Here is a 144,179-nt window from a genome sequence, read left to right on the forward strand (position 1 = left end):
CTTTAGTCAGGTTGGTTCTTATTTTATTCAGAAGGCAGGGTAGATATGGACCTTACAGACTAACTAAATAAGATATATATAGAGCACAAGCTTTCATGAAATGGAGTTCACGTCATCAGATGCTGTGAAAGGGCAGAATAGAGCAATGTATGAAGTGGAGTGAGTGACTAGAATACAAGAAGTGGGTAAAAAGGTGGGAGAAGAAGGGGGAGAGGGTCAGTGCTGGGAGAAGTTGACAAGCAAAGAACTCCTGGGAACAAAGGAGTCACAAAAGCTAATCCAAGTAATGGGATAAGACTCTGCAGTCCCTGTTTAATTCATACTTAACACAAACCTGCCTTCTGCCTGACTTCAGACTAACACAGCTAACTACCTCTCTCTTGTCTTATGGATACTTTTTAACCTCTCTAATTTCAAACACTGTTCATGTCCTTTTGAACTAGCTACTCTTCAACTTTCTTCATATAATGAATAGTGTATCCCTTCCAAAGCAGTGCAGTTAAATCATAAAACCAGGGATCTTTGCTGAACTTGGGCATTTAGCTAAAATTAAAACCATAATTCTGAGAAAGACTAAGAAATCACATGAATCACCAGACTGGGGTAAGTTCAAAAACAGTAATAAAAGTGCTGAGTTTAACTAGTATGCATCATTTTTCTCTAGCTGCTCCTGTTCCAAAAAGGCTTTGGTTTTTTGTTCTGCAGATTTGAGAGATATATACTAGTATTTGTTTTCACAACCAAATGGAAATTTTGGGGCATGCTGTTGCAAATTTCCATATTTTGGGGCTACACTGGTGTCAGGTAGACACAATATCTGCCAGTTTCTAACTCGTTCATAAAATCTTTAACATGATCCAAATGAGAACACCTTTAATTTCTGTGCAGCATTCTTTTTACATAATCCATGGTGAAATGTAAGCAGAATAACCAATGTGTACAATGTTTATTAATATTTAATCAATTTTAAGCACATTTCCCAAACAATGATATTGGTACAATAACCTATAAGTTTGTCCTCTCCTTACTACTCCCTTTTCCAGGAAAGGGAAGTAAAAATCCTATATAGCATGAATATCTGTTTTGTTAGAGGATATAAGGATACTGCAGTCCAAATGCTTAACTGTTACAACCAGAACTATTGCACTGACTCCTTACATTTTTAATCTGTTTGACCTATGGCCATTTTTCAAATAAATGAAGCATGCCTGTATTTTTCTCCATCTAGAAGACAGATGATGGAAAGTCTGTCTCAGACTATAGGCAAGTCACTATTCAGCCAGTCATTTCTAAAGATATGGAACAAGTACTGTAGTCTTTAAGTTTAATACCACCCTTTCACATTTTAAATCAATTTACAATCTTTCTTTGTAATCAGTTTGGTTCGTTCCCAAGTCCAGTACAGGGGCTGCTTTATTGCCAATTCTTCATCTCTGGTATGATGTTCTTGATAAGGGTTATATCAAAGACAACAGTTTTTGATCTGTCTAGAGCTTTTGATACAGCATCTTAAAACAGCCTCTTTGTTTAAATAAAGTTGTAGATGATAAATATACATTATCAAGGCAGCTTTCTAATTGTCTGCCTTGAAGGTCACAAAGTATTGTTAATGCAGTTTCAAATAACAAGAACCTTTTGCCTTCTAGAATTCCCTTTGAGTATATTCTTGGCTGAAATCTATTTTTATGTATATTAATAATAACACGGCTTAGCAACTCTTATTAAAAAATAGGCTTACATGCATTAGTGAAGACACAACACTTCACAAGCCAATATATAATTCATCTGACCTTTCTGATTTTGAGTCTGATGTAGAGGGAACATTAGGTTATAGTTGGTTCCAATATGATTAACAGATATCAATTAGAGACAGAAAGACTTTGACTTTTAAGAGACCTTTATTCCCGGGAGGGTGATAACTCGGAGCCAGTAAAGAGCATGTACAAGTACACCCAAAGCTCTGGGCCTCATGGACAAGGCCTGGGCTCATGGCCTGCAAGGCCTGCCCGTACACTCTAGAGAAAAAAAAAAACAACACAACGAACATAAGGACTATTTACAGCATTTACAGTTCTGCCAGCAGGGACACCCATGGAGGCCTCCGGGGTCAACCCGCATGAGCAAAAGTCCAGGGCCTCGGCCCGCTTGACGCGTCTCTGCGTCTTGAGCAGCTGGTGGCATCACAGTACGAGGATCAGGCGTCCCGCCTTGACCCGGCACAGCGCCCCCTCGAGGGCCCAGCGCTCCTCAAAGGCTGGCACCGTCCGCCGGAGGACAGCGTGCTCAAACTCGAGCGAGAGGCGGGCCTGCACCAGCAGGCGGAAGAGCTGCAGGGCGTCGACCATCCCGGTGCCGCTGAGCTGGTTTCGCCGGCTCTTCAGGGTGGCCATCTTGGCCTGGCCCAGCAGGAAGTTGGCCAGGCTGACCGTGGCCTGCTCGGCCACCCGGTACGGAAAGGAGTGGACGTAGGCGTCTTCGGAGAAGTCCCGGCCCAGCACCCGAAGCAGTGCGCCCAGGGCGGCAAAGAGAGGCTGCAGCTGGGGGTAGTCGAGGAACGTGTGGAAAATGTCCTCGTCCAGCACCTCCGGGCAGAAGGGGCAGGCCGCCGAGGCCGCTGGGTCCAGGTGACGCACAAAGGTGCCGGTGGCCAGGATGCCGTGCACGAGCCACCACTGCAGGTCGCCGGTCTTCTTGGCGATGGGCACCTTATACAGCGTGCGCCACGCCGGGGTCCCAGGCCGCGCCAGGCGCCGCCGCCACGCGGTGTCAGGGCAGCTGGCCAGCACCTGGGCGTGCCAGGTGCACACCACCCACATGTAGAGGCCCTTGCGGGGCAGGGTGCCAAAAGGGCAGCCCGTATTGCTGCTGGGGGGCACCGGGAGCCTGAGCAGCGTGTTGGGCCACTCGGCCAGCTCGCCGGGTACCGCTGGGATGACGGGTAGTGGTGGGAAGGCGTCTTCTGCGGTATCCGCGGCGGGGAGGGGCCGGCGAGTCTGGAGATGGACTTCCAGGGCGGTCACTGCCTCTGTCGGGAGGGAGGCCCTAACGGCCCGCAGAAGCCGCCCCGCGGTGCGGACGGAGCGCATCGCCAGCCGGGCAGCCAGGGCCTCGGGTGACAGCCAGTCCGACCGAGCGGGGTCCAGGAGGTGCTCCAGGCGGGTGGAGCGCGCCTCGACGAGAGCTGTCGTGAGGCTGGCGGAGGCCAGGCTCGGCACGACCCGGTGCAGGGCCGGGTTGTGGACCAGGGGCTCTCGAAGGAGCTGCGGGAACCGCAGGTGCCTGGCCTGGGGACAGAGATGGAAGGCCGCCCGCCAGGCCCGCACCATGCTGCGGTAGAACGGGGGAAGGACCGCCCCGTTCAGGAAGGTGAGGTCCAGTTGAAACAGCTCCCGGTCAAAGCCGAGGCCCCCCACTCGCCGCAGGAATCGGCACGCCAGTTGTCGCCACGGGAGGTGGCCGTCGGTGTACAGGAGCCGCTGGAGGGCCTGCAGCCGATAGGCGGCCACCCTGCTGGCCAGATCGATCAGGCCCTGGCCCCCCTCGCTGGTGGGCAGGTAGAGGGCAGCTCGTGGGAGCCAGTGGCGTCCGTCCCACAGGAAATCTACCAGGAGCCGCTGCAGTCTCTCCAGTAGCTCCGGCGGAGGGTCCAGCACCGCGCAGCGGTGCCACAGGGTCGCCGCCGCCAGGTTATTGATGAAAAGGACGCGCCCCCGGTAGGAAAGGCTGGGCAGGCGCCAGCGCCACCGCTGCAGGCGGGCCTCCGCTCCCTCCTCGAGGCTGTCCCAGTTGCGCGCCATGAAGGTCGTCGGCCCCAGGAACACGCCCAAGACCTTGAGGCCCTCGCGGCGCCAGGCGAGGCCCCCTGGCAAGTCCGGCGGAGGCCTGCCAGTCCATGCGCCAAGCAGCAGAGTGTCACTCTTGCCCCAGTTGATGCGGGCGGAGGAGGCGCGCTCGTAGGCCCGCTGGCAATCCGCCAGAGCCCGCACGTCTTCCCGGGTGGCGAGGAAGACGGTGACGTCGTCCGCATAGGCCGACAGCCGGAGACGAGGGCCAGTGGACGGGCCCGTGGCCGATGGCAGGGCCACCCCACTCAGGCGGCGGCGCAGCGCGTGTAACAGCGGCTCGATGGCCAAGGCGTAGAGCATGCCCGACAGCGGACAGCCCTGGCGAATGCCCCTGCGCGCGGGGAACGGAGCGCAAAGCACCCCGTTCACCTTGAGCAGGCTGGAAATGTCCCGGTACAAGACCCAGAGGGCCCCGGTGAAGAGGGGCCCAAAGCCAAAGGCCTCCAGCATGCGGAAGAGGTAGGCGTGGCCCACGCGGTCAAAGGCCTTCTCCTGGTCGAGAGAGAGGAGGCCGACGTCGAGGCCGAAGAGCTCGCTAGCCGTGAGCAGGTCCCGCAGCAGGAACAGGTTGTCTTGTATGGTCCTGCCCGGCACGCAGTAGCTCTGCTCGGGCCCGGTGAGAGAGGCCATGACCGCGCGGAGGCGGCTGGCCAGCGCTTTGGCCAGAATCTTGTAGTCCGCGCGCAGCAGGGAGACCGGCCGCCAGTTCTTCATGTAGCCCAGGTCTCCCTTCTTGGGCAGCAGGGTCAGCACCGCTCAGCGGCAGCTGATCGGCAAGACCTTGTCGGCGAGGCTCTCCTGGAAGACGCGCAGGAGGCTGGGGCCGAGGAGAGGCCAGAAGGTCTTGTAGAACTCGGCAGGCAGCCCGTCGAGGCCCGGGGCTTTGCCGGAGGCGAGGCCGGCCGTGGCGGCCGCCAGCTCTTCCAGGGACAAGTCCCGCTCTAGCTCGCCGGCCTCCAGGGCATCGAGACGCGGTAGGCCCTCGTGGAGTGCCCGCGTGGCCTCGGGGCATGACGGCTCGGCCGCGAACAGGTCGCGATAGAAGGCGACGGCACGTTCGCGGACTTCGCCCGGCTCTGTAATGACCCGGCCCTCAGGAGTCTTGAGATGGTCCAAGACTTTGCTCGCTGCCCGCCGCCGCTCCAGGTCGAAAAAGAAGCGGGTCGGGGCGTCGGTTTCCACCAGCTCCTGGCAGCGGGCGCGGATCCTCGCGCCGCGGGCCGCGCTCTCCGCCAACTCGCGCAGGCATTTCCTGCGGAGCTGGAGGCTCTCGCTCAGTGCCGCGTCGCTGCCAGCGGCCAGCAGAGCAGCCTCGAGCTCCGCCACGTCCTCCTCCAACTCCCGGATACGGCGGCGCGTCTCGCTTGCGGCCAGCTGGGTGTACTGCTGGCAGAAGGCTCGGGTCTGGACCTTGCCCACGTCCCACCACAGCTTCCAGGAGGAGTGGCTCGGTCTCGCAGCCTCCCACCTCCGCCAAAAGTGGGCAAAGCAGTCCCGGAAATAAGAGTCCTGGAGCAGACTAACGTTCAAACACCAATACGGTGCCCGTGCACAGGCTCTCCCCGGCAGGCTCAGTTCGCTGAAGGCCAGGCCATGATCTGATAGACCCGAGGGAGCGATGCGGCTGCTGCGCAGGAGTGGCAGGTGGTGTCTGGTGATATAAAGGCGGTCGAGGCGAGCCATGGTGAGACCGCCGGCACTCATCTTGGCCCAGGTGTACTGGCGCGCATCGGGATGCAGGGCTCGCCAGACGTCCACGAGGTCTGCCCCCTCCAGGGCAGCTTGCAGCTTGCGAGCGGAGGGCAGGTGGGGCTCAGGCCCTGTGCGGTCGAGGCGCGGGGCAGTGGTGCAGTTGAAATCGCCCCCGAGGAGGAGCAGGTCATCATCCTCGCTAGCGTCGCGCAGGAGGGCAGCCAAGCTCTCAAAAAAAGCGACCCTCCCCTGGCCATCGGAGGGCACATAGATGTTGATAAGCAGCAGACGGTGTTGCGCGAGGGTGACGCGGACGGTCAGCAGGCGGCCGGGGACGACCTCCCGCGGCACCGCCGCGTCAAGCTGCAGCTGCGGCGATAAGTGTCGCGACCCCCGCGCGGAGGTTGGTGCCGTGGCTCAGGAACACCTGTCCTTGCCAGGCAGCCCGCCAGGCCGCCTGGTTGAACCTGTCAGAGTGGGTCTCTTGTAGGAAGGCGATGGCCAGCCTCTTCTGTCGCAGGAGCTCCAGGACGGCCTCGCGCTTCACCGCGTCTCGACAGCCGTTGACGTTGAAGGTGCCAATGGTTGTGGCTGCCATGGGTGTGGGTGTGGGAGAGGAGGAGCAAAGCAGAGTGCGGGTGGAAGAGCGAGCACCCAAGAGCAGAGCAAGGCAATACAGACAGGTCAGGGAAGGCCTACCGTGCCCTACTCTAGTCGAGGGACCCGCCCAGGCCCCACTCCACTCTCACCCTCTGGGCAAGCTTGTCCAGACGGTAGACCATCTGACGAGTGCCCCGATCTTGCTGCATGAGCTTGACTGCCGCCCTGGCAGCCTTGACAAACACTTTGGGGTCCGCACACCACTGGGTGATGTGCCCCGCTACATTTTTCTGCCCCTTGGTTAGCTTCAGCAAGGACAGGAGTCCCCCATAGTCAGGAGGGACCCAGGGGGGCTCCGCCAGCTTTGGGTGGATGTTGCCTACGGAAGAGCGGCGAGGCCGCACCCCTGGCGGGAGCTCGCCCGCAACTGCAGCGTCGACCCCCTCGATGTCCAGGCACATCAGCCGCCTCTCGTCGTCCGAGTCAAGGACCGGCTCCGCGAGGACATTCCCTGTCTTCTTGGGGGGGGGAGGGGCCATCCCGCTCACGACGTCTCTTGCGAGACTCCGAGAGCTGGATCTCCATCTCGCTAACTTCCCCATCTGCTCCGGTAGGCTGGGGCGTGACCAAAGGGGCAGCGGGCTCTCCCGCCACCCCCGGGGCCAGGCCACCGGAAGAGAGACATTCGCCACTATCCCTGCTGCCGCCCGACTCCGGAGGCTGGGGGACAGGCGAGGGGAGGAGGACCCCTGAAGGCCCCTCCCCCCCACCCGCTCAGTCTGCCTCGTCGATGGCTACATCCGACGGGGCGGGTGGTGTGGCAGCCGGAGTGGGGTCCGGCTCTGTAGTGGGGGGGCCCTCAGCACTGGCCGAGGAGGGGTCTGTCAGGGATGGGGTGTCCTGAGAGGACCCCCTCATCTTCCTCTCTTTGTCGGGTGGTTGGGAGGATGCCCGAGCCCCATCATCCGATGAGGCTCCAGCATCGCAGTCCCCGGCCACCCCAGCCACTTCGGCCGGGGCAGGCAGGGGGCAAGGGGAAGCGTCCGCCCCTCCACCCGGTGGGGCTGCTGCACCGAGGGCAGGGGGCGCCACAGACGGGGGAGGGGGCGGTGGGGCCATGGTAGTAGCACCAGCCCCTCGGCTGGACGGTGGCTTCCCACTGGAGACCCCGGTCCCCTGAGATGGAATGGGGGGGGAAGGAGGTCGGGAGGAAGAGCTCCCAGCCTCCCTGGGCCTGCCGTGTGCCCCAGAGGTCGACGCGCCGTCTCTCGGCGCTGCCGCAGGCGGCGATGGTCCGGCCGCCTTGCCCCGAGGGCACTGCGCGGCCAGGTGGGAGGAGCCCCTGCACTTGAAGCACGTGGTCTCTCCCACAGATAGATAATAAACCGCCGCCCCTCGAGTGTGAGGCTCAGGGAGCGAGGCAGCGACTGGGGGCCCTCCTTGAGGAGCATGAAGACCTGCCTCCGAAAGGATAGGACGTGCTTGCCCTGAGGGTTCTTGTTTCCCATCGGCAGGCAGCGAAAAGGACTCGCAGGAACCCCATAGGCCTCGAGTCCCCTGGCCAGCTCCCGTTCGGAAACGTGCGGTGGGACGTTGGAAATCACCACCCTCACTGCCTGAGTCTCTAGGGGCGTGACAGGGTAGTGGATGCCCGCAATGTCCAGGCCCTCCGCACACACCCTGTCAACCAAGGCAGGCTTGCTCAAATAGATCATCGGGACCGTGTTCACGCGCCCCGCGTAGCGGATGGTACGCCATCCCAGGAGGGCGGCCAGAGCCTCCACGCAAGCCTCGAGCCCCACATGGAGAGGGGCATGAACCCTCAGGCCATGAGACAGTGGGAGGTCCCGAGAGACGTCCTCATGCCAGCTGCCAGGCGTAGGAGCCGCCATTCCTCGCCAGGACAGGGTTAAACTGCGAAGCGCAGCAAAAAAAAAAAAAAGCCTCAGGCTGACCCAGGGACTGGGACTGGGAGGGGGCTGAAAACGCCCCAAAATCGGCCTGAGGGGGGGCAGAGCAACCCCGCAGGGGCTCAGGGCAAGCCCCAAGGCAGGGGCAGATGGCAGGGACCAAGGGCAGGGGCCCTGGGGGAGGGAGGCAGCAGAAATCAAAGGGACAACTCAGGCGGGGGTGGGGGAGGGGCAGAGGCAAACGAGGCTGCCAGAGCCCAGGGGAAAAAGGCTCAGAAAGTGGGGGGAAGGGGCAGGGAGGGGGTCCCCAGGGACAGGGTGGGGAGAGGCAAGGGGTTTTTTTTTGGGTGGGGGGACAGGAAAAGGGGGCAGGGTGTGCGAGGCAACGAGCTGAAAGCACCTGAGCTGGAGGAGCTTAGAAGGGCTTCAGCTGCCGGCGGCCATCTTGAAAGAAAGAAAGAAAGAAAGAAATGCTTCACAAATTTGCATGTCATCTTTGCGCAGGGGCCATGCTAATCTTCTCTGTATCGTTCCAATTTTAGTATATGTGCTGCCGAAGCGAGCGCAAAGAAAGAAAGAAAGAAAGAATAGTGCCAAATTCCTAATTATCGGTAAGATTTAATTTGCATATGAATGATCCACAACATTGAGAATGCTATTCATTTTTATATTTTAAATATATATTATATACATATACATATAATTGTTAGACCTCAGATCATCAATAAAATGCAAGTTATACCGTATTTACTTGAATCTAAGATTTTTTCCCTCTCAATTAGCATGGGAAAAAAAGCTTTGTCTTGGATTTGTGTTCCTGCCTAGTGCAGGTAGTGGCTCATACCTGGCTTTGGCCCTCGGCTCCAGGCTGAAGCCAGAGCTGGGCCACTGCCTGTCCCAGACTGAAATAGCTCATTTGGTGGAGGAGGGGGCACACAGCTGGGGGAAATGCAGGGAAGACTGGAGGGGGCAAAACTGCAGCCTGTCCCCTTGCCCTCTGTGCCTGTACCTGAACCCCCACCCCCTCCTTCCCTCATCTCTTGTGCCCCTCTGCCCACTTGCTGTCTCTCACCCTTACCTTCTGCTCTGGCTCTGCTCCCTTCCGCCCTGATCTGACCTACCTGGGAGCTGCTGCAGCTTCTGCCTGGGTAGGCTGGGCTGGGCTCGGGCCAGGGCCACACTGCTGCTGATTTTTCCAGAGAAGCAGAGCAGAAGATAATGTGGAGGGGGAGGAGAGTCAAGGGGCAGGGAATCAGGCTGAAGGAGGGACAGGCATAGACGTGGGGAGAAGGGGTGGGGGCGAGGGGCAGGTATGGAGGGGCAAGTGGCAGGAGGTACATTGCAGGGGCAGGCATGGAGGGACAAGGGCCAGGGGAGCAAGGGATGGGTGTTTGGCCCATTGTCCCTGGCCCTCTGCTGCTTTCCCCACCACCACAGTGGGGGATGACAAATTTTAGATGACCTTCCACTAATTAGATTCTATATATGGGAAATTATAACAGATTTATAATTTTTTTCCTCTTTCCTGCCACATCTTGTTATAGTTAGTCAACTTGGAAAAGGGAAACTCACATCAGAGACTCAGGATGGCCTCTGACCCACTGCCAGTTGGTGCACTAGTGCACCCAGCACCTTAATGAGAAGTTTTGTGGCCTCTGACCTCCCCTATAGCCATGCCCATGCCTCACTTCATTTCACTGGACATTTACCTCAGTCCAATATTATGCCTCTTCAGGCCTTTAGGTCTTTAATGAGGGTCCTGCCTTTTTGGGACCCTGTGTTGTACCTGGAATTTGTATTCCAGTCCACATCACTCCTGTCTCAGCCTCAGGCCCTGGTCCTGACCTGCCAGGTCTTGGATCTTGCTCCTTGAAGACACCAGACCCCAGGACTCAGAATTTGTCCCTCAGGGACTTAGATCTCACCCCCTCACAGGCTCAGGTTTCCTCTTCCTGGCAGCCTCTGGGCCAGGCCTGGAACCTAACTGCGTGCTGAGTTTATAGGCAACCATGTGCCCTTTAGACACAGCTGGGACCTCCAGTCTCCCCTACTAGTTCCTTGCCGATCTTCTGGTAAAATCTACAACAAAAAGTAAGCCCTCAGACTATAATAGAGACTATGAGCATTTACACACATGCAGGGAGGCTGCTCCGATGCACTGTAATTCCAGCATGATGGAGCAGACTCATTGACTCTGCTGGAACATGGAAATTACTGTGATCCAGCAGACTCCAGAATCACATGTATCAGCATCCCCATCCTGAAAAATGATGACAGGGCACTTTAAACTAAAGCTTGTTCAATGAGTTTTAGTTCAAAGCACCCATCACCATTTTTCAGCATAGAGATGCTGATACACATGACACCCTAGGCACTTTAATTAGTGTAGCTTTTGGAGCTGCTCTAATATAACCCCCCCCCGCCTCCGGAGCATATCTATAAATTCAGTATAGGCCCCCTGGCTGCATACCAAAACTGCACTCTTTACCAGCCATCAGTTTATTCCTTCCAGTCCTCAGAGCAGGCAGATCCCAGTCAGTCCCTCCACAATAGCTCTCTCAGTATAGAGCTCCTTCTCTGGCAGCACACAAGGCCAGACTGACTCCCAGGCTCTCCTTGAACTTATGTACTCCCTAAACTTTGCCCCTTTGAATCACATGTCTTCCCAGACCAGCTGTAGGTGTTTTCCATTAGGTTTACTGGCTGACCTAACTGCTATGGCTGTCCCTTTCTTACCTAAACAGGGCTCTGGCCTATGGAACAGTGCCGTGCCACTAGCACTGCAGTATGCACTCTGTTGCCTAGGAAGGCCCTGTCCTATTGACCTATTGCAGGGCCACTTGCTCTGAGGTAGTTGTTCACAGCCTATTAGTCCTCTAGGGCCACATCCAGATGAGCACAGCTGTACAGTATGTGGCATCACAGACACATCTGTAGCACTGCATACTGCACGTTCCATTGTTCTCTGCGCTGGGGTTTTTTTGCCCCCTGGATATCTAAGAAGCAAAAAAACCTGCGGAGAAAAAAAGCAGAGCTGCACATGCAGTGGCAGTGTGTACTGCCGAAAGCCAGAGCCTGGCTGGCTGGAGCCACACTCCACTGCCAGACAGGCTCCACGTGGCAGGATTACTGCTGCTGCAGCCCTAGGAGGCCCCCAGGACCCCAGGTAAGGCTGCTGGGGCCAGCCCAGTGCTGGCCCCAACCTCCTCTCCCCTACCCGGGGTAAGTTACCACGCACCAATGTGCGCATAACACAGGTATTTCCTGGGTACAAGTAACAGTGGCACAAGGTGCACCACTGCTAGTTGTTCCCAGGGAACCAAACCTCCACACATGCCTGGATGCAGCCTATGACTTGTCTTTCAGAGCTCCTATTGGGCAGTTCCCTTCACCTGGGACTCTCTGCAGCTGTTCCACCCTTAAAGTAACAAGGAGCCTCTGGCTCCGTTACAAGCTGGCACAATAAAAACCCATGAAACAGAACAAATGAACACTCCCTTCAGGTTTTAGGGGCTGGTGATGCTGTAATCTATTTTTAAAAGGAAATGCTGAATCCTGGTCTCATAATTCACCATGGAAATGAACAAGGAAATGAATTCAAATACATGATTTTATATATATCTATGTGACTCTTAAAGGAATCCATGTTAAATTTGCTTCAAATGCTGCTCAAAAGCCAATTCATTCTCCCTCCCTTTATACAGCCAGGGATCTTCTACTTACAAATCTTTATGCGTCTACATAAGGACTGAGCTTTATCTGCCTTTGGTTCACCCTTTGTCACATGCCTATAGGCCCCAATGAGATGTCTTCCTCCATATCTTTGTGTTATGATGGGAAATGGGATGGAGAGATGGGATGGAGGGAGGATAGGCCAGTAAGAAAACTGTCTGTGAATGTGTATGTATGTGTATATGTCAATACTCTCTTCTGGTCTTGTGGAAATAATAACAATAAAAAGAGGTTGCATCATCTTTTCATTGGGACCTCCCACCCCCAGACTTAGGAAATAGCAGCAGCCTGGTGAAGAAGCTGGTATTGGAGTTATGCTGACAGAACTGGGACAGGTGTTGTTAAGTCTGGTGCAGAGGCACAAACTGTTCCACAGAAATTACTTTGGCTTGCCTTATGTAGGAACTGATTGTCTGTGGCAGTATAGCACAGAGTATTTTCTCCAAATGAACAAATTATGAGTCCAGTGATTTCGTATGGGAGTGGATTACTTTAAAGGGAACACTACAGAGATTTCCTTCCTCTGAGATTCCTTCTGAAGGTTTTTTTTTTTGAGAGAAGATGTTGTGAGCTTCAGAACAACTCAGGTGATTTGCATTTATGTGATCAAGAGCATAATTTACCTTTATATATCCTGCAGTGCATTGTGATAGAATTTGAACTACTCTTAAATATTTTCTTAATAGTGTACACTTTCACCAATTTTCCCTCTAGTCCAACATTTCCACATGGCTTATGCTAACAAACATTGTATGATTGATTTATATTTAATTTTCTTCATTTCACCGAAGCTTTGAAAACTAGACTGAACCAATTTTTAGTATGGTATTGGAAGATGTCAATTAGTTGGGATTTACACCATTCTGAAAATTACAATGTTTGGTAGGGAAGATTTCACATTTTCTTCCTTCGCTATTTTGGAATATCACTTGCCACCATCCTGCTTTCTTTTTACCTTGTTTTATGGTCTTCACTGACAAGGTTGCTTTTGTTTTTACAGCTTAGTTAAGAAACTTAACACAAAGATATTTATAGCAAAATTACATCTGATAAATGTGGTTATATCTGTGCAGGCCGGGCCCCGATCCCACCTTCGTCGCCATGTGCGGCGGTGATTCCGATCCTATTCTCACCGCCATGTGCGAGCCGGGGGCGACCCGGGGCAAACCGGACCCGTCTTCGTTGCACACGGGCTGTGGCCAACAGCCCAGGCACGCGGGGCTGGAGAGAACCGCTGGGCGGTTTAGCGCACGCGAGTTAGAATTAGTTACGGAGGCGTAATGGTTGATTGAAAAGATTGTTTACTTACACCCAAAGATGGTATTGGTGTAGGCTGGACAGGTTTCCAGGCACAGCTCCCGCTTGGATCCTCACTAGAGGAACACGACAAATCGATTGCTCCCACGGAGTTTGCTAGGCTCCGCGGGTCCGGTTCGGTTGGGTTCGAAAAGTTTCCCCGGAGTTACTTAGGCTCCGCGGGTCCAAAGTTACAGGCAAGGGATATGTCTAGGATTGCGCTCGGCGACGGGGAGAGGCTAGAAGCGAAAGCTCCATAGGCTCGGTTCCATTGCCTCTATTGCCTGCTTAGGGGAGGCGCATTGGGTCCGCGAGGGTCCGCAGCGCTTGGAGATCTTCACACAGAATCTCTCTCGTCCTCCCTCCTCCGACTTGGGCGGAAACTACCCAAGCCTTTTGTATGGCTAGCAAGCCAATCGCTAGCCGCCACGTGTGCCTACATTAGGAATGGGCCAATAATGTGGCGTGAATCCTAATACAAATGGCGGGAACTTCTTTACAGCGTGTATCACTACGATGCAAAAGAGATGCACACTGCAAAGAAGCTGTAATCTGGCAGGAAATCCCCCATTGCACCAGAGTTCTCTCTTGCAGCAGAGAACTCTACCATGCAAAGAAAGCGACAAATTGGCGGGAAATAATTTAGTGGTGCCGAAGCGCACATACAAACAAAAAATCACACCTTTGGGTTGTGACAATATCAATCACTATTACTAACAAGCTTAAATTAAAACTATAATATGCTATGTTTGGATTTTCAGATTTCAGCCCTTCTTATATAATGTCTGCTCTCCAGCTTTTTGCTTTCTTTAATGTGATGTCACTACTGGTTCAGCTGGACATGTTAATTGCTTTCTTTACTTTACTGATCAAGCTACTTATTATGTCCCCAAAAGTTCCTTCTTTTGTCTCTAAGAAACAGGTTTTGGGTCATTTTGCTTTAGCCAGACTTCTGCAGCTTAGTCTCAGACCCTTGAAAACAGCTAAGATTGGCAACAAAGCACCCTTAGGAAAATGTTCTTCCTTTTTTAACCAAATATTTGTATCTTGAGTATGAATGAAATTTTCCTTCAACTAAAGAAACTGAGTTTTGCTAACGTTACTTGTGTTGCACACCTTTGTCCATAAGTTAGTCCTATTGGAATTCTATTATGGAGGCAGAATGTGGCTACTGTAGTTAGTGTTACTTTTTAAATGCAGTGTATTAAGTCTTTTCTGAAGTTAATGGCTTTCAAGTACTAATTTTAGGGTATTTCTACACAATGTTTAGGGTAGACTTTCAGGTCAACTTCAATCAATCAAAGCCAAATATATATCAGACCTTTGAGCATGCACCAAAACCATCTACACTAGGCATTTTACTTTTAGTGGAAGCCACTAACATGCATTTCAGCATAGGAATTCCACCAGGACTTTAATAATTCCCAGCCCTCCATCAAACTGACTCTAGACTACTTTTCCCAGGAAATTCATTTCTTGGACACAACTGAAATTTTGCAATGTCCATATTGTCACCACATTGTATTAGAAACCAACTGACTGCTACAGCTCCCTACATATCAGCAGCTCTCATCCTAAGCATACCACCAGATCCATTATCTACTGTCAGAACCAAGTAGTTGTATGCCTATGGCACAGTGGAACATTCCTTTGGTTTGATCCATAGTGGAACATTCTGCTGTCAATCATTCTGCATGCCTGTGCCATGGTGGAAAATTCCATTGATCTGGTTTGATACATGTGGCACAGGGAGAAACTAGGTCACAGCAAAAAAGTAGGTCACAGTGGGAAAATTCCGCTATGTAACTATATGCCACAGTAATGGAAAGTTACAGCTTAGAAAAAGTTCCCGCCAACTTCATGCAAATACGCACACCACAATTGGCCAGTTCCAAATTATTCATATTTGGTGACTAGCGATTGGCTTGTTAGTCATATAAAAGGTAAATCAGTTTCCGCCCACGTTGGAGAACTCCGCATATCTCTCCAGCTTAGCACGTTGGAGCACTCCGCATACACCTCGGAGAAGGAGAACTCAGAGAGCAAACTCGGAGAGCTCGAACTCTGTACATATCTCAGAGTAAACTGGCAGACTGATCACCCACCAGTGACTCCCCGTCACACGACCCTCCTGACGTACCCCGACCCCGGTACTGCAGTAAGCCGATTACAGGAACTTCGTCGGTCCTCTCGCGTGTTTAAGAGAGTCTTTATAACTCGTCTGTAACTGCAGTTAAGCTAGTCAACTCTGCCTGCGCCCATACATCAGTGGCGTAAGTAAACAATCTATTTGTTACCAATACGCTTCCATGCCTAATTCCGCTCCATCAGTCAAAAAGTACCCACCTGCCATTTCGGGCTACTGACCATAGCCCCGGCCTACCAGTCGACTGCCACATCTACAACCAAGCTTTACATTGCAACTGTATCTATTCTGATCCCACTGACTGGGATGCACAGTCTTAAGGATCTGGAGCAAGGATTCCTACAGTAATAGTAGAATTCCCAAACTGTAGCCACTCTAATCAACAGAGCCCAACTCACAGCATCTGCCCTGACCTACTACAGTACCAACCCTGAGACAAAGAACAGAATCCCTTCGGTTATCACCTTCAGCCTCCAGCTTGAACACTTCAGACACCTCATGAATGATCTCCAAAACCTCCTGGAAAAGGATAACTGTCTCAAGGTAGTCATGGAAACAGACCTGTCCTGACTTACAGGCAGCGCCTCAGCTTCAAGCACCACCTCTCCAGACCATCTAACTCCTATTCTCATAAGGCACCAGACCTTGCCCTGGACCCAGATGCTGGCTGTGCCCCCTCATCAACACAAACCACATCATCACTGGACCAAATAACACATTATAACATTCAAAGTTCATTCACCTGCACATCTACCAACATCAAATACACCAGGGGTGGGCAATTATTTGGACCTGAGGGCCACATAGGGAGTTTTGATTAAATGTCATGGGTTGGATCAGCCCTCGCCCCCGTCTGCAACAACTCACCAAAACTCCCTATGGGGTTTTGAGAGGGTGGGGAGCAGTGTTTAGGAGTGGGACAGGCATGATCCACTCCCTGCATGCCCTGCCCTGTGTGAGAGGAACAGGGGGTGTATGGGGGTGTGTGTGTGGAGGGTGCATGTGTGTATGTGGCAGGGAGGGCTGCTTAGGAGCCAGTCCAGGGTTAAGGAAGGGAGGGGGAGGGGGGGGCGCATGCAGCAGAGCTCACCCAGTCAGTGTGGGGCCAACCCCTGCCTGGGGCAGCCAGCACCTGCTCCCACCCACACCCACCAGCCCTGGCCAGTGTACAGCTTCTGGTGGGGCTGCTCCTAGTGTGGCTGTAGCCAGCTGGGCTTGCATTGTCACCAGGAGGCAAGGGGAGCAAAGCAGCACCTGGCCGGCTGCAGCTGCACTGGGAACAGCCTCACTGGAAGCTGCACGCTGGCCAGGGCCCAGGCCAGTAGGGCTGTTCTGCATCCCTTGCCTCCAGTTGCAGCTGCTGCTACTCCTGCCCCTGTGGCACCACTCTGGGTGGGTGGGCAGGAAGCCTCAGCTAGGTGGCTCCTGCTCAGTGCATGGAGCTCTGGCTCTAGCTTCTAGCTGCCTTCCACCTACTCTGCCCACCCAGTGCTATAAGCAGCCACCAGCTGGTCGGCAGAGCGGGCAGAAGGCAGCCAGGTGCTGGAGCTCTAGACGCTGGGCAGGAGCTGCCCGGCCAGAGTAGCATGGCAGGAGCAGGAGCCACAGCTGGAGACGTGGTGAGCAGAACAGCCCTGCCAGCCCCAGCCTGCACACAGCTTCCAGTGGGGCTGTTCCTAGTTCAACTGCAGTTGGCTGGGTGCTGCTGTGCTCTCCTTGCCTCCAGCGGCCACTCCTCCTCCCACTCCTGCCCCTGCTGCACTGCTCTGGGTAGATGAGCAGAGAAGCTTCAGCCCACCTGCACGTGCTGGAGGTGAGGGGGGGCAGAGGAGCATCTAGCTGGCTGTAACCACACTGGGAACAGCTCTGCCAGAAGTTGTGCACTGACCAGGGCCAGGGCTGGTGAGAGCATGGCGCAGGCTGCCTTGGTGGGAGCAAGTAGGATTCAGTCCCATGTGGAGCGCCACAGGAGCAGCTGCAGGCCAGATCCAGCCAGTTGGCAGGTTGGATCCGACCTGCAGACTGTATTTTGCTCACCCCTGATATACACCATCACTTACTTGTAATGCCCTTCTGCTGTCTACACTGCAGAGACAGAGTGATACCTGCATGTAAGAATGAATGACCACCAATCTAATAGCAGTATCAGAAAGACAGACAAGCCTCTGGCAGAATAGTTTAACCTCCCTGGACATCCAGTCATGGACCTCAGAGTGGCTGTTCTTAGAGAAAAAAACTTTAAAAATGAACTTGAATGCAACATTTTAGAACAAAAATCTTCCACAGACTATATTGTGTTCAGTAGGTCTAAACCAAGTTTATGAATTCTTATCCCATTACCAGTATTATCTTTTATAAGTTTTATGTCCCCCAGTGGGTTAACTGGTTTGTTTTTTCTCTCCTATCCACCTTGCCTTTCTCAGCAGTGCCACCTCCCTTTTCCTTCCCCCTTCCTTACTCTTTGTAGTCTAATCACAGCTTTAGTTAGTCTATAAGGCTAGGTAGATGCATTCAAAAAGCCCAAGGTGGAATTGATCTAAGTTATGCAGTTTCTGTAAGCTGTGTATTTTAGATCAGTAGTGGACAGAATACACATTCCCTCTTTGGTGTGTGGGGGTGGGATTGCAAATCTGCGGGTTCCACCATTTTTAAACCAGTCTAAGTGCACCAAACTTCTGTTCTGTTATGGGTATAGACTGGTTTCTGATCACCAGGGATCATAGTTTTCTCTAATAAAAAAAGTCTCCAATTTTCAGATTAAAAGAAGTAATGCAAAATCCACGTTTCCATGATTAAAATAAAATGCCACTAATATATATATGTATGTGTGTGTGTGTGTTTATGTATGTATGTACGTATGTATGTGTGTGTGTATACACCACTATACACACACACACACACACACATATATATATGTGTGTTTCATTTTCATCATGGAAACATGTGGATTGGGGGAGGCGGTAATCTGAAAATTGGGGAGTTTTTTTTAATCAGAGAAAACCAGAATTCCTGCTGATTACTTATACTAGTAACAGTGTAATGTCTGTACCTGGCCTATAGGTGCAGATCTACCCTGCCTTCTGCCTAATTCCAAACTAACACGGCTAACTCCTTCAGTAAAACCATGTCAATAAAAAAGTTTAGTTGTCAGTTAAAAGTTTGCAGATTGTCAGTAAAAAAATATTTCTGGGCTTGGCAACCCTGTTCTAGTGTAAATGGTTGGAAGGTATGGGCTTTAGAGATTTCCTCTACCAGGTTACAGAAACTGAAATCTTTCTGTCCAGTCTTTGGGCATTTTTACACATGCTCCTAGGGTTGGGTGGGTGGAGAGGAGGGTGCTTTAATTAAAGCATCTTCAGCATCTCATGTGCTTCAAAATGGAGGTGGGGGCATGTTCAACAAACTTTAGTTAAAGCATCCCCACCACCTTTTGAAGTACAGGGATGCTAATACATGAGACATGGAGGCTGCTGGAGCACCCTGATTAGCACACTCCAGCAGACTTGATTAATCGAGTCTGCTCCTGTGTGCTGTAATTACAGCGCATTGGAGTCATCTCCAGGCATGTCTACAGGCACCCTTTGTCATCTGCTCTCAAATGACCCTTGCTGTAGAGAAAAATCATTAGAGAAATAATTGCAAGTTAGATACATCATCTTATTCTAAATGATCAAAGGGAAAAAAGTGAATGGACTTGGGGAAAAAGTTAAAAGTGACCCCAGGAATTTAGGAATCAGGCTGAGCTTCCATTCTGGTATTTTTCCCTGCAGAGATATTGTGGAGCTAGGCAGAACAACAGAAACCCCTTTAACATGAGTTCAAGACCAAGCTCACCTTGGTCTTTATTTTATGTTGGTTTTTTTTTCCTTTTGTACACAGAATCAAAACATATTGAGATCATTACATTTTATACACACAGATTTGGCGTATTCTGGCGGTTGTAAAGAACTTTTGATTAAGGGGTTGTCTCTAAGAATAAATGCATTGTTATTTAAGAAAGGCTATTTTCATTTAAAACCCAGTATGATCCATGTCTTGATTTGGATTTATTCTGCTTTACAGGTTTCATGTTTACTTTGGTGATTTTCCTTGTCTGTTTAGTCAGGGTTGTGAGCGTGAAGGAATAGTGTTACTTGTCTCTTAATACAAAGGAAAAAATGTAATACAATAAATATGTTGAAAATAAAAACTAAATAAGACATTTTCAAAAGGCTTCAATATCACAGACCCATGCTCATGTGATTTGTAATAAATAGGCATTTGGATAAACCATAATTCCCTTTTAACGCTAATAAATGAACCATGTTTTGGTGCATTATTAGGCATCTTACTTTATTAAATCAAATATCACTGCAATCCTAGGCCAGATCCAGCAATGATTTATGCACATGTTTATCTCTAATCATGTGAGTAGGACTTAAGAATGTGTGTATTAGCAGGAACATTATGTAGCCAAGCCTGTAAACTAAACCATTTCTTTCTCTTGCAGGTCAACCTTGGCTTTAAAAAAACATCACACTTATCTGAACAATTTACCTATGATTGCTGCAAAGCAGCACTTGAAAATTACTTGACTTCAAGCCCATTTAATTTGGGGAGGGAGAGGGAAATTCTACAGTTGAAGATGAAAAAAGGCAACATTTCTCTGGCAACAGAAAGTAACATTCCTTTGGCAAAAGGGGATGTTTGCATCCATTCAGAGCTTTGGCCTGTTAGAGTAGTCATGGCAGAAATGGATTAATGGGCAGAGTGCAGGTGAGGTATGAATGCATATCATATGGCTCTGAAATCTGTTACATGGCTCTTCAGTTTCTCACACTGGCTGCAATCACATATTATGTCTGTTTCACTTTCTGACCATGATAAGTCTTAGGGAAACAAATGAGAATACCCATATGTGTTATGCTCAGGCTGTAAGTACTTGCAGTGATATCACCACCACAATTTAAATCAGTCTAGGTTTTGGAACTTCAGAATGATTTTGTTTTCCCCTTACGGTATCATTGGGTGTCTTTACACATGCTCCAGGGCTGGGGGTGGGGGGTGCTTTAATTAGAGCAGCTCCTAGAACCGCTCTAATTAAAGCACCCACAGTGTCTCCTATATCAGTGTCACCGCACTTCAAAATGGCAGCGGAGGTGCTTTAACTAAAGCTCTTTTGACAACCTTTATTTAAAGCACCCCTGCCACCATTATGAAGTGCAGGGACACTGATGCATAAGACACGGAAGCTACTGGAGCATGCTAATTAGCACAATCTAGCAGACTCAATTAATTGAATCTGCTCCGATGCACTGTAATTACAGCAAATCAGAGCAACGTCCCCTCATGTCTACAGGCACCCACTGAGGCCATTTTTGGGGGAGAAGAGCAGGGGGAATATTTGTTAATTTAAAAGCAATTAAAATGTTAAAGTGAGCAAGTCCTGGAACATGTCTTTGTACCTATAGAATTTCAGTTTCAGAAGGACCCTCAAGGATCACCTAGTCCAGGGGTGTCAAATTTGTTTGGCCCCTTGGCTGAAACCATACTGTAGTACCCCTCACAGGTCAGATCCAGACTAACCTCCAGTGTTGGACCAGTGGCAGTGGTCTTGTGTTGGCTCAGGGAGCTTTGGGGATTAATGCAACCCATTGCTTATCCCCTTGCTGCTAAAATGGACTCTGCATCCCAGAATTCAACAGTGGGCCTCACCCCTGCTTATCCTACCCCCAAATTCCCAGCCCCTCCAGGAGCCTCATAGGCTGGATGATATGGCTCTATGAGCTGGATCCAGCTCACAGGCCATATGTTTGAGACCCCTGATCTAGTCCAACTGCCTGTACAGATGCAGGATTTATTATTCCTAAACCATCCTAGCTGGATGCTTCTACAATTCCACAATTCCATAGACAATAGATATCCTTAATTAGTACATCTTGAAATATTGTTCAAAAAGGCAGATAAAAAAACTTGCGTGAATACACTAAAATTGCTGACTGCAAATATTTATAACTAAACTACTGTCTGATTTTAGTTTAGGTCATTTCTGAGGTGTATAACTATAAGAAGAAGGTATTATAGTATCACAAGGTAAATATATCTCTGGGGATTGTGAGAAGTGCTTCTATATATCAAAATAAAATAAACAGATGAATGAGCAGCTACAACTCCCTTTGATTTCAATTTATGTTGGAAGCACTTGAAATTATGTACTTAAATATGTATTGGTCTTTTAAAAAATATGAGTATGTGTGAGGTTTACAAATATACAATGACTTTTGCTAGTGTTGGGTGTTATGACACCATCTTCACCATAAGCCCAATCCTGGAAACACTGCAATTGCTGAGGGGTTCAGATTTCCAAGCAGAGAGTAATTATATAGCATATTGTAGCATATTTAGTTCTCATCTTGCATTTTGTAATAGATAGGTGGCTTTTCATGGCTACACTGCTAATAGCCCTACAATAGGCAACAGCCATTTTGCACAAGCTGGCGTTCATCATTACGATGTTGCCTTTTTCTGCATGCATTGATAGGTGTTTTAATATTTATGCAGCTTTTTGCCACCTTTTCAAGTTGTGGAATTAAATAACTCAGCTTGGTCAGAGGCAGTGGGGAGATGGGTGCTAGGACTGGCTACTTTTGACCCTTCTTCTCTCAGACAAGGCCTGGAGAGAGATCCAGCTGTTGCTGACCATACAGGGAGAGAGACTGCTGCCAAAGCCTCCTAGCCCAGTCCCAAACCCTGCCAAAACCTGAAGTCTGCAGTTGGATCAAATGGATCTGCAGGCTGGATCAGAGCCATGAGCCGTGGGTTGCCAACCCCTACCTTAAAACCTCAGGGCTCTACTACACATTCAAATTAAAACTGGATAAAAACCAGCTATAGAATTGTTACATGTTTTCAAGCACTAACTTTGTGGCTGGTTGGATCTTTTTATAGCTTGAAAGTCATTTTATGGTGTGATAATTACTTTGCACATGTGGCTGGTCTAAATTTATTGTGCAATCAACGATTTAATTGTGTAATATATGTAACATGTAGCAGGGCCCTCATTGAAATCAGTACCCCAAAAAAACAATGTAGGTGCAGACAGAAGTGCAGCTCCTGGGTCTAAATCATGACGCTTCACAGAAAGTGCCATGAGTTAAACCAATCCTCCCGACCCAACAGGCTTTAGCTATTGAGTCAGAAGGGTAGGGGATAGAGCTCCACCCCACTCTCCCAGCTCCTGTTCCATCTCAGGATGGGAGGGAGAGAAGGCAGGAGAGGGAAGTCTGTTTTGGGGTTTCCCCAGCCGTGCTAGTGCATGTGTGTGGGGGGGGGTGAATTGGAGCTCCCCCCACCTTGGGGGGTGGTGCTCCAATCCACCTGCCCTACCCTTCAGCGCTGGCTGGGCAGCCCCCAAAATGAGCTCCCTCTGCTCCCTTCCCCTCTCCCATTCTGAAAACAGCGCCAGGAGCAGGGTTGGGCTATATCACCCATCCCTGCTCCCAGTATGCATAGATACAAGTAAATGAAGGTGCTTCACTTTGCAGCGCTTTCATCTGAGCCCTCATATAATGAGGGTTCAGATTGTTGCAGGATTAGGACCTTTTAAAGTGCTCTGCAGCAGTGCATTTGTATTTGGTCACAGCTTTAGAGAATTTTCACAGGCCAGATTGGGTGAAAATCATCACTTCTGTCTACACCTTGTGTGACCTTGAGCATGCACTAAAGGCACAGACAAGAGCAGCTCCCCGTTGTAACTCGTGGCACTTCCTGTGAAGCGCCATGAGTTACAACATTCCCCCAGACCCAACAGAAATTTGCTGTTGGGTCCCGGGGGTTGGGGAGTCCAGCTGCTGTTTAGAACAGCCACGAGCCTGCAGCCGCTCTCCCCTAGCAATGCCCTTCCCCCCTCTCTTTCCCCATCTCTGCTGGGAGGGGGAAAGGGAGCAGGGGGAGTGCATTCTTGGGGGGACTCCAATCCCCGCACCCCACCCTCCAGTGCTGGCTGAAAACCCAGCCCAAATTCCCTCCGCTCCTTCCCCCACCCTCCCAATTCTGAAAATAAGGCCGGGGCTGTGCGGCAGCAAAACACAAATTACAGAAGCTGCTCCATTTTGAAGCGTCTTCATCTGAACCCTTGTGGAATGACGGTTCAGATTTTCATGGGTTCCAGCCCTTCATAGCATTCTGCAGCTGTGCACTTCTGCTTGGTCACAGCTATACAGCGCTTTCAGGGGCCGAACTGAGTGAAAATTGTCACTTCTGCCTGCACTTTTAATCCTTTGCTGTATGAGGGTTCAATTTAAGGTTCTTTTTGCTTTCCTCGTAAACAGGCCTAAATACAGAAAAAGATTGCCTGTTGAAATCTGGCTGCTCCGGCACACACTCCCAACGTGACAGGTGGGCGCCTCTCTTCCAACCCAACTTTTTAACAAGTGTGAACACAAAGACCGGGGCTTACAGGTGTATTTTGCAACCCTCCAGGTATGTTGGGCAACCCTGTAAGGCCCTGAAACGAACAGGCGTGGAAGCAAATCGTGAGAGCGCCTTTTAAGCAAACTGCCCAGATATTTTGGTGGGATGTTGGCATTAAAACAAAGGGCCTCCGGGCCATGCTTCCTTTGCACGGTCACTACCTCCTTCTCCTGCTGACTGGGGGGAACGAATGGAATGCTTTGAGATCCACACTCAGGTATCAGGGGGTCGTTTTGGTTGCAACTCGGTACAGACACGTGGCACAAGCCGGCCTTTCCACCTGGGGCTCTACTGTCTGTAGGCAAGGCTCTGGGTAGACAACAAATCTTTTATTACACCGACTAAATAGTTGGAACAATCTTATTTGCAAGCTTAACACCCTTCTTCAGGCCTTGGGAGGCTCTGCTGCTGCCGCCGCCACATATTCTCCAAAGTAAAAAAGAAGCTGAAGTATAACAAGAGCCTGCGGCTCTCCAGCAAGCTCCCCGGAGCACCTGCAGCGCCTGACACAACAGGGGCCGCTCTGAGCTGGGGACGCCCAGCCCCCAGGGCAGTGCAAACGGAGGGAGCAGCAGCGGCCTGGGAGCACCCACCTCGCTCCGACGCAGCCCCGCTCCTCTGCGGGCCGTACCACTTCCCCGCGCAGGAGGGGGGCGCACTCGTCCCTCTCCGGAGGCAGTGGTCCCGCCCGTCGCGCTCCTGCTCCTCCCCCCTCCGCTTCCGGCGTCCTCGCCCCCAGGACCATGCAGAGGCGGCGGCGCCCGGCGGACGCGCGGCCCGACCAGTGGGTGCTCGTGGCCCCAGGTAACCCAGCTGTGTGCCCTCTGCTCGTCCCGGCCTTCCGCGTTTGCGTTGTACCCGCTCCTGGCGCTTGGGCTCCTCTGAGGCACGAATTGCAAGCTCCCTGCCTGCTGGTGCGGGCCCTGCACCCCTTTTCCCGCCTCTTTTTGGGCTGTCTCCGCCCCCCTTCTCTTCCCCCTCCGCGCCGTCATCGTCTGCCTGAAAAAAAATTGACCCGCTTCTTAATGTTAGTAATGCTAACACCGCGGTTGTCCCCCTGGGATAAGGCCGCTTCTGAGTTTTCAGGCCTTTTTTTTTAACCGCCCCCCCCCCCCCCCCCCCCCCCCCCCAGTTCAAAGAGGGCAAAAGGCTTTTCCTGCTCTGGCCTCCTCTTTGCAATCTCGGGGTTGATCTTAGGAGTGTAGGCTGTAGCCCTGTTGGTCTGAGGGCGTAGGCAGACAAGGTTCTTTGGGTTAAATCCGGTATCTTTTCCTCACACCAACTCAAAGGCTTTATCTTATCAATCGTTTTGCCCATGTAATGGCACCACTGCTGCATGACACCCTTGAAAGGATCTCAAGGGGCCTCAGGGTGCCATGGCACCCTGGTTTGAGAATTACTGTTCCAAAGACATGGAAACGAACAAAAAGCCAGCGCTTGACTTTCAGCTGGGTCCGCCACACAACGCCTGTATGGGTCACACACTTCAGCAGGGCTCTTTGGTACTTTTATCTAATAGCTGATTGAATCACCTTTAGGTAAAAGCACCAAAAAGCCCTGCTGAAGTGCCCAGTCCATATAGATGTTGGGGAGCTGGGTTAAACTGATGCGCTTTCCCTTCCTTCACTGCCTTCCTCCCCCACCCAACATCTGTCAGTGGCCATAGTAACAGGACGTGCTCAAGTGGTAGGGAATTAAGAAAGCAATTTCACAGTCTTAGTTTCCTCCAACCTCTCCTTCCCCCAACACACTTGTGCGCACTGACATACTAGATATACAGGACAGGGATTCAGTTTTTATTTTGACATCTATGCAGACTACAAATTAAATCTAAGTACTGTATCAAATAACTGTCTGTGCTAACAGATGTCCTTGTCCTGAAAATATTTACAAACATGCTTAATGTCATGTATTGAAGTAGTCAGTTCTGTGCAGAAAGCTAAGCTCCAAAGTAAGTGTTTGCAGAATTGGAGCCAGAGTTTCTAACTTTTATGAAGCCAGGCAGTTTGCCTTGCAGAGTTTACCAGTTTTGCCAGCATGGTTCCAACAAGGTTGATTAAGTACGCCAGGCTTGTGCAAAGTGTATAAAGTTCAGTAGCACAGAGTTTTGAAAATCCATCGCAGATAACTTTTGCTGCTGACATGCTTGACCTACAGTTGGTTTTATGCAAGACTCTTGAATAAAATATCTAATTGTCTGGTGTATTTGCTGAAATTCTCCTATGGCTCTGTGTGCAAAATTAGGTCCATGCTTTCCAGATTTCCAGAAGAGAGGTTTGGGTTTGTTGTTTTTTTTAAAAAGTCTGATGACCAAAAAAACTTTTATGAAAGTAACTCGTAAGTCTAATGAATGAGTAAATAAATTTAGCTCTATCAGAACAGCTATTACTCTGATGGGTAGTCTTTAATCATGGTAACTCCATAATCTTCAGTGGGACTGTTCACTTAGGTAAGGACTACATAAATAATTGTGGAGTCAGTCTTGCTTTTATAATTCTTGTGACCCTTTTGTGGGGCAGGTGAATAGCAAGTTTTTATGTTGGGTAGAGGAGTGGCCATGAGTATACAGGGTGGAAAGAGACTAATTTTTGTGTTTGTCCATGAAGCCCAAAAGAGCTAATTATTACTTTTTCTTCCTGGAATCTAGGTGCATCCTCAGGGTGTAATTCTGCAAATACTTAAGCAACCTTGTAACTGCTCATTGGAGTAGTCTAACTACTAGAATAGCTCATTTGGGTAATGATGTAATGTACCACCCTGCACAATTTAATAGCATTTCCACCTGGATATGCATCATTCATCTTGCTTTGCTTGTAACTTTTTACACTAATAGAGATGATGATTTGTTCTGCAAAGAGGCCAGAGGTCTTGGAATCAATCTAGAAAGAAATGGGAAACTGAAATTAGAGGACCTGTCAGCAGGGTGAAATTTAAGCATTGAGAAATGAAACAGAAACTCACTTCCTAAATCCTGTGTACTTTGATATCAATCAAGCCTCAAGTAGCACAACTGCAACTTCCTGTACCAAAACAGTATAATATACAGTGCTACAAAGTTAAGGTCTTGAGATTGCAGCTATTGAAACACATGAGTAAGTTTGCACATGCGAGTTAGCCCATTGTCTTGAGAAAGTTTTAATGATTTTACTGAGACCGTTGAACATCTATCACATGGTTTTTATTTGCTAATGGTAAATTGTATTGGAAGCACTATATCAATCTTTCAGAAATATGCTAAAGCTTAATATGAAGCTTCTTCATTAAAGTTGGTGACCCGTTTTTTCCATATGCTTCAACACTAGAAATGTCAACATAATATCAGTACATGAAACAGAACTTGAGAAAATGCTGAACAGTGCATCTGGAAGGCTGAACTCTGAATATTTCAGTCTACAGAATGTGTGTGTGGTTATTTTGCCTTGTAGATTGACCCTTTTGCTTTCTGCTTATAAAATGCTTGGAGTTCACTGATAACAATGGATTGAACCAAGGAAACAAATTTCACTTTTGCTGCTTGAATTTTACATTAATTTCAGTTTTCTTGGTTCTGGGCTGCTTGCAGGACCTGTACAATCAGACCTGTACAATCTTGCAGAACTGGCCATGATCTCAGAATTAAAGTCACATAAAGGTAATGGGTGGTCAGTTGGACTCCTCAACATCCTTTGGAAATTGTGGTGTTGCTTTGTCCTGAATGACATGCAGTATGTCTACACTCAAGGAGTGTGATAAAAGGCACGCTGTTCAGTAGGGGTGCACTGATAATGATTTTCTGTGCTGATACCAATGGCTGATTATTGACCAGCCATATTGGCCAGTACTGATCAGATTGCCAATACGCAGCCAGGCAGCATGGAGAGCAGCATCTAGCTGGTAAATCTGTTGAGGGGAAGGGGTGTGGGGGCACAGATTGAGGCCCCTGTGGTGAGGGAGAGAGTGGGGCTGGTTCTTGGGGTTGGGGCAGGTGCTGCCCAGCTGGGGTGGGGTGGGGCAGGGCGGGGCATGGGACATAGCTAGTAGCTCATCCACCTCCCACCACTGTGTGCACCCTTGGGGGAAGCATGGGGAGGTGTGTGCCCCCTTGTGTCTGTGCATGGGGTAAGGGTGGGCAGCCATTGTACACTCGGGGCCAGGGCTGCTCTGGCCTCTTCCCAGCGGCTACGCTCAATCTGAGTGAGGCAGGTGGTGGTGGCGACACTGGGAAGGGGAATTATGGGGGGGGGGGGGGGCTATGGCAAAATTTGGGTCAGCTCTGGCCCCCCTGTAGCTCCCCCTCCCAGTGCCACCCTCCCTGCCCAGCCCAAGCGCAGCCACTGGGAAGAGGCTGGAGCAGCCCCAAGCCTGCAACAGGCAGCCTGTTCTTCCCCCATGCACAGATTCAGGGGAACATATGCCATCCATGCCTTCCCCAGGGTTGTGTGCAAGAGCAGGAGCTGGCCCCCCTCCCCACCTCGTGGATGAGCCACTGGCTCCGTCCTGTGTCCTGTCCCACCCCAGCTGGGCAGTGCCTGCCCCAGCCCCACTCCCTCTCCCTCCCTCACTGTGGGGGCCTTGATCTGTGCCCCCCACACCCCTTCCTTTCCCCATGCCTTTTCCTCCCAACAGACTTACCTGCCAGATGCTGCTCTCCAAGCTATAGGGCTACACTCCTGACCACGTGCATGCTGCAGCTGTGCACATACACGCAGCATTTATCGGCAATATGATCGGCCAAAAAAAGGCGATTGCTGATACTGTCAGTTTTCCTTTTATCAGTGCCAATATTATATGGACTGATGTATCGGTGCACCTCTACTCTTCAGCATTCCACTGGGTTCAGTTGCAAGTATTTACAGTAGAGCAATGATTGCCCAGGTATGGTAAAGCTTGTCACCATCATGCTTTATACTAGGATTTTCATATTAGATTTTACTGAGGATTACTGACCCCAAGTATTAAAAAGCCATGAGTTGGGTGACCCAAAATAATATGATTGGTTTAAAAGTTAAGATATTTTATAGAGGTGCGTGCACCAATACCTTGGTCCTATATCGGATTGGCACCAATATAAAGAAAATTGACTGTATTGAAAATCGGCCTGATGTGGCTAATAAATGCCCTGTGCATGTGCGCAGCCGCAGCGCAGCAAGTAGGCAGTGAGGAGCACAGCCCGGCAGCTTGGAGAGCTGCGTGCAGCTGGTAAGTCTGTTGCGGTGAAAGAGGAGGGGGAAGGAAGGGGCATGGGGGGGCAGATCAAGGCCTCCGTGGTGAAAGGAGGGAGTGGGACTGGGCTGGGGTAGGCGCTGCCTGGGTGGGGCGGGGCATGGGACAGAGCCATGGTTCATCCAGGGGGGCATGGCTTCTGCTGCTGTGCACACCCCAAGAGTGTACGGAAGGCGTGTGCCCTCAGATCTGTGCAGGGCATGGCAGGATGGGGCCGGGGTTGTGCTGGGCTCTTCCCAGCAAGGGCTGCGCTTGGGGTGGGCGGCGGTGGTGCTGGGAGGGAGGTTGTGGGGGCTACACTGAATTTTGGGGTGGCTGCAGGCCCCCTCCCTCCCCCGGAGCCCCCACTCAGCACCTTCACCACCTGCCCCAGGCACAGCCCAGCCCAGTCAATCCCACCCCGCTGGGAAGAGCTCAGCACAGCCCCGGCCCCAGCCTGCAGCGGCATCTCACCCTGCCTCTGGCCCCAAGCCCATAGTGGGCTGCACATCTTCACAACACACACAATCCGGGAGAGAGCACATGGCCCCCATGCCTCACCCAGGGGTGTGCACAGCGGTGGGAGGGCAGCCGCCTCTCCTCATACCACCCCCCCAGGCTCCCTGGATGAGCCACCTACGGCTCCATCCCGTTCCCGGCCCCCAGGGTCACGTTCACTGCCCTGGCTGGGCAGCCCCTGCCCCTGCCTCACTCAATCCCTCACTGTGGGTGCCTTGATCTGCCCCCCCCACCCCTTTCCCCCGCCCCCTCCCTTACTGGCAGGGTGCTGCTCTCCAAGCTTTGGGGCTGCATTCCTGACTGCATGCATGCTGTGGCTGCTCACAATCACACGGCATTTATGAGTGACATTATCGGCTACACCAGCCAAAAAAACCCAAGGGCCAATAATGTTAATTTTCCTTTTATCAGTGCTGATCTGATATGCGACTGATATATCGGTGCACCTCTAATTAAATTGATTCAGATTTTGTTTATGTTTGAAAGTTTCCACACCGATGATTCTGTAGAAATTTTGGAGGGAAGAATTTTTTTTAAATCTTATTTTTAGAACGATCACTTGAAAAAAAATGTTTGTTGTTTAAGAAAAAAAAGGAGCAGTTGAGTCGCAGCTTCTTACTTTTTCTTTTGCATGCGAGTTGGCAGGTTTTCTGAGAAAATGTCATATATGCCAAAACTAAGACCAAGGCAAGAATAAATGGACAGTGCTGCCAAACCATAGGGCATCATTATGCAGAAATGAATCCTAGGGGCTTTCAAATGAGACTGAGGACCTTTTGTCTTTGTGCAATGAGAGAGGAAGGAACAGACTTGAAAAATCTGGGTCATTGGAGAAGTAGTCGTATCAAAATATGCTTTGTGCTTATTGCTTATAAAATAAATGTGATATATAATTAAATCTCAAGATGACAAATTATAGTTATTTTACATTCTGATGTACTAGCTCATAAAACATTTTAGTTTTATTAAGTTGTATGACCTAAAATTAAAGCATGATTAGTTCAAGTTCTCCTTCTGCTACAAAATAATATGCACTACTAGGGTGTTAGAAAGCATTATCCAGGAATTGCAATTAAATATGAAATTCTGGGAAAGAGTGCAAGTTGAACTTTATATTTCTGTCTTTTCAACAATGTTCCCTAGACAAGTATGCTTGCAAAGATCAGATAGCAGTTAGTTGTGGGTTTTTTATTATTATTTTCTTAATACAGTATGGGATACTTTATATAAATTTATATCATCTTTAAAAAGTGACCTTGAATAAATTTAGGCTGGATATTGGAAGAAGGCTTGTAACTATCAGAACACTGAGGTTCTGGAACACAAAGAAATTGTGGGGACGGTAACCTCATTATATTTAACATAGAACTCCATCAGTTTCTGAAAGGAATTATATGAATTGATTAACTGTGATATCAAGGGACTGGACATGTGAAACTTATTGCCAAAGGATGTTGAGGAGTCCAATAGGATAACTGGGTTTAAAAGGGATTAGACAGATTTATGGAGGATAGATCCCTTGGGAACTATTAAATGCAACAGTCAGGGATGTAACCTTTCCATAGTGACTGAGATAATATGACAAGGAATGGTTCACTCTACACTCACCCTGGTGCATACATTTTTCCACTAAAGTATCTACTGTTTGCCATTGTTTGGAGAGAGGGAATTGGACTAGGTGGGCATTTGACTGGTCTGAACCAGGCTAAAAATTCTTACATTATTGTGGTGTCATAAAGAGAGCACAAACTCTAAAATTTCAGAAGTTTGAACATCATTAAGAAATGAAATGCAAAGCTGGAATTTTCAGAGATGATCCAGCAGTTGATGCACTTGCAGAAAGAAACCCTATGTTGGCATGTTGAAAATAGCTGGTTGGCTCAGGCAGTCATGGGCTCAGTTGCTCCTGTTCCCATACTGCAAGTCAAGAAATCAAGTCCTAGCTCTGATCCTGATGTTTGCCAAGTCATTTAATATTTATGTAAATTATGCTATCTTAAATTATGCTAATTAATACTTACCTCATTAATTATTTTTTACCCTTGAGATCCAGTACAGTTCCACATCTTAAGCTTTAAGCAGTGCTTGGGTATCTTGGTGTCTTAAGTGCAGTTCTCTTTTACCTTGATTGTGTCCCTGAAAGGCTATGAACACAAAAATTGGAACACTTTCTCTTCCTCCTTGCTATTTTTTTGGTTATGTCTACACCATGTCCCCAGTGCTTTTGATCAGGGAGGCTGGTGAGCAGGCTTGTCTCCTCCACCCCCAATTACATATTCAAAACCCAGTAACACCATGGTGAAGCAGCTCCAGGGTCCTCCCACCATGGCCACCCTCTAGTGTGCTTGAGAGTGGTTTTGCAGGTACCTTCCAAGCAGCCTCACAGCTTTGTTTCCAGGTTTGCCATACAGGAGCGGCTGTGGGGGGGTTCTGTAGTATCCTTGGGAATATTGCTCCATGAGAGTGCTGGGGACATAGTGTTACCCTTAGGTGATGTTGAAGCCTTGGTGCTAATATGCATTTTAGCCTTAATGCTAACCAGAAGGCATGTTACAGTTTTTCAGGGACTGAGCAGGATCTATAAGACCATACTTGGACACTTAATAGCTAGAATAGGATCCACCCTTTGGATGTTTGAAGGTATTACTAGTCTGAATCAGGCATTCTAACAGAGCAGTAGCATTTAAAAGTTGGAGTGCAGCATGGTAGGTGAAATACTTGCCATAGTCATGTGCACTAAATTAAAGCCACCAGCTCTAAGGGTGCTCTGGGAGGCAGGGGGACTTTAATCAAAGTGCCTGCAGCATCACATGTATCTGCGTCCCCATGCTGAAAAATGGTGGTGGGGGCGCTTTACCTAAACCTTGTTGAATGAGCTTTAGTTAAAGCACCCTCACTGCAGTCTGCTGGAGTATGGTAATTACCATGCTCCAGCGGACACAATTAATCAAGTCTGCTCTGTCATGCTGTAATTACAGCACATTAGAGCAACCTTGCTGCAGGTCTGTAGGCACCCAGAGGTTCCTAATTTCCACAAGGTTCATGAATAAATTGAGGTTATTGAATTTGAGAGAGGGCAGTTTCAGATTGTATATTAAAACTTTAAATAGACTTTGTCAAAATGTCTCCATCTTACACCTGCTGTGCAAAGGGTGGTTAGGCAAGCAGGTCAGCAAAGAATGGAAAAGAGTTACAGTTCTGCAGATGACATATGTCTTTAAATAAAATCTTAACTTTCTATTTCCAGATCTTTTAATAAGCTATTCTTTTGGGGAGAAAAATTCTCAGTGTTCTCTTAAAGGGGTTTTTCCTCTTGCATAATTGATAGATATTTACAACCTTATGCTTGCTTTGTTGGCAGCTTTTTGCCTGGGAATTCCATATAATTTGATATCAGCCTATTAAATGGAGGACTGTCTTTAAATTTACTTATGAAATATATTTTACATTATTCATAATTGCTTCATATGTATTGGAGCTTTATATTCATTTCCAAATTGTTAACCTGACTGTACCAGCAAATACATTTTTATTGCTGTATTCAATATCTGTCTGTGTCTGTCTGTCCTGAAAATACTATTATAAATCAATTAACAGCTGATTAATTTTCACTTTCCTCTGTTTGTATACATATATTTTTTCACATTTCCCTGATTGAAAGTTTGACCTCAAGGAAATGTGATAAGGTTTTCCCCAAGATTTTAGAGTGGGAGAAGGTTAAATGTGAAACAGCTCTGGACGCTTTTAAAAAGTAACTTAAATTATTTGTTTTGATCTTATCTTAACATTGACCTGCTTTAAAATCAGAGACACTTCCACAACAGGGAATGTAAAAGTATCAGAAATAGTTACTTTGGAATAATTCCTTAATATACCTGTTTCGCTTCATGTTTTCTAGGGGTTTTTTTTTAAATATCAAATTCAGGATAGCAAAATTTCCATTGTAGATTTCATTAAAGCAGACACTTCCTTCTGGAATATTTTTAAAGACTGTTCAGTGTGAGTTGATGTACACTACTTGGATCACAGCTGGCCAACACGTACCACAAGTGGCATTGGCAGTCTCTGTATGTGGCATGCAGTAGTCCAGGGAGGAGGCGAAGAGCAGCAAGCAGAGCAGGCAGGGAGAGGGGATCTGGCTGAAATTGATGCTCTTTTCATCTTATATTGGGGCTAAAAAAGAGCAGTAATCAGATAAGTATCTGCTAGATCAGTAGGGATCAACATTTTTTGGCAAGCATGCCACCAAATAGCCCCCATTCCTTCCTCAAGTGCCACTCTGATCCCCTTGCTCAGTTTGCTGCTCTGCTTTCTACTCCTTAACCAGTCTGCTTCTGTGGTGCCTGTCCCCCCTAATCTGTCATGTACCTTGTACACAGGGTGCTTATGTCACTTGAAGTACATGTGCTGCTGCAGGTTGGCCACTCATTCCTAGATGATTCAAATTCTTAGAGGCTTCTTAAAGAACATCCTCTCCATATACTGCCACATAACTGAATTCTGGAAAGCCCTGCCCTTACAACACATCCTCTTTGCACACGTTTTGTCTTCAGCGATTAAATGTTTAGGGCCAAACATTTGAACTGCATTCTGAACTACAGGAGAGCTCTTGTTGGCTTCACTGCTGATCAATGGATATGCTGTTTATAGCTTTTAGGAGAAAAAGATTATACCTTTCAAAAAGGTAAATTAATTCCAAGTGCTTTGGTGATGTATGGCAGAATTGGAAATAATTTTCAATTTATGAATGTATAATTCTTTTCAGAATCTGTTACTGAACTCCCAAAGAAACCTGGTGGTGGACCTTTGTTTACAAGACTGCGCAATCCTTGTACAGGCAAGTTTGGAACATTGATGTGATGTTGTTTAATGTTATAGTTGATTCTGCTCCTTCTTCCACCAGAAGATTAATACTTTGCAAGTTGAAATGATGATGATAGTGTGAATATCCTCTGCCAAAGATATTGGTGGTGATGCCAGATAGTTAATTCAGTGCAAACATTTAGGATTTCCTTTATAATTTTAGTTGGTGGAATTATTTATTCAACAGGAATATTGGCATCACAAGAAGCAGTATCATTTCAGTTCTTTCTTTTAGATGCATTAATTTTGGGGGGATCCATGGTGCAGGGTTTTATTTTTAAATCCAAAATTAGATTCTTCATCTATTCATTTTATGCTATAAAGCAAACAAGTAGAGTTAAAAGAAATTACTTTACTCTGCTTGCCAAACTTTTTGGGGCTTTTCATTTTTAACTCTCGTTTTCTTTTTTACTCAGTCCAAAGGGTGGTATCTCTTTTCTTGTTAGTAGATGATGGTCTACCTTGAATTAGAAACATATTGGGAAAACCAAATAATGTAGAAAATGTAATGAAATTCCCACCAGTCCCCCAAACAATCATTCTCTTTTTCTTTAGTTGTATAGCCAGAGTATCTTTAAGCTGCTTTTGTATAAATTTTTCATTAAAATAAACTGAATCGGTTTTATTTTATATTTAAACAGAAATTCTTTACATTTAAAGTATTATGTTTGAGAAATCTGGTTCAGTTTTTTTTTTTAATTTTCCCTCCATCAATTCATTTGCTTTCTGTAGTGGTTTTATGGGGGGGACGGGGGGGTTACAAAAAAGATCAGCAGTTACATTTAGGATGATACAACACACTTGAAGAATTTAATTACAAGTGCAGATAATTTACTGGTTGCCACTGATGATTAAGGTGCAGATTAATCAAAGACAAAAGATGCAGAATGGGAAGACATCACTAATTCTGTGAGGTTTTTTAAAAATACTTTATTTGTAATCTATCTTTACAAAATATAGAAACATTTTATTGAAATGTATAACTTCCACCTGCTGCACTGAATTGGTGTTGCAGTTTATTATCTCAGAATTGAAAAAGGTGGAGGCGAATTTACATTTTACAGTGGAAGAAGCATTCTGTTCATCTTGTAGAATCAGATGCTGGCTAGGGGAAAAGCTAGAAGTTTAGTTATTGACCTCAAAGTCTGGGTGTGTGACTTTTAAAATGAACAGATCTGTGTTAGACCTGTATGGATCTGTGATTGGATAAGGTAATATAAGGTTCTGAATGGAAAGGTAAAGTAACACCCTCTTAATGCCTGTTTTCTCATGTTTGCAGTTTAATAGTATGTTGTTGATGCCAAGTATTGCATAGATACCCATTTGATACACTCAGCTTGCTTTATAGTTACCACAATACTTATTGCTAAGTTAGTTAATACAAGATGCTGGGTACCTTTACAGATAGATGAAAAGAGATTAAACCTTTGTTTTTAAGCATTCATAATCTAAGGCTTCCATCCAACAAGTGAGAAGTTGCACAAGAGATCTGTAGCAGAGTGGGAGATAGATGCCAAGTCTCCTGAGTCCCAAATATATCTCCCTGCCCTGTAGAACTGCCCTTCCTGATCTGAACGGGGTTGACTGGGTGGTAGTGTGCAATGGTTGTGGCTAAGGACAAGTAGTATTTCTTTATTTTGGTCTAGTATGTTTGCATGGCATGCATGTTGCTTGTTCCAAAGATTAACCTCTTAGCTATAGTCTCTACAGTCTGTATTAGCTGTTGAGATCACCACTACACCTGAGCTATGCCATATGTGGAAGAACTTTTTTTCTTTTAATACATCAGTGTGAATAGCACAAAAATGTAAATAATGTAAATGCAGTCTCTTGTGAGGACTTTTGGGAGTAGGCTGATCCTTGGCGCTGAAGTGCATAAATTAATGACTGAAACCTCCACTCCCTTCCTCCCCCAACAGTAACAGATGGAGTATTTTAACCATAATCTGAGAGGGCTTTAAATGTATGGTAAACCCTCTGGATGTAAAAAACCAACCACTTCCAGGAATCCATGTGCCTGCCTGTTTAAGCTGGCCTTTGTTTGCTGGTTCAGATTCCTAGAAATAGTTATTTATGACAGAGCTTCCCAACCAGTACTAGACCACGAAGGGTTGGCTGCCGGGTCATCTGTCCGCCCAGGTTAAAGCTGGGCGGTGGGGCAGCCCCGGGAGGCAGCCAGCTCAGTGCACCCTGTCCTGTTCCCACCATCATGGCCGTGCCCGCCGAGGCACTGCTCACGCAGCAGGTACCACGGCTTGCGCTGGGCTGGGCTGGGCTGGGCAGGGCTCTCCAGGCCCAGCCACAGCTGGGAGTGGAGGGATGCAGGTGGGGAAATGCCCAGGGTGGAGGCCAGGAAGGTGGCTCTGCTGCTTGCTCCTAGAGAAGGCAGCAGAACCCCTTCTTCCTGGGCAGCCCCAGCTGGGTCCCCCTGGGCCACTGCCTATGCAGACCTCCCCTGCAGGGTCCCTCGGTGTCCACAGCTGCGGTGCCCCAACCTGATCCGATCCTTTCAACCTTCCCCCCTCACATAAAAATTAAATGTAAATATGCAGATTCAATTTAAATATAAATTTGGTTGCTTCTGTACCCGGTCCACCAAAATTCTTTGAGTGAGTTTGCCAGTCCTCAGTATAAAGAAGGTTGGTAACCACTGATTTATGGTAACTGCAACAGCAGTTGTGATGTCATCTTGGAGAGAACCCTGCCCTGAGATTCCCTGACAGAACTCATTATTTGTACATACATGCAGCTTTGCGGCATTGTAAAAAGAATTATTGCATCACAGATATTCTCACCACCCATGTTCATTCTTCACAAAGTTGATGGATTGAGTACCCTGCCAGAACTAATTAAGCCTTGCAGATTAGTTCTGGCTAAATCTCAGTGACACCTTCTAAAATCCTCATTGATTTTTCCTTAAAATTTATGGAGAATGTTGACATTGCATCCTATATGAGTTGTGAACAACAGAATAATCCATTCCCCTTTAACCACCCAAACTAATCAGAAACATGGGCAGTTTGCTGGAGGAGCCTGAAACAAAACAATTTTTCTTTTCTGAACTTTTGAGATACTGGTGGCTATCTTGCAACCCCCTTCTTCATTTGCTTAGTTTATCCCTTAATCTCCCCATTTACAGTCACCTACCATTTATACCAACACATAAAAGACTGGAGGAAAAAACAAAACAAATAACAAACACAACTAAGTGGTACTTGAAGAGTTGGGATTCTTATAGTTCCTTGTCCCCTGAATCGGATATTTCTGAGATGGCTTCAAAAGAGGGAGAGGAAAATACTGGATACCATCTCCCACTCTCATACAGACAAAAGCTAATTTATTGTGTAATCTGATTTGGGTTTGAATCAAAGGCTTTGCATTGTAAGATGAACTATTCACACTTCTTATTTATTGATTTAAATTCAGTTGGGATTATAAAGCTGGTAAATGAACATCTGTATATAATAGTTTTCTTTGTCTAAGCTTTCTTTGTAGTTAAAGTTTATGTAGAATGTATGTATGTTTATGTATATATTAGGCACATTCTTCAGACGTATTGGATATTCTTTTGATTTTTTGTGAAAGCTTACAAATACAAACCAGATTTCTTTTAACAGGAGAAGCAGCCCTCTACTTATTCAATAGCAGTGCACAGCAGCTGTTTGAAGTAAAAGCTTTTCATGAAGAATATCATTCTTGGTTTATAGGTCAGTCTGTTCAACAGGGTGAGTAACATTGTGTATCCTCTCCCCACCCCTATTTGTAAGTAATATTTGTACATTACCCCCACCCCACCCATAAATTTATGGGTGTGTCTCTTAGTTGCTGAGTGTAGCTGCACAAAATCTCCACCTTCTGAAGCACTCGCATGCCATCTGCATTTAGCCAGGGCTGGGGCTTTGTGGTCTTCTCTTTAAAAGACTGCCGTTGGCAGCTTCAATTAGACAGATGTTCGTGTGTCTTGCAAAAAAAAAATCTAATTGCGTTAAACACAAGTGCCACAAAGTGTTTAGCTTGTCTTGTCAATCAACTTGACAAGCTCTTGTTGTGTATACATATATTTTAAGTTTAGAGGGAAAAGGATAGATGAGCCTGAGCAAGACAAAGGCTTATTTTAGTAGTGAAATGAATTCCAAGCATTGAAACATTTGGTCCCACTTGCTTTCATCTGGTACTGTGGTCCCCAGAAGAGATTTGGGATTTTAAGATGATAATTCATTTCTGGGGCTTGTTTCTCAGAGTTCCATTACCTGGAGCAAGTTCTGTCTGTAGCCATTACCTCATCCTAGCCCATCTTTATAAACAGAAGGTAGATGATCTATTTGCTCTCCTTTCTGAGCATGTAACAGTGCTTTACTGATAAGAAAATCACTGGAGGAAGGTTTATTTTCCAGTCAAGCTACAGATCATGCAGAAGCTTACTCATAAGATCATCTTGCATCCTGTTTTACCTGAAGTTTTCTAGAAGGAAATGTAATATTTTGTGAGAGAGGAACAAACTGTTTTTTAAAGAAAATATGATTTTTTAAAATTACAATATATAAATACACTTATAATTTTACATTTTATTCGCACAGATGCACTGGGTAATACAAGTAATGTCTGTATACCTTGGTTTACTCTGCCTGTACGGGGAGCCAAGAGAGTGGGCCTGCTTTATGTGACTACTCATTACATTTTCCAGTTCCCCCTCCACCTTTTGGTTTGGCCCTTGAGAAATAGCTAGCCTCAGGAGTCATCACCTGAACTTTGTTTAGGAGCCTGGAAAATTGTCCTTCACTCCTCTGATTGTGGCAGGGTGATCTGTAAAACTAACCTCAGAAAAAGAAAGGGGAGATGGGGCGTGGGGGGGCGTTATTTGTTTGTTTTGTTTTAAGTTAATTCTTCAGCTTTTTAGAAGGAGCATGGTGTTCAAATGATGCATCAATTAGAAGTCAGAAGCAGAATAGCTATGTTCTTCCAGTGCGTTGTAGGGGTTAATTAGCCCTGCTGAATGACGGGGCCAATTAATTGATCTTCCCGTGACACTGCACAGACTTGTCTTCTATGCTTCTAGTATAAGCAGTAGCTCACCTGGCATAGCAAAGTGTGTTAGTGGACACTGCTGCCAGACAGAGTAAGGTTGCCATGTAATCATATCTTGTGTGTCATATTTTCTCCCTGTTAGTGAGCCTTTCAGGTTCCTAAATGGGGTTTCCCTTGCTTTCCTTCCATTTGTCAGAGGTACCTGTCTGATATATGGTACTTCTGCTTCTTCAAGGGATTTAAATACCTGCATCCCTTGAAGGAGGCTGTACTCATGTTTGCTGTGCCCATGCATATTGTGTGCTCTCACTAGCCCATGTTTTTTCTTTATAGACCATACTCAGTGATCATGAAGTACCAATAGACTGCATTTCAGGCACTAAGATATCAGCAATAGCACTTACACTTTTTCCCTAGCAATTTCAGTAACCTGGGTAACATTAGCCAACAGGTCATCTTGGTTAGCCAACAGGTTAGCCAACAAGTCATCTTTACAGCATTCTCCATCCTCCGTCATTCTGGAAATTCAGTTCTCTGCTGCCTTCCAAAGACCTGTCATTTTAATTGCCTCTTATCATTATTAACATATTATTTTATTACTGCATGGGTTCTTCTCTCTTTTTCTCTGCAATATGTTACTAGATTAATTAGCTACTGGAAATCTTTTTTTAAGGGCGCAAATGAGTAGAAGAGAGATGCATTGTAGTGTTTTGTGTCTTGTGTGTTCTTCCCCCAAAGGCAAAAAAACCCTTTATTTAAAAAAAAAAAATTGCTTTGTCAAACAAATGATGCTTTCATCAGTCAGATTAGAAGAGAAAAGAGATGATTGTAAGAAAGAACTAACATGGCAATCAAACTCTAAAGTGAAGAGAAATGGGAAATAAATATACAAAACAATAAAAGAAATAACCTATAATTTGCAAGTGGGCTTGTTGGTTCAGTTACTGGGTCTTCCATTGGAAATTAAAAATTATTTTAAGTAGGAGAATGCATATCAAATTAGTTGTAACTACTGGTACAAATCATTTGAAAACTTTTTTCCAGTAACATTAACTTTAAGAGTTGGGAAATACTGAAGATTTGGGGGGAGGGGGTCTTTTTAAATATTTCTTTCTAGACAAAGTTGCATAAGTCTACTGAAATATTCCCTTTTATAAAATTAAAACAAATAATCTTGGCCGCAGTCAAACCCATAGATTTACATTAACTTTTGGATTGCTAATTAATGTCAGAATGTCATCATTTGTTGGATTTTATTAGTGAATTTTGTTCGTGTTGCACTGTTATTTCCAGTTATCTGTTTTGATATGAAAAGCCTGATTAAGCCACCATCCTGCAGTGGGCTCCATGTGGGCAGAAAGATCTGTTTCACTGCTGGATGGGGCTTTCGTTTGTATCTTAGATATATACATTGGTTTGGTTTTCTGGTTCACTGAATTTGCTTGGTTCTGCCTAAGATGCTAGTTGGAGAATTCTCACTTGTAGGATCTCCAGCCTTCAGAAAAGAGGCAGAGGCAGCTATAGCTTCTTTTGCATCTTTTTCTACCACTTGTCTCTGCCTCCTGCTGCAGAGCCAGCCTGATATAAGTGGAGGGAAGGGATGGTCATGATGAAGTGAGGCTCCATCATGACTCATTCTCTTCTCTTCCTGCTGTAAGTTAATGCCGTCTTCAGGCAGAGCAGAATCAGGAACCAGCAGTCAGCTGCCTGGTGACACCTCCTTAACCCTCCCCATATCCACTGTCTTTTAGTTTTGGCTATGTGCAAATGAGAACTGCACTTTCCTAAATTTATCAAACAAAAGCACGTTTAGAATTTTCATTACTGTTCCACTAAAGTGCTGCAACTGCTAGGTCTAAAATTATGAGGAAATAGTCAAGTTTCATATATTAACGCTTATAGGCACTGCATTTTTTTACATATATTTAGATGGACGCCTATTGTTTGCAACACCAATGGATCCTTTATTTCTTATACTTTGGTACCTTATAACAGCAGAGAAAGAGGTAAGTGTCCTCTTGGGTTGTTGCATTGGAAATTTTAGAAAAAAAGTTATTTCTGTTGAGAAACTTAATGCTAAATGAAGCATAAATTACATTTTGCCTCAATATACATGCATATCCTCTACAGTATGTTGATATTTTTGACATTTTGTCATTAAAGTATGTTATAGTTAAGGTTACAGTTTGACCTCTCTCATAACTGTATCTTTATGCTTATAGTCCTTCTCAAGTTTCTTCTTTTCATTTGAAGTGTTCCATAATTGATCTCATCCCAACGTGAACATTTTGGAAACTTAAGCTAAATTCACTCATCTGTTTTTTATCACTAAAGGTGGGGAAAAGAGTGTTGTTGTCTTTCTAGGGACACTCAATTTTTTCCCCCTATGTAGGCAAGTCTTAAGATAGCTGACTTTTGTAAATTGAAATTTTTCACGCCTGATCTTTTCTGAGGATGGATCTCTAAGCAAGTTTTCCTAACAAAATATTAAAATAAAGAAAAACAGAATATTTGACAAATCTGTGTTGTGATTTCTTGGGACAACGTTTCCATTAGGTTAAGGTTCTGTTGCACAGCTGCTTAAGGTCTGTGACTACAATTGCACAGGCCTCAAAGAGAGCAAAAGCTTAAATTGAATATATGCAAAACACTTTGAAATGACCTAAAAATCTTCAAAGCACTATCACTTCATCAGGGCTTCAAGTGCTGGCTAGATTTTTGTCTCAAAGCAGAGAATCCATTCTGCCCTGATAAGTAAAGTGAGAATCTAACTTGGTGGATATTGGACTGTCGAGTGATGAGCTGCCATTTGGCATAGAACTGAATAGCTCCCATCATGAATATGAATTGTAGTCAACTTTGGGGAAGGGAGGACTTCATATTTATTGGACAAAGAGGAAACCTTTCTGTGGCAGTTTAATATTTACAAAGCTCAAGTTGACTGTTTTGAGTGTCTTTCAGGAGCTGGTATGTAAATAATTCCTGATGTGGCACTTCAGTGAGCAAAGAGATGATGACGTAGTCAAAGATCATTCATACATGTATTAATCATTGGCTTCTTAAATTCTCACATGCATTTTAAAATACAAGCAGTCAGTTAATGAGCATAATCTCTTGTCCGTGTACTAAATAAGTTTATCAAACCAGAAGAAGAAGCTGGTCCTGCCAGAGAGAGGCAGCATTTCATTTTATGTATTCCAGTGCTTTCTCCTTTCTTGCATTACAATTTCTTGTCTTTCCTTCTAAGCTTCCTGCTATGAACTTAAGAAGAAATAAACATGTAGATGGAAAATAATTATTTTTGTGGTTTTAAAATATGGATTTAATTCATAAAAATCTAACTTTTGAGCATATTCTAGAAATCAAAACTGGCTAGGTGTTTTATTATCCAGTAATATCCTGTGGCATTGTAAGTATTTTATCAGTATGAGGATACACAGTAAACAAATATGCTTTTTAACATATGGCAGGGATGTCAGACATGTGACGCATAGTCTGGATAAGGCCATCCAATTCTGCTCCAGTCTGGGCTATAGGAATTCGGGGAGGATGGCTATGGAAGAGTGGGGTCTGTTGCAGAATGTGGGGTTTTACAAAGGGGAGGAGGGGGAACTGCTGCTCACGATTGCTCAACAGCTTTTATGCTAACTGATACAAGAGCAAGAGTCTGTAGTGATACTAGTATAGAAAAACCATTTCAACCACTCTCAATTGTTACAGTGTAAAAGCTGCTGCACCTTCCTGAGCACCCCTTTTCAAACTGCTCCAAGTGTACGTTTATGTATGCCCTCAGATTCATTAGTCCTTTAGATTGTGCATAAGGTTTCTAGTTTTTTTCTTTATTTTCTCATAATCATCCTCATATTTTGAATATTCCTGCACTTTTGTGCTAGAAGCAGATATAAAATCCTTTTCTTAACCTATTAATCTAAATGTTTTGGGGGGGGGGTTTGTTTGTATTTTGTTTTTTTTCCTAAATTCTCTGCCCCAGTAAGAGGATTCATTCATTCTGGAAGCAGTTTACCCAACTATTTTTGTCGTCTCACCTTAGCGAGTGTAATGGCTTCAGCTTTGGCTTCCAGAAACAATTTACTCTCTAAGGATGGAGGACTCACTGACCCTTTGTACTGATGCACTCAAGAACCTTTCCAAAAGAAAAGCTTTCAGTTATGCCAAACTGTCCTGAATTATTACGCATTGTAATGTCTGGCAAGGGCAGGGTTTGTTTGATGGTTCTCTCATCTACAGTGCTCTTTAAGCTGTGCCAGAACCACTTTATGTATGACCTCAGGCCAAACTGGAACCGACTGCAGAGGTGAAAGGTTAGTACTGTGTTCCATAAGCTGCCCTGGTCCTCTGAGATTCCTCTTTCTAGAACAAAGAAAAGTAAAACGTGAATGAAACTTATGACACTATATAATCTGGCAGGTTGTGGTCTAGAAAAAAGCTATTGGTACATGTTAACTACAGTACCTCTTATCATCCTCCAAAAGACAGTCGATGTATTTTGCATTAGTTGTCCTCACAATGTTTTAAAACTGGGCTTCTAAGGACATTAATTGAAGAGTTCAGCACTTTGCAAGTATTTACTGTTTTTAAATCTATATTTATTGTTTGTTGCTTTGTAATCAGTGTATGAATGTGATGTGATACCACTTGCAACTCAGCCTCCTTTGTAATCCTTGGTTTTAAATCTAGCCGTAAAGTATTTAATGCCTTATTATATTGCTATTGTTGACAGTAATGTTTTTATAATCCTTTGATCTTTTTCAGCAAGGAAAGTTTCAACTGCTGAATCAAGTTGTGGTAGATCCAGAGTTTCCTAGCTGTACAATGTTACTACAGTGTGCAGGAGTTAAGCAATTGCTACATCATATTACGGAAGAAAAAGGTACATAATTTGAGGTGTTGATTTAGCTAACAAACTGTTACTTAAGTTGTTGGTTGAGTTCTAAAGGGTATCTTTATTGTTTTTTAATTGACATTTGCACAATGGGACTAGAAGTCACTCTGTTGCTAAGCAGATAACATTAGATGCCTGCCAACTTTTGCACTGTACTTTGTCTAGTATCTGTGATATGTCTCTGTATGCTGCTGCATGATCTGTTAGGCTTTAGTACTGAAATTCATTCAGCAAGTAGATTATTTTCCCCTCTTGTACTCTGATTTTACTGCCATGCCACATAGATTAAATCTTTCTTTGGTAACTTGTACCTCAGGCTTTATGTTATATATTTTACTGGGGGGAGGGAGGGGGAAGTTCTTGCACTTGCATTTGAATGCGTATATGTCTTCCACAAGCACAAATCTGGGGCAGCACACAAAAACATGTTTTCACAGTGGATATGTTCTTTGGTTAGATCTTTAACAAACTGAAATACTTGGAGATACTATGGTACACATCTGTTCAGAAAAGTGACTGCTTAATGGCACCACCTTATTTTATCATTTTGATTCGCTGTTTAGATGTGTATCTTCTCTTTTTTTTTTTTCAAGTTTGTATTTCTCTTCTTGAGTGTATGAAGCAGATTCTACTTCTTTTTGCATGCTTTTTCACTCCGTTGTACTTACATAGTTGTGGTTTCACAGATATCACCAAAAGCCTAATTTCACCTGTACAAACTGTATTACTTGGGGCAATATGTGTGGTGGAAAGATCTCAGTTTGTGTTTTAGATCCCAAATAAGAGTTTTCCGACGGGTAGAAGAACCAGCTTTTTGCTTGTAAACTGAGTATATTTTAAATGAAGAAAAATGAGGCACAATAGAAATAGAATACTACAATGGCCTTTGTGCGGTGCCACTGTTTAGGATATAACTGTGCTTTAAAAGTAGTGGCTCAAGGAATGTGGGGGTTTTTTTTGTTAGAAACATTTTAAATGAAAGACTTTTCCAATAGTACAGCTTGGCAAACATGGAGAAGAGGCAGTATAATTTATAGCAACTTAGCCTTTAATTTTCAGATGGGTAAAAATCACAAAGGGTCTTTTGTAGAAGGAACCCCATGATGTGCTGGCTTCCTAACTGTGAATGGAGATCCAATCATAATAAGAAAGGATATAGAAGTTTGAGAACTACGTTGGCCTATTTTGTCCTCACAAACTCCACCAATCTTTGCAGTTCCTAAGCATGTAGAGCACTATACAGAGTGCTGAGGAGTATGAACCAGGAGTTATAGAGGCATGTTTGAACTAGACTTAACTGGATGCAACAGACTTGTATTGTTGCTTACATCTTTGGAAAGGGACATTTTAGGCAGTTCAGAAGGGATAACAGAACAGGAAGCATCACAGATACAAAAGTGCAATAACTTTCATGAGTTATTAGATTATATAAAATAAATATACTGTTAATTTGGGGAGAGCTGTTGATCTTTTAGAGAACTGTCACATGCAATATAGTGTGTTGTAGCTGTGGAGCAATTTCTTCAGAAAAACTTAATTTGAACCTAAGTGGAATGTGCTTCCACTGGAAACAGCCACCATTTTGCAGTGAGAAAGCAAGATCAAAGGAAAAATTTGGTACAGCAATTGAATAGATGTTGTCTGTAGCCAGTAATTAGAGGATTTAATGATAGAATGTGGGTACAGGGCGATTAGATACCTAGTCTTTCCTAGTCTTAGCTGAGTGACACATGGGGAAAAAATTCCATGACAAAATGAAATTTGTACGGAGCGAAGTGGCCTTATTTTTCTCAGCTAAACGTTATGAACACGAGAAACAATAAAACACTCCAGGCTCTGGCTTGGCACTATTATTCAATGAAAAGGTAGCAAAGTTTGTAGAAGTATTGCCTTTAATTTTCAAATGAGTAAAAATCACAAAGACCTCCATCTTTGTGTAAAGCGCCTCATGTTGTACTGGCTTCCTGACGTTAAGTGGAGGTCTACATCAATTACACAGAAAATTGTTGAAGGAAGAATGTCAGATTTAGTTCGTTCCTGGAGACCTTATCTACACTGGCCTGTTATTAGGAATTGAACGTAGACAGCCCCTCACAAAATTAGTACCAGGATGGCTGTCGTTTTAGATGTACATTTCTGAGCTGTAGGTAATCTCTTTAGGTTTCAAAATAATTTTTTCAGAAAAGGTCATACAGTTCTAAAATTACTAGGAAGTTGATGCAACAGTTTAGAACAGGGTTGGCCAGTCTGTGGCACACATGCTACAAGTGGCATGGGCATGCGCTGTGCTTGGTACACAGTAGCTCAGCAAGGGGAAGGAAGCAGGGCAGCAGTTGAGCAAAGGGTGGGTTTATCTTGTGGCTTGTCTGCCAAAAACATTGGCCATCTCTGCCTTAGAGGGTGGGCACCATACCCTTTGGAGGGAGCCTAATCCAAATCATAGCATGGTCTTCTGGGACATATTTGTTTTCCTCTTTGCAAAAATATTACAGTTGTTACTAAAAGATTTTATTCCTTGACCTAATCTTCATATCAGTTATGTAAATTAAATTTACAGTTGTCATACTCCAAAGCAACCTTGAGAAGCACCCTTACTCCATTATTTAAATGGAAACTATTTACCTCTTGTTTTTTGTATAGTCATTTCAACAACTAGTACAAACCCTTAAAGCTATTAATTCCATCTTTATATTTTGTTTGAAGTATAATGTTAAAACAGCTGTTGACTTAATTTTTTTAAGTATATCATACAAAATACTAAATTGTCAACCACCTTTGTATCTCTAAGTTTTTCATGTCTGACCCATATCTTTTTTCTACTTTGAAAATATTTTGGAGCCTGACTGTGGCTTTTTGTTGTTGTTCATTATCTTTCACAACACTCAGCACATTGGGTGTCTATACACGTGCTACAATACATTCTGTTAAGAACGCATTGGAGCAGACTTGATTAATAAAGACGAAAAAAAGAATAGAATCTGCTAAAGTGTTCTAATTAGAATGCTGCAACATCTCATATATTCAGCATCCTGTTTCAGAATGACAGTGAGGGCACTTTAATGCTTGTTTGATGAGCTTTAGTTAAAGCACCCCTGCTGCCATTTTGAAACATGGGGTTTTGAATACATGAGATGGTGTGGCATTTTAATTAGAACAGCTCCTGAGAGCCACTCTAATTAAAATGCCTCACCCCCACCGTCCTGGAGAATGTGTATAGGCACCTGTTGATACATAGCAAGCAGTGGTTAAGGATGCAGATCGCACTCTTTCGTGACTGTCCACTGCCTACTCTTCATTCAAACCACTTTTAAGAACTCACTTTTTCTAAGGCTCACAAGAAGCGTTAATATGACTTTTTTTAAAAAGAAATAAAAAACACTGGTACTCTTCACAGGCTTCCCATTGTACACTGTGTACTCTTTCTTATTTAGAGGATAGGTTCTTTGGGGCTGGTAGAGACCTGAGGAGGTCATCTAACCTCCTGCTCAGAGCAGGATTATCCCTGTCTAAACTATTCCAGATGAGGTTTTGAACAGCCTGCACTTGAAAGCCTCCAGTGATAGAGAATCTACTACAAACCTGCTAGGTCAGAGGTTCCCAAACTTGTTCTTATTGCATATCCCCTTCCAGATTTACCAGCTGCTTCCATACCCCTACCAGCATATGGCTTATATTTTAGCTCCTTAAATGCCAATTATTATTATAATGAAAATTAAATTTGCCTTTACACAATATTGCTCATGTACCCCCCAGAGAGGTCTTGCATCCCTCCAGGGGCACGCATACCACAGTTTGGGAACCCCTGCTCTAGGTAACTTGCTCCACTTCTTAACCACACCCAGTTATAAAGTTCTCTGACTATGCACTGTAAATTTCCCTGGTTGCAGTTACAAAATTTTTTTGTCCTGTTCCTTGTGGACACAGAGGAGAATCTATTGTCTACCCTGTTTGCAACAGTACCTTTTTTTTTAATTGTATTTGCAGACTGTTATTAAATCCCTCCCTTCCTCCCCCAAGTCAGACTAAATAGCCCCAATTCTTAAGCCTCCTCTTGCATGTTAAGCTCTGTAGACCTTTAATAATCTTTTTTGTTGCCTTTCACTGGACTCTTTCCAATTTGTCAAAATCTTTCTTGAAGTGTGGTACCCAAAAGGAGACATGGGACTCTAGGTGAGGCCTTATAGTGCTGAATAAAGTGGAAAAATCGCTTCCCATGTTTAATAATCAAGACAGCTTCAATTCTTAACCTAATTCTGAGCAATAGGAATCTGGGTAATAAATTGTAATGCAAGCACATTGATAATTTTATACTTGGTGACATAATATTAAGTCCACTTTCTCTTTACCCCCCACAGTCATCACATAGAGTAGTGGTTCTTTTGCTGAGTAAAAACAGTGCTGAATTGGCATTTACCTGCTGTGTTAGTAGAGGAAATGACTTGTCTTCTATTCCCTAAATCTGCATGAGGCAGGTTGTTTCCAAATAAATTCATATATGAGAGCGAGACTACAATGGAAAAGGATTAATAAAGGGTTATGAACTTCAGTTCTTGAGTGTTACTCCATTTCATTTTGCAAGGCAAAAACTGCACTGTGATCTTGTCTGATATGATTAACATGAAGAGCCAAGAAAACTTACCTGATTAGAATAACTAAGTAATATTGCCAAGCTTATATTCCCAGAAGGTAGAAAAAAAGGGGCCATATGAGTTTCTGAGTTATGGAAAGCACTGAGAAAATAGATGTTAAAATGTGCTTTAGGCAGTTTGCTGAACAATACATTAGGGAAACTTCCAAGTCTACATAGTGATTACCCGATCACTGAACATATTATTTAATTGTAGAACCACTTATATTCCATCTGTATTTCTCAAACCCAATCTTTCCAGATGTCTCAGACCAGTTTTATAGGCACCAGACACATTAGGGAACAAAAGGCTTTCCAATATATACTCATATTATCAAACATAGTTGCTAACTCTCACCAATATCAAATGTGCATCACATGTTAAATCCACGTTCCAATATTGAATCCTTTTGTTAGCAGTTTGTGACTTTCATAACTCACTCTAATTCTTCAGAGGTCTCAGATATTGTCAGTTTCTAGGGTTTAATAATCAAAACTGTCAAACGCACAAATTATTTTCAAACAAAGTGATCTCTGAAGGGTTCCATGTAATTATTTTTCACATGTTTTGATGAAAACGGCTTCACAATTATACATTTCCTTCCTTCATTGAGTCACTGATTCATGCTGTTGTGGGGGAGTTTGTGCCTGGGAATCTGCTCTCGAATTGCTTTTCAACATGGCTTGGGGGAGGGTGGCAAAATGATGTCCCCTTCTCGAACTTTGTCAGATAAGAGAGGAATCCAGGAATTGTACACGTTGTACTTGGACCCAAGTCACGTTAGTCCTTTGAGTAACAGGTTCACGTATCTGGAGAGTTTCTTTCTTTGCTGGTTCTTTCAGTCTTTTCCTTTCACAACCATTTTAGAACTTTTTTTCAGTCCCAGGGGCTGTAGCCAACTGTCCTACAGCTAATTATTTTACCTGCAACACCTCACTTCAGAAACGAAGTATGTATGTCAGGGGTTCTCCTCTGTTTTTGCTACATAAGAAAATATTTTAATCTCTTCTACAAGTGAATTTAAACTATATGAAATGAATTTCAATTATGTTTTATATGTAACATTTCCATGACCCCTACCTACCCCCTACCAGGCACACACAAAGAGTATATAATGTTTAGATATCTGTATGCAATTTGAAAGAGCCAAGATAAACCTCAAAGAAGGAAATGCTGAAGGAATCATAAATAAAGTATTGTTGGTTGTTTGCTAGAAGAGAGAGAAACTCCATGAACCTAATGCTGGAATATGATATAGGAACTGTTAAAGGACATAAAACAGATGGTAGGTATTTATGGGAATGGTATACAGGAGATTAAAATGTACTAAAATACCTATTAAAGAGCAAGATGGAAATGCTGTGTGCTTCACAATCTCCTATATGATGTTACTAAATAGTTCATTCAATTTCCTAACTTTCTCAGTATTAGTCTTAATATTCAGTATTAATGCTGAGTTGTGATACTGTTACATTGGCATTGTCCTCACATCTTTGTAATTTCCACTTCTCTTTGTCCCAGCACTCTGAACCAATGAACCTTCATATAATTGATCATCTATGAACAGTAAACACCTAGTCTCAGTTACAGATATGGGAAATGTGCCTAAATTGATATATGTCATCATCATTAATTAATATTGAGTTTATCAAATAAGAGATAAGACACATATGTTCCTTCCCCAAAAAGTTTACCATATTTAGGTGTTTTAAAAAATACACCTCATTTCCCTTGCCATTATGCTAAATAGTTTGCAAGTCAGAAGATGGAATGAAAGTGTTGCCATAATCTCATGAGACTTTCTGGGGAGTTTTTGGAAAGGACAAAATGGATATTCTTCATAACTTTTTTTCCATCCTGGGTTCCAGACACCTCTTCTTATTTACAGACCAAAAGTTTTAATATGGGAGGCTCAAGCACACATTCATCAACAATTGAACCAGAGCCATAGACCCAGCTTTTTTGTGTTTAACCATACCTTTTGTAAACTGAACAGTCCCATTTGCATGTATCAGAAAGGGTTCGGCAAAGTACTGTAAGCATGTGCTCTGTTTTGAGCATATGAATAGTCTTACTAAAGCTAATGGGACTAGGACTGACTGCTCAAATCTCAAGCATGTGTTTTGCTGGGTCAGGGCGTAACTAGAGAATGATCAGGCGTATAGTTGGAAATGTCAGCTTGCTCAGGTTTTCTTTTCCCCCAACTTTCCAATACTTTTGAATCTTATTACCTTAACATCAAACATGTGCGGACTGTGAAAAAACGTATATGTTCTCTCTCTCGCTTTTTTTTAAGTTTCTAACATTAAAAATTCAAAACAAACTCATTTTGTTTTGGCCTCTTGTGTTTTATCCCAGAAATTGGCAGTCAGAAATTTTACAAATACAACCAGGAGAAGACATTGAGGTGGTTAAAGAAAAAGGTATTTCTGTTTTTATTTCAAAATGCCTTTATGTTCAAAATTATTAAATATTTAGTAATTTGTCAACATCATTAGAATAGTGAAAAATGAGTAAATTGGAAGTCCCTATCCAGTTGAAGAAAGGCAGGCACTGCATCAAAGTAGTTACACTTCAGAATGGGACAAGTACATGGTATGAAGTAGTAAAGAAATAGAATGTTTCCAGAGAAATTGTATTTAATTGGGTGTAGACTGTATCTGGCTTCTGTACATGTGCCTAAAGGTTGAGGAAAGGCCACAAACACTGTTCCAATGCTGTCCTTAATTTTATCTCTGCTATTGCCCCCTGAAGTTCTGGGGCAGGCAGGGCCATAACCATTTCACCCTCCCCAGTGCCTTCCAGCAGGTAAACCTAGCCAGGTAGTCAGGGAAAGCACACTTTGAACCCTGCTCCAGTTATGAATTCCCTGTGAGATCTCTAGTTGTTGGGGCAGTGGAGTGATGCACCTGCTGTGAAATGGGCCTGTCCAAATCTTCTAAGGCACGCTGAAAAAAAATGGTACTGGTAGTCATGTGCTCTTGCAGTCTTCTGCACACAAAAAAACTAAGTCTCTGAAATGGAATAGATTGTTGTGTCAGCACATCAGGGAAAATGATTAAGTCTCAGTTGCTCACGTGAAGTGAAGGAGCCTTAAAAAATGTCATTAAAATTTACACACCCAGCCACAAAATCTGTACTCCAGCTCCTGTCATAATGATGGAGAAAGTAATGATGTTCTTTCCTGTTGAGAGAAATTATTTGTTTGGGTTGAGAGGAATTTTATGAGGCTGGCTTAAAGGGAAATGGTCCCTAGAAAAGAACATTATGGATCCACATCTCTATTTCATGATTAATGCCTGAATATTTATGCTTTAACAGGTTTGTACATTGTAATGAGACCCCCATTCTGTCTCTCTTTCATGTTGAATCCAATAATGTCAGTGTCTGGTCTGACTCGGTTGAGTCTGTCCTTGTTCCTAACCCCATTCACATTCCAAAAGAACCTGAATGTTCCTTATTCTCATTACAGGTGATTTTTGCACCTGCTAAATCCTGGCTGCTCCATCTGTAAATTTCAGCTCATCCCAGTGGTGCTGCAGATCTGACTGCCACGTTTCAAAGGCAGTAGGCTGGATATACTAGAGACTTAATTTTTTGAGATCATATGCTAGTCATTACAAACATATATCAGGTTTCACTACAGTTCATAACTTGAGTGTTTTATGTGCTTTAAACAAAATTACAAGGGCTTTGTCACTGCATTAACACACGTGTATGACAACACTGATGCAGACATTTCAATCTGTGGCTTCTTATAGGTCAACCAGACAGTGAAAGTACTTAAAGGCAGCAACATATGTGTTGGTGGAAGGGTGCAGTCAGCGACATTTATCAGCAGTAAACAAATCACAGATGCTGAAGGTAAGAGGAGAAAGTGTAGTTGTAATGAGCTATCTCTTCATGAAATAAGATGCCTGCAGTTAGATGGTAAGTTAGATTCCAGAAATCTTTTAAAATGGTTTGCAGTCATCTTTTGAAGCATTTCTTGTAAATGTATTCTTAGTCTGTCATCACTATAAGTGGGGCCACAACTGTTTTGAGTTCTGTAGTACTTGGAATAAAGTCCTGTACAAGCAGTCAGATGCATTGAAGGAAGTGTTTCTGGGTAACTTCTACTGAGATCTTAGAGAAAAATGCACTCGCTCAACTAAGCATTCACTTAAAAGTTTTGCTAACCTGGTATCCCATTTCTGTGTAGTATTTATGTATACATAGATGGATAAATAGTGTGGATAAGCACAGTTACAGTACATATGATTATATCAAATATATTATTTGGTAATACATTTAATATTTAATACGTTTATGTAATTTGATATTGAATGTATATAAAACCACAATATACAGCAGTGCAAATTCCATGGAAAGCTTGTGAGATTTGTGTTTCTATGTCATGCAGATGATTTTGAAAATCTCATCATATCAAGTAGTTTATTACTACCCACATCAGTGGGTAGATGCCATTTAAAATTTTCATTTTTAGCTTTTGGTCCTCTTTGTCATAAGAACGATGGCTTCTTAGACAGGTTGGAATTTGAAGTTGACTAACTGAGCCCTTTAGAAATAGGCTATGATGAAGAAAAGCTAAGGAAGCTTAAAGACCATAAATTCAAATTTGGAGCAAGTCAGAGTAAATGATTCAGATTACTCAGAGGTCCAAAAGTCTGTATATATAGTGTAACAAATAAGGAAACAAATAAGGTAATATTGTCAGACTCACTGCATTCTGAGTGCTGATGAAGTGGAAAACAAGTTGCCAGGTAATGATACCAAAGGAACAACAGAATTTGAGAGAGAGCTTGGACAGCTTTATTAGGGGATTGTAATACAGTTTCAAAGAGGGAGATGGATTGAGAAATATAAAAGTGCCTTTAACTTTACAATAACTTTTTATCACTTAGGAAATAAATCTGTTTTGACTGTGGCAAGCTTTACACAAATTTAACCATTACTTTCTGCATGTTTCAATAAACTTGACCACGCTCTTCCTTCTTTCTGCCTAAAAGAAAAGAGTAGCCTTTATCAAAGCTTTACAATTAGAAAAAGCTTAGATTTTGAAGGGGGGAAATATTGTGCCTTAAGAATAGGTCACTTTTGGGTCACCTTGCAAGAACCCTCTTACTGCATGTAACAAGATGATGAATGATACCATATTTACTCAAATCCAAGATGACCCTGAATTTCAGATACCACCCCCTGAATAATGAAATACTATAATGGAAAATTTATGAAATTGTTATAATTTTCCCTGTATGGAATCTAATTATTAGAGGATTGAATTAGTTTACCCCTCTTCCCCACTGGAAGCAGTGGGGTGACAGGTGCTGTGGGGCAGGAGGAGGCAGTGGGGCATGTGGGGGGATAGCAGCTTTCTTTCAGCTGCTTGTTTCCCTCCCCAAACTTTATTCTCCCTTGGCTGCCCCCCCACACACAGCTGGCACCATGCTATGGGCCTGGGCTGGGGTTGTGCTCCAGGCTGCAGTTGGAACAAAGCCTGCTGGTGCTAGAGCAAGGGTATGTGGGGGTGGGGTGGAAGGGGCAGGAATGGCATAGACAGGAGATGGGGGACTTGGGGGCCCAAAGCTTTAGCTGGTGCAGAGGCAGTTGGGCAGGGGCAGGTAGCAGCTGTGGTTCTGGCCCTAACACGGAGCTACAGCAACTGCCTCCTTTCCCCACCTCCAACCTTCCCCTGCCACTCATGCTTGATTCCAAGACAAGGGGCTTTTTCCCCGATGTTAAATGGCAGGAGGAGATGGAGCTCTTCCTGGAACTCAGTAAATATGGTAAGAGGTCAGCAGAACCTTACCCTATACTTATTTCAGAGTACTGCAGAAAGCTTTACCTCTATGTAAATTCAGCTGCTTGCTCAGCAGTTACAATGGGGTAATAGCATCAGTAGATGAATTGAGAGAAGAATTTGCTTGTTGTAGCATCTCAATGTTTTATTAGTGTTGGGAGTCAAATAGACTAGAGAAAAGAGGTGAGACTTGGATGATACTTGCTAGTAGGGAAACTAGTCCAAATGGCTCAAGCAACGTGGGAGAAGTCTGTTGGGGAAAGACAAAATAGGGAGGTCCTGTGACATTTGAGAGACAAAGAAAATGGTCTCAATAATTGAAGAACTAATGACAAGTTAAAGCAAAGAAGTTTTAGGGTGGGAGGAGGAAGTCCTGGAAGCATAGCTGTGCTGTATTTTTAAATGGGGAAGCTAGTGAAGATTTCTAAGTGTAGGGGTAATAAGGTTTCCTTTCTGGGTATGGGTTGCAGGAATAGCTGACCTAACATCATAATTCAGCGTCATAAATAGAAAAGCAAAATGGCAACAGCATTTCTGTTTAGGTATAATAAGTGCTGGGGTGAAGTTCAGTTTCAACGTGTTGGATTTGGACTGCTCCTTTATGGTTTTGGATCCTGATGTGGGTTTGGAGCCTAGGAAATATTTGAGAAACAAATGTGCATTTTTCCTTTTTTCTGTAAATCATACAGAAAATTGGTGCCAATATTGCTGAAATGTACACTCTGAGGCCAGTTCATTAATATTTTCTGTTTTTAGACCAATTTTCTTTGTGCTGTTATGATTAAAAATGCATATAACAGCTTGCAAGAAACTCTCTCTGACCCAGGAGAGAGAGGTCTCACTATTTTAGGAGCTGGTTTTTACCATTCTTATCTATATTCTTCATTGCATGTTTGCTTTCTGAGAATCCTGAGTATCATGCAATTTTTTGGGTTGACAGACTCCTTAGACAGGCGAGCATTGCCTAAACTGGGGATTGCAGTAGATGACCTTCTGACATGTCTTCCAGCCCAATTTTTCTCTGATTCTGTACGTGCACGCACAGAATGTGCTGGGCTGTTTTACAACTGGATCACAGGCAAGATACTGACATGAGATCTGATCCTGTAAGCACACATGCAAATACAGTTGCTCACAAGCAACCCCACTTACATCAAGTAACCAGCTTGCATAAGTGTTTATAGGATCTGGACCTCAGTTTGCAAGTACTTGTGGGGAACGTGACAGAGAAAGATGTTTTAGGACTTTGTGTTACAAAAGGTTTGATTTCCAAAAAAACATTTATACCAGGAGTGGCCTGTTCTGAAAACAGCTTCTAGTAGTTCATATTTCCACAGATAATTATCCTGTCTTGCCAGTGATGTTTAGATAGGCCTTGACATTTTCCATAAAATACTGACATTAAGAACAAGACTTTGAAATAGACTCATTGTCTCATCTAATTGTTTTCAGTTGAAGCCAGAAATATATTTTAGTACTGAAACCTTTGCCAAATAATTGTAGGATCCAGATGCTTTAAAATTAATGATTACATGTTCTGTTGAGTCAGCCTTTTACTTTTGCAGGTTTTTTTAAAATTAATTTTGCAGCAAAAAAAATATGTGATATTTAGTATTCTCAGAAAGCAAACAGGTTTTGTGGAGTACGTGCCATGAAGAATAATGTGCCAACAAAGCAAACAGACTAATTCCTTTTTCAAACTGTTCAACAGAAAAACACATCATCATTGATCTATTATTAGTCTTTTAGCGTGAACCCATCGTTTTAGTGTAAGCCCATCCTTGTGGATTCTACATACATAGAAGGGAATGGTCTGAATGATGGACACATAGGCATGTAATATAGATGTTCTTTTACCTTTCCCCCTTACTCTCTCCCATACTCCCAGAGGATTATCTACGCTATGCCCATGGGTTAATATCAGAATATATTCCTGAAGATCTGAGTGCAGAGTTGTCAAAATACTTAAAGTAAGTAGTTTTTAAATGTTTTTTCTAGAGTATTTTGCAGTAAATTAAGTGATGCAGTCTTAACCACTAGATCACAGTAAAATAAATAGATTTTACTTATCTAGCAACAGCAAAAAATAATAAATGTGAATACACGTGAGTTTTCTTTTTCAAGCAAGCAGACTGTATTCTATTCTTGGTATTGTTTTAATGGTGGAAAACAGCAATAATAATAATAATGCCAAGTGACTCTTACATAGAGCTTTTAGTGTAGTTCTCAAAGCATTTTGCAAAAGAGATCAGTATCATTGTCCCTAGCATAAAGATATAGAGAGAAATGAAGTGACTTATCCAAAATTCATTCAGCTCTCCAGTGGCAGAGCGAGGAATGGAACTGAGATCTCCCGTGGCACAGTCTTACGTGCTCTCTCTCTCTCCCCCCCCCCCCCCCCCCCCTTTTCTGGAACTCAATTTCAAATTAACCTATTTTTCTTCATATTTAAATTGAAAAGTTAGAGCTGGGCAAGGAACTTTATTCTGTTGCTCACTCTAAGTGTGGTGTGATTGGAGTCTTTCTGGGACTCTGCATACAAAGAGTATTCTTCCTCTGTGGAATGAACTGTGGTAGCGAGGCCTAAGAGTACAATAGCAGTTTGCGTGTCAGAGGGTTAGAGCTTGAAGTAGGTTCTTGCAGTTCAGACCCTGGATTTTCAAAGGGGACTAGAGATTTCATGATCAAAGTACACCATTTTGGGTGTCCAGCATGAGACACCTTAGAAGGGCCTGAGGTTATGAGGGACTTTTTGAAATTCACTTTTTGGCAAACTTGGCCAAAATCTTTAAGTCATAAATATACTGTTAAAGTTAAATATTTTGAGGGTAACAGATGGGATTAGTATTGATGCACTGTTGTTGAGAAAGGAATGATGTTTTAAGCTAACATATTCAAAACTTATATTCAGTTTTTTTGTTTGGTTTCTGTGTTGAAAACTTTTAACTCAGACTCTTTCATTCCCTAGGCTTCCTCAACTTGCAAGTTCCTCAGCAGAGCCCCCATTGAAGGTAGGAGGATATTAAAGGGAGGAAATTTAGCCACAATGCCAAGAAAACCTTCTTGGAGAGATCTGTACCACTGTGGGCTTCTTTCTCATCAGTTTGATTAAAATTAGGCTTGGCAGAGCATTAGAAACTATATTGTAAAACAGCAAAATGGCACACTTGTAGAGCTGGTCAGAAGTACTGGGAAATTACAAGTGTGAAGTATTTTTCTAGTTTTAATCATAACTTCAGTCATCTTCACAATCTAGTAAAAAAATGGAAGTACTGTAGTTTTTAACAGCAGTGTTTCCCATTTTTAGAAAAGGAAACACAAATCAGTGTGGGTTGATCAGATTATATGACCTCATTCATCTTTTTCATAAAGTGGACACTGAGAAGGGGCCTCTCTGGTCATAGGGTGCAGTCCTTGGCAGTCATGGTCCCTATGCCATATAATCTTTCTCTTAAATTTATCAAGGCTTCATCTTGAAATGTTAGACTGTTTGTCATAGGTTCATAGATATAGGATCAGAGGGGACCTGAGCAGATCATCAAGTCTGACCCCCTGCCCTGGCCAGGAATGAATACTGGGCTCATATGACCCCTGGCAAATTTAAGCTCATATGACCCCAGCTAGGTAGTTATCAAGCCTCCTTTTAAAGACCCCTAAGATAGGAGCCAGCACCACTTCCCTTGGAAGCTGGTTTCAGATCCTGGCTGCCCTGACTGTGAAGTAGTGCCTCCTGATGTCTAGCGTGAACCTACTTTCAGTCAACTTATGGTTGTTATTCCTTGTTACTCCGGGAGATGCTCGGGGGAACAGTGTCTCGCCCATTCCCCTCTGGTCCCCCCGGTAAGTTTATAGACGGCCACTAGACCCCCTCTCAGCCTTCTCTTGTGAAAGCTGAACAGGTTCAGGTCCTGAAGCCTCTCCTCGTAGGTCCTGCCCTGCTTCCTCCCGATCATGTGAGTGGCCTTCCTCTGGACCCTCTCGATGCTGGACACATCCCTCCTGAGGTGCGGCGGCCGGAACTGGCCGCTGTACTCCAACTGTGGCCTGACTAGTGTCACATAGAGGGGGAGGATCACCTCTTTGGACCTGCTTGTGATACATCTGTGGATGCATGATAAGGTGTGGTTAGCCTTCCTGACTGCGTCCTCATGTTGGCGGCCCATGTTCATCTTGGAATCAGTAGTGACTCCAAGATCTCTTTCTGCCACTGTGCTTTCAAGAAGAGAGTTCCCCAGTCTATAGGTATGCTGCTGGTTCTTTCTGCCTAGTATTGAATCTCATCCTATTCACATTTGTCCACCCCTGTAACCTGTCCAGGTCCAGTTGTATCCTGTCCCTCCCTTCTAGCGTGCCCACCTCGCCTCAAATCTTGGTGTCAGCAAATTTAGTGCTTTTCAGCCCCTTGTCCAAGTCGCTAATAAAGAAATTGAACAATACAGGCCCAAGTACTGAGTCCTTGGGGACTCCACTGCCCACCTCCCTCCAGGTCAAATATGACCCATCCACCACCACTCCCTGCATGTGGCCCTCTAGCCACTTTGCAACCCATCTGATTGTGTAGACGTCAGTGCCACAGTCACCTAGCTTTTTAATGAGAATGGGGTGGGAGACGGTGTCAAAGGCCTTCCTGAAGTCCAGAAAGGCTACATCCACCACAACACCAGTGTCCAGTGATTTTATGACCTGATCGTAGAAGGCTATCAGGTTGGTCTGACAGGACCTACCCTTAATGAACCCATGCTAGTTGCCCTTGAGCATCCTCCCCCCTGCTGGTCCCTCACAGATGTGCTCCTGGATAATTTTCTCAAAGTGCTTCCCCAGGACTGAAGCAAGACTAACAGGCCTATAGTTGCCTGGGTCCTCCCTCCTCCCTTTTTTGAAAATGGGGACCACATTGGCCTTCTTCCAGTCTTCTGGCACCTGTCCAGAGCACCACGAGTGCTTGTAAAGCCATGCCAGGGGCCCTGCAATGACCCCTACCAATTCACTCAGCACCCTTGGGTGGAGAGCATCTGGACTTGCTGATTTGAACACATCCAGCCCCTCCAGAAGGTCCCTAACTCGGTCCTCCCTGTCCCTGCTACTTTTGTTGGAATGTTGTTTCAAAACTGCACTCCTTGGCTCATTAGAAACCTCCATATTTCTTGCTTAATTTTATTTACAGCCAGTGTATAACCATCTCTTCTTATGCCAAAACTATGCTTTAGCTTAAAAGCGTTACTCTCACCCTGGTAAAGTTTAAAAAAAAACGCTCTCTCAACCTTCACTTTGCTAGGTAAAAAGGACCAAGGTCTTTTAGTCTCCTGCAAGATAGGATCACCATTTCTCTGCTCATCCTTGTAACCCATCTTGGCATCTCTTCCATTCATTTTCATCTGTTTTTAAATAGGTGAACAAATTTGTACACCGCTAATCCAGATGGGGTTCTCACCAATACCTTGTTCAGTAGCAATAATTCTTCCTTGTGTTCACTAGAATAATTTCCCCAGTGCCTCCTTTGACTTTTTTACAGTTGCATCACTTTGATAATTCAGTCTTTCGGCAATTGACTAGAATACCTGAGGTTGTTATACTTTTGTCATTTCCAACTTCTGAACTCTTGCTCTTGTATTCTGTAAGTGCATAACCTTACCCATTCATACCGCTAAAGTTTATCCCATTCTCATTAATCCAGACCTCAAAGTGGCCCGTTTGTTCTAGTACAGTGTTTGATTTCTGCACTGTATTGACATTGCCTTCCAATTTTGTGTCATTGCCAAATTTCAGTAGCACATCCTCATTTTTTCAGTTGAGATTATTAACAATAATACTTTACAGAGCTATACTACTAACAGACCTTCAGCTTACTCTAATGCCTCTTTCTGCAAAACTTGTCATTTGCCCTTTAACTAGTTTCTTACTCACCATATAGTTCTTCTACTAATCTCCATCTAAACTAGTAATTTTTCATGTAGCACCATCTCAAAGGCCTTTCTAAAGTCCAAATATGTTAGATCTACTACATTTCCCTGGTCCATGAAATCTAGTTACCTTTTTCAAGAAATATTACTGATTTTAATCTGGTATAATCCACCTTTGTTTAACCAGTGTTGGCTTTTATTCCATTTTTCATTTATCTCAATGTCTTTTAATTATTCTTTGCTTCAGAATTTTGTTTGCTATTGAGGTCAGACTGATGTGCTTCTTGTTGCCCAGAGCATTTTTTCCCATGCATATCTTAAATAGAGACGCTAGGTTTTTCCAGTTGTGTGGTGCCGTCCCCAATTTGATAATTCATTAAAAATCTTTGCTCCTGCATCTGCAGTGTCACGTGTCACCACTGTTTGGATTCTGGGATCTGAGATTTGCAACCTCTTCCCTGCATGCATGCAGACATGCACACATGCAGAATCAGTCTAAGCACATTACACTTTTTGAGCTTTGCTTTCATATCAGAGTTCCTTTTCCACACTGTTCTTTCCTTTAGTTGTCTAGTCTTTGCCTCAGTTTTCAGTAAGATAATGTTGAACACAGTTGTAAGGTATTCAATTAATGTTTGATCTGTACCTAAGCTTAGTCCCATCCTTGGTGCATAGTGGCTCTATTCCATATATTCTTTGGGTTTTTTTATTTCTATGGCTGAAAAGACTTTCTGGGTTTGTTTTAATTTCCTCTGCAGCGTTTCACTTGGTGTGACTTTTGGCAGTTATTCCTTTATCCCTACATTCTTTGAACTCTAAAATGTAGCTCTCTTTGCAGATCAGTTTTTTTTAATTTTCCCCATCTCTTGTAAATTCTGTCATAGCTCCTCATGTCCTTTTTCAGATGGTTATTCATGTAGTTAGGTCTGAAGCCTTTCACACAAGATTTTTCTCCCCTGGTTTGTTAGGGTAAGTGCCAGATCATATTTGTACCTTTGAATTAGGGAATTTCAAAGTTCCTCCACAATCACATTCTTGAATTCTTCAGCCCCCTTCAGTTTGCTAACTTGTTCCCTCAATTTCTCAAAGTGCGTGCATTTGAGAACAGAAATCTTACTTACCAATGCATCTTGTTTTTATCCTTCTATTTAAACTGAATCCACTCAAGATTACATGTTCCATGTTTTTTTTCCACAATCAGCTTTTGTATAATATCTTCGCTAGTGCCCAAAACTAAGTATAACATTAACCCTTGTTCATTCGCTGATTCTTAAGCAAAGAATTCCATCAGCTTTCACATCCAGGAATAAGCGAACAATACTGTTGTCAGTGGCATTTGATCTCTGATCCATATCTATGGGCCAGACCTAACAAAAGTTACTTCCATATGGTTGAGCTTTGAAACAGTGGGCCCAGAACTTGGTCCTTTGATTTTTGGGAAGATTTATCTGTCTTCATGTATTGTAAGAAATATTAAACATACATCCTGAGCCAACTGACATAGTTAGGTATAAAAGCATGTTAACTATATTAACCTAAAAGTGATGTGGATTCCATATTATGTATGAATAACTTTCATATCATTGGGATAGCACGAATGTGTTTTTAAAAAAGTAGAGAAAAGTTGTAAAATATTTTTGTTAGAACAGTTTGGTTGCAACAAAAGCAGTTCTTATAATTCTTTTGAACAGTTGATTTATAAAATAACACCAATGACTATTGATTTTTACAGGACCACTTTTGGCATATATCTTGAGTTGTGCTTAAAGGTTTTCCAGGTTCAGGGCCTAAAATGGCAATTTATTGTGCATCTCTTCACTGATTCAGAGGACTGACACACAAAATTAGGGAAATATGACTTGCTTTAAACTTTCCTTAAATCTAGTGATCAGCTGTTTCTCTAAGTCCACAGTGAATGTAAAAAAAAATAATGGTCCAAAATTACAAGAATAAAAATTTAGGAAAAGTTCTTTTAGGTAAGTACTGGAACAGATTACCTGGAGAGGTTATGGAATCTCTCTCATTGGAAATTAAGTGCAGATTAAACAAGTGATTGACTGGAATGGTTTAGACTGAGATGTTTTTGCCTTGACCAGAGAATGAACTCTTAAGGTGCCTTTTAGCCTTATTTTTCAATGGTTCTTTTGTTTAGCTTTTAAAAAATATTTCTTTTAATGAAAGCAGGGCATATTTAAGGAAAAAATACGAGTTAATATAGATCCAAGTAATTAATACAAATCCAGTATGTACCTCTTACACTAGTACACAATAGTTGAATGTTAAAAAATAATTTAAAATAAATTTCTGAAGGGAGAAGAAACCTCTCAGATACAAAAATCCTCTAGCTGGGGCAGATTACAGAGGAAATCTGTATTTAATGTTTTAGTGAAAGCTATTTCTTTAACTAATTGTAACCACCAATGTTGAATTGTACCCACTATACCTTTCAGGTTCGTAGAGTAATAACTGGTCCTTCGCAGTTCATAGTACACAGCCATACAGAACACTTGACCTCTTAAAGCTTGAACTCTGACATTTTGCTGAACATTAAAAGCTTGTTCATAAAATTCCAAAATATAAAAATTATTGTTTATTATTAGGCTGTTATGTCAGAATGTAATAGCTGTGCAGCTGTGCATTTATAAAACTACCTCCCTAAGACCTCGATCCAAATCCTGTTGAAGTCAAAAGGAAGCCTGCTGTTGGATCTGGTACTAAGAGCTTGAGAAATCTAAGCTGCAGGCCTGGCTTCTGTGCCAGAGTGAGAGAGATCACAAGTGCCATAAGGAGAGAGTAAAACAGGAGTTTAAAATGGTATGATACTATTCAGTTTACTTGCAAAGTCATTTGCTTTAGTACAAAAACTGGAAAAGCCACAGCTCAGGTTTCACAGGATATTAAGACCATGGTACTAGCATCAAATGTGGAAGAATAAAAAAATAATGCACTCATCACAATCTGTGAAATGCTATATATGCTTTTTTTCTTTGAAAATTCTCTGATAAGATTTCTACGTTTAAACCAAATGCAAACATCTTAGGGAAAGAAACCTGCATTCTTAAGGCTCGATCATCCAAGACCCTTGTCACCCTTCGCTTCTGTTGACTTCACTCATAGTTAAAGTTGAATTGATGTTTAATTAAAACAACAAAGCATTAAACACAACCACAGCAACCAATGGCTCTTACCAGATTGTGGAAACTAATGATCCCAAGAGAGATTGCGTACAACAAACAGATTTAGATTATATTCTGTTTGCATGCTTGTATTGATGGTGTTCTGTGGTGCTTTCCAGTCCCATAAAGACCCATATTTTAATCCCTTACTCCCAGGTCAGTAGAAGGATACAACAACAACAGTCCATAAAGATGTTCCAAATGGTTTTTGCATTAAATACTAAAGTGAAATAATGGAAGTTCAGAGGTATACTAAAGCAATTCAATAGATCAGTCTTGAGTGGATGAAGAAAAAGAAAATATTTACTACCAAATCCAACAACCTTTTCTGGATTTCAAAAATATGTTTTTAATACTCATGCATTCTGAGAGGAGATTAATATAAAGAGATATACTACCACATATTGGTTGCACAGGCCATATTACCCCCCCAAAACCCTTTTTAGTTTTAAACTTCTGTGTGTGAACATCATATGAGTGGCTGACAGAACAACTTCATCACTCTGACATTGCAGAAAAAGAAATTGTCGGATGCACCTGTGGAGGCAGATGAAGACTATACCAAGTTTAACAGTAATGATATGAAGAACAAAAAGGTAGGTACACTCTGTATATATGTGTTTTGTTGAAACATACAGTAACACCAGAGAGTTACAGAGGATACCCCTTCTTTTTCTAGAATGCCTCTTCATTTTAAAAGCGAATACAGAACGGAGGATTTCAAAAAGTATCTTTTGTAGGTTCTGAGCAAAAAACCCTCAAAAACAATGTACTATGTGGTAGATAGATTCACCTTAATCCTTCCAGGTCTTCTTCCAAAGCAGTCAGTGGGTATGTCTACATGTTCATTAATGTGCTATAATTACAACACATTTAAGTTTAGTACCTGTAATTTCATGTACTACCTTAATGTGTTGTAATCTGCGCTACTGCGCATTAGCCATAGTGCCTGCTTTTTTGGTGACGCTAATGCACAGTAGACTAATTCTGTTGCGCATTAGCACAGGTTTTTCCTGCCACACTGATACACAGTAGAATTAGTCTACTGTGCTCAAAGCATCTCATGTAGACGTGCCCAGCGTGTGTTTGGATTTTTTTAAATATATGTAGTTGATATGAATAAAACTGGAAAAAAATGTTGGAAATCAAAAACCTTATAAAGTCCTCACCATTTATTTTCATGAAGGATCCCTAGGTGCTTCTCCTTAGAGGTATGGGAGGGATGTTGATTTTAGAATCCTGGAAAAATAGCGTAAGCAATATTAGTCTGTCTCCTTGAACTCACGCATCATTTTTAACCTGATAATTTCCCAGTCTTAAGATGCTTTGTAGTGTTGTAGTTAAATAACTGCTGTGCTCCCATCCAGAGGCAGATGGATTTTAGCCATGGACCCTAAATATCTTCTTACTTCACAAATGTGTTATGAGGCTTAGCTAAAGTTTGTAAAACACTTCGAGGTGCATGGATCAAAGGTCCTCCAGCAATATAAAGATTTCTTATCAGGCAGAGTGTCAGGACAAGAAAGCAGCAGTAAGGAAGGCAACAGTAACTTAAATTCCCAAAGATGTTCTAATAGGCCTTATGCATGTATGGGTTGGCCACTTGACTTAAATAAAGTAAACCGACACCATGCTACCTCATGTGCCAGCTTTACTGTGAGTTTTGAGTTTAGTCCAAAGCTCAGTCCAGTAGAGTCTACTGCTGTATCATTCTGAAGGGTGCAAGCTTCGTGCACTCTTAAAGTGGTTCTGTGCCTGCTGTGAAAAAGGAGTGTTTGTAGCCAAACAATAGAGCCACTCCATGCTGCTCTGTGACCCTAAAACACTTGATGTCCATAGTTGTTTTACACTCCTACTCTACAGGGACTGGAGGGCAGTGGATTCTTTTGAGTGACATAGTCCTTTGACACTTCTCTTTGTTCCCAAGCCCCCTCGTATCTGAGACACACAATAACCTCAAAAGAAAGGACAGGATTTCTTCTAAATGCATGGTGTTTATGAAATATTTGAAATCTCCATTTGTTTTTCTCCCCTACCTACAACATGCAGGTAGCTTTTGAACTTGGCATACATGTACAAAATAAATAAAAGAAAGTTGATTCACTTTACCTTTAGACATGTTTTAATTATGAAATAATGAAGTACATTGGGAGAATCTAGGAAAGAAGAATTGATTCTTGAATTCTTTACAATGTACTGATCTTTTAAAATATTTTGGCACTGCTTTTGTTTGCATTGTGTGAAATGCAGATAATCTTACTGTGCTGCATATCTCTGTCTTTAATGTTAAAAGTGATCCTAAGTAATAAAATGGGGAAGTCCAACATTATGAGAAGTAAGGAAAGGTCAGTGTAAAGACACTCTCTTAATAAGGAAAACAGCTAGAGATTTCGAAGTTATGTTTTAAAATGTAGGAAAGGAAAAAGGTCAGCTCTATAAAATGTGCCTCATAAAATGTTTTAAGTGTAAAAGTCTTCAGGAAGCTGTCCCAGTGGCCTTAGAGTGCTTTGCAAATTTTGGTTGCCTTCTTTGGTGTTTAGTGTCCTTTCCTCTCCTTCCCTTTATTTCACTGTACTAAAAAGAGTTTGATAGTAAATCAGTGTGAATTATTCATCATCTGTAATGCAAGGCTGTAATTCAGCCTGCTGACAACATAATCATGAGATTGAGTCGCAGGGTACAGTATGCATCTGTTATAGTGCATGCATTATTCCTGTTAATGTACACTCAGGGATTACTCCAAAGTAAATGTTTGAGTTAGGATATCTCATTCTCCAGAATGGAGATTCATTTTGTCTCCTTGCCCTTGTAACAAATTCTGTTGGTTTCTTTTTTTTTTCTTTCCCCTTCCCGCTGAGATTAAGTAATTCATGACAGCTACTTTCTGTTGAATAATCTCAAATTTGTTTTGTAAGGATTTTCCTTTCAGTGTAACGTCTTTCCTTATAGTGGAATAAATGTACCAAGCAAACCCTGATTTGACTTAAGTATACATGATTTTGTAGCTTAGCATCCCATTCTGTAGACATGTTAATTTTTTTTTCTGTTTTCTTCGTTTCATTAACAGACAAATAGCAAGATGTCTGCAGCTCAGAAAGCTTTGGCCAAAGTTGACAAGAGTGGGATGAAATCCATTTCTACTTTCTTTAGTTCAAAGCCTGAAGCAAAAAAATGAAGACTTGTTACTAAAATGAACATATTTTATTAAAAGTGTTATTTTTATAGTTACTGTTGTGCTAAAGCCATCTCTGGTGTGTGGGGGAGAGAGTTTTTGTTTGTTTTGCTTAGCTTTATTTAGTTAATTGGTTACTGAAACATGCTTTGTAGTTCCAATAAGTGTGTTATATTTTCTAGATTTACACACTATATAAAATTGGGTTACAGTCCTATCCTAAGAGTTCCTAAGAGTGTTGTTTTTGTTCTAACATGATGTAGCCAAACTTAATACATGTTGAAATTACCATCTTGTAATAAATTGATTTCTGAAACAAATGCTTGTTATGTTTTTTGTACTTGTAGAAGTGTGTTGGGTCTAAGGCAGGTGGAGACACTTGTAGTATTTCCATATATACTTCTGTTCCTTGAAGAATTACATAGTTGCTGAAAGGTCTTGCATTTTATCTGTGTGTTTGAATGTGTTGTGTTTAACTTCAGAAAATCATAGCTTCTTTTCAAAGTAACTTGCAAATGATTATTTAAAGATAAAGTTTGAGATTTTCAAAGAAACTATATGGGAGTCAGATGCCCAGATCCCAATATACCTAATAAGTAAGAGCATGAACACTGTGTGCCCCTGGAGGCTGGGGGGGCACGGTGAGCGGCAGCCGTGGGAGCATGATGACAGCGAGCGGTGAGCTCCCACAGGCAGCCACAGTGCTGTCAGTGGCGGGGGGTGACAAGTGCCAACTAGTGGTCAGTGACCACCCGCAGATGCCAGCGGTGGCAGCCAGCAGTGATTGGGGACTGCCCGCAGATGCCGCCAGCAGTGTTGGTGGCTATTCTAGCTGGACTACTATTCTAGATGGCTGTTCTAGCTGGACTACAGCTTCACATCATTGGTATCTCAGAAATGCTTGGAAGAGTAAGAAGGAAGGAAGTTGGTGCATATTAATGGAAAGGCTAAAAATGATTGACAGCAGATGTGGCAGTCCATCAATACGATGACAGTCTTCTAGTAAGTATGGAAGTCCATAGGTGACTACGGAGGCCAATCTGGAAATCCAAACATTCAACTGTAGATATGGGAAATAATTCCAGGAGGAAGGAATAGGTCTTTGTGATGTCAGGTCACAGCTCTTTCCCTTTCCCTGTGAATAAACAGAATAGTCAGAAGAGAAGTTTGAGTGCAGCACAGGACATAGGAAATCATGATAGGAAAAAAAAAAGGTGAGGATAGAGAAGGCACTAAAGTATAGACAAAACAGCGTTGGCCTTAGATAACTAGATCTTTTGGTTTTGCACTTTATACCTTTAAAACTTAGAGATTTCATGAAGTGAGCTTTAGAAGCCAGCCCTTTAATAAATTAAATGGTTTATGAATATTGTTCTTAAGAGATGGGCAAATTAATCTTTCTGATTTGGTGGGAATTAGATTGCAGGCCAAGTCACATGCAGATGGAAAATATCTTAATTTCTTATCTCGTACACCTTTTCTTTCTTCCTTTTTTTTGTACATGAATTTTACATTCATCCGTTCACTCAAGGGCAAGTCTGGAGCTCTTCCTGTGAATACAGATGCATTCTGCATTAGTGTGTCACATCTCAACTTCAACTGTCAGCCATGCAGTAACTTTTATAACAATAGAAATTTTATTAGGAACTGTGTTCTTGGTCTTGCAGAAGTACATGCATGATAAAAACAAGCCATTTTCAAAAGCATTAGAGCTTTCACGTTAAAAAAGTCTTTTCCCTTTCGAAAAGAATAAAATGCATTTAGTAACTTTGGAACTTCCTTAACATGTAAGATATTATGAAAAGTATATGGTGCCAGATATATAAAATAACATTTCCTACCACAATGAGGATTTAAATATATTTAAAATGAATGGCCAGCAGTAGTAGAAAGTCGTTATGAAATGTTGCTGTGATATTTCTTGCTTGGTTAGTTTAGCATTAAATAATATGCCAGGATTATTAGGGAAATGTAGTCTTTATTTTCCTGGTTAACATGCCTTCACTAAATGTACATGCAAGTATCTGATGTTTCTTCTGTTGTTTGGGGATAAAACTTTTTGTTTGTTTGCACTTTTTAAGACTTTACACCACAAATGGACTGACTTCACTGGGTACAGAAAACTTCCTGCAAAAATGCTAAAGTTGTCTTGGGGGAATCTTTCAGAGTTGGACTTGAATCTAATCTTGTCATAAAAAAAAAAAATAATGGTTTTATTTGTGGAAATAACATTCAGTAATTTGATTATTACCCATAGGAAGGGAGGGACCAAGGTGGCAAAGTTTGGAGGCAGGTGTGGAATTTAAGAAAGTTTCAGTGATGTTTGGATTCAGAAGTTTGATTGTCACCCTCTAACTTTCATCTATTCAAATAAGAATAAAATTAATGTTTGTGGTTTTTTTCCTTGTCTTTTTAGATGCCAGTACAAAGACGTCAGAGAAGGAAATGAAGAGAACATAAAGAGTCTTGTTTACATTATTTTAACTTCTCTTAATCTCAAAGCAGCTTTTAAAGCCTTTTATGCACTTTCTAAAAATGTATTTTTAACTGGGCACGCCTTATTCTAAGAAATGCAATGCTCAACAGATAAATATTAAATGAGCAGTGTATTAAAGTTATACTGCTTCAGAATTTTATAGTTAATGCCATATCAGTCGATAGGATCCTTCCAGGAAAGTACTTAAACACATGTCTAACTTTAACTTTTAAACACACAAGTAGTCTTCATGCAAGCAATGGGACTGCTCCCATGGTTAAGTACATTGCTGGATCAGGGCTGAAGGTCTCAATCCTGCAGAGTGTTGAACACACTGGCCCAAATCCAGCAAAGCACTTAACACAGATTTTTACCTTGAAGTATGCGAGCTACTCAATTGATGTGTTTGCATGTGTGATACCCATAAAAATCCTTCTCAATGGGATAACTCGAACGCTAGCATTTAAGCACGTGCTTAAGCATAGTGCTGTGTTAGAGCCAGCAATTCCCATTTCAGGTACGAAATTATGTAAATATTTCTTTATAATTTTGTTTGTTTATTTTTGGGGATTTTATAACAAGTTTTAAAATGTGAAAATGTAACATTTTTATTGTTTTTCCATTTCAAAATTGTTCATTGAATTCAACTGGAATAGTTTATCAACCTGAACTTGCATTTTTTGTCTAAAAAATAATACTCTGTTCTGATTGTGTGAAAATTCTTTATCCCAGCCACTTTAGCAGCTTGATTTATACCACTATACATTGTTAAAGCTTGTATCATCACTTTCGTTATAAAGGCGGAGCTGTAAAAAAAAAAAAAAATACAGCTGGCAAGGCTGACGGGTGGTATTTTTTTTTATAATGGATAAGGATACTAAAAGTTTGCATTTTATAGATGGTTTCATTTTCTTGTTACAAGACAGTAGTGCATTTTGGTGGATTGAGGAAGAGTAAAAACAACATAAGAACTGTCATTTACTGGGTGAGATGATAGGTCCATGTTGCCCAGTATCCTGTGTCACACAGTGGCAGTGTGGATGCTGAGAGGGAGAGTGAACTGGATATGACCAGACAAGGTTCTTTGGGTAAATGTGATGCCTTTATTAGACCAACTAAATAGTTGGAAATATTGTTCTTTGCAAGCTTTTGGGCACAAACACCCTTCTTCAGGCACAGAGAGAGGCCGTTGGTGCACACAAAACACCAGCACAGACTCTCTATATGCCTGAAGAAGGGTGTTTGTGCCCGAAAACTTACAAAGAACAATTTTTCCAACTCTTTAGTTGGTCTAATAAAAGATACCACATATACCCAAAGAACCTTGTCTGCCTATGTCCTTAGACCAACATGGCCACAACCAACAACTCTGGGTGTGATGAGGGTTTTTTCCACTGTTCCTCTCACTTGGAGCCTCCAGCATGGAAACCAGCAAATAGAGCATTTAGAACATGGACTGTGTGTATAGAGAAAATCAGTATTTTTTAAGAAGCCTTAACCTATTCTGTCTGTCCCAAACCATGATTTATTCATATGTAGTGTATTTGTGTCTATCAGGTACAGAGCTTGCATTTGTACAAATTCCTGTGTTTACTAGACTACCACTAACATGTAATCTTGCCAAATAAATGTTTATAAAGTTAGCAGTTAACAGAGCTTTCAAAATGACTGACCATATATTTCTGTAAATCTTAACTGTGTCCCCATTCCACCAAAGCATTTAAGCATGTGGCCTGTATGTGTTTACATAAGTCTTAAGAACATGTGTTCCATGTAGCAGGTAAAAAATATTTTGGTTCAGTTCTGGTAGTAATGTATAACTTCCATTGATGTCAATGAGAGTTCTGAGTAGAATTGATTGGGATATTTTTGGGATACTAAATTTCAACCAAACACAGGAAATAATTATTCAGTTTTCTTCTCATTTTCTGCCCAGTTATAGTTTGTAATGTAAAAAATTGCAGGCTTGAGCTTTTAGACATTAAAGTATCTCACGCGCAAAAATTATCTTCTGAATAGATGTCCATATTGAGATTCTCTCTTATTAGCTTGACCCTGGGCTGAATAGCATAAAGCACTGTCACTTTTCACAGCTTAATTCATCAATGTGTATATTAATAGAAATTTCAAGATACTTCTGTGTAGAAGATGCAGAAATTTTACCTGATTCTAAACTGAATTTTCTATTTTTGCTAGTTTATATTCAAAATATGAGATGTATAATAATATGATTTACTTTAATAAAGAGTGGTTTAATTCTTATGTTGGTGTATTTTATGTTTCATTGAAGTAAGACATAGAAACCTATCCTTGCCCATGGAAATGCACGAAACAACGTTTGTTGAACCTTGAAGTAATTTCACATGGAAATAAAGTACAATCAAATAATAATTAGTTTGTTTAGGCCAATTTTAGGTTAAATGGTATTTAAAACAAGTTTACTAACATATTAAAGAAAAGCATATTAAAGAACATAAACTTCTGGTGTGATAGTTTCTCACAGCCTCCAAAGTCACAGGACCCCATAATAACAGCTCACCTATCACCTGTCTGTTATTGACATAGAATTGTAGGAAAATAGGACTGGAAGGGACATTTGGAGCTCAGGGCAGGAACACCTCTGTCTAAATTGTCTGACAGAATTCTTTGTCTGTTCTAAGTAATAAATTCTATTGGGGCCTTTCCTGTCCTTTCAGTAATATTTATCTAGCTGTCTTTTCCTTGGTCTTTTTGTCTCCTCCCTTGAAGCATTGTGTTTGCCAATCTCTCTCACAATTTGGCCAAACCAACTCAGTTTTCACTTTACAGTATCCAGGAGACTTTCATATTTTCCAACAGCAGCAGCTCTCACTAAATGATGTGTCCTATGAGCTGCATGTTGCGGCTTTAAGAGTTGTCTGTAGCATCTAATTTAAAAAACTTTTATCTGTCTTTCTATATCTGTATTCAAGGTTTATCTTTCACTTGCCTATAGTAGGGCTGTTGACATTTACCCTTAATCTAAGAAGTCATGAAACTTTATTTTGGTGGAAATATTAATGTTCTTAAAACTCTTGAACAGTTTTTCGCAGAGTTCTGTTGCTACTGCAATTGTTGTCTTCTACTTCCTTGTCTGATCTAGAGCCTTCTGTAACAATTACTCCTAAGTATTTAAAAATTTGTTTTTATTTTGAGATAGCTTCCTTTATTAAATCATTAATTGTATTTGTTGTTCAGGCCTGTTTCCATCTTTGATCTTTTTCTGTTTATTAATTTGTGTTCCTCTACTTCTTGCTTTCCTTTTCCCTTTTGTTGCTTTAGCTAGAAAATTTTGTTAGGGTCACACAGAAGTAGTATGTCTTTAGTAATGTATGTTTGTTTGATTTTTCATGTACAACCTCATTTACAGTCATCATTGATTACTTAAATGTCCTCTAGAAGAATGAAGACAGTAGATTTTTCTCTTAATTTGGTTTCGAATTCTTCTTACACCAGTGAATTTTGTAGCTTATTGAAATCATGCTTAATTCTTTAGCACATTTCTCAAATGTTGTTTTCTCAGTCTTACTTTGTGGTGTAAAGAAACTCATCAGCTCCAAATAGGGGGGCCAACCCAACAACATTACAGGCTACTGCATTTGCACTTTATTTAGCAATTGAATATGCATACCCAGTTTGAGAAAGCTCAGCACATGCGAATTAGCTAAACACTGCTAAATGAAAGTTGCAGGTGGACTACTAGATGCCTTAAAACAACAAATTTCAATAGTCTGCAGCTTCTTGTCGGAATCAACCTACCAGGAAAGCAGTAGCAAGCAAAACAATGCACTTGGCATATCAAAGACAGAAAACACCAACTACATGGCCACATTGCAGCTCCTAATAGACTAAAATCATGCAGAAGTTACCTCTCTACAATATAGCCACTGGATTAAATGCTGCCAGTCACGTGAATAAAAATGTGGCAGTCATGACTAGACATGACCCAGGAGAGAGTTAGGATGAATATCAAAACTGCTGAACATCTCTCTGGAGATGCAGAGTTTGATTGGCCAACACTGAACAGTCCCTGAACAGGGGTCTTTAACACTAAAGTGAATATGCAATTGTGGGGATACTCCAACACTGTAAACACCACATGTGAGCATGAAGGAAACTTTAAGACTACAGAAGACCTATTGACCTGCCCATGTATAGCAGAACCATTTGCCTTCCTAAGGGTACAGACCCAAATTTGAATGTAGGGAGAAGAAAGAAGAACCTTGTTATGCCATCACCAGGTTATGACCACTTTCAGTATCTGCTCCAGGGAAAGTATGAGTCTTGTATGTGTTAACAGAATTTCAACAGCATTTGGACATAAGAATGTATTGTATCCTACTTACTGTACTGACCTCCTGTATATGCCAAGTTATTCTGGAGGGTTTGTAAGGATGCAGTGTGTTAGTTGGAATTTATTCAGATAAACTGAAAACATTAGTTTTACCCTACCCACATTGCCCAGCTCTGCCTTCATCATAAGTATCCTCCATAAATTGGTCATAAGATGCAATGACCACACCTCCTTTTCTTGGTGTTTTTGTTTAAAAAGGGTCTCCATTTCTTGGTATACACTTTCATTTTATTCATCACAGTAATCTGTAGTTGGTGTATAAACTTGAATGATAGTAAGCGTAAGAAGTTAGGCAGTTATTTGGATAGATGTGAACCTGCAGGCTCTGCCAACACTTTATCACTGTTTTTTATAGTCTCTTTATACAACCGGAACGGCTATTCCTATTTTAGGTATTCCATCATCACCACTGTAATGCATCTTATGACCGTTCTTGGCTGTTAGTTCACCAGTGCCTGACAGTCTGACTTCCGTTATTACTAAGTTCCATTTCTACTGTTCCATTTTAGAGCTTTTGAGACTTATACATGCTTGTTCACCTGCTGCAAATGGGTACAAAGGTTCAGTAAAGCATGCCCATGCTTAAGGACTTTTTTACTATTGCTGTCTCCATTTAAAAATGTAATTATGTGTTTGAATTTGCTCAGGGCTTTGGAATGTTAGAATAACTGCCTGGGGATGAATTGGGAAGACGGCAGGTGAAGAGGTCTTGCAATATCCATGTAACTGATCACAAATTTCACCACCACTCATGTAGGAGGTATATACATACATATGCAAACACTGAAGTGCACAAAATGGTAACCAGTTCTTCTCTCTTCTGACTTTAACATGGAATTGTTTATCAGACATAGGGGACAAGCTGTCTATTTGCCAAAGCATTATTTTGATATTTCCATGACTGTTTTCAAAATGCTGATAACAAGGTGTCAGAGCTCTTGGGAGACTTAATTTACTTCAGTTTCGTTTGCAGACACCAGAGAGCAAGGTGCAAATCACAGGTGTCATTGTTCAGTGATGGTCAAATCTGTTTACTTGTGTTAACATAAGCCAAACGAGCAAAGAAAGCTCAGCCACTTTTACAAATGCATCTTTCATCTGAGATTTGTTTTTCTTTCGAATTCATGTTTTTACGCACACTGGGGATGGAGGAGTGAGGCAGTGTCTCAGCCTACAAGAAAACAGTACTCGCATTGCTGAGTCCAGCAAAATCAGTTCACAGCATAACTCCAAAATGACTTGTTTTATATTTTTAGAGAACTGCAGTAAAGCCCTATAGTTCCACCTCAGTTTTCCCAAACTGAATTTTCAGAAACTCTGTGCTTTCCAAAACACACGTCTCCCACTGTCTGTTGTACTGAAAATTACCTTAATTTTCCAAGGCCTCTGTTATTGTGCTTATTTGTTGTCCTTCACAGCAGTTGTAAAATAAAGGTCATATTGTACTTAATGTAAAGCCCCTACAAGAACAGGCAATTCCTGGTCCCATTTTATACACATGAAAATTGAAAGAAGTCTAAGCTACAATGTCAAAATCTGGCTCTAATTTGGGGTTATTCATTTTTGGGGTGCTCGGTATTACCTACCCTGGGGTATGATTTTTATTCGAGGCAATCTGCAGCCCCTCTTGACTTCTGTTGGTATTGAAGGTGCATATAGCACTTAAATGAGCACAAGGGATCCCAGAAGAGGGTATTAAGTACTTGAATTCAAAGGCTGATTTGGGAATTTCAGCCCAAGATTGTCCTGAGCCTCTATGATGAGTCAGTGAAGAGTGGAGATTATTACTTCCTTATTTCAAAAAGGCATTTCTGGCAATTCCTAACTCATAAGGTTACAACTGAAATGAAGAGGTACTTTCAAAACTGGATTAAGTAAATTCCATGCAAATGTAACTTAATCTGCACAGTACATGAAGTCCCAGACTGGTTAAAAAAGGTGTGTGGAGATGGTGCTCTATTGTTCATTTTAGAACAATGCAGACATGTAAGGTTACTTCTTGATTGCTACAGCAGGGTTAATAGAATAGGATGGGATAGAACCTGGCACAGAGTAAAGGGGCCTGAACCAATTTCCCAAATCTAAACATCCCTTAACACTGGAAAGTTTAGTCTAGATCCAGATTCAAAGTTGACAGTTTGGATTTAAAATTTGTAAAAGATTATTAAAAGCTTGCCATTCCGATTTATTTCTATGGTTCTTTAAAGTGAGGTTGCTACTGTTTAATTCTGATTTCTGATTATCTCCTGTGGTGTTTTCTGTGGTATACTTTTGTGTGTCAGATGTTCTGGTCTTATTGTACAAGTCAGACAGCAGAGCACATGTCCATGGAATCGGTGCATGCTGGTTGCTTCCACAACCCGGCACTGAATGAAGTGCTTGTCTGGAATTATGCACAAATTCCAGTGGATCTGGAGATACTTGGTGTCTGTTTCTCCTATGCCCACCCATCCAGAACACCTGCACAGCACAAGGCAGGACTTTAAGCTACCTGGCATATGTTGCATCTCTCACAGCCATTAACAAATGCCAAGCCACTACCGGTAGTACTGAGAGTGCTTTAGGGAAAGAGGACTGGATGCAGTAGAAATGTTTGTAATGGTCTCATTACAACAAAGAAATGTTGTGTTAGCCCATTGCCATCTGTGTCTTTCTTTTGCTAGCCAATTGGTTGGAAAGTGCAACTTGGACAGAGAGAAGAACTCCAGGATGATTGTCTAGTGTGGTTTTTATGTCAAAGCCAAGTTGTTAAAAAAATAGATTAGTTTAAGTCTCTATTTCAGTGCTACTGTTCAGTGACAAGGAGCCCATGCCAAAAATTTAATTCACGGGTAAGAGTATTTATGCAGAAGACTAACAGAGAAGATGAAAAGCCAGAAGAGAGAGGAACTAACAGGAAAGAGAGGGTGAGAAGAGGGAGGAGGGGTTGGCAGTGTTGGAGAAAAGGTGGACACAAAAAAAATGATCCTAGGATGGTTGCAAGAAATCTTCCTTGTCCAACACGGTTCCATTCTGTATTTCAATCAAGAAAAAAAAATCAAAGCATAGTATTTTATCCTCTCATGTCTAGAATATGTGAAAAGTACTAGATAGGAAGTAAATACTGCTTTTTAAACAGCTGTAACTCACGGCAGCCTGTGCTGTAAGTAACTAGCATCAGACCTTAGAGTGGGGTTCTAGAACAAACCAATAAACCAATGAAAGTAACCAGGTTTCCCAATAATTCTTTACTATAATTGGGACTGCTACAGTTCTTGCCCTTTTCCCTTGATTTTGATGGATCCTATGATGCTCCTTATTTTTACAGTGAAAGCTATGCTTGGCCTTTAAGGAACATTCAAAAGACAAGCTCTGTATCTGAAAGAGCTCTCAGACCAATTGTAAATATGACACTGTGCATGAAGATAACAGACTAACAAAATGCAGAAAGGGTTGACAAAAGGGAAGGCTCAAAATATAGGCACTGGGCTCTTCCTGGAGAGCGGGATAGGCAGCGGCAGTGGCAGGGGGGCTGCTGCCACCCCAAAATTTGCCCCTCCCTCCCCCAGCCTGCCCTTCCAGTGCCACTGCCAAGCGCCGGGAAGAGCCCAGTGCTGCTGCCGGCCCCAGCCTGCAGCAGCAGCCTGCTCATCGCGCATGCAGATCTGGGGGCACATGCCCCCCAGGAAGAGCCCAGCACAGCTCTCCTGGGCTGCATGTAGCAGCAAAAGCCCCACCCCAGTCTTGCCCCCACTGACCGTTCCTTCCACTTTGCTCCCTGCTGCAGCCCTGGGCCTCCACTTGCCCACTCACCCCTAGCCCCTGCTGCAATGGCCCCAGGAGTAGCTGACACCAGCTGCCTGCACCATGCCCCAAACCCCATCGGGGCTCCACTTGTCCCCACTCATCCCAGCTCCTGCTGCAGCAGACCCGAGAGTAGCTGACACCACCTGCCTGCACCATGGCACAGCGCAGCCCAGGAGCCGGGGTGAGTGGGGACAGGCAGAGCCCCGGAGAGTTAGGGGCATGGTGCAGCCCAGCAGCTGCAGGCAGCTGGCCTCAGCTGCTCCCAAAGCATCTGCAGCAGGGACTGGGATTAGTTCCTCCGATAGATAAGGGCCTAATAGTTAAGCTAAATAGATTGAGCTCAAGGCTTTCATAAGGCACATTTCCAGTCCTTTAATCACTCTCATGTATTTTCTCTGAATGCTCTACAATTTATCAACATCCTTCTTGAGCCATGGACACAAGAAATTGACAGTCATGGTCACATCATTGCTAAAAACACAGGTAATATGACCTCTGTACTGCTATTTGCTATAACTCCCTAATCCTTTTCAGAGTCAACACTTGCCAAGATAGAGTTCCCCCCTGTTCTGTAGGTAGGGCCTGTGTTCTTTGTTCCTAGATAGATAATTTGACTATAGACAAAGACATTTCTTTCCTTGTGCCCTGTCTGTATCATCTGTAAACTTCATCATTTTCCATGAACTTAATTTCCCTTTGTTTCAGGTTACTGGTGACAATATTAATAAGAATCTCAGCTGGACTCCCCTAGAAAGGCTTCTCTTGATGATTTCCCATTCACAATAACATTAAGACCTATCCATTAGCTAGGTTTGTATCCATTTAATGTGCATGACTTTTGTATCACTTTATAGTTACCTAATCAAAATGTCATTTGGAATGAAGACAAATGCCTTAGAGAAATCTAAGTATATTACGTCAACATGATTGCCTTCATCAACCAAACCTGTAATCTCAACAAAACATTCCAAACTAGTTTGACAAGATATAATTTCTGTAAACCCATGTGGATTATGAAAATAGAGTGAAGATAAGAAGGGAGAGGGGTGGGAGCCCAATGAACCAAGTGTTCCATACACTGGGGATAGTGAGGAAGAAGACAGGAAGATGGGAGCAGGACCTGGATGTCAAGAGGTTTTCAGAAAGATGGAGAAGAGAAAGGGGATATATGGTCATCCCATATTCAGAGAAATCAGTTATTCAGCCACAGAATTCTATGTTGCTGTAGGCCCTGCATATTAAAATGGACTTAATTATGCTCTTGAAATATGTTAGAATGAATTAGAACTTCAAAAAATGTTTTCTGTTAGTAATAAACAGCTTGGGCTACAGAATTCCTTCTATAGGAGGTGGATGTTGAAGTGCCTGGAGTTGAGCACCCACATTTCAGTTAGGCCTAACCCTACAAGGGTTCAAAAGTCTGTAATTCTTGATCAGTTTACTAGGAACTGCAAACTGCAGTTTGCAGTCTCTATGCATTACTGTCATATAAATAAGGAGAACTTTCTCTGAGCAAGGACTATAGGATTTCTCCATATAAAATTAGCACATCTTCCATGGATGGTGCTGTGAGGTGAGAGCTCTCTTAAGCTATTATATAAATCTATCAAATTATATACTAACAATTTTCCATTGCCAGTGATAATTTTGAGCAAAGCCTTGCTTTAAACTACAGACATTTACTAGCAAATATCAATTTAAACATTGAAAAATAGCCTTTTTAACTTGTTCTATTTTAACTTATTCTTGGGCCCAAAAATTTGTGTTGATTTACATGTGGGCATGGTTACAGCCTCTTGTTTGTGCATTCACTGGCTGCCAGGTTCATATTGCTATTGGTCTGTCACACCCTGGGGAGAAGTATTAGGCTAATGACCAAAGGCACATGAGAGCTGCACAAAAGATTGCTAAATAAAGCCTACAATATAAAAAAAAACAAAACCCCGAAGTGGGGGAGGACTGTGTGGCATAAGGTTTGAAATGGATTTCACCCAATGTCTTCTTGTGTGCTGCATTACAATGAATGTGCAGAGCTAAGTGAAACACCCACTTACAGTTTCAAAGACAGCACCAGGACTGTGCATGGTCCTTTATAGGCAAGTAACACTGATGATGCTCCCTGCCCCAAAGAGCTTACAAAGCTGAAGGTGGTACAAAGGGAAAACATTGTTTAATCAGTCTAGTGCTGTGCTCTGCCTAAAGCTTCTCCTGTATTTGAACTACAGCTTAATTAAACTAATATCTAACAAAGGAAGAAACCTGTTAAATGTGTTATATCATTTTGATTAAAATTGGGCTAGGGGAAATACATGGTGGAAATCATTTGTCTGTATTTTTAATCTGCTTCTTTGAGCCTTCTTTACAAGGATGAGTTAAGTAATCTCATTGTCATGTCATTATCACATTTTGAAGTTAAACAGCTACATGATCTATGAACTCTCATCACACAGTTAATTACTCCTGCATTTTTCCCCTTGCTCTTGAAATACATTATATTTCTTTGACAGTCCGCCGGGAGCAATGACTGCTTTTGTGACAGCGACATTGCCAGTGGTGTAAAAATCTATGCATCTGTCAGGTTTCCCCATGTGAAACATAATTGCTTAATTTCCATTTGAAAGTACATCCCTGACATTAGAACAACGTAGACACACCAAGGATAACAATGATTTCCTGACACCTACAATGGGGCATAATGTGGTAATAAATATGTGTGCAAAATGAATGCTCTGCACAGAGGGAGCAGGTCTGAATTTACAGCTGCAGATGAAGTGTTCTACAGGAAAAAAAAATAATAAAAAGAAAGAAACCAACAGATTAGCATCAGTGTGAGTCTATGTCAGCCAGATGGCTTGCTATGGAAAAAGAACTTCCCTGCTTTATTCCAGTAACCCTGACTAGCAGGCTGAATGTCTGAGATGAGAAGAAAAAAATGATCTCATTCAGCAATTTTTTTTTTCCTTGCATTCATACAGCTTGAGCCGGAGCAAAAAAAAAGGCCTGAAATAATATAGAAGTTGTACTGTAACAATACTGTGTTAGACTACATGGACTAGGTGAGTTTAAGAACGTGGTTTCAAATGGTTAGAGTAAAAGAAATTGTAAACCAGGTGGATACATATGTGGCTGTAGAGAGGTAAGGGAAATCATCATGATATTTTCACTGTTTTTGTTAAATCTCTAAGGCAGTCTCATATACAGGATTAAATGCTGTGTGCCATGCCCTGGGATGACTAGCGCTTAGAAACCAGTGGTCAGAAAGCTGAAGGCCGTAGAGGAGTTTTATGTAAAAAATGATAAGCTAACATTATCAAAACTGTCTGCCAACAGTCTGACTTCTAAATAGAAAGTTGAGAGGAAGTCAGGGTCAAGTACTGATGTGAGATTTAAATAGTTAGAAGCCAACTCTTGGCTCTGTGATGGACATGTGTGACCTTGAACAAATCATTCCCCCATCCCCCTCTCTCCCTCATCTCTTCAGTGCAGAGTCATGGCAGTGGGGCTGGCACCAGAGGAACTGGAGCTGGGCCTATGCTGCTGGCAAAGACTGAAGCAGCCTGAGGGTAACCAAGGCTGTCAGCCCTTGCTCGCACTCCTGCCACTGATGGCAATGTCCTCCAGGGCCCAAGGGCCCTAGATTATGCAGCAAGCCAGTCCTCCTCATTGATGCTCCCCCTGCCTCCCTCCCTTCCTCCAATCCCCACCAACTTCTGGTAGCCATCAATCTGTAACCTGGTGGGGCAGTTACCCAAGCCCCAACTGTGGGCTGTTTGACACCCCTGATATACACAATGCTGTTCATGCACATTAATAAAATTGGCCTATCAAAGTGACTTGGAGTCTGTTTCTATTGACTGTAGTAAGATTTATGGGTATTCAGCCATGATGAAAACTTTATATTGTGTTAACTAGATTCAGGCAGCCATTTTTTAAAAACCTAACCAGTATATCCTTACCTCTAAAGACCATAATATTTGATTGGTAGCAGTTTATTGCTGGTCAAGTATCTTGTTAAAAGAAAACTCCAGTAAGATGGACAATGTGTTTTGTACAATAGGCATGATGATGTAGCATTTCTGGATTCTAGTAGGAACTAGATGCATCTTACAAGATAGGGTGAGAGCTCCCCTTCTCAAGAAAGGCTGTAAAAGTAATCAGAGTGACTTGATCTGGCTTATCTGCTGCAAGCTCCCTGGGCTGTTTGATATAACTGTGCACTAAGAAGTAGCAGAGACAGTATTTTTATTTCAGTAAGGACATGAATGCTGTCAGTGTGTGTCAAAGCTTCTATCAAGGGTGGAGTTTGAGTATCAGGGCAAAAGTTGAGTAGCTGTTTTTTTTATTCTGTACCTAACAGAAATTCCTTGTAGCCTGAAGAGAGGGACTAGAACCCCTAGCTGCTAAAATATTTACCTTAGATTGGGTTTTAGGTAGAATTTAATGCTAAATGTGCATAAAATATCCAATCCTCTTTTCTTTGCCTGTCTTTGGCAGTGACTGAATGTCTGTCATTGCAAATGTCTGCAAAAATTACTGTTTTAATGACCTGTTTGCTTCAATTAAGGTCTGGCTATTATCTTTTCAAGAGAGGAGGAGAGGGAAACTGGGGGAGAGTGAGAGCAGATCACTAGGACGGGTGAATGGAGAATTTAAGGGGCCAGCTGAAATGTATGCATAACTGGAAAGGCTGGGTGATGAATCTGTGACATTGCAATATTTCAATCATCACATTTCTGACTCTGGTTCATGCATCATTTGCTATGAAAGTTTTGAGATTTTAATCAGTGTTTCAAAAGTAAACTGATACAGTCTAATCATTTAGAATCTCTGGCAAAAGACCAAAGCGTATTATGTTAACTGTATGTTATGTATTATAAAAGCTGCTTGCTGAAAATTAATTGAGTATTCCCGTGCTAGATAATGTTTCTACATTCCCTGGAGCCCATCCCTTTGCGTGTGAGTGTTTTCCCAAGTGCAATGCAGATGCCAGAGAAAAGGTGAATATATAACATATGTAAGACTGGCTCTATCAGACTCAGTATAGTATCAAGCTAGCTGGCTTGCATGGTTGTCTATCTGCCTACATGATATGTAGCAGAAGAATTGCTGGGCACAGAAGGAAATGTATTTTCAAAGGGAGAAAAACAGAAGCATTTCTATGCCATGATTATATTTAAAAAATATGCAGATGTTTTCACATTTCCTCCTACAAACTACATAGCATTGGCATATTAGCTGCTCCAGACAAACATAGTCGCTTTAGGCAGCAAACTGGGTACCATACTATGCCTTAAAGGGCCACTTGTTTACATATATTGTGTTCATCTTCCATCTTGTACTTGAGACAGCTGTCTGATCTAAAATAATGTATAAAAGCAGGGTTTAGACAGATTTTCATTTATTTGCCAGAAACAGCAGTTTGGGGCAACCTGAAGCTATTGTGCATTTGTCCAGTGGCTGAGGCCATATTTAAAGAAAAACCACGGAAATATGAAACAGACCATAGATTCACAGGGACTTAGATGGCCATGGTGATGGTGACACTCTCTCTTATTATTTGGAACCTCAGTTATCTGGAGTATGGGAGAGACAGGTTCAAATCCCCCATCCACCCTGCCTTTTTCAGAGAAAAGATATAACCTGAGGTTGGTCTCTCCCAGGTGCTCTTACCAACAAACAGTAGGATATTCTGGGTGGGGCACTCTCAATCTTTCTGATTGAAGCTGTTCCATTTTTATGACACATTTTACTGTTCTTTGGAGGAAAAGCTAGAATCCTGCCTCCCTGTAAGCCTCCTGCATGAGGTTATAGAGTCTCTCTTTCTTCTTTCTTCCCTCTCTTCACTGATACGACTTAATACCTTTCTTTATTTTATTTTTTGCTTCAGCCACCAAGCCAAAATGTTGATTTTTTTTTTTTGTACAGCCCTATAGTAGTCATTCCTAAATCCACTGGGCTGGTATGGGCCATAATCTTAAAGAGGGATTTCATGGTACTCATGTGATTTCCCACTCTAGTTAAGAATGAGAGGTATTGACTTGAGAAAGAGTTTAGGTATCCATTTAAACTTCCTGAGGTGAGGCTCAAGCATGACTGAGGGTAGCAGTGGGATTTGAAAGGCTCCTGTCCCCTTCTGAAGCACCTTGACTATATTCATTGGGGTTTTGCTCACTGATCCAGAGGACTGTCTACAGTGGAGCTTCACCCTGGCTCTTTTATGAATGGCAAGAAAAATGTTGCAGGGCAACATCTCATAATTCATGGATGACATGGGCAACTGGTGACACCATAGTTGGGGCCACATGCCCCCCCTTCAACCAGACCTGATGACTGGGGGGATGTCCCCCCCTGCAACCAGTCCTGATGACTGGGGGGGGTCCCCCCCACAGCCAATATCGCTGCCCATGGCCGAACTTGCTGCCTGGGGGGACCCCTGCGGCCAATCTTGCGACGGCCGATCGCTGCAACCAATCACTGCGGCCGCTTCTGGGAGTGGCTATGACCGCTTCTGGGAGTGGCTGCAGTGATCAGCCAGGACTTGCAGGGTGGGCACTGGTGCTTTCACCTGCCCCCCTGCCCATTGCCTAAACAGCAAGCACAGTCAGCCAGGGGGTGCACTGGCACTCTCAGGGGGTGCACATGCACCCCCCATGTACCCCCTACGCATCACCACTGTAATTCATGATGTGGTTTGTAATACCTGGATACTAAGTTTAAAAAAAAATTGAAAGCCCTAGAAAGTAAAATACCCTGGGACTTCCCTGCCTGTATGCCTCACCAGCTTTGGTGTAAGGGGAAAGCCCTTCTCTAGGGTCAGTATGTCACCCAGTCTCTCTACCTATGAAATGCATCTCTTCTTTGCTATGACTGCTCTGGGAGGGGGGGGGGGAACGCTTTAATTAAAGCATCTCCTAATTAAAGCGCCCACAGCACTTTGTGTATTCAGTGTCCCATGCTTCAAAATGGCAGCAGAGGTGCTTTAGTTAAAGCAAACTTTAGTATGAGCTTTAGATTAGTTTAGCTTTAGATGAGCTTTAAAGTGCCCCTGCCTCCATTTTGAAGCACAGGGGTGCTGAATACATGAGTCACAGAGGCTGCTGGAGCATGCTATTTAGCATGCTTCATCAGACTCGATTAACTGAGTCTGATCCAATATGCTGTAATTACAACATGTCAAAGCAGCATCCCTGAATACCTACAAGCACCCTGTGTTATTTGTATTTAGATACTTGGCCCTTGTGACATAGAATGACAGTCCCACTGGGCCTTCCTTTCCCCTGGCCCACAAAACATACCTGTCAGTCACTACCAGCATTGGAGGGTCACGCTGGAATCACTTGCCTCATGCTGAATGATTTTGTGTTCCCTGAATTGTTGCCAAGGCCTCAAACATTTTGTGCACGTGGGACTTCTATTTTTAGGTCAGCTTGCAAAAATAAGGGATTCTGGCAGCTAGGAGACCCAGTTCTCCCTCATATTCACTTTATAACTGTGGCAAATCACTTTGCCTTCCTGTGCTTGTTAAGCAGAAAGAATACTTACCCTCCAAATGCTTCACACTGAGATGATCTTAAGATGAAAGGTGGCAAGTTACATTTATGTGCAACAAGTTTATTTGTGGGGACAGACCCTGGGAAAAATTTTCTCACTGTGGGGTAGTAAAGCACTGGAACAAGTTACCCAGAGAGGTTGTGGAATCCCCATCCTTAGAGGTTTTTAAGACCCGGCTAGATAGTGCCTTGGCTGGGACGATATAATTGGGGATGGTCCTGCTTTGCCTGGGCAGATGACCTCGTGAGGTCCTTCCCAAACCTAATTTTCTATGATTCTATGAACATCAGCAACAAAAGAACAAACATCTGACTCTCAGCTAAAGGAATTAGAGGAAGGTATTAGAGGAAAATATTTAAGCAGTTGTAAGTGGATTGCCAGCATCCTATCCACCAGAGGTGTCAAACTCATCCAGCTCCACAGACCATATTCAGAGCATGGAGCTGGTCTGTAGGCTGGATCCAGAGCCCAGAGCTGTGTCATCTGGCCTTTAGAGCTGCCTGTGGGGCTGGAAATTCGACAGCAGCAGTATTAATTGTGGCTCCTGAAGTTGCAGCAGCTGCTGCTCCTCCCACCATCTGATATCTGGCCTTACATGCCAGATGACATGGCTCCACAGGCTGACCCCAGCCTGTAGGGCTTCCCATGAGGCTGGAAATTTGGTGAATGGACAAGTGGTGGCAGCACTAATTGCTGTGGCTCTGGGGTTCATCCAACTGCCAAATTTATAGCCCCATGGGGAGTCCTGTGAGGTGGATGAGACACCAGTGTCAGACATGACCCAAAAGCTCTTTAAACCAGTGGCTTTCAACCTGTGGTCCACAGAGCCCTGGAGGTCCACAGACTGTGTCAAAGGGTCTGCAAAAGATTACTATAATCAATCAAAAGTATCTGAATACTGACACTTACAATTCAAAGGGTTCCACACCTCCATTTGAAATTTCCAAAGGGGGCCGCAAATGGAAAAAGATTGAAAACCGCTGCTATATTCTGTGCCAGAAGCTCATACCAGTGTTAAAGGCCCACTGGAATAGGAATGCTGTTGTTTTGTCAGTTACCAAAGCCCAAGTCTTCAAAAGTATTTGAGTATTCAGTTATATCAGTGGGAGCTATGCACCTAAATACTTTGAAGATCTGGGTCTTACCATCCAATGGGGGCGGGGGCAGGGCTGGAGCACAGAATCCTCCGTTACCAAGAGCACAGCACAGCCCCTACTCCTGGAGCTAGGTTGTATCGGTCTAAGTAGCCAGCTCAGCCTCTTCAGGCCCCAGCCCCTTGAGAATGATGTGGTCATAAACACTTAACCCAGTCGCTTTAGCTGAATCACTGAGCTTCAGCTTTAATATCATTCCAAGATGGGAAACCAGAAAAGTTTGGTTGGTGTGATCTTTGAACGTTCCAGAGAACGCAAAGGGGAAGTATTCACATAGTTATAATTCTGTTACCCTGTGTGGCATTTGCTAATTCATGTTGAAATGCTGTGTTGTCTTATTAACAAACTAAGCAATGAAAGCTTTTCTTCTTTCAAAGAAAGTTATTAGTTGTGGTAGTTATGGGTTATTGTCAGGGCCGGATTAATGCATCGGCAAACTAGGCATATGCCTAGGGCCCTGAGTTGTGGGGGGCCCACTCTTCCCTCCACAGCGGCGGTGCAAATGGCCTCGTCCCACCTCCCTTCCTTTCCCCTCCCTTTCTCCGGCCTCACCGCCACAGCAGCTGCTTCCTAGCAGTGCTCCGAGCCCTGCTTCCCGCCAGCAGTAGTGCCAGGGAAAAGAGGGATCTCGATGAGTTTGTTTGCCTAGAGGCTGCTAAAGGGTTAATCCAGCCCTGGTTATTGTGTAATTGATAACTTCTCAACATTTTTATATTATGAGCAATATAGGGAGGATCTATACAGTATAAAGTTGTTTTAAATAAAAAAATAAAACCTCAGCTGTCTCATTTAAGAACTTGATAGCAAATGCTCTGAATGTTACTGTTCATCTTTTTTTATTACTCAGCATTGTTTTTGTTTTACATCAGGAATGAAACCATCTTTTTCATTGAAATGGTTTATAACAAAGTGCTGAATTCCATTTTTCGTTATTTGCCTTTTATCATGACAATACACAAAACTTAGACTGTACAGTGACATTGCTGAAGGGCGGTGTCCTTGTCTGATCAGCAAGCAGCTGCTCATCTTCCCGCTTTGAATGCTCTGCATTAAGCACGTTGCTTTCAGCCTCTGACAGATAACAAGTGAGAACAAAAAGGAGGTGTGAAAAAAGCCAGTAAAATCCCCAAGCAGTCCTCAGTCCTGTGAACAGCTCTAGCTTATTAGCCATCCCATGGGAAAGTGCTGGCAAAATTGATGGTGCCCTTTCTTAGGCTCTTGCACTGTCCAGTGAGAACAGCTATTCTCATGGGCAAGGCTGATTGCGTTCAGGGCAGGTTTATCTGACAGAGCTGTGACTGTTTCTGCTTTCTGTTGTCATCTGGCATGTATCAGGTTCTGTACTCCCATGTAACAAAAGCAGCACCACAAACTAAACCCTCCAAGCAAACGCGAGCTAGGACCCAGCTCACTAAGTGGCAGGCAGAAGGAAAACGTGGAATCTAACTGAGGCAAAGGAACAAACATGAGGTGACGAGGAGAGTACAAGGATAAAAGTGGAGGGAACATATATGTTCCTTGTCACTCTCTGTACCACCTTTCCAGCAGATCAGAGGCAATACTGACAGGCTGGGAAGTGAAGGTACGTTCTAGACATCCAACAGCCCACAGCCAGAGGCAGCCCTCCAAGCAGTTCCATCCTGCCTGCAGAGCCTGGATATCTGTGGCATTGCAGCAGTGGCGGGGACTCGGTGGCAGCTGGGTCGCTCACATGTCAGCTGCAATTTGGTGTCAGGGAGAAATGGTGGCAGTGGTGGCCGGGTCAGAAGTGCCAGCCTTCCTTGGACCAAGCTGCATTATCTCAGACCACGGCTCCAAACAAGTTGCTGAGCCTGTTCTAGATGCATGGGGGCTGCTGTTTTTAATACCCGTGTTAGGGTGTTACTGCCGCCCATCACTGAGGAGCTAAACACCTCTCGGAACATAGATGGCAAGAGTAGTAAAGTCCCTTGTGGACTGCAAGTTCCAGAAACAGAAAAGGAGGGCTGAAATGAAGCAGAAATGAAGAAATCCCTAAAGATCTATTAGGGATGAAGTGGACTCTGGCTTTTTAAAGTGAGGAGGCTTCAACAGCAGTAGCTCTGAGGCTAAGGACTGGAAGATAGACTGTATGGCATCACCAGTAGCCAAAGTGCTGATTAAACAGTCTAACAGTCCATCTGTAAAAGGCAAGCAGGACCTTAACCAACTATGCTGTAGTAACAACAAGGCTTAAACTCAGTTGTGGCTAAACAAGTGTCACTAAAAGTGAATGAGGTCAAAAGTGGTTATAAAACAGTGTTAAAGAGCAAGTTTTAAAGTCTTGGTTTAACAGCATTCAGTATTGCTCAAATCAAGTGACAACCCCCCTTAAGCTACAATTGTGTTTAAAACCTTCACAAACCCTGCTGTAAAACTTTAGCTGTTTTCCCTGTGTAGATTGATCAAGGATGTGTTCACACTAGGTATTGTCTACAGTGAGGATTTGTGCTAGTTTCACCCATCAATGGCCAGCCATGGAATGGGAGCAAACTCCTAAAACAGGTGAGCAAAGCCACTATAAGCCACAATTAACTCTAGTTTCATTGTGTGTGTGTGTGTGTAGGGGGGTGGGTAAGTTGCCTCAGTGATTTGCAATCCTGAGGCATACCAAACCCTAAGGGTAATATTTTTAAAAGTACTTAGGTGCCTAATTCCCAGTAAAATCAATTGAAGTTAGGCATATAAATACCTTTAAAATATCTGGCCCTGAGGCACTTATCACCATGGTGACCACACGAGCTATGACCTGAAATTTGCTGAGCTAATTTGGATCATCCTCAGCCCCATGCCCCTTGTGTAAAATAAAGCATGAGGAATATTTTAAAACAAACCCTTGATGTACTCGCCATCTGCATTGCTGCTTGCGGTTTGCAGCTGCTCGCTGTCAGCGTACTTCATAACAGCATCACTCCTGCTGCCTTGGTTTCCCAGAGCAAGTGCATCTTCAAGAAGTGGGAGGGAGAAAGTGCAAGTAATAATGTATGCCTTCAGAAAGAGACGTTTATAGGGAAAAGAACTGAGAGTGGGGTCTGAAAAGTGTGAAGAGGAGAGGGGAAGTCTTTACAGGCCACAGTTTTAAAGATTCTCCCTCTCAAAAAACCATTAAAATACCTCCCCAAAACCTTGTGCAAATTGTCCAGCAGTATTTGTGTATGCAATTACCACAATGGCACGTGCAAATTAGGTGGACAAGTGGGTAATTAGCTTAACTGCTCTCCATTTCCAGACCTTTGACCTTGATGACATATAATATATGCAATCTTTTGTTTGCCACATGCTGACTAAAGGTTAATGATCGTCTCGCATGCCGTGGAGGAATTTAGAAATCTATGGCTGTTTTTATATCCCTGAAATTCAAAACTCTTAGACCTGGCCAGAAGCCATAGTCTCTTTACCCACTACAACGTGAAGTGGGAATTGCATTGATTCGCTTTTGGTCCCTAGCAGTCCCAGTTTGGTGACATTTCCCTGTTTAAATAAGGCAGTGACCTAATGCTACATCACATGATATATGAAGCAAATGAAAGTGAAAGGAGTTTTGCATCTGGACTAAAGTAGGTGCCTGTTGTCCTGGTATGTTCATTGCATTTTGTTTTTCTATATTACCCACAGCATAGAAACAAACATTCAGTTGATAAGCATTTCAAAGAATTTTTTTTTAAAAAGAGTTCATTTTTCAGCTAGCTCCACTCCACTGAGCGCCTGACCTGTGTTAATCATGGATTGTGTTGGCTCCCACTCTCAGAAGCCAGGGCACTGGACTGCAGACGAGGAACAGTGCATGGCCCCTCCGAGAACTGCTCTTCTGTTCAAACAAACAGCAGTGCGAGAAAGGGAAAACTACTCCCATTCCCCATGTCTCTAACTGGAGGGTTTGTTCAGTAGGAGGCACTCTTGTCAAGAATCTTGGTGCCATTTTGGTGATAACAGGGAAGGGAAGACAGCAACTTGAAATCACTAAGTCAAACATGTTTCTGAACATTAATGGGCCCTTGCTGATCAACTGTTTGATTTCCCTTCCCCCCGTTATAGCTGCCCACTCTGCATTCCCTGTCCCCCACTCTGTCTTTCCTCCATTTCCCATTCCTCTTCTGGTTTCAAAACTATCCTTCCAATACTTTCATCCCTTATTCCTGTCAGACTTCCTGAAGAAAAGCTGGATTATTTGTTTCAGCTCAACTGAGCTGGCTATAGCACAGTTGTCAAAGCACAAAAATTCAAACATCCATCACATTTAATTCAAACTCATTGTTTTTATCACCATATATACTGTTGAGTTAAAATTAATCCCTAGAACATGCAATTTCTTTCAGAGATAGGCCTGATTATCATATATACTAAATAACTCATAAATATCACTGAAATCAATGGAACTATAGGGGCTAGCACCTTTGAAATTCAGGCCCAGTGGGGTGAAAGTAACTGCTTGAGCTACTGTGTTATACTTTCATTTGAGTGTATAGATTTTAAATCCAAGTCAAGTATCAGATTCATATTTAATATAAGAGAAAGCACAAGAGAAAGAGTGGGAATTACTGTAAAACATATGCTAGATTTAGATCAATTAAGATAAATTCCATTTTGTATCCCATGGTTAAACCAAGAAGTCTCTCTTTACTTACCATTCAGATCTATGTGCTGGAAGTGCTGCTCTTCTGCTCTACCCATGATTTCATCCTTAGTTGCATGCAGGTTCCTCCTTAGAAAATAGGTGTTCATTTTTCCTTTGCCTTTTACCTCAATTTCTCCCCTTTCAGCTATTTCGAACCCACAGTTCTGCAGAGCTCTGTGCAATGGACGGCACATGACAAACATCAGAACAAACAAGTCCGTGCTTATGCACATAGCTTTGTACACATGACTAGTTTCACTGATGTCATCAACAGCCTCTCTTTTAGGCTTTATCCTTTACCATGGCTCTTTTGGAAGAGCACGCAGAAACTTAGAGCAGCAAAAATTCAATGACTATAGATAGGCTTGGAATGGAAACTGGGTTACAACCTTGGAAGTGGGGTCATGGCTCAAGGAAAACGGTGGCTATCTGGAGCCCCTCTGATTTCAGGCATGGTATAGCACAAGATTGGGGCTGAACAAATTCATCTTCTGTTGTGTCTGGCCACGATGCAACAAAGCTCAGCCTAACGTATGATACAGTTAAAGGCAGGAAAGTAACCCTGTAAAATGCATGTGAAGTGCCATATTATTCTTGAGCACTGAGGCCAGGTACGAACATTACATTTTTATCAGTATAAGTGATCAGAAACCAGTCTATACGCATAACAGAACAGAAGTTCAGCACACACAGTCTGGTTTAAAAATGGAGGAACCTAGTTTAAGATTTGCCCGTCTCACCAAAGGGTGAATGTATGTTCTGTTCGCTGTGGATCTAAACTACGCCACTTACAGAAAACCACCTTAGATCAAGTCCACCTCGGGTTTTTCGAATGTCCGTACCTAGCTAGAATGTGCACTTGTGGGTTTTTTTCATCTGAAAACTGCTAAAACAAGGAAGGTTGATTCCATAAAGTTCCACCCAGCAAAACCCTTCAGAGATGCTTAAATTCCAAACTCTGATCTAAACTATGCCACTTAGAGAAAACCACATAACTAAGATTGATTCTACCTCTGGCTTTTTGAATATCTGTACCTAGCCTGGGCCTGCAAGCTGTGCCTTTCTGGTTCATGTATCAACACCAGTGGTAAAAATTGTGGTACTTAATGGTGATGTTGTCAGAAAGGAACCCAGCTGTCTGTCTTTGAGCTCTGTTAGCTCTGTAACACAAACAGTGCAAAAGAATTTATCTGTAATTCAACAGAGGAGCTTTGGGTCAGGTCAGTGCCATTAAGATAGTGTTCTTTGCATAAAGTTACCCTGAAAACTATCCCTGGCCGTGATGGTAATTATTGGTAGGGAAAAATATTTTGAGTTCTTTAACTTTAGAACGTTTCATCCTAGGGTTTCCAATGGAACCGTATTTAATTAGAAGAATCCTGACTGTCTTATTGCAGCAGGTGAATTTGTGCTGGTAGAGCACAGTTCAGCGTTAAACAAGCCCTGTAGTCCTCAACTCTCCGACTGAACCATTTTGCTGTAGATGCTCCCCATTTTCATAACATTTTTTCCTGTGTTACATAACAGCAAGTAAATATTGTCATCTCAAAAGTTGCTTGTCTCTGACTGCGGTGCTAATGCACTTCATGGCTTTTGGGTAACTGTCCAGCATAAACTGATACTCAAGATACTTAGATGCTGACCATTTTTTGAAGAAGACTGAATTATGATTATGATCCATTACCTCACACTTAGAGTGACTGTCAAGCCACTGTCAAGTTCTAACCCAGGCAAAGCTTAGTTTGGGAATTATGCCTGAACAAGAAATGCAGGGTAGGACTCTATTATTTTGGGTCAGGAAAAAAATTGCCATAGTGAGAGACAGCTCTTGTAAGTTATTTACTGCTGAAACACATGGTTAAACCACATGTCAAGTGCTGAATTATGGTAGGCCTCAGAAATTTTAGCTTGAAGCATCATTGTTTTGAATGCCCCTAGAAAAATACTTTAGCTGTGAAATATTCTGAAAAATGGTGACCGGTACAAATGAGCAAATCATAAATCATTGTGAAGTATGCCCCTGTCTGGGAAGCTGAATACAAGGTATATAATCAGAACTGGAATATCCAGAAATAAGGGAAACAAGGGCATGCACAGTGTCTTTTTCAGGGTTGTGTAACTATGGAAAGTATGGCAAAGTCTTCAAAACAGGCCATCCAAGTTATTCCCACATAAATCCTCTGGAACTTGCAAAATGGGTGATTGGGGGCAAGCAGGCTCTGGGGGTTATCAGGGGGTCTATGGAGGGATTGGGGAGAAGGCAGGGCATAGGTGGTGGAAGGCCAGAACTAATGGGGCTCAGCCCCCCCAAAACTTTTCACAGTGGCTGGTGACAGCAGCAGCACCACGACACTGTCGTCCCACAGCATGTGGCACTGCTCGGCATGCACCACTCCTCTACCGCCACATACTGCACCAGGGCGCACCGGCCCCACAATGGCCCTGCAGGAGGGAGACGTGGAGGTCAGGCGGGGCTCAGCCCCCCCACGCCCCGCCCCCAAATAATGTTCTCCCTCACTGCTTATGAGGCAGGGTATGCAGGGAGGATTGAGGTAGCAGCCACAGGAGGGAGTGGGGAGATTGCAGGGGCAAGCAGCATCTGTGGAGGAATTGGGGGACAGGCAGAGTCCACAAGGGGGTTACTGAGGTCCAGGAGAGTGTGGTGGGATCCAGCAGACTTGCAGGGCCCACAGGAGGAGAGGGGGATGGGCAGCTCTCCTCATTACCCTCCAGGACCAGGGGCTATTTTTAGCCCCTGACCCAATGACCCCCCCCCACCCCCGCTCCATACATCCTTGCCCTCCCCCCACCCCAAGATTTACTCACTCAGCTCCCAGCATTGGTGAACACTGATAAAACTGGCACTGGGAGCAGTTTGTGGGATGGGGGTTTTGGTGGTCTCGGGGTGTGGAGCTGGGACTGGCTGGGCCAGGGGGCTGGGAGAGGGGGCCAGTAGGAAAATATTATTTGGGAACTATATAGAAGTTAGGGATGGTTAGATCAGTCTAAAAATGCCCAACCTGAAGTAAGTTAGACTACCTCAGAGGTAGGTTATCTTAGACCAGGTCCATCATTTTTAGACCAATCCTGGAACTTCTGTACAGTCCACGCTTAGACCGAACTAACTAGGAATCTAAGTGTAAGGTCTGCACCTAAGCGAACTAAGTTAGATCAGATGGTCATTTTTAACATGATCTAACATCCCCCTAACCACCCCAAACGTATGGATGTGCCCTTACTGTGGAGTAAGAGTGTACATATGGACCAAGTGTATTGCAGTCAATTTTTTTAAACAGCATCACAGACAAGGCCATGCCCATCAGAAAGGGGGCAGACATTTGACCAGAAAAGAAGGCCAAATACAGAAATGAACAGCTGATGTGGCACAAAGTGAGCTCTCCTGGAACGCAGAGCATCCAGGAAGTGTGGAATCCCACAGGACAGTCGGGGGGGGGGGGGGGGGGCACCAGGAACTTCCTGGTATGAAAGGACAGTAACAAGGCTAGGTCCCAAACCCTTGCAAGGGCAGTAAGAAGTCTGATATTTCTCTGCTGTAGACTGTTCTTTATGCAAGTTCCTGTACATAAAAATAGAGTTTGCACACCATACGTCTCTGCAAGATAGTGTAACAACTACAGTTTCTCCTAGATCTGCATAGCAGTCCTTTCACTCAGCACTGCTTGTTGCTTTCGTCTGACAATGCACCCTTAGTTGGGGGTGCACATCTCCTTGCAAAGCTCTGACTGTCTGAAACAATAAAGTCTTATGTGCTTGCAAACAGGCATTTTTTTCTGGATCCTCCTGGAGCAATGAGTGCCTGTATGCATTTTGCAGCACACTGTAAGAAAGCATATCCCCTGAAGTGTTTTCAAATTATTAACAAATGTAAAAATGAAACTGTATCATGCATGCTTTTCTATCTAAAAAAATTGCCAGCCTAAGTGTAAGCTTCAGATTAGGACTCTGTGTCTATCTTGGGTCTCAGCCAAAGTAGTTAACTATTTGTGTCCTGATGGCATAAGCCAGGGCTGTTCAATTTTGGAGAGGTCAGGGGCTGCCTGTGGCACCTGGGTGCAATCTCTGAGGCATGCACTCCTTAGACTGTGCACTGAAGGCATGGCCCCATGGCCTCTCCATTGGATAGGGTGCAGTGGTGCTGGTAACTCACAGCCTCCCTGCCTGCTGGCAGTGGCACACAACCCCCCCACATGGCAACTGGAGAGATGGCTGCCAAGGTCCATGAACTGCCAGTTGGACAGCCCTGGCACAAGCAGAACAGACTCTCCTTATTTAATATTTTTACTCTACCTGAATGCTGTTGGACTGAGGTGGATTTTATTAGGAAGTCCATGACTTTCCATGCGAGAAGCTGTGTTGACAGTATCTCCAAACAAGCAGTACCTGGGCATCTTTTCACCAACTACACCAGCTAATACGGGTCCTGTGTGGATCCCGACTCTGATCTGTTGGTATAAATACAACAGGAAGTTTGGAAAACTGTATTGGCTCCTTATTCTGACCAGTCAGCTGCCCTTCCCTATCCACCACTCCATTGAAGGGTACTGAGTAGCATCTAAGCAACAACAGTTTGTGCACTAGAACTGATCATCAGAAATAACCATTTTGGAAACTGTTATTCAAGGTCATAGCAAGAGATTATCTTACAGGTTTCCAGAAAATGGAGCTGATATTACAATTCACCCAAATGGTGAAATGGAAGGAGGACTGGCTGAATGTTCTGCTGTTTTCTGTATATTGCATTTCTATCTCTGGCCCTGCTAACAACATTGATAGATAGGTAATGAGATAAATCCCAGCCGGGCATGAAGTGGGCACAAATCTCTCTGATTTCATGTGAGTGGCACAACCCCCATCAATGGAAACATACTGATAACATATTACTGTAATAGGTGTTTAACCAGTGACTACAGGAAAAGACACTTGTTTCTTAGAGAGTTTCTGGTTTGCAAAGAACAAGATACTCTTGCATCAGAGAACAGATGTAACCAAGTCAGGAAGATAGTCACTCTGTGCAAAGGGCCGAATTTCAGCCAAGGGCCGTAGCCTACTGACTAACAGAAGTTGCATCAACATCTCAGAACAAACTTAACTTCAGTATATCAAACAAGGTCATAGGATCAAAGGTCCACCTGAGCCTAGTATCCCACTGGACTAGCATGGTAAAGGCACAATGGTTTCAGTCTCCAGTGACACACAAGAGATTTGATGTGGCCATCATCACATCCAGTAGCCTTGGACTTTTCAGCCTGAATGACCATTTATGGCTTGGTTATCTTTGTCCTCCAGGGACAGTCTTTGGCACCAGTCTGAAGTTAGGCTGAAACTCATGTTCCTGGACCCTTCTTAGCAGTCCACCATACACTTACCACAGCATATACCTAGTCGTGAAATACATCATGCCTTGTCCAGCTACCAATTGGCATAGGATAAAAGTGTCACCCACTGTCTTAGGGTAAATTAATTCCAGAAAAAATACCAACAGCAAACTGTGGTGCTAGAAGAAGTTCTGAATTATTCTTTATGGTGTGCTATTGCCTCATGTGCATTTTCTAATACCTTGAAATCAGTCATCCTTTTAGCTAGTAGTTAATAATGAATTTTAATACTAATGCAGCAGTGATTTGTTAAATTACTTCCTCTTGCTCAACACCCAGAAACAAGTCCCAGCCCTGGTCCTTGTTAAGCAGCTCAGACAGAAGAGAACCAGTGTTGGAATAAATCATGGAGTCATTTTTTTTAACTTATGCAGGAGTCATTAAGTAACTTGATAATTATCCATGGACACAGATGCCAGCAATCGAGTAGATCCCTAAGTACTCACTCCTGTAAGTTGTCAGTGGGCCTGCTTGCACAGTTGAAGTTAAATGGATGCCTAAATACTCTGCTGAATTCTAGATGAGAGTTTTGGCACTTGCAAGATTGAATTCTGATGGCCAGATTCAGGAAAGCACTTAAATGCATACTTTCCCTTAAGCATATGCTTCAATTTCATTGTTTTCGATAAGACTTGAATTCTTCCTTAAAGCTAAGTGTATGGTCATGTGCTTTGTTGAATCAAGGCCCAAGTGTAGTATTTTGTATCAAACAGTGATTTCAACTGTTCCCTACCTGAATAGGATCTCCAGTGATTGGGTTCATCACTTCTCTGGCAGCAATTTGCATGCTTAGGGCAAAATTGGCCACTCTTTCTGCATGACTGGCAACAGGTATGGGGACTCCTCCAACCACCATGTATGCATCGCCTATTGTTTCAACCTGATAAACATGGGAAAATGCTGTAATCATTAGGGGATTGATCAGAAAACCACTGAAATCTATGGGAAAACCCCCATTGATTTCAATGAACCGTAGAACATAACCCAAAAGTCCAATATCGTGAGGGGCTAAGTGCTTTTATCTTCCATTGAAGTATGGAACATATGACAGACCTAAGCACAGATCTAAGACATGACTGAGTGAACTCCTTGGCCATGTCCGCACAAGCGCACACCTTTGCTTCCCTGGTGACAAGAAGCAGTGGCACACCTTGTGCTGCTGCTGCTTGTTCCCTGGGTACGCCCATGCCACATGCCCTCTAGCGCTCAGCAGGTTACCCTGGGTAGGGTAGGGGAGGCTGGGGCCAGCAACTTTGCTAGTCCCAGCAGCCTTACCTGTGGTTCTGGGCACCTCAGGGAGGTGCAGCCATAGTGTTCCTGCAGCTGGGAGGCTGGCCAGCAGCTGGAGCATGACTCCAGCAGGCCAGGCTCCACTTTGGGTGGCATGTGCTGCCGTCACAAACACTGCCCTGCTTTTTTAAGGTGCAGGTTTTTTCACCTCGGGATCTCCTGGGGTCAACCTTCCCTCCTCCCCCCTCCCGCAAGGTAGCATGGGGAATGCCTGCATATGTGGTATATGGCGCTGCAGACAGGTCTGTGGCGCCACATACCACATGTCTGCACTCATCTAGACACAGCTCTTGTGGCTTGTTTTATTTATTTTCCAAGTTCTTCAAGAGCAAACCCTTACTTCGTGAATCCTTATGGTGTGGCTGGAATATAGGGAAGCTGCAAAATCCTTATCCTAAGATGTTGAATGTTATATGGGATGATGATTGCACCCCATTCTCTTTCACTGGATAAATATCCATTATCTTGAATATTCATAGGGGTTCACTTTGTTGTAGCTACCAAAAATTTTTTTTTTAATAAGACAAAAATGTGAATAAAGGACTAAATGCAAGTATGAGAACCAAAATGACAGTAAATATCACTACTCTTCCAGAACAGAAATAGTAAGAATGCTTACCTTATAAACCTCATGAACATTGGTTAATCGATCAAACTTTGAATACATTGAATTCAGCATGTTCACTATTTGAATGGGCTCACAGGCAGCACAGATATTTGTAAAAGTCACTACATCACTGAAGAGTATTGTGCATGAATTAAATTCCCCTAAGGGAGAAATCAAATATTAGATGCATTTTTGTTTATTGGAGCATCCACTATTACTTGGCTAAGTCAATAATAAAAGTTGACAACAGATTTTTGTCATTTACCAAACTAAATCCTATTGACTAATTTAGGATCTCAGTCACCCAGCAGTTTTTCTTATACTTCAATGGGCTTTGAATAAGGGCTTTAGACTACAGAAGCTGGCTTTCTCAAAGAAACCTGAGAGAGTTAAGTACCAAGTTATATTGCTTTTTCTATCCCTTACATTCTGTAGATGCCTCTGAAATCCCAGTGTAACTTTTAATATTTAAAGGCACGTGGTCAAAATTGGGAGAATTTTAACATTTTTTTTTCTCTTTTTAATTTGGTCTGTTTACAAATTCTATGTAACTCTTTAGATGGGATTTGACAAAAAAGGGTTTACTCCTTTCCCAGGAATTGGTAATGAAAGGCGAACACCTCAGAACAATCCTCATGTTAAGGCTGCACAACTGGAGCTGGAGGGTCTTTTACAACTTCCTGCCCCCTCCCCAAGTATTCCTTGCAGTGCAGAATTGAAGGCACATAATTTTTTAAGAGTAACTTGAATTTCATGCCCACAGTTTTTCACAGTCACAGTCTGAAGCTCAGATGCTCACATTTAACATGTGCCTGTGAGCTGAGGAGTCAGAAGCTCGATGTTAGGACAGGGGTGGAGTGAGCTCCTTCACTGCACAGGGAGGGTGGGTGGGGGATATGGCAACCACTGGAGACTGAATTGGAGGTGAGGGAAGGAGGAATGAAGTCTTATTTTCCCCCCAGCTCTCCACACACTGAAGGCAGCTACTACTGCTACCCCTGCTGCTGCTGTAGCAGTGTCAGCTTCGGCTGCAGCAGTCTCTTAACACAGGCTCCTTAGGAACTGCCCCAGTGTCCTGTTCACTCCATCTATCCCCAGGTTTGCTACTGGGAAAAGGGCTGTGTCTGCTGTGGCAGAGACTCCCCTGAGGGGCTGCCATTCTATTTGTCCCACTTGCACCCTGCCCTCCAGATACATTGGTAGGCCTATCTAGCTCCTATATGGCCCGGTAGCACAAGGCTGCACTTGCCATTGCAAAGACTCCCAGGGGGGTATTCTGGCACCCACTCAAAGTCAGCAGCTGGGGCTAGTGTCCCACTTGCACCCCCTGATCACACTGCTGGGTTAGGAGCCGTATTCAATGCCTGTTTGAGGGGGAAAGTGAGGAAATGTATTTTGAGCTCACAACTGTGAGTGTTTGACCAGGAGCTCAGAATTGAAGCATCTTTGAAGTGCTGTGCTAAATGAAATTCTATTAAATCAACCTTCCTTGTTTTAGTAGTCTTCAGATTAAAAACAATCTACAAGTACTAATTTTGGATAGGCACAGACATTCAAAAAGCCTGAGGTGGAATTGATCCAAGCTGCAGTTTTCTGTAAGTGGCTTAGTTTAGATCGGTAGCAAACAGATCACACATTCACTCTTTGGGGGGGCAGAGGAAATCTTAGACCAGGTTCCACCGTTTTTAAGCCAAAGTATGTGCGCCAAATTTCTGTTTTGTTACAAGTATAGACCAGTTTCCAATCACTTATACCAGTAAAACTAATGTCTGTACCTGGCCCTTGCCTTCATAGAAAGCGTGACAAGTGGCAACGCTCAGGGCCGGGTCTCACATTGGCCCGCCCACCTGTGTCTACAGGGCAATCCACCAAATCCCACCTGCCATGACTTTGTTGTTACCATATACAGATGGTATGTGCGGGAGACTGCCCATTACTGCCCTGATGCCAGGGGGCACTATCTGTGGCTCTGACCTCCCTTACACCACAGCCCATGCCTCACAGATGGCATCCAGATTAATATTACTCCCAGTCTGACACCAGAGCAAACTGAGTCCAAAGTTGGGCACATTCACACCACCTCCCCTCTCACAGGAGGCCTCTTCCACTCCGCCCCTCTCTCACCGGGGCCTCTGGCATACTGCCAATTACCGGACCACACTCCACTGCCCTGCTGCTCCTTGAGCGACCCCTCTTGGGCCATCACGCTTCACTACGCTCATACTGGCCTTGCCACGCAGCCCCTTTGGTTCCTGTGAGTTCCCCTACTCTACGTGGGTTGGCTTTAGGCCAAACCCTGAGCTAATTTTACTCCAAGCCTCTAACCAGGCACAATTTCTCATGGGGCTGGCCTTTGCACTGTCCTTCAAGTTTATTCCCATTCAGCCCTACTCAGTGCACCCCTTGGGCTGTCCTTCAGACCTACTCGCGCTTCAGCCCTACTCTGTGCGGGGCCTCCCAATGCTCTCCATACTACCTCCTCTGGGGTCTCCAGGACCTCGTATCCCTGCTGGGCTCAGGCGCCTACACGTAGGCATACCCGACCCCCACTACTTCCCCAGCTGCCTCCAAAGCCCGCCCAAAGGTGGGGGCTGGGGTTAAGGCACCCCTCCTCACCTTTCACCAGGGAGGTCACTGGCCTGGCATTTCCTGGGGACTCCCACGCCACCAGGAGCCCCACCAGGCCATCCTTCCCCAGCAGGATAGTTTTAGGTCATGCCCAGGACCAGGAGCCTCCAAACCATCCCCATAAGCTCCTGCCAAGGCTGTTCCTTCTGCAGCTCAGCTAGGCAATGTTTCTGCCTCCCCCAGCCGCAGGGAACTGCAGCCTTAATATGCCGTGTTCAAAATAACTGCCCTCATCAGGCACCTCATAGCTGCCTGCCTCCTCCCTTAAATTGGCAGGCACCCAAAGGTGCCCTGCCACAGTAAGTCAGCCCCCGTAGTGATTCATAATAGGATTTGCCTTTAAAGAACTTCATGATGTTATGTTATCTTTGTGACTGGCTAATATTTTAGTGATATTTGCAGAATATCTATGTGTTCTTTCCCAGTATTGAGGAAAAGGAATACTCTGATAATCATCACTTATAAAGGAAACTGAAAAGTTTTTATGGCCAACCACACTGGGAGAACTGCAAGAGTATGAATCGTAATGAAAGGCCAGTACCTGACTCCACCTTTTTACCCTCCTTGAGCTGATTGGCCACGTGTTTCGGCAGCATGGCATATAGCAAGGTTTCTGTTTTCTTCTTTTCAGCCTCTAAGTTTTTTGAAAGGATCCTGAGCTCTTCCTTCTTTCTCTCCAACTGGTTGGACAGCTCTATCTCTGCCAGACGCTGCTGGTTCAGGAGAATAAGGTCCCTAGTTGTGTCATGCTGTGCAATGTCAGAAAGGTGCATCTTTCGTTCCTCCAGCTCTTCTAAACTGCGGAGCTTGGGTGAACACAGGTACATCATGCACTGCAAGGACTCCATCCAGATCATTTGTCCTTCAAATAGAAATACGTAAAAGTGGCAACACCAACACATTCACTCTTTCAAATATGCTGCCGTCCAGGTTCCCTGATCAGAAAGTCTTTCAAACCTATATATTAGTCTGAGATAAAACCAACATAAATATGCTTATTTTCTTCAGATGCAATAAATACTACTGTACCCCATACACTTTGGGATGAATCCAGAAGCATTTGGCATTTTTTAAGACTAAAGACGGTCTGGCATACACAGCAGGCACAGACCACTGCATATCTGTGAAAAAAACAATATTTGAACGTGATACAAGAAATGGGTGTGTCTAAAAACATAGTGAATGTGACCTCCAGCTGAAAAACTCACAAGACATGGAGTGTGAAACACAGATGGCCAGCACAGCAATTGCTGCTGTCCATGGAAAGCTGACTGTTCCAGTGAAGCAAATTCCTCCTGCTGGGATTTTTCTACTCATCCAGACACTTCATGGGAATAATAACCTGGATGCCACTGAAACAAACAGCAGGACCCAGTCTAATAACAAATAAGCATTAGAGGAAGGGTTATCAGTAGTTCCCAGTGTTAGCTTAACTTCCATTGAAGTCAATGGTAAAACTCTATGTGTTAGGGAAATGCTGAATGCATTTGAAAGTCTTACACAATGACAACTAGCATTTTAACTGAGCAGCATGTGGTCTACAAGACAAACTTGCCATAAGGGTTGGTCTATACCATAACAGATTTGATAAGCCTTGGTCTAACAATTAGTGGAAATAATACTCCAGTTTCTTCAATGCAAAAGAAATATTTAAGGAAATTCAGCCTCCTTCAAGCTTGTCACTTGTTCCTCACTACACACAGACAGCAGTAAAAAGCACCTGTTAGTTGGTACCTCTGAGTTTCAGGCTGGGTTGGTTTCTCCATAGTTCAGGCAACATTTCTCTGCACGCCTTGAGGACAAACTGACTGTTGATAAACTTCCTGATGCTGACAATGGTGAAAGTAATTTGTGGATGGACTATGGTGAAGTGCTTGTTTAATTGGGTCCCTGATATCTGTAGGCCTGGTACATACTTTTGAATGTTTGTACCTGCCTGCTTGATCCGTAGCTAAAGACAAGGAGGAAAGTTATAAACAAGGGTTAGAGAAACATCTTTCAAATGCAAGAGAAAATAATGCTACTGTGTGTGAGACAAAGAGTTGGTCATTTACAATTTTGGATTGCTTAAACATGTGTCTAGTCTTATTCACTTTCCCTATTTTGAAAGAGGCTCCTACCACTGTTGATATCTTAAGAAAGACTGGCCAAGGCATCAGAAGTTCAGTCTGAGCTTCCAGCAAGTGCATGCCTCTGGCAAAGGGGAACAGACCCCACTCAAAAGAAAGCAGTTTGCAACGGGTTCAAGGATGGGATCGAGACCTAAGACACTGAAAGGGATGTTGTCCTGTCATCTCCACAGTTGCCAGTATGGGGCAATGTTAGTGGGACAGACAAATGAATGCAGTTTTGCTCTAAAGTATACTTGTGAACCTCAGTCCTAATTGTATTGGAGTAAAATGATGCAATTTAAGTACAATTCAGCTCAGTTTAAGTAAAGCAGTTCTACATTCACAGCTAATGGGGAGGGAGTAGTGAGGTAGTAGAAAACAGTGCAGGGTGCCCCTAAAGTACTGGAAAATCACTGCCCACTGGGAACATTGAAGCCTTGTCTGTACTCACTTGGTTCTAGTGGGAGAAGTTCTGGTAGCCGGCAAACCACCATTAGTACGTCACTAGGGCATGCGCACATCCACGCACTTCTGGCAGCTCTGTCTAGCAGGTATGCTGCCAGAGCCTGAAGTGAGCCCTAGGAAGACACCAGCTGATGAAGGTAACAAAGCAGCCAGAAGGAGGCATGTACATCTCTGTGCATGTATGTACATCTACGTGTGTCTTCAGCCAATTCCCAGGCAGCAGCAAGCTTTGGCAAAGGAAAAACAACTCTGCCGACAGTAGGGAAGGTTCTACCACTGCACGGAAACTCAGCATAGATATACTCAAAGTTCTGCCTGCAAAGCTTTGTGGTGTGGACTAGGCCTGACTGTGTGGAGTGAGATGTTTTTCATTTCTACTTTTAGTCATACTGGTGTAAATATTAAGACAAAAAAGGTGATGCCCTACAGTTTCCAACATAGTGAGAAAAAACACAGGTCCCCAGCTCTTGTAAAAGGCTTGAACTCCATCCTATTCAGCAGAGCCAATGGAATATACACCAGCTAAAGATCCAGTCTTCAATGTCTACTCTTTGCCATAGCAACTTGTAGCTACAAGGTATAAACCGAGAAGGCTTTCTTACTGCTTCATCAAATACAATGTGGAAAGGAAAAGCATTGCAGAACGTCCTCTCTTCTACCCAAAGCCTCTCTGGATAAATGGGTTCAAAAGTTGATAACAGGTTTTCTGGGGAAAAAAAAATGCAATAAGGCAGTGGTTCTCAACCTTTTTTGACTCAAGGTACCCCTTGTCAGATTTAAGGCACCCCTTGGAAAATGCCAACTCTTTTTTTGACTACACAAAAATAGAGCCATTTTTTTATTGCAAAGGAGTCAAAAAGACCACAACAGGTTGCAATGTTTGTAATACTTTGAATTTTTTATTTGAAATATCTGGGTTTATTTGAAATATCTGGGTTTATCTTGTAAATCATGTTTGTACATCTAACAGTGCTAACACTGTGTGGCAACCTTGAGAGGATTTCAAGGTACCCAAGGGTGCTGTGGCACCCTGGTTGAAAATCACTGCAGTAAGGATTAAAGGGAAGACTTTGGAAGGCACAAGTGAGACAGGGCATCACTCCCATTGAATTTCAACGTGACTCACAATACCCCATTTTCAGAGTTCAAGTCAATCAAAAAACCTCTGCATTTTATTTTTGTGATGAAAAGCCTTGAAAACCACAGATTTTCCATTCCATGTTTAATGGAATGATTTGCATTTTTTACGAAAAAAACAATGTTTTTTCAGATTTTCAGCAAAACCCCAAAGATTTCAATGCAACATTATCAAAAAGCTGTATTTCATCAAATGCTTCCATCACAAACTTTTAAACTTGCTCTAATCTGCTTTTATGCTAGGAAGAGCACAATGTAATGAGGCGGTTTTGAACATTTATTTGAAGTAAACTGAACTTAATTTTTGGTCTCCATAGCAAGGTGCGGAAATTTAGCCTCATCACCAGCAAATGTAAAGTTAATAAGAAGAGGCTAAAAAAAAGGTGCAGCAGGGAAGAACCATAAAAACATCTGCCTGGAAATAGGAAACCAGAGACTGTTTGAGAGTAGGCCAGTCCCTGAACCAAGGCAGAACCTTATGGTCACTTACAAGTGTACAATGACCACATAAATTTTAATTTCCCCAATTTAAAAAAATGCTATCAAATTGACACACTCATGCCAAAGTTTTGGCCACAGTAGAGTTTTATGGGCAATATATTAAACTCATGAAAACAGAAAATGCTGACAGAACAAGTCTATGACCACTGTAATGTAAATAGCACTACTGTTGCTATACAAAGCAGTATTGTATAATGCTGACGGCTACCTCGGTAACTTTTGAGATGGCATATTTTCATCACAAAAGTACTGGGTAGCACAGAGGAGCATTATCAACTGTGCACTTGGTGGGACCATAACAGCAGTAACTAGATGGGATTCCATTTGCTATTACAACCCCATGGAGGACAGAGAGCATGAATAATTGCATATTTTTCTCATTGCCAGTGAAAGAGCTCAAAATGTACCCAAACAGATTCTCACAAATGTGTCTAACTGTATCACATCTAGGAATCAAGTGTGGAGTTCATTGGCATGCTGGCCTTTCACCTCTTCTGACCCTGGTTACAAAGTAGAATGAGCTTGGTAGTTTCATCCTTAGTTAACATCTGTGCATATTTGAAAAACTGCTACACAAAGTAGCTGTGTTGGCTTTGGAGAGTTCCTACACTAGAAGATGAAGGTATTATGGGGCAGAAAATTATGTTGGCTAAGCTGTAAATGGAAACCATGTATAGTAGTTCCCCAGACTGTGCCTGGTTAAAGCGGTATTAATGCCTCACTGCCACGAACAATAAATCCATTCACAATTTTGTTAAAGTTTATGCATTTGGACAGTTCCAGTTTTGGGTGCCGCACTTCAGGAGGGATGTGGACAACATTGAGAGGGTTCAGGGGAGGGCCACTTGCATGATAAGGGGGCAGCAGGGCAGGCCCTACGAGGAGAGGCTGCGGGACCTGAACCTGTTCAGCCTCCACAAGAGAAGGCTGAGAGGGGATCTGGTGGCTGTCTATAAACTTACCGGGGGGACCAGAGGGGAATGGGTGAGACCCTGTTCCCCTGAGCATCTCCCGGAGTAACAAGGAATAACAGCCACAAGTTGATTGAGAGTAGGTTCACGCTAGACATCAGGAGGCACTACTTCACAGTCAGGGTGGCTAGGATCTGGAACCAACTTCCAAGGGAAGTGGTGCTGGCTCCTACCTGGGAGTCTTTAAAAGGAGGCTAGAAAGACACCTAGGCGGGGTCGTTTGACCCCAGCATTCTTTCCTGCCCATGGCAGGGGGTCGGACTTGATGATCTGCTCAGGTCCCTTCTGACCCTACCTACTATGAAACTATGAAGTCTACAAGGTGCCGGATTCACAGCCATCAAAAATGAAGTCCTTTCTTGATCCACAGAATTTGTGTAGCATTGGCAAGAGCAATACCTAACAAGATCTCAGCTTGGCCCAGGAAAGATCACTGCTATAAAGGGAAGATCATTCCTTTTTCCTATTCAGCTCAGTCACTGGCCTCAGTGGCGACACCACCTGCCTTCTGTGCTCTCTTTTTTGTGGTGTGGCCATTTCACTGGTCAAAGGATTGGGACCATTTTACACTGACTGTACAAACACACCTACAGGCTCCACATGCTGTTATCAGCCTTCTAAGTGTCTAATCCTTTGTCACACTAAAATTTTAAAAATAATCTAAATAAAATAAAGTGGGAAAATGGCCTACAAAATAAATAATTTTCCAGAGTGTATAAGCCAATGCAACAAGCTACATCAGTGATAACGAAGATCTATTAAAAGGGCAAATAATGGTCTGATCATATTTAAACAGGAATCTATCTCTCTCTCTCCTTCCCCCAATCCAAACTCTGCAATCCCTACATAAATCAATAACATCATCTGGAGTGTTTTACTGCCTCCAGTATTTATTTCCAGCAAGCTGTTGGCCTCCTGGGAAGATGTCTGTTTGTCTACACAGCTGAGACCCATATCTCATTATGATCACTGTAGCTGAGGTTAGGAAGACATGCACTCACCTTTCCTAAATTTCACAACACTTCGCACAATGTCCCAGGGGGATTTCCTTTTAAGGTGGCATGACAAAGCCGAGCAGTTCTTCATTTGCTGAAAGACTACATCTTGTGCCTCAGAGAGGAAAGCTGTCTAAGATGAGAGAGTGTTTGTGTGTGTGAGTATGACATGATTCAGATGGATAGGCCATTTAAATACATTACAATAGGACAGCAATAATGCTGAAACTTAAGTATGTAAAGACAGGAAATGACAAAGTTAAGGTTGCACACGGAACCATCACTTTGCTTCATTATGCATATGGATAATGGCACTCTTCCAATGACCTGACCACATGCTGCCTCTCAAATATAACAATTTTTAATTATTATTTTCTTTGTGGTTATGCAGCTTAATCAAGAACTTATCTAGAGTTCTGCAAGCTAATTTCCCAGAGCCTTTCACCTCATGTAATCATTTACACCTGAACCAAATACAGCTGTCTTGCCCTTATTTTCCTTTAATCTAATTGACTTTGCAAGACGCAAGGTAAAGGATAATTGAACAAACCCCATCATCAATACAATCCAACTCTACAGTGAGAGGAAGAACACATGGCTTATTTTCTCTCAGATATTTCTTGCACATTAAAAGAAAACAGGCTGACCCAGAAAATTATATTAATCTCCCTCCTTTCTGTTAATCTATTATTGTACCTTGTTACTGTTAGGTGAGTTGCCACTTTCTGGATTTGTTTCTTCTCTTGTCTTTCTCTCTGGTCTTTTAAGCTTCTGCAGAACAAGAAATACCACATGCTCCTTTTTCCCAGTGCGCTCCCTGTCTTCACTTTGATTAAGAATTTCCATTGTCACTTCGCTGTTGAAGAAGTCTCTGGCAACAGACTCTAAGATACCTGTATTACAAGGAATCATGGATTAGTTTGGAGACCTCCTGGTGTTAGCAGAGTTTCTTGGAGCCTACATCTCTATTTGGGAAACGTCTTTTCTTTCTTGTGCGTCTCAGCAATTTCTTCTAGGATTTATCTTACCACCTGTGTTGTTTAATTTTTAATATATTGGCATGAAGGATCCTGTGCAAAGTAAGTTTCTAATAAGATTTTTATACTGATCTACATTTCTGGAAACTCATGGTGATCAGTGATTTTGAGGACTATAGTCTTCATTCTGTTAAACTCAAGGTTCACACTAGTGCAATTTTAGGGAAGTGGGATTTCTTCCTAGTGGAGCTGAGGTCAGAATTTGGCCCAAAATTAGAACAGTGAAGCTTGTAGATGTCTTTTCTGGGTGAAAGCACTCGATAACTCTTATAATTAATTTACTAAAAGGAGAGAGCAAGTTGGTTCTCCTCCATCTAATATAAAATTATAAACCAAAGAACCCACCATTCAGCTGATACAGATGCTACACAAGTGTCTTCCTTTCTGCCTCTGTAGGTTATATATAGAGAACCCATTACTGGACATATAACCCAGATGTGTAACCCCAAGAGTTTAGACTTTTTTACATTAACACAGCCACAGACATGAAAACCATAAGCACTAATGCCCATTATGATTTCCACTGTCCACAACAAAACATGCATGCACACACATGCACATGGAAACTTACTCCCATTTGTTAAAAAAGCACCCAGCAGTGCTGTCTCCTTTAAAAGTGGATAGGATCTACAAATGCCTTACAAAGTTCTGTAGCCCCAGGCCTTACCTAACACCAAAGTACATAACTAATTGTATATGTCCAAACTAAGTCTCTAAACTGAGTGCAAAGTCCTGCATTAGCTGCACTTTTATGTTGGTTTAAGACTGGGTTAAGTGTGCATTGAAATTTTGCCAAAGAAAAGAGGCACAAGTGACTGTGATATTGCTTCCAAAGTGAAGATTTCAATTTTTTTCTTTTAATTGTAATTTTCCTGGATTGGGCAGTGGTGAAGGGTGGGGGGAGAGAGGGATAATGATTTTCTGTCTCTCATTAGTGATGGCCCAGGATCAAAATCCTCATTCTCAACATCTGTAGATCCAGGAAGGTTTGAATCCAGAGTCAAATCTGAAGCTTGAATCTCAGGCTCACCTTATTTCCCCCATTAATCCCCACTGTATTAAGCAAACAATTTGGATGCACCAACGTGTACTGGAGATGTACTGGCTGGAAAGGAGGCTACCCCATCTGATTTCAGAAACTGAGACTCAGTGATAAAATACTGGTCAGGCCCTTTAACACAGACTATAAACCAAGTGAAGTCATGATCCTCATTTGAATAAAAATTAAAGAAACACTGGGATTTACAGTCCAGAAAGTGTGTGACTAGAGGCCTGACATAAGGCAGGCTAGGAAATGGTTCAAGTCTAAATTAAGTAAACTCTGGGTATATGAAGGAAAAGGCAAGATCTGGAATGTCTCACCCACTGCACTGATAGGCCTTGGGGGAAGGATTGGAGATGGGGAAGGGGGGGCAGAGAGGGACAGGCCTCCAGCAAGGATATAAGTTGTTCATGGATTGACAGGCTGTTTTCAAGTGGTGAGAACAGGATTCAAATGGCCTCCGATAAAATAAATGATATTGACTTGAATCCTGTTATGTGTAGCTGCTCTTATGTAGGAGTCTTAGTCTGGAGCTTTAGAGGGGGAAGGAGGCACTTCTCTTCTGTGATAATGAGTCCAAAAAATACTTCCTAGTCTTTTACCCTCGCCAGTCTCAGAAGTCTCTTAGTCAAGGTCTGCCCTTGCTATAAAAAAGGACCTTATGGCTTGACCTGTGGCTGAACCATATAAATTACTAAGTCAATGAGGGGAAACTGAGGCCTGGTTTACCTGATGTGGATCAGGAAAGAAATTCCTCTATATGCCTCAAAAGAGCTAGGTATCCAGGTTGTAATCGTATTGGTGTAGAGGAAAAGGCAATCAGGACTCGTAGTAGAGATGATATCTTTCATTAGACCAACAAGATTTTTGCAAAAAAATTAAAATTTTATAATTAAAAAATTACATTATAAAATCTTAAAATTTACATTAAAATGTTAGAATTTTAATTTTTAATCTCATTTTTAAAATACAAATTTAAAAAGAAATTAAATATATTTTTTTTGCAAGAATCTTGTTGGTCTAATAAAATATATAATCTCTACTAGGAGTCCTGATTGTCAAAAGATCTATGCACTTTGTGAATAAGGTGACAAGTCCCTTCATCGAAGATCTTACAGTCTAGATTGACAGTATAAAATGAAGCAATATGGGAAAGAAAGAAAGTATCTAGTGGACTCCAGCATGTCCTTTTGACCCTGGCATTTTCTTAACTTACTTTTAAAGTATATATTCTAACTTCCTTTTGTAAATGCTTCCTTGTAGACAGGACTATATATTTCATGCCCTTTAGGAGAAGCATGTTTTTAAAGAAGGTCTTCAAGGAGGACCAGTCTAGAGCGTGGAAGAAAGCAATGAAAGAAAAGACCAAGAAAGAGCTGATTTCTCAGAAAGAACAAAAAAGAGTGAGAGATGCAAGAACAAAGGTGAGCAAGGCTTTGAAAGTAAGCCAAGAAGTGCTGAAATCCTAGGAATCTCTGTAGTAGATCCCACCCATTATGGTAGTCATCTCATTGGAGGCCCTTGTTAGCTGACTTCCCTTCAATCGAATTTTCAAGAAAAGCATGTCTGGATGATGGGCACCTGAGAAGCCAGTAGAGCCTACAATGAGGTAATATTGCTTTTTACCTGGGACAATATGACACAGGCCCCTCCTGTCAGAATAGTAGTGAAGTAACATTGTCCCATCTGTCCTCTTCTCCACACGAAAGGACGGCGCATTCATTTCCTACATAAAAGGGATTGGAAAACTCAAATTTTCATACTGTATAGTCTTTCACTCTAGAGCTGCATGGGAAAAATCTCTTGGTCACAAAATCATGATGTGATATGATATAAACAGCATAGCTTCACTGAAATCAACCATCATCCTAACTGATGTTGATTCAAAACAGTTGAGGGAGTTGCCTACTGATGACTTCAGGTAGATAATGACTGTCAGCAAATACAGGACAACTGAAAACTGTAATGGGGGAGAAAAAGCTAACTTTTAAGAGAGAATGCTTCATTCCATCATGTTTCATTAATTTTTGTTTTTACTCCTTGGGACTTCATTCACAAAATTCAAGGGTAGGTAGGAAAGCCCAAAAAGAGGTAGTGCCCATCTTGCTTTTAGACTTCCAAAGGCTTCCTCCAATGGGACTGACCAGAGTTGGCATAGGAAGGGCAAAGCCAGAGTATTGACTCTACACATGGCCTTCCCATACAGAGAAGTAACTACAGACATTATTCTGAATTGGCTTGCATTTAATCTATGTCTAAAATCCCCCTTGTTGCTTCAGCCTAGCAATTCCACTGATATTCCATGGGTTTTCTCCTTTAAGGAGGCCTGGGTGGTGGACAGAGGACTTCCTACCGAACACCAAACTAGAACTGTTATGTGAAAGAGCCTTATTAATTGTCTGGAACAGAGAGAGAAGATAGTACCTGGTAAGACAATGCAAGGTAACTATGAAGAGCATCTAGATTCTCAATAAATTCAGTTAGATTCCCTCCCAGAGTCTGTAGCATTCGGTCATACCCTGACATCTTACAGAAAGTGAAGAAATATTCTCCAAAAAGCTTCAGCACTGTTGCTTCTGACACTCCTGCAAAAAGAGACAGTAAAAATCAGGGTTGTGTTATGGTATCAAAATCATGTGGCATGAATCATGAAACTTTAAAGGCTGAATGGTATGTGGCCAAATAGCATAGGGGCCAAATGGAACCTAGCATGCAGAGGCATAGCAGTGCAGCTCTGTGCCCAGGGCAGACAGGGTACACAGGGAAGCACTGACCACTGCCATGCCAATTGTAGCAGTGTAATCAGCAAGGATCCTGGTTTTGTCTGATAAGAAAACATCCCCAATTTTTAAGCATTTGCTTCCACCAAGCATGTTCCAAATTTCATAGATTCATAGAAGTAGGGTTGGAAAGGACCTTGTAGATCATCAAGTCCGACCCCATGCCATGGACAGGAGAGAAAACCGGGATCAAATGACCCCATCCAGGTAGACATCAAGCCTCTTAAAGACCCCCAGGGTAGGAGCCATCACCACTTCCCTTGGAAGTTGGTTCCAGATCCTAGCCACCCTGACTGTGAAGTAGTGTCTTCAGATGTCTAGTCTAAACCTACTCTCCAACAACTTGTGGCCATTATTCCTTGTTACCCTGGGGGGTGCTAGGGGGAACAGGGTCTATCCCAAACCCTGCTTGTCTCCCCTGGTGAGTTTATAGAAGGCTACCAGGTCCCCCCTCAGGCTTCTCTTGCGAAGGCTGAACAGGTTCAGGTCCCATAGCCTCTCATTGTAGTGTCTGCCCTGCTGTCCCTGGATCATGCGGGTGGCCCTCCTCTGGACCCTCTCAATGCTGTCCACATCCATCCTGAAGTGCGGCACCCAGAACTGAACACAGTACTCCAGCTGCAGCCTGACTAGTGTCACATAGAGAGGAAGGATCACCTTCTTGGCCCTGCTTGAGGGCCAAGGACATGTTTCATGGGACATGTTTAGTGGGAGCCTTAAGTCCCAAAGCCTCATGTCCCAAAGCCTACCAAATAAGGCTTTATACCTGTTTTAAAGCAGTCCTGAGCACTCATGTGTTCCAGTGCCATATTCTGCTTCCCTATCTCAGGCATGCTCCTTGTTATATGCCCAGGGCTGTTCCAAACTAGGTACATAGTTTCATTTCTTGGAATGGGTTTGGACTGAACATGAGCAAGTGGGTAGAGCATTCTTCAGGCTGGTAGTCCCAGGTTCAGTAGGAAGGTGCTGTAGAGAAGTTCCAAACTAATGAGATAGGATATATTCCTATCTGAATGCCTGTAACAGCCATATTATATGGAATTTAGTGGACTGTTTATTAGGCTACCAGGTAGGAGCACCTCCAAACATTCAAAGGCCCTGAGAACTATGTACCATCAGATCAATTTATCACAACCACAAAGCTTGCAAAGATTATACTAGTGTGAAAGTTGCATTTCATCATAAAGTCATGCTGACAGCATGGTTTTTGAGGGGCCCTAGTGTCAAAACTTATGCTCAGAAGCCAATGAACCTCTTACCTCAGTCATCCTTCCCAAGAGTTGCCCTCAAAATTTAGAAGGATCTCTCCAAAGACATCCAGGGGATGCCTACCCCACCTTCTCAGTGTGTGCTGGTAGGGATCCCCCTCAGCATCCCCTACCCCCTTAAAACCTGCTCTCACTCCAAACCCCAAAATGTCCAAGTAAGACCATCCCTGGGGCATACCTAGAAACTGCTCTCAGGCATGCTGGAGGCCAAGGTCTCAAGAGTGGTCATTGGGGAAATGGCATTCCCTAAAGTAGTTTCACTGCCATGTTTCCAAGCATGGTGTTTGCAAGCAGTAGGGGGTGGGTAAGATGTGCTGGGGAACATCACACTGAATGCATGGTATAGATGCACCCCTAATATTAGAGGGGTATGTCCTGAGATGGGCCCAGCTCTAGACATATGCAAGAGGCAAGGTAGATTTTCACCTTTCTAGACTAACTAATTTAGAGACGTACAGCAAAAGATTTTGTAAGCAGAGGGCTTGCTTCATCGTTGCTGTGAACTTCAGGAAGTAGAGCTTCTAAACAGAAAGCAGTGATTAGAGTACAAAGGGGGAAGAAAAAAGGGTGGGAGGCACTGCTGAGAGAGGCAAGGAGAGAGAAAAACAACGCAGTTAGCCCTATGTCCCTCGGTGGGTTTATAAAAACGAATCCAGGTAATAGGATAAGACTTCATAGTCTTGATTTAGACCAGTGATGCTCAACCAGTGGCTCCATGTGCCAAATGAGTGCTGGGGGCCCCCTCACTCCCAGCATCGCCACCATCTGCACAGAGCACAATGTGGGCCAGGCCCAGAGGGAACAGCCTGGTGCAACCTTTCAGACCACAGCTGCAGCCTACCCTCTCCCATGCCTGCTAGCCCCCAGCCCCATGTTGTTGGGAGGGGTGGGGAGGGGACGGCTGCACCAGGCTGTTCCCGTCAGGACTGGCTCGCACTATGCTCGGCAGCAGCACTGGAAGCGGGGGTTGGGGGGACTATGGCCCCCCCGTGGCCCTGCTCCCAGCACCACCACCACAGCTACCTGGCCTGAATGCAGCCTGGCTGGAAACAGCCTAATGCTGTCCTGGCCCCAGCCCACCCTGCTCGCAGAGCCAGGGACATGCGCCCCCTGTGCCTTCCTGGGCTGCATGACCCCCACTCGCCATGTCCCTGGATAAGCCACTTGTGGCTCCATCCCCCACCCCACCCCAGCTGCCACTGTGGGCTGGCCTTTGCACCCCGAGCCCTGCTGCACATGCCCCCTGGGTTTTCACCCCTTCCCTCCCCCACCGACTGACCTGCTGGGCTTGGGCGGGGGGGAGTGGTATGCACATGCACACATGCACTCAGCCCCCATAGCCCAGGATTGACTTCAAGGGGCTTTGGGATTTACTGGTCAATCCCCATTGACCATTTGGTGACCATTGGTCTAGACCATACTTGACATAATAATGACAACATACTTAAAGTCCATGGGTCCCTTCACAGCATCTGAGGAAGTAATCCATCTGCTTATGAAAGCTTATACTATACATAGGACCTGGTTTAAATCATGATTTCGCATTTTTCATGAAAAAAAGTGGTTTGCAATGAAATGCCATGATATGGCTGCTGGCTGGGGAGTTCCCAAGCAAACAGCCAGATCGTAGTATTTCACTGCAACAAAATGGCTGCTGGAGGCTGGGGAAAGCACTCCCTAGCCAGCATCAAAAAGCCTAATGGCCCAGGGGAGGGAAGAAGGGGTCACAGAAGAGATGGGAAAGAGACCTTGGAGTTACTCCTCTGGGCAAGAAAGCTGGGGCGCAAGGGGTAGGGAGTGTCTCAGGGCTGCCTTGGCAGATGGCTTTGGCATTGGGTGGGGCAGGGGCTGTTTGCTCCTCTGGGCAGGAAAACTAGGGAACCAGGAGTTGGGGGTGGGGAGAGAGAATACACGTGTGGAAGAGCAAACAGCTTCGACCGGACCCGGTGCCAAAGCTGTCAGCGCACTCTGGGGAGCACAGCGCCTTTAGAATAGGGGTGGGCAATTATTTGGGTCTGTCCCAGGGACTCCGGGGTTAAAAGGATACCCCAGGGCCGGACCAGGGGGGAAGTAACCACTTACCTACCCCATGCAGAGGCCGGGACAAGCAGGGACACGCGTGCGACGAGACCGCCAGCGCGGTTTGTAAGCCGCGCTTATATACAGCTGGGGCCGGGCGACGCCGGCGGGAGACGCTGCCCGGCAGAGATAAAAGGTGGCCCCGGAAGCGGGGCCGAGAGAGAGGCAGGGGAAGCCCGCAGGGAACCCCGAGAGTGGGACCCGTGCCAGCAGGGCACATGCATCCGGCCCGACGGGGCCAGCCGAGGCAGCAGCGTTAACTGCAGCAGCTGCCGGGAGAGCGATGCTGATAGCAGCACCGGCAGCGGCAGAGAGAGCTGCCGCGTTAAAGGAGCCGGGGGAGAGAGCTGTGGCTATATGTCACGGCGGGGTCCTCACGGAGGGCCATGATCTCCTTGAGGTCCCTCGCTCCATGTACAGGCCGGCCCAAGGCACCCTCTAATTCTCGCCCGCCACGTCTTTGATGGTAAATATAATGATGGGAGGCTGCCTTGTGTTTTCCCTGGGCACGGCTACTCGGGACCTCTGTCCCCGCGGTTCTTCCGGACCCCCTGGGGGTCTCCCGATATGGTGGGTGTGCCCCAGACACCCTAGCCTTGTGGGCTATGCGTGGCTCCTACCAACCCCTAATACCACGCCCCAAGCCTCGCAGATGTAATGGACGTTGTCCGGTCAGTACGCCCGCTTCTCGGGCCTCCTCTTTACTGTGGCCCACTCTGGGCTCCCTTTCTCGTGCCCAGCCTCTTGCTGGGACTCCCGTCTAGCCCACTCTGGGCCTCCCCTGCCGGTGTGGTTCTGCTCAGGGACTCTCTAGCGGGCCTCTGGTCCTATGGGCCAACCACACGGGCACCCTCTCTGACCCTGGCTCACCGCGCTGCTACTCCCTGTCTTCTCAGGGCAACCGCAGCACCCTGCCTCAGTCTGAGGGGTGTTACCGCACTAGCCTGCGGCCGGGCTCGCTATGCCCATCTCGGGCTTCTCAGTAATTGCCCCTCTCTCTAGGGCTCCTCCGTATAGCGCTCCCCCTCTTTGGGGCTCGCCGTGCCCACTCTGGGCTACTCAATAATACCGCCCCTTTCCTGGGGCCGTGGTCTACGTTCCCCCACATGCAATCTGGGGTCTAGGTCCCCGTCCGCAACCTACGGGTTGCGCCCACGACCCACTGGCCGCGCTTCTCGCCACCAGTTGCTCACGCACTGGCGTGCGAGCTGCGCCTTCCCTGGCGCTATGAAAATAATGCGCCCTCTTGGCGCTAGGGCACCCCACACTCTCTGGGGTCCCTGTGATTGAGGCCTCCTCCAACCCCTACAGCCTCACCCAAGCCTCCGGGTGTAATAACACAAACACAACGCAAAACCACAAGCCCCTAGGCTGTAACATAACCACAAGCCGCATGGCCATAACTCATTATCATAGCTCAAGCCTCCACGGCTATCATGAGCTGTACTTGCAACTCAGGCTCCTTCCCATATCTCAGCTGAGGGAGCTCCTGCCTCCCAGGCTGCTGGCAGAGAACTCCCAGCCTGGCCTCAGCCCTGAGCTTTATAAGGGCCAGGCCCTGCCCCCTACAGGCAGCTGGTTCCCCTTGGTTGCTCCGGCAACCCGCAGCTGCGCTCATTACCTGAGCAAGCCTCAGCTGGGCTCGTTATGTCAGGCCAGGGCACGCTCACTCGCTCCCTGGCAGTTTCTCCTTTCTAGGAGCAGGGGCACCGAGGTGCCCTGCAACACTATAGCATTGAGGAGTGCGCTCTTAAAGGAGCCGCGGATAAAAAGGAAGAGGACGTTGGCAGCACGACGGGAGGAGGAACTGGCTACTGTCGTAGCAGGAGTGCGGGTGGCGGAACTGGTGAGGTAACCGAGCGCGGACCCCGCGAGAGAAGTAACAGACAGGCCGGCGGGGAGCCGGCAGTGGACTCGGCGAGGGAGAGAACGCCAGGAACAAGACTGCCAGAGAGAGGGAGCCACAAGCCCAGGGAGTAGGCACCCGGAGAAGTCGGTGGCCTTAAGCCTCCTGACAGGCCGGTAGCCAGGGGGAGCGCATCGGTCGGGGCTTAGGCACCCGGGTCAGAGCCTGGGCTAGGCGTGATAGGAGTTGGAGTTTTAGTTTTAGTATTCGCTTCCCTTTGGGGGCTAGCTCGTGGCTGTAGTGTTGCGGAGGCCCCGGATGGGCTAGGGGCGGCCGAGAAACCAGGAGGGGTGAGACCCCTAGGCAGATTTCAGCCTGGGTAGTTTGGATCCCCGAAATAAGGACTACCGGGAGATTCAGGACCGGAAACGCGGCGGGGCCGCCTGAGGAAGGCCACTAGAAGACCAGCAGCAGCAGGTGGCGATTGGCCGGGGTGTAGGGGAGGTCAGAGCCCCGTGAGTGCCCGCCGAAGGTGCAACGACCCCGGGAGGCAGCATTAACGGAGACCCCCACCACTGAGGTTACATTCAAAGTCATGGCAGGCGAAGTTAGGGGGCCTCCCGTCACCACCTGAGGCACCTCCTGGGGCCCTCTCGTGAGATCGTGGCCCGTGAGAACGGCCACCCGGGCTAGAGCAGCCCGGGAGCGCCTGGTCGAGTGGAGGCGGGCACAGGGTCCAAGAGCCGCATAGGGAGGTTTGATGAGCTGTTGTGGTCTGGGACAGCACCCCCTGCCCACCTGCAACAATTCACCAAAACTCCCTATGGGGCTTTTGGTGGATGGGGAGCAGGACAGGTGTGAGTTGCTCCCTGCACATCCTGCCTTGTGGGGGTGGGGAGGGAAGCATGTGTGCATATGTGGGTGTAAAGCAGAGGTGGACAAGCTGGGGGTAAGGGGAGGGGAGGGGAGGTGGGGGGAGTGGGCAGCTGAGCTCACCATGTCAGCGGCTACCCCCATGGCGCTCCACATGGGACCAAGTCCCACTAGGGGCAGCCTGTTCTGTGCTCCCACCTACATCTGCCAGCCTCAGCCCTGGCCCAGACCCCAGACAGCATGTAGCTTCTGGTAGGGCTGTTCCCAATGTGACTGCAGCCAGCCAGGCTCACATTGTTACCAGGAGGCAAGGGGAGCAGAGCAGCACCTGGCTGGCTGCAGCTGCACTGGAAACAGCCCCACTGGATGTTGTGCACATTGGCCAGATCCAGAGCACCACAGGGGCAGCCACAGGCTGGATCCAGTCAGTTGGCAGGCCGGATCCAGTCCACGGGCTATAGTTTGCCCACCCCAGCTTTATAGCCAGGGCTGAGGCTGGAGCTATGGGCTGGGGACAGGGCAGGCTGCAGCATGGCTCCCACATGGGGGCTCTGATGGGGCTGGCCTGGCCTGGGAGTACACAGCCAAGGGCCAGGTTTAATTGCAGGCAGAGGCCTTGTTCTTAAGGCCTCTGATTGCTGCTGAAAAGTCCTGCCTCACTGGAAGAGGTCACTCCTGAGCTCATCATCATCACTGCTGATTGGTGATGCTGAGCTTAGCATCAGACTCACTGCTAATTGTCTGGGAGCCCGGCAGAACAAAATGGCATTTTTGAAAAGGGAATTTCCTCCCTGCCTGTCAAAAACAATGCAGAGCAGATGGCCGTTACTGCTGTTCCTGCCTCTTCCAGTGGGGTGGGGTATGGGCTTTTCAGCAGTGGTTAGAGGCCTTGGGAGCAAGGCCTCTGTTGCTGCAATTAAATTTGACCCTAAATTTGTCCTCATAACAAATCAGGCGGTTTTGCGGGGGGCGGGGAGTGGCACAATCTGGGTGTGAAAATGGCAGCCCCTGTCATGATCAGGCCATGATATTAGTGAGCTGGGCCCACAATTTAAACCAGGCCCTAGCTATACATCTTTGATTTAGTCTATAAAGGTGCAAATCTACCCTGCCTTCTGCCTGACTCCTGATAAACATGGCTAACTGCCCCTCTTGTGTTATAGATCACTGGACTGTAGCTGGCGAGTGAAATTATAGGGAATTCTTCATTTTGAGATTCTGCAAACAAATGTCAGTGGTCAGTCTGGGAAGACTCTTGTAAACAAAATCCTGCAGGTGTTTTGCAACCCCCGCATTATCCTGTACTTTGATCTTCAACATGTAAAAATGCAATGCAAGTGGCCACTTTCTTGCTGGGGTGTGCATTGCACATGGGGCTGAAAAACCTCCCAACCTGTTGTAATGGCATAAATGTGCAGTGAAAGAGCTTTGCACAAAAGCTGCTACATTTGTAGGGCTCCTTTCTAGTGGAGTCCTAGGAAGGCACCCCAAGTGGTTCAGGGAAGAGGCTGGATCTCCAAGCTGGCTGGGCAAGGAGAGAGCATGCACTGCCCCATCCTTCTGAGGGATGGCCCCTTCCTTCCCCTCCCTCAGACTAAGCAGATCGAAGTGGAGTTGGGTCTTCCTAGCATGAGCCTTCCACAACTTCTCCTGGAATGGTACAACTCCGCTCTGATCCCAGGTACTGCCATTATCTGGCTTCTTGGCATAAAGACAGCATCTGAATTGCACTAAGCTGTCAGTGCTTAATAAGTAAAGGAATAAACTGTTCTTACTTAGTGTTTTGCAGGCTTCTTGGATCAGCTTGAAGGTGATAACATCATCATACACTGTATAAGTCATGAAGGTGTCTTGGATCCCTGCCTGTTTTCTGAAAAAATACAGTAGATTATGAGTTAGGAAAACACAGAAGGGAAGCCATTCTGTCTGGTAACTGCCTGAAGCCAATCCATCCACTGATAGAGCTGAGTGCAGTGAAACCAGACTAGGGAGATCAGGTCCCAGCTTATTATAATACTCTACATGTTTACATGAGTAATTTCTCCAAGTAGCAACATCCCCCAATTGCATCCAGTTATTCCTTGGCACAGAGGTCTAGAGTCTTCTGGAGAGGTGTATGAATGGGGGCAGAAAGGAACTAGAAGGCAAGGTAAGGGTTCCTTTGAGCTAGCCCCAGTTAAGCACATCTTTTAAAACATAAAGAGAGGTAAACCAAGATAGTCACATGATGGTCAGTGATGAAGGAAAACATATCAGTATTTAATCCTTCAGAAAAAAGGACTTTGGACTGTGCCAGCTATACATGATGTATATGCCTGTGTTGGGGAACAATTTCTGGATTCTCTGCTTTAGAAAACTGGGCAGGATGCAGTAGATGACAACCGTTTAAAAACAGCTGTGTGGCTATTGTATTATTTGGAATTATTTATATTGCATCTAGGGGCACTGAATGAAATCAGGGTTTTGGTGTGCCAAGCACAGGACAAACATATAGTAGAAGCTGGACAAACATGGGGTAGGAGGCTGTTGCTACCCTGGAGAGTTTATGGTCTAAATGGACAAAGTGTGAGAAGGGCAGAATCAGTTTAAAAGCAGGGAATTTAGGCATGAAAATGAAGGCCAAGATTTTTTTAATGTTATTGCATTTTGGATATACCAAGTGAGACCCAAAGGGGTGGCGTGGTGACTATCAGGTGCCTCATACCAAACACTCAGGATTGTTAGCAACATCTAGAAAATCTTGGCCTACATTATTTGACTATGGTCAAAAAAGATATTTCTGGAGAACCTGGGAACTGACCCTAATTCTCTTGGGCTTCTTTCATGTGCCTCAACCTTCCCAATCCTTGCTCTCTGGGAAAGCTGCTGATATAAATGGGACCTGATTCAATTCCCTATGCAAACTAGTTGGGTATTCAAGCATGTTTCTTCTCAGCCACATCAACAGGGGTTGGTCTAATTTGTATTACTGACTTTTATAGGTTACTTTGTGAGCATTATCAATGTGATCATCCCTATGCAAAACACAGTCACAGGTCCTGCCCCAAAGTCCTTTCAGGTTTCTGCTGTTCTTTCTATTTTTATTACATGTGATGTTGCTAATTCATTCCTATTCTAATTTTAAGCATGTCCCTAATGAAGTTTTTCTCCTCTGTTCTAGTTACAGTAAACCACTGTGTAGGAAATCTCTGTTGCTTTCACAGGCATTCTATATAGGACAAAACTGTTTGGGAGCCTAGCAGAAGAGAATTGGAGCATGGTCTGAATAAGTTGGGTGTTTCTGGCATGGTTGCAGATAACAATGCAAGTGAACATCTGAAAGACAAAACTACTATCAGCTCAGCTTAAAAGAGTTGCCAGAGTCAGACATAAATGAATGTGAGGCCCAACATAAGCATGTGTATGTGCTGAAGACAGCCAAAAACTCTCTGCAAATGTCACTGTACACTCTGCTTGATATACAGGCATGAGAAGCCAAGAACATGATTCTTGGATCTTTTGTGCAAACTGTGATGGTTCAAACTGCACTGAGAGCTCTCTATATGTTTTGGCTCAACTTCTGCTCCCAGTTACACTGGTGAAAATCACTCCAGCTTTACACCCATCTCACTGAGTTTATTTTGCCATCTGTCTGTGTTTAGTCTTTATATTAATTATTAGAGCACGCAGCACTTCAGGTTGAAATGCAAGTTCTTTTCCAGGAACTGCATGACATGAAAACCATTGAATAGGCACCAGATCTGTTGTTTTAGAGATTACAAATCAGAGTTCTCACTCTTCATTTTTCCATACTTATTGGCATTTCTATGGCATTCGTTACTAGAATTCAGAAGTTCTAAAATATCCATGGACTCTGTTAACAATAACCTGCAAAGCTTGCAAGGTTATTTCCTTTATTATAAATGCATTCTTTGCTGTCTGTTAGCAAAGTTGTCCTTCCTTTCAATGGTATAGGGCTCTGGGGGGAGCAAATTGCATGAGAAATTCCCTTATGGAATTTTTCCCTATTCATATAATTGTGGGAGAAGGTTGGGCTCCATATCACACACACAGTCCAGAGACTGGGTAGATATGCCCTGTATATAAGACACACATACCACCCACAAACCAGATCCCATATCACCCAACAATATGCACGAAATTCTGCAAATCAGGCAATGTGGACTAGCTGTGATTGTCAGCAAGCACATCAGAGACAAGAGAATCTAAGCGTAGCTCTTGACTACTTGGTGCCACTCTAAAGTAGCTACATTGCCAGATTTTCCAGATTGGGCATACACAACAGGAGCAAGTGGGTAAAGGGTGCTATACAGTGATGCTCCCAGACTCAGCACAGAGATGGTGTAGGCATGCCCATAGTCCTAATTCCCCTAACAGCTGCTACATCTTGGGAGATGTGTAGCATCAAAGAGGCACAGAAATGTCTGTTAGCTTCAAGGAGCTCTGGATCTCCTTTCTAGCCAGGGTCAGCTGTACTACTTAAGGTTTCCTCTACTCTCTGCTGCTTCCTCCATACAATAGAGATGGTTCTGTGAAAAATCCAACAACCCCCAGACATTTGTGGCTTATTGTAGCCATGTATCAATCCAAGTCTGAAGTTTCCATTTAAAGTGCTTGGAATTTGATATTTTGCAACATGCAACAAATGAAACAGCAGAGGGGGAATGTGAAGGTGGCATAAGCTAAAAACATTATTAATTGCAAGGATGAATTCATCTCCTGTAGAACTCCACTGATTTTACTAAATTACACTTGGGATAAACTTGCCTCTCCTAGGCTGTCTTCTGATTTACACTGAGCACAACTCCCTTAAGTTCAATGAGGCTGTAACTCGGAACAGAATTTGGTGCACTCTGCTTATAATTAATTATAATTGTGAAATATAAAGCTCTGTGGCCTGAATGTTCAACAGGACAAGGTCAAATCTAAATCATCCTTGGTTCCATGAGGAAAATCCCAACTCTCATATGAATGCTTTTCTTCTAAAAGGTTTAAAACTTACTTGAGTTTTTCCCAGGTCTCGTCTCCAAATTTCTCTATAACAAGAGATTTCAGGCAGGTATTGATAAAACCATACTAAAGAGGGGGAAAAAATTAACATGTTATGCCTAATGGAACATGAACAAAAGTAGAGCTGTTAATGAGCTAATTAAGTAAAATGAAACGATGTCCTCTTTGAGGAAACAATTATATTTTTACTCATTTCCTATAAGTTTGTTTGTTTAATAGCTCTGCTCATTCCAACCCTCATGCAGAACCTATGGATACTTGTTCATTGCATATCAGCGGTCCTGGTTTCCACAGAGAAAACATATTAATGAAATTTTAAGGCCAATATGTAATTAAAGATGTTTACAAAAAATTGTTGCCAGTTATGTGAACTCTTTTTGGAACTCATATGGCTAAAATATAGACAGATCAAAGAAGGAAACTGATGAATCTTGCATCAAGCTGAAGACTTGACTGAAAGGCAACTGTTTTGTTAGGAAAAACCACAGCATAATTGGTATTTACATCTGACTTATGAAACTGGCTATTGAATTAGAAAAACGTGTTCTTTCACTGCATATGTTTGCCTAAAACAGCAATGCTGAAAGAAGCTTACCATGGTAGTGCTGTCTGCTCTCAGATTGTGTGGGCAGGTGCTCTGGGTTGTTCTGGAGTGTCTGAGTTGCCTATGCTTGTTGATGTTTTGTTACCAACACTGAGATTTTTTTTTTAATGCATCAATTTGTAATGTCTGGAGCCCTTTGCACAGGGAACAAAGAAATCCACCGAGAATTAAGAAACTAACAACTTACTATTCAACATATTCTTTCCAAGCAAAGCTTTAACATCAGAGCTAAAGAGGTCACGTACAGAGATAATAGGAGAAGAAAGCGATTTTTAGTCCAAAGTAGAAATCCAGTGTTTTCATGCTCTGATGCATCAGTTGTGAATACAATGCACTTGACATCCAAATACACAGGTTCAGGGAGTTTATCTGGAAAGAACTTAAAGGAGTGACCAAAGGGATTGAAAGCTATTTATATGTCATATGTACTTAGATAATGTCTCACACCACAGTATCTAAATACAATGCAACAGCTAAGGGCAGCAGTGCCCAGGAAGGCAATATTTTCAGTCTCTCTGTATCCTAGTGTCTATCTCTAAATGTATTTTTTTCTTCTTGCCTTTTTGTTTTCTGTAGCATCTTCATGTTAAGGGAGGGCTCCAGACTTCCACTAATTTCAGAGAGATCAAAATCTGGTCTCTGTAATCTTACTTGGGTGCATAATAACAAGTTTGATCTATTACCACGAGGAAACTGATGAGTGAGATGGTTACCACAACAAAATGTCCATGGAAAATGCCATTCTCTCTCATACACACATCCTCTAGCTGATGAAGATAATTGCAAGTGTGGTGAATAGCTGTACCCTAAAGTTCTTCTGAGACTGCCATAGCCACTGCATTTGGAATAGCAATGGTACTTTTAATACTGTTCTTGGTGCCCACCTTTTGAGGGAACATTGTATTCGCATTGGCAGGAGCTTTGTTCAATGAGAATGGAAATCTTGCCAAGCTCCTGGATGGGTTTTTACAGTCTCTCACAACTGTCATTAACAATCCCCAAAACAGAAGGATCCTATACACATACTCAGCAGGGTGGGGGGTGCATTTTAACTAGAGTGCTTCCCAGACAGTCATTCTAATTAAAATGCCACAGCGTCACATGTATTAAGCCTCTGTGTGTTTAAAAATGGCCACAGGATGCTTTAACTAAAGCTCATTTGACAAAGTTTAGTTAAAGCACCCCAGCAGCCATTTTGAAATCTGCAGGGGCTTATACATGTCACACTCCAGCAATGCTAGAGTGTTCTAATTAGAATTACTTGAATCTGCTCCAACACCTTCTAATTAGAACATGTCAGAGCACATATATAGGCACCCAAAAGGTCCAAGCTAAATCCAAACTCTTTAGAAGTCCAGTCCCATTTATATAAATAGAGTTGTCTCAACTTGGCCTGGTTTTCAAATGAAAGCTGAAAGGGGTAGACAGACACAACTGAAAATCCCAGTAAGTATCAAGTAAGAGTTTGTTAAATATTATCTTTCTCAAGTGTTTAATGCTTTTAAGATAGGAGTGTCCACAAAGTAAGGGAGGAATAAACAAGCTAAGTGCCCTCTGATGTCTCAAAGTTATGCCTTCAGGTGGTGTTAGTCAGCTCGTGTTGCAGTAACATCAGACTGCTCCACAGAGCAATGCCAAAAATTTGCTCTCCTCCAGTATCCCAGGATGCACTGCTCCCATTCACCCCCATGGTCAATCTGTCATTAAGAATCTACTGTCCTAGTGTGACAGAGATCTAAGGAGTGAGGGGCCAGGGGGTGAGGAGAGAAGAGCTGGGGAGCTGTGGAACAGGAGAACTGGGGAGAGCCACAGAACCATGGGGCAGGAGAGGGGGGAGCAGGGAGAGCCAGGGAGCTGTGCAGTTGGGGTAGGGGGAGCGGGGACTTGCTGCACAGCCAGGCAGCCACATGGCAGCCTAGGTAGCTTCTAGCCATCCCCTAGCTTTCCAGCTTGTGAACTGTAAAATGTAACAACACCCTAGGTTAAGTACCTAACTCTTGTTGACAATAATGGGAGTTGGGCACCTACCTGTCCAAATATGTTAGGTACCTCTTGAAAATCCTGCTAAGCACCTAAATGCCACTGAAAATCTAGCCCCAGTATATTCAGCTTCTGCGCTCTTGGCTGTAATTCTGAGTAACTGCATTTTACCATTCTGCTCCTTCACTACAATTAAATTACTCCAGATTTACAGGATTGTGACTGGGGACAAAAACTAGCCCTGCAAGAGAAGTGATGCCAGATGGGGGTAAGAATGTGATAGATCATATCACTGGTACAAATGTGATGCATGTCTTGTAAATACTACAGCCACCTTCTCCTTTTGCTATTTCTCACAGCACACTGTTTGCAGGTTATAGTAATCCATTTGTTTTGTTGACCTGAACATCATTCTTCAAATATAACAGAATTAAGATGAGGCTAAAATCTTAGACATAAATGACAATTGGGGGGAAGTATGTCTTTGAATCTGATGGACATGTCTGCTTCTTATCAACAGGCTATGTTTGGCCAAACTCTGGATCTTGAATCTTCAAGACTTTGGGGGATTTCAGACCCAAGTCTGAAATTTGTGGCTTAGACTGATCTTGACATTCAGTTCTTAAGTATTCAAATTCTTTGTTCAAATGGTATTTAATCCAGCTCTCCCTTTCTAGGAATTTTTTTTTTTCATGTAAGGACACTTATGTCCAAACTACTTCCAAGCAAAGCCAGACATCAGTGATCAAACACGATTCATTGATGTCTCAGTGTCTCCTGCGGTAACATGGTTATTCATTTGAAAAGGAAGAACAAAGAAGTTCATTTAAAGAACAGGAGCAAATTGGAAATTCAAAACAAATATTTATGAATGAAGGACACTACAAGTCAATAATATACATGCACACTCTCTGACGTTCTATTGACTGAAATAGAGCAAAACACATTTCCCTTTCATTTTCTCCTTTTGCTGATGGTAGAAACATGAGGTGAGCACAATTGTTAGGAATCAAGTGCCACCTTGTGGCCAAGCAACAGTTGTAGCTCCATTCTGGAAATCTACAAGAGCTGCTATGCAGTCAGGTCAATCGATAGCATCCATAGTCAAAGCTTTTGAAAGGGGTCCTCTCATCAGTACAGTTACTTCTGTCTGTCTGAGCTGTGCAACTATGCCCAAAACAATGACCACAGACCCGTCAGAAAAGTCCTAGTCACCCTTCATTGTCTTTTTAAAGAAAGCAATTGAACTTAACTTTTTATTTCCTAATATTCTTTTTGGTTTTAAGGTTATAGGTTGTGGTCATGTTGGTCTAAGGACATAGGCAGACAAGGTTCTTTGGGTAAATCTGATATCTTTTATTAGCCTGACAAAGGGTTTTTGTACCTAAAAGCTTGCAAAAATTTTTTCCAACTATTTGAGAATTTGAATTTTTCCAACTATTTGGTCTAATAAAAGATATCAGATTTACCCAAAGAACCTTTGTGCTTTTGGTTTTAAAGCACATCTAATGGGTTATCTTGACACTAACAAGTCAAGTGACAAGATAATTGATTATTATTCCTGAGACATGCCTAAATGATTAAAATCTAATCTAGCCTTAAATTCAAGGTTTTTTATTTACAGGGGTGTAGGTTGTAGCTGTGTTGGTCTACATAGGCAGACAAGGTTCTTTGGGTGAATCTGATATTTTTTATTAGACCAACTTAAATAGTTGGAGAACAATTTTTAAGCAAGCTTTCGGGTTCAAAAACCCTTCGTCAGGTTTTTTATTTGGTTGGTTTTGTTTTATGAATAAAAGTAGAAGTGTAGTTTAAAATTACACAATAGTAGTGTGTTTAAAACTATTGGGCAGTGAGACAGTAACAATAGAATTACTGTTAGTGGAATACTAATAAGGCTTCCCACCATGCAAGAAATTAATAGATCTTATCTTCTGGACAATTTATAGAATCATAGAAAATGAGGGCTGGAAGGGACATCAGGAGGTCATCTAGTCCAACCCCCTGCTCAACATTTATTATACAGCCAATGTAGATGCATGAAGCAACAGGGGGTATATCTGTTAAGCTGCCCTCAATAATGTTTTGGAACAAAACATTATTTTACCAGAGGTTGTTAATATTATACTTTATATAAGTCAGGAGTAACTCCGCTGACAAAGCTTACACCATGGGAGCTTGTCACCTGAGCAAAATGAACAACTAAGGAGAAATGAACTGGCAACAAAATGGAGTGGGTAAACTGGACAAACCAATTACAGATAGAGGAAAGAAAAGGCAAACAAAAACTTAGGATTGAAAGCAAGCAACACTAATACTGATACAACAACAAGGATTTAAATCTAGTGTCACAGAAGAAATTGTCTATCTTATGGTTACTCTGGCAACTAACTCAGCCATGTTGCACACATGAAATACTTTTTTAGTCCTCTTTTTCCTTATTATAGGTAAATGCTTGCATGTTGCTCTTCTCTATTATATAAATATATCCTTGAAAAAGAAAATTCATCATGGAGCACAGTGAGGAAACTTAAACCGTGAACTTCTATTTCATGAATTCTCAGTGTTTTCCCCTTTTCTCCCCATCACCCCCACCCTCCCTGTCAAATTAATTTCTTGCTTTTCTTGGGCATATGCTCTCCCTTTTATTTCTGCCTCCTTCTTCTATAGGTTGGAGAAATGTCTGTGGGAATAGTGAATAGGAACCCCAATCCCTTGCTCTCTGAGGTGGGCCTCTTGAGCTTTGCACAGGTAGGGGAATTTCACAGTGTGCTATCCTGATTTTTATTTTTCCGCAGAGCTTGAGCTCCCTCTGAGGGAGTGCTTTAAGTACCAAACTAAAAGGGGCTCCTCCTTATAGCTGTGTTTTGTAGGAAAGGGTTGGCCTAAGTGTCTAACTCTGGGACAGGGTTTGGGGCTCTAAACTGCAAGTGGAGGGAAGTGCATTGCAGCAGCTGGAGAAGAACAGTACTTAAGGCACACTTCTATATTTCTTTTTTCTTCTCAGCATTTCAATGACATATCTTCAGCTGCTCCCTGTTCTGTATACTGACCATTATGGACACTGCACTCAGCTATCCCTATGCATTATAGAGAGAACCTAGACCCCAGGATTAGGGATGAGGATTCAACCAGGCTGCAAGGCACCTAAGGCACAGCAATCCTTGGCGGTAACACTAAAATCCTTCTGTGGATAATAACCCTTTCTGCATGGTCCATTGCAGGAACAGAACGACTATGGGCTTACTGAGCCAAATCTAGTATTCCTACAGCTGAATCTATAGTAAATGAAGGTGCTTTTGAAGTGATAGTATGTACTGGTCACTATTTATGTTCTTTTAAAGTTGAGTGGTGGTGTCAGTGGAAAACCTTTTCCTTTTTAATGTGTCCCATTCACTTAATAGATAAATGCATATCTTTCTTGTGCATTACATCAGGCTTCTACTTACAGTGCTTTCCCTATGGCTGTGCTGACACCTTCTGCCTTAATTATAACGCTACAACACTGAAAGATTTAAACCAGAGTGGACATCTTGTCCAGCTGCCAAGTTTCCATTAGACACCCAGCGTCTATACGTCTTCTGCCTCTGCCAAAGTTGTCCAATACAGAATGATAATATAAACAAAGTGAGTTTAAATCCTACAGGGCATGAAAACTTTGGAAAACGTCATCTCTCTAAATTTACTTACTCATTATTATACAGTATCTCCAATTTCATACAAGCAACTGGGCGTGTATGAGAGAGAGAAATTAATACAATGAATCCCCATCATACTAGTGTTCAACAGTGACACTAATGCAACGAACTTGTGGTACCCTGGCTTTTGCAATGAAATGTAACTTTGAAACAATGAAAGAAGAAACTCCAGGAAATCTATCCCAGGTTTTAATCTGAGCCTAGGCAATTTAGGCCGTAACATGTGTGCATTTAAAAAGGGGGTTCGGGGATGGAATTGTTTAGGGATACTGCTTTCTTGTTTAGTTTATTTCCTTATGCAGTAGCTGATCTGCCATGAGTGCAAGTGAAGGTGAAGAAAATGAAGACAAAAAGTCTGAAAAATTTAGAAACATTTTTCTTCCTAAACCTCAAGTACACATACATCACAACAGAGATTGTGTTGCACTGGCATGGGAGAACACTGTCTGTCATGTTCAATTTTTATATAATTCAATTACTGTTCTTCAAAAAGGTTATAGACTAGGTTTTCAATAACATTTCAGTCCCTTTACACACTGTAGAAAGTGGTCAAAAACCAGTGGAAATGGCCCCAGAGACACACCTATGTTGGGGTTTCCCATGGTGGCACAGGTTGTCAAAATGACTTCACTTCTCACCCTAAAGAGAAGGGAGTTTATTGCTCCTAGGTGCCACATTTACATGTGCTCCCAGGATTACAGCATGTTGAGGTGGGTTGGAGCAGCCTCAGCTTGCAGGGGTCCTGGGGGGTCAGCCTGCCAGCCCAAGACTGCTTCCCCCCCAGCTCAATGTGCTGCAGGGGGGCTGGCTAGGGCACAAGAGTGCTTCAGCATGGGACTAGCCAGCAGGTGGCCCCGCTACTGAAGCACCCTCATGCGCCAGCCAGCCATGTCAGGTAGTGCTTGTTTTTTACTGCTGCAGATAGTATTTATAAGTACTACCCTGCTGCAGAGTAAATTAGTTTACTCCAGCTTAATAGGGACACACATCTAGATACATGACATTTACTGTGCAGCTAATTAGTCTACCGCGTAGTAACCATCTCATGTAGATGCAGCCAGGTTGTAACAGCTGCAGCCTGCTCCCACACTGCAGCTCTCTCCCTTGCTTTTAAAGTGGCTGAGAGGTATGTTTGTCCATGCCCAAACTTGGAGGCATCCTGAAGCATTTTTAATCTTCACACAGAGTGGACAGGGCCAACAGATGGGAGGCACAAAGTTGTCTGCCAGCACTGGCTGCCATTAGCAAGAGCCATGGGGAAAGCTGTTTGATGAGGAACAGCGGTAAAAGGAGAGCAAAGTTATCCATTAATGCAATGTTCCAGCATGACACCAGACTCTCTTGTTGCTGTTGGCTGGGTTTATGTAGACAGATCAGGCAGAGCTACAGTTTAGACTGAGTGTGAAGGGAGAACAGATAAGACTGAAGTGTTACAGAAGCAAAACCCTGTTCATGAACATCACTAGGAAGACAAATGGTAGACAATCAGTAGATGTCAGCAGTGAACAGCTGAATTCGTGTCCATCAGTACTCTGCTATCTGGTGAAGTAAAGCATCCTAAATCAATAAGATTTGAGTGAGGTATGTTTACTCAGTGTCAGATACTGGTCAAGTAACTTGGTCAAGAAGCACAGAAATGCAGATCTCCTTGTCACCTGTCATATACCACAGTATAGAACACATGATGCTCATGAAGGCCACAATGCCACAAACTGATTAATTCAGTGTTTTTTGCCACTGGATAGGGATCCAAGTCCTTGGGTAGAAAAACTGCTGAACATAGAAGCAGGAAGTATCAACAAATTGGGTAGATGGACAGTTAAAATGGAGTTGTCTCCTGTTTCATTTGCTATGAGCCTCGCACTGTAGATCCATATTGCTTGAAGGCCAATTAAAAGAAAAAACAGTGAAGCACAAAGGGCTCTCTCCTAGGGACTCAAAGGGAGCTACCTATTCTGTCAGGCCAATGCAGTAGGAAGTTAATGCATCAGCATAGCTCTTAATTTTCTCACTGCACATTAGGAAAATAGGCATGCTGTATGCATGAACAGTTCCAAATACCACGCAGTATGCATAGAGCAGGGATTCTCAACCAGGGTGTTGTGGCACCTTGGCGTGCCATGAGATCATTTCAAGGTTGCCATGGGGTACAATGTTAGCACTGTTACATGCGCTGGTGTGATTCACAGGATAATGCCAGAGATTTCAAACAGGAATACATAGTGTTAAAACCATTCTGATGTGGTCATTCTGAGTTCTTTGCAACAGAAGAACTGCTCTATTATTTTTCTGTAGTCAAAAAATCAAGTGAAAACTAAGAGCAGACATTTTCCAAGGGGTGCCTCAAATCTATTGAGGGATGTCTCAAGTGTATTGAGGTTGAGAACCTCTGGCATAGAGCACATACTGCACCTCTAAGGAAAAAGCACCTCCTTTGGAGCACCTCTGTAATATGTTGTTTAGGATGTTTACATTTGAATGAAAGCATTGAAATACTGTGCAGAAATCCAGATAACAGATGAAACCTAATGATGTTGTGCTAGGGTTCCTTAAGATTCCTTAGTAGTTTCCTTCCACCCCTTGCCTCCCATTAGAGAACAGTCTATGCCTGACTGATTCAAAAATGCCTCAGCTCACTGCTGTTAAACATTAGTAACGGAACATATGAATAGTTCAGATTCCAGCATTTAAATAAGACTTGGTCTGCATCTGGGTATTAAAATAAACAAACACTTTGTTTGTAGCCATATGAAAAGAACTGCACAAAATCTTCACGTGCGGTGTCCAACAAGAAAATAACTTCCTTCAGAAAGCTACATATAGCAACTACTTGATTTTTTTTCCCTAGCACATAGTGGGAAAAAATGTCACAAAATGCGGGCTGCTCTCACTGCAGCAATTTCTTCCTTTACCACATCCTCTTACAGTGCCACTTCATGATCTCAGGTCATGGGACTGGTGATGGCACATGCTAAATTTTCACATGCAAAGATGAGGAAAATTCATTTCACTGTAATTGGAATTACTGATGCACAAGCTCACCACATATTAACAGATCTACTTTGCAGTAGTAGAGTGAAGAAAAATTACTGCACCAGGCAGTCTTTGAATCATTGCTTCCAATAACAACACTGAAAAATGCTTGCCAAGCTGAAGGGGTTCTTTTCCTCGGGTGATAAAGCAGTATTGTTAGGCACAGTGAACTCGATGAGATAAACTCTGATGTCAGTCCAAACCTGGAATAACCATGGCTTAAAATACATGCAACATAAAGAACCTTCAATGAATGCATACTCATTTGCCATTACTATTGTGTAAGTGGTGGGACATAGTTTTTAAAAAGAGATAAATATTACACATTATTTTGTATAGCAATCTTCCAGCTATTCCTTTTTACGTGCTTTAGGTTTAAATTTTAAAGTATTGAATGCTCCCTCCACCGCTTTGGGTAAGTACATTGGATGTCTTTCCAGTCTCTTTCTGGAGCCAGTGGTGGTTCTCTGACTGTTTGTTTGAGCCTGGTTTGTTCCTTTTGCTGTTTGTGAGGTATCCTGTGAATGTCTCCGAGCACGAAGAATCCAGTTTGAATGTAAACTGTGTTCGCTAGTGCTGGTAGCAACTGAAAGACAGAAGATAGTCTGTAGTTAATACAGCTTTCCAATGAATGCTAATGTTCAGATATTCATTCAGAAAGAAGGATGCCAGTGAAGTCCTGTCTGGTTGAAATGCTAAATAACCTATTCCAGGGTCCATAATAGTTTCCAGTTCTAATGTCTCTTTTTAACTTCTTCAGCAAAATGAATTTTGGTTTCCAACTTTCTTTCTATACTTTATCTTAGTCTTTAGGTGAATTTTTGTTTTGTAAGCTTGAGGGGGATAAACAGACAATCATTTATGAATGTGGAAAGGGGAAAACATGCATAAAATTATAAAAGCTTTATAGCCAGGACAACTGGGTGTAAAATTTGGAGGGTGAAATTCACTTCTGTGCAGAGAACAAACATAACACCTCTCCCTCGTAGACCTACATTTCCCCACCAGCCCCTTACTAATCATAAATTAAATGGAGTATATAGACTTCACCATCAAAGTCAACATCCGCGTTTGAGAGGTTTGTTGCAGGAATTTTCCGCCATCTCTCTGTATCCAGTTCTGCAATAACCGAGTCGAAGTAAGCTATTGCTTCTTTTACATCTGAATTGGGCTGTGGGACTTTTCCTTCCAGTGATATCTATTGAACAGATGGGCGGGGAGAAAAGCATGCTAAGAACATGGCAGAACTACTTCTCAGTAATCGTACTATGCCAAGCAGAGGAGGGCTCAAATTGCAAGACCTGTATCTGGATTTCAAACAGCTGAACATTTGATTTGGACATGCAGGTTATTCAGAGTTGGTAGCAAGAAAATGGTTCAGTTGTCCAGCAGGTTGGATCTTTTGGTCCCAGTGGGCCAATACCTGACAGTGTGGCCATTTTGGCCACAATTCCTAGAGGAGTTCAACCCCCAATACACTGACTCCTGAGAATCTATCCACTTATTTTGTTGCCAAGTAGGAGCTGAGGTCTTTGGGCCAGATCAAAAAATTAATCTAGGTGCTCAGCACTGATTTGGGTGTCTAAACTCCTATTACTTGCAGTGAGAGAACTGAGAGCATACTGATTCCCACAGGATATTTTGTCTAAGGGCTACAATTTTTTCCCTCATCTTAGGGAAAGCTTGTGCCACTGTCAGCAGTATGGAGCCACCACTCTGTCATGCTGAGGGCAAGTTTCAGGATCCCAGTTTTGGCTCAAGTAATCTGTTTTAGACCCAGTTCTGACTTTGGGATCTGGATCTCAATTCAAAATTCCCTAAATTATGTAGGTGTCTGGAGGGAAAAGAACTGAATTTCCACTGAACGGAAACAGGTAGAGAAGTACAAAGCAACATGGCCTTGTGTTTAAAAGTAATCCTGTGATCTGTTGATAAAAGTACCATTTAAAAAGTAGACAAATAACCTAGGTATTCTGGGCCACTTCCTGATCCCTTGAGAACCATTTTTTTTCCTTTACGCCAGTGCTATGGAGCTGTGACTCTACCTTTTGTGTTAGTGAGAATGACTCACTGTGCAGCATATCCTGCTGATGTCATATATTATCTGTTTATGAGCAGGAGGCTGAAAGAGTTAGCACTTCAGCAGGAATCAAGGCTATTCATACACAAGAGCTAGTCAGCTATAATCAGATGACATAGTGCTAGCCACTAAGAGATTCAATTATTTGTTACACCAAAGTTCAACTTTTAGTATTATTTTTAAGAAGAATTTTCAGTTGTTTATAGCAACACTCCAGGGACAGAAGGAGTTTATGCAGGCTTTATATTTGTAAGGTGTATTCCCCTACCTACTGTAATCAGTAATTTTTGCATCCTTTACCACTGCTTTTTCTCACTTTCTTGGTCAAAACCTGTTCTGAAACCCAAGTATAAATGCAAAATAACAGCACTAATAGCAATGACATGTAAATTACCTGGTGACCTGTAAATCTCCCATGAATCAAAAAAGGAAACAACCCTAACTCCTCAGGGCAGGTTAAAGTTCCAACAGAGCCTAGTAGCTTATTCAGCATACCAGCTTCTAGAGTCAGCAGCAAACATGGAAGTGATGTGGCTCACATCAAGCTCAGCTGCCCTTAGCTCCCCAACCTTGGCTGGGGGCAGCTATCAGCACACTGCTGTAGCCACTGCTGGTAGGATGTGGAGATGCCACCTCCCTCACTATCAGCAGGCCATACCTTAAAATCTTAGGCTACATATCTATATAAGCAGGTTTGTCTTTTGGCTCCTGATATGATAGTGAAAGTTGCATTCCTGTATTTCAGCCCATCTCTTCAGCTCTTTCCCTCTCACTGAATAATCACTTCTTTGCAAATCTCTCTAATATCCTAGTGTTGTTTACTGAGCGTCAGTGTACCAAATATGATACAGATATAAATCCTGATCCAAAGCACATTGAAAGAAAGTGAAAAAAAAAATCCTGTTAGCCAGAGTGGCCATTAGATCTCTGTGCCTAGAAAATGTCATTCAATGTCACAAGCTCAATTTGCAACCCCTGTGTGTCATCAGAAATGACTACGTCCCTAAAAGGATTGGTCCTTCAGGATAGGTAAAAAGTACTGGCAGCAGCATCCTCCTACAGGACTTCCGTGGTGGCTGGACATCTAAACATGGTCATGGCACTGCTAGTAGGAGCTCCCTAGAGGATGCAGTGGTTCAACCCTGTGTCCTTTAAAATTCACCATCCCTTTGGTTCGGGGGCTGCACTGACCAGTTGTGAATCAATTGTCAAAGCAGGGATTGTGATCATGTTACATTAGCACAACATCCCTTCAGACAGACCGCCTGCTTCTGGGAGCTCTGTATCCCAGCTGCATTAAGCCTTCCATGTGACTGGATGAATAAAACAGTTCAGATGCATACAATGTACAAATGCAACTGAAATGAAAAACCACAATCCATGCTTCTTTACTTTATTAAAGCATTTGGAGATGGTTCTAGTTTAAAAGCTGGTCTATCGACATTCATCTGCCATGTAGTTACAGTAAGCTGAAGATTTTTTGTTGTCTTCTTTCAAGGCAGCTGCCAATATATTAATAAATAGAAAATTTCAAGAGAAGGGAGCACTGAGGACCAATAGTCACCAGGCCCCATGAGTCAGCAGTGGGACTCATACCCACTGTTTGAAACTAGTGTTGAGAACATTCTGTCTGTCTGATCAGTGAAGATCCAGGTTGTTCAATTATATAATGTTCAGCCTGTCAATAATTTCAAAGCAGGGACTGATATAAAATCTCCAATAATCTCATAGTTTACTGAACTCTCCAGTCTGTAACACCTTCAAATACCCATGGTAGAGAACCATGAAATACTATGTGGTCTATGATCATTTTGGGAACAACGTTATCTTTTTATGGATTTCACAAATATTCATACTCCCTCCTCTTTCTTGTATTTACATACACACACATACACACACACACACACACACACACACCATTTTTTCATAAGTATTCATATGAATCTAGCTATCCTCCACATCGCTTATATTGGATCTATAAATACACATTGCATTTCAATCTCCTCCTCCTCCTCCTCCTCCTCCTCCAGGAATCCCTAGTTCTTTAAGTGCTTACGTAGTTCATTACTAGGTTAAGCACCTTCTACTCATGGGGGGTTTTTTTATCCTCGCAATATTCCTTTGCAGAACGGAAGTGTTATCATCCTCAGTTTACCCCCGAGTAATGAAGGTACAATTAAGCCATTCATTCAAGATCACATAGGGTGTGGGCAGATGAACAAGTTGTTCTGAGTTAAGAGAAGGGGAGGGAGTCTTACCTTGCATCAGCTGCTCTGCAGTAACTGTTTTGTGTGCCCACTCCTATCTCACAGTAAGCAAAAGCTAAACCACATTAATTTAACCCTGTTTCATTCAGGACTAATCTGCCCTGGTTTAGCTTTCATTTACCATAGGATAGGAGAACATGCATGAAAGCATTACTGTGAGGCACCAGTGCATGGTAACCCTAGCCCGCTCCTTTTTAACTCTGTTTAATTTGCTTGTCTGTCCAGAATGACTGTAGTAGAACTGAGAAGTGAAAAGAAATGCATCCATCAGTTTAGTCTATGAAAGCATATCTGTTTTCCACTAAAAAAGACTTGTCCAGCCCTGCCTCTACATGTAATTAATTATAACCAATTTTCTGCTCTCCCTAGCTGTCTATAAATCACTTGATTTTTATGGCTCTTTCTTCTAATGCAAATAATAATTTCAAAATATATAAAAAACATAACATGGCTAATTGTGATCAGAAAAATATGACAGACACCTGTCTCTTATAGACATCAGAAGAATCATTTTTCAAAGCTCATGCACTATCCTCAGATTCTGGCCAATAATCCTAAATGATGACATGGTATTTCCTGTATATGCTCAGGCAGCACTGAATTCAGTCGTTCCTATTGAACTATAATTTATTGCAGCTGGCTATATCTATGATGTAAAGGAAATCAAAGCTAATTCATCAGGCACTATCTAATCCAATTCTCTTTGCTCACTCTTGTATGATTGGCTACATGCAATAAATAATTCTCTAAACAATATTTCAAATGGTGTAAGGCAATCTGTAAAGAATGCTGAGCTGGAAAATCAAAAGAAACTATGCATCTATGCATGCTACTGTTAAGGCAAATGGCAAAAGTTTCTCATGCTGAGGTCCCTACCTTAGAAGATTGTTTGGAAGAAGGTGGTGGGTTTTTCCCTGTTTTGGAGGATTTTGTAGACACAGGAGAGATTTTATTTGTTGCATTCATAGACTTCAAGTCATTGATGCTGGCAAGGTATTTTTTCCTCAGGGCTAAGAGGTCCTGTAAGTATTTTAAGCAGTCTTGGGTCTTAGAGTACATCCAGGCCCTGTCTTCCTCTTTCTGCTCAAAGTAAACATATGAGTCTATGCTGGCTGTACTTTTACATTTTTTCAAGGATTCACTCAGTTTCTGGGGCTCCTCTCCAAGAACATACATTGAAGTGCTGCGGATCAGCCTCACAGCAGAGCTTGTGCCATCATAACATGGGATGTCATCAACCAGATTCCTCCTATGGGAGTTGGGCTGAAATATTGAATGGATCTTTCTAAACATAATGAGGCACTTTCTTTACCTTGCACCTTCTTTTATTTAGCCTCTGGATTTAAGCCAGAGGTGGGTAGTTAGTATCCAGAATGCCTGTCTTCAGCTGAAAAGCAACTTCCAGGTGCACACTGTAATGAGAGTGAAAACATGTTGCTTCTTTCAATTGTGTGTGATGCAGTTCCTCTTAAGAGAAAAACACGTTTTTCTGTTCCACCTGCATCAGTTAAGCAGCTTTGTTCTTCTCACTGATCAAACCTAGTACAGCCAGTCATATGTCTTTCTCTCATTTTTCCATCTAATCTCTCCCCATAGCAATCAGCAGTGTAGGACAAAATAGTTCTCTCCACCGTTTTCTTCAATGTTCTTTTATTTCCTTCAGTGTCACATCCTTGATATATTAGCCCTTTACTTCACCTTATGGATGCATAGATTGGTGTCCTCTTTGTGCTGACCATGGTACTGAAGTACTTCTAAAGGTCCAAAAATATGTCCATTGGTTAAGACAGATTGTTACATGGTTCAGCAGACTGTTGATTTATATTTTCTTGGGGGAAAAAATCAAATAATCCCAGATCAAGAGGGGAAGACTGATCAGGAAAGGATCATCTGTAAAATGTAGATCATTGCAACTGCAAGGAGTTTGGCTGCTCTGGGAGAGGATTTTGTGTTCTGTACTATGGTAACTGAGAGATGGTTACAGCTATCTGATAGCACATCATTGTTAGGAATAAAGTGGACTCATGTATCCAGATCCATTACACTCTGTCCAAATACTGCATCATGCAAGAGATGCTGTCTAATAAAATGCTGTTCTAAACTATCCTTTACCTCAACATAGCAAGAAAAAAAATGAACAAGGAAACTGTTACACTTATGTCTTTGAGCATTAGTTATTTTACTTGAATAAATTGCAGACATTGGAGTACTGAGTTTCTGCCTACAATTTGGTCTAAAGAATAGAGAACTATATATATTATTGACATGTTAATTCATTGCTGTATCTGTACCGTGCCCACAATGTAATTAGTGCCTCAAATGGAGTTAGTCAGTCTGCAGCCAGCTTTCACTGACAAGCCTACAGAAGTGCTCAGAGCTTAGATTTTCACCTGTGTTTATGTAACTCATTCTGCTCATGTCCTGTGTGTTTGAGAATACTTCTTTATTTTCAAAGATCATAGCTACAGTCCTTCAGTCTCTACTGAGGCAAAACTCTCCTTGAGGTCACTGAGAATCGTGCCTGTGGATTGTCATCAGAGCTGTGCAGCAGGCTCTAGGGGTATCACATAGCAATATAAATGTATGTGTTTAAGGTCATACATTCTTCCACAAGTGCTGATCAATGGGGCACTGATTGCACACTGTAATTTTTAAAGATTATGTATATTTAAGCCAAAGATTCTCAACCAGGATGTCATGAAATCATTTCAAGGGTCCTGCAGTGTGCCACTCAATGTTAGCATGGTTAGGTGTTCAAGCCTGATTCACAAGACAACTCCAGAGTTTCAATCAGGAATCCATAGTGTCAGAAACATTCTGACCTGTCATTGTCTTTCTGAGTTCTTTGCAACAGAATTATTTTAATATGTTCTGTAGTGAAAAAAACAAGTGAAAACTAAGAGTTTTCCTTTCCCAAGGGGCACCTCAAATCTAAAAATGTTAAGAAACATTCTAAGCCCTAAGGTGGGTGAAAGATAGCTTTATGCTGCTTTCTTGCTCCTTCATTCTGGTACTGGTTTGGCTCCCAGTTAAAATTAGAGTAGCTTTAGAACTCCTGTTTACTAAACTCAGCTGCTTATGGCATACTAGCTGGGAACAGCTGGAGAATAGAGTTATGTATATGTTACCTGCTCAGGAGTTCATGTCCCCTGTCCCTTCCCCAAACCAGGTAGTTTGTGTATTGACTTTATGGGCTTTTTGTTCCACTGGAGCTGTACAAAGAGGCTTCAGCCTAGTTCTGGTACGCTGACTCCTTGTGTAAGGCAGAGAATCCTTCTGGCTCAGAAAATAGCCTAGTAAAAAATGGAGTGGGGTCTTCTCTTCTAGTGTATATTTCCTTTTTTTAAAACATAAATGTATAAGGAATTCTTCAATCGTTCTCTTAAAGCTGGGAGCTGTGTCCATCTCATTTGTATCACGTGTTACACTCTACCCCAAACCAAAAAGAGTGAGACACTCCAGGACATCCTTTTAAAACAGAGTTTGATTTGATGAATTTGCTGCTGTTTCTTTTTGCAGACACCATTGGTGCAGTAAATGCCTGAGTATAGGCTCTCAGCTGGACCTTGTAGCTACTATGCCTACGATACTTCCATTGATGTCAATGACTTGGGGCCCCTCTCGACATTCAGGTAAAGGTGTGATACGATCTGATACATGATCCACACAATCCATTGCAGGAGGCACGATTGTAAATGCCAGCATAGGATCCTATCACACCTTATTGGTGGCAAAGGGGGATCTCTGTATTATCACCCCAGGCTCCCCCTGCACCAGCAAATAAAAAGCTCCTGTAGCTTCAAGTCCCATAGCTAAGGGGACTCGCAGCTGTGGCAGTGCCCCATGGCCACTGGGACTGTGAGTCCCTGTGAGCTGTGGAATTCTCCATCCAGGTGCCATCCTAAGGCTGCTGGGACCAAGAGTCCACAGCTGTGGGACTCTTGATCCTGATAGCTGTGGGGCACTACCAGGATGGAGAGTCCCTTCAGCTACAAGACTCTCAGCCCCAGCTGTGCATGGTACACCCCAGTGGCAGTGAGCCTGGTCAGCTCGCAGGGGAGACCCTGCCACATGTGCAAATTAATGCTGGATAGAAACCAACTCTAAAATTTGTACACATTTTTCAAGGTCTAACTTTCTAGCTGGTTGGACCTTTTTATGGAGTGGTAGGTACTTTGCACATGTAGCTGGTCTCTTTTATGCAATTAACTAGTTGCGAGGGACCCTTGTAGGCACTGATAAGAGCTCAAAGAATCCATCGGTTGGACTGGAGTCCTATGAGTCACTAAAAGCAACAGGAGCAGCTTTAGGACTGCTAGAAAGCACTGCCTTTCAACAGCAGCTTGATCTCTGAGTTCATTTACCAGGCGTTATTGTGGAAGTCAACAAAACCTATAAATTAAAAATCAACACTGCTTGCAGTGATAAGGGTAAAATAGATATTATATGGTGTGATTTTAGGTACATGAATTGTCCCAACCTTTGGCAATAGTGTTTGAAGTATGCACATCTATCCCACTGACTAAACTCTTCAGCAGGACTTAAAATGCTTAATTTTAATAATCTAATTTAAGTGCTTAGCTGACCCCACTGGGTTCCCCCATCCTCCCTGCTAGTAAAGCAACCAAAACGCTGGCTTGCATCCATAGATGCTTCTCAAGCAAATCCCAGGACATCATTCTCCCCTTGTACTCAGCCTTGGTGAGGCCATAGCTGGAGTATTGCATCCAGTTTGGGGCCCCACAATTCAAAAAGGATGTGGAGAAGCTTCAGAGAGTGCAGAGAAGAGCCATGCACATGATCAGAGGTCAGGAAACCAGACCTTACGACGACAGGCTGAGAGCTATGGGGCTTTTTAGCCTGGAAAAGCACAGGCTCAGGGACAATCTGATGGCCACCTATAAGTTTATTGGGGTGACCATCAGTATCTGGGGGAACATTTGTTCACCAGAGTGCCCCAAGGGATGATGAGGTCGAATGGTTATAAACTACTGCAAGACCATTTCAGGCTGGACATAAGGAAGAATTTCTTTACTGTCCGAGCCCCCAAGGTCTGGAATAGCCTGCCATCGGAGGTGGCTCAAGCACTTACATTTATAACACCTTCAAGAGTAAATTGGATGCTTATCTTGCTGGGATCCTATGACCCCAGCTGACTTCCTGCCCTTTGGGCAGGGGGCTGGACTTGATGATCTTCCGAGGTCCCTTTCAGCCCTAATGTCTATGCAATCTATGAAATCTATGAAAAAAAATAGATCAACATATGAGATTTACCTTGTGCCAGGAGACAACCAGGTTCCTGTTGCTCATTGCTACAAGGATGAATTAAAAAGGAAGAGCTAATATTATTTATGCATAAGTCCAAAAAACAAATATTCACGTTTTCCTTAGATTTGCATCTGTATTTTAAAAAAACCCATGTCTGGGGATGGGACGAGGGGGTGGGGGTTAAGGTTATAAGAAAACACTGTGGCTATCTTTAAAGGCAATACCTACCTTGTGTTTTTTTGTGTTGATGTGAACTCAGGAGAAGAGGATACTGAGCCCCATCTACACATGTGTATGGAATACCTATGTTCATGCCTACAAATATTATTAGGCCTAGTTAAATAGAATTATTCTCATAATCAAGGCAATTGTGATTCAGCCAACAGAAAACATATTCCTCTTTCCTAGTCATCATGTTCAGAACTAAATATGCTTGCCATATCTAGCCTTATTGATAAATAAAACATAAGATCTTACAAGACCTTATTCCAGAATTGTTTCTTTCCAGATAAAGATTTTGAAGAAGGATATTTAGCCTGCTAATTTCAACTACCAAATGTACAGGAAGCTATTAAACCCTAAATAAAGATCTCCCAAAGAAGAAGCCAGAGAGAAACAGATCAAATAGACCATGCTAAATATTTAATGGCATCTAAGATTACTACCTTTAAGAATTTAGCTCTCATATCTTGTTTGCTTATTTGGCATTTTGACTCTAACGTTGGCAAGCCAAGGTTTTTATATTTAAAATGCTTTTCTGTTCTATGATTTTCTTCAGTAGTGGTTTTGTTTTGTGGAGATTAGTAAATAAGAGGTGTTCCATGGACTATTATCTACTCTGTTTTGTATTCTGCTCCTGTTATCTATGCCTAAGCTCCTTGCAGTTCTAGACCATGTTATCCAGGCAAGACAGCAATTTTACAATTTTATATCATTTATATCTAAACGAAACTTAGGAAATCAAGCACAAAAGCAAATCAAATTGGGGCGGGGGGTGAGTTTGCAACAAACCATTCAGACTGCTGGTTATGATAATAAGCCAAAATGTCCCTAATTAGGAAAAATCTCAGTTTTTTTATATAGGTGTGTGGGGGGGGGGGGGGGCGCTATCTATCAGCACTAAAAAAGCAAGGTATTATAAATTCAAATGCTATTTGACTGTACCCAAGTAACTGATACAAATCTCTCCCAGGTTGATCTCTAGCTATCTTATCAATGAAGGATGTTTGCCAAAATTGTAGCCTTTAAAATCCTTAACCAATTTGTTCTTATCTCAGTATAGTTACCTAAGCCATTCCAATGAAATTCAGAGCAAAATATTTTGTGGCATTTACCAAGCAAACAAAAATGCAGGCAAAAATAATTTCCCCCGATTTAAATACACACCTCTCAACTTTTAAATTACATGTATAAATGGAGAAATCATTTATCTTACTACTGTTTTAGGCAACTGACAAACTATCCTAATGGCACTATTTTCAGACAGACTCTGTGAACTCGCTATGTGCTTTCTCTCATACACGCACACACACACATGTACACACTCACTACCAGTTGTTTCCTTCAGTTTTAGAAAAACCCTCCAAGCATAAGAATGCTGATATGAAGGCATAGTCCTCTCCTCATACAACTGGAAAACCAAACCATCAATTTGGAGCTGCTACTAACAACTTTCCTTGACTATGTCATCTGCCAGCTTGCAGAAGCCCCAAAGTTTGATATTTGGGAACAAGTTGTCATGACTCTTGTTTCATTCAGCTACCAGAAGGTGGTATGCGGTTGAAAAGATTATTCAGTAGTTTACTTAGCTTAGTTGTTTAGCATCAACCTTCTTTCTGGCTGACTAGAAATGTCAGATATTAGCTGTTGAACACTGTTTATCTGATATCCTTCTGTGGCCAGGGGGTAAGGAAAATACAGGTTTTCTTGTTAAACATGATGAGATCATATGGCCTGAGGCCAGAAGTCATGAGCAACAGTTTCTTCTTTTCCTTCAGGTTATAGAGATAATAGCCTGGCTAGTGCCTCTGCCTCAGTAGTCCTTTCAGGAGTCTCTCCATCAATTGGAATGTGGCGTCTCCTTTTGGAAGTCACTGCCCAGATCGCTTGTTTCATTTCGGACAACCAACATTTCCCCCCTTCCAACCTGGAAAGTCCCTAAACTGTTTTGCGATAGACCCATCCTGACACCACTGATATGGATTCCTTGACATCAGCTTCTCTTGGCTGCGATATCTGCCAACTTGCAGAAGCTAAGTTGCACAGTCTAAAAATAATTAACAAAAATATAAAGTTAACATAAGATTGGAAGTGAAATCATAGAAAAACCATCCCTTACGCTCACCCAATAGCATGCACAAAGGAAAGTCCCTTACTTCCCAAGATGAAACAACTGTCCTATT

The 144,179-nt window shown here is 43.4% G+C and overlaps 3 protein-coding genes and 1 non-coding gene across 5 annotated transcripts; 1 reads left to right on the forward strand and 3 right to left on the reverse strand.

Moving 5' to 3' along the window:
• Positions 1–8,506: 8,506 nt before the first annotated feature.
• On the reverse strand, positions 8,507–8,613 carry LOC132248005 (U6 spliceosomal RNA). Its single transcript, XR_009459365.1, has one exon. It is a non-coding gene; the product is annotated as a U6 spliceosomal RNA (small nuclear RNA).
• Positions 8,614–24,367: 15,754 nt separating this feature from the next.
• On the forward strand, positions 24,368–71,577 carry RNASEH2B (ribonuclease H2 subunit B). 2 transcript variants are annotated; one of them, XM_006277361.4, is made up of 11 exons: positions 24,368–24,476; positions 34,138–34,209; positions 37,853–37,960; positions 41,190–41,266; positions 44,034–44,151; positions 51,150–51,214; positions 52,553–52,655; positions 56,480–56,561; positions 57,560–57,602; positions 64,183–64,263; positions 66,735–67,159. In XM_006277361.4, the coding sequence occupies exons 1-11, from the start codon at positions 24,416–24,418 to the stop codon at positions 66,840–66,842; spliced, it is 918 nt and encodes a 305-aa protein (XP_006277423.1). In that variant the 5' UTR covers positions 24,368–24,415; the 3' UTR covers positions 66,843–67,159. The 2 variants fall into 2 exon arrangements, with proteins under 2 accessions (XP_006277423.1, XP_014460304.1); XM_014604818.3 differs by lacking the exons at positions 64,183–64,263; positions 66,735–67,159 and adding an exon at positions 69,256–71,577.
• A 15,420-nt stretch (positions 71,578–86,997) lies between these two features.
• Positions 86,998–111,566, reverse strand: LOC102561438 (guanylate cyclase soluble subunit beta-2). Its single transcript, XM_059731893.1, has 13 exons — positions 111,416–111,566; positions 110,618–110,717; positions 107,609–107,805; positions 106,919–107,027; positions 103,911–104,014; positions 102,467–102,683; positions 101,274–101,594; positions 98,117–98,265; positions 96,941–97,087; positions 95,120–95,274; positions 90,822–90,985; positions 89,031–89,141; positions 86,998–87,249 (listed from the first exon to the last, which is right to left on the reverse strand). Exons 1-13 carry the CDS (start codon positions 111,515–111,517, stop codon positions 87,122–87,124), a joined length of 2,004 nt encoding a protein of 667 aa, XP_059587876.1. The 5' UTR covers positions 111,518–111,566; the 3' UTR covers positions 86,998–87,121.
• Positions 111,567–131,324: 19,758 nt separating this feature from the next.
• C1H13orf42 (chromosome 1 C13orf42 homolog) lies at positions 131,325–137,802 on the reverse strand. The gene is made up of 3 exons (XM_059726722.1): positions 137,386–137,802; positions 133,213–133,360; positions 131,325–132,748 (listed from the first exon to the last, which is right to left on the reverse strand). The coding sequence occupies exons 1-3, from the start codon at positions 137,800–137,802 to the stop codon at positions 132,513–132,515; spliced, it is 801 nt and encodes a 266-aa protein (XP_059582705.1). The 3' UTR covers positions 131,325–132,512.
• Between the last annotated feature and the right edge of the window lie 6,377 nt (positions 137,803–144,179).

Source organism: Alligator mississippiensis, chromosome 1 (genome assembly GCF_030867095.1).
Source record: "Alligator mississippiensis isolate rAllMis1 chromosome 1, rAllMis1, whole genome shotgun sequence".
Lineage (NCBI taxonomy): Eukaryota > Metazoa > Chordata > Crocodylia > Alligatoridae > Alligator > Alligator mississippiensis.

Coding starts and splice junctions, on each gene's coding strand:
- RNASEH2B (XM_006277361.4), top strand. CDS start 24,416: ATGCAGAGGCGGCGGCGCCCGGCGGACGCGCGGCCCGACCAGTGGGTG. Junction 56,562..57,559: donor GAGTTGTCAAAATACTTAAA/GTAAGTAGTTTT, acceptor TTCATTCCCTAG/GCTTCCTCAACTTGCAAGTT. Junction 64,264..66,734: donor ATGATATGAAGAACAAAAAG/GTAGGTACACTC, acceptor TTTCATTAACAG/ACAAATAGCAAGATGTCTGC.
- LOC102561438 (XM_059731893.1), bottom strand. CDS start 111,517: ATGTCAGGGTATGACCGAATGCTACAGACTCTGGGAGGGAATCTAACT. Junction 107,028..107,608: donor ACTCACCTAACAGTAACAAG/GTACAATAATAG, acceptor TTCCTCTCTGAG/GCACAAGATGTAGTCTTTCA. Junction 95,275..96,940: donor TCACTGGAGATCCTATTCAG/GTAGGGAACAGT, acceptor TTATACCAACAG/ATCAGAGTCGGGATCCACAC.
- C1H13orf42 (XM_059726722.1), bottom strand. CDS start 137,802: ATGTTTAGAAAGATCCATTCAATATTTCAGCCCAACTCCCATAGGAGG. Junction 133,361..137,385: donor CTTCCAAACAATCTTCTAAG/GTAGGGACCTCA, acceptor TCTGTTCAATAG/ATATCACTGGAAGGAAAAGT. Junction 132,749..133,212: donor CGCGGATGTTGACTTTGATG/GTGAAGTCTATA, acceptor TCTGTCTTTCAG/TTGCTACCAGCACTAGCGAA.